The 121,896-nt window shown below is 47.6% G+C and overlaps 3 protein-coding genes and 1 non-coding gene across 4 annotated transcripts; 1 reads left to right on the plus strand and 3 right to left on the minus strand.

Moving 5' to 3' along the window:
* Window positions 1–16,266: 16,266 nt before the first annotated feature.
* On the minus strand, window positions 16,267–20,831 carry LOC133044324 (thyrotropin-releasing hormone receptor-like). The gene is given in 4 exon segments (XM_061125717.1): window positions 16,267–16,665; window positions 18,711–18,715; window positions 19,317–19,358; window positions 20,195–20,831. Coding segments are annotated over 4 exon segments (1,083 nt in total).
* A 9,787-nt stretch (window positions 20,832–30,618) lies between these two features.
* On the minus strand, window positions 30,619–38,651 carry OCSTAMP (osteoclast stimulatory transmembrane protein). Its single transcript, XM_061127407.1, is given in 6 exon segments — window positions 30,619–32,127; window positions 32,129–32,197; window positions 32,200–32,258; window positions 32,261–32,621; window positions 34,570–35,575; window positions 38,502–38,651. Coding segments are annotated over 6 exon segments (1,665 nt in total). The 5' UTR covers window positions 38,546–38,651; the 3' UTR covers window positions 30,619–32,001.
* Window positions 38,652–45,428: 6,777 nt separating this feature from the next.
* On the minus strand, window positions 45,429–119,315 carry SLC13A3 (solute carrier family 13 member 3). Its single transcript, XM_061127408.1, has 13 exons — window positions 119,205–119,315; window positions 89,859–90,124; window positions 86,712–86,875; window positions 75,110–75,176; window positions 70,132–70,317; window positions 67,745–67,870; window positions 64,107–64,202; window positions 63,099–63,203; window positions 61,330–61,427; window positions 57,079–57,191; window positions 49,561–49,722; window positions 48,328–48,465; window positions 45,429–47,103 (listed from the first exon to the last, which is right to left on the minus strand). Exons 1-13 carry the CDS (start codon window positions 119,313–119,315, stop codon window positions 46,927–46,929), a joined length of 1,809 nt encoding a protein of 602 aa, XP_060983391.1. The 3' UTR covers window positions 45,429–46,926.
* TRNAR-CCU (transfer RNA arginine (anticodon CCU)) lies at window positions 52,162–52,234 on the plus strand. Its single transcript has one exon. It is a non-coding gene; the product is annotated as a tRNA-Arg (tRNA).
* Window positions 119,316–121,896: the final 2,581 nt, after the last annotated feature.

A 121,896-nucleotide genomic window follows, 5' to 3' on the forward strand; every position in this document is an offset into this window, starting at 1 on the left:
CTGCCTGCCAAGCCCAGTTGTGTTGAAAGCCCCAACTCTGGTATCCAATCCCTCCATCCAGCAAGGTCACTGCTCTCTACTTGGGCTCTGTGTCCCTGCCCTGTGGCTCTAGAAATGCCATCAAAGAGAATGTCAGGGTGACACGTGCTTTTCCTCTGTGAAGGACCACAGCCCTTGAATACATTGCTTTCTAGTATAAAAGTCAGGGTATGTTTATTTATCTAGCTTCTCCTGCTCTTTCACAGTGAGAGGGTAACTCAGAGCAACCACACTATCATTGTTGTTGTTCAGTCACTACAGTCTTGTCTGACTCTGCATCTCCATGGACTACAGCACACCAGGCTTCCCTGTCCTTCACCATCTCCTGGAGTTTGCTCAAACTCATGTCCATTGAATCGGTGATGCCATCCAACCATCTCATCCTCTGTCATTCCCTTCTCCTCCTGCCTTCAATCTTTCTCAGCATTGGGGTCTTTTCTAATGAGTCGGTTCTCCGCATCAGGTGACCAAAGTATTGGAGCTTCTGTATCAGTCCTTCCAATGAATATTCAGGATTGATTTCCTTTAGGTTTGACTGGTTTGATCTCCTTGCTGTCCAAGGGACTCTCAGGAGTCTTCTAGTCTTCTCCAACACCACAGTTTGAAAGCATCAGTTCTTTGGTGCTCAGTCTTCTTTATGGTCCAACTCTCACATCCATACTCTCACATCCAATTCTCACATCACTCCACCATGGATAGAACCAAAGGCGTCTGTTCTTTCATTTAAAGTACAGGTCAAACTGATTTCATTTTTGAAGGTCTACCTTGATGCTTCGGCCCATATAATCTCAATCCTTATCAATCCACACTGTCTGACACTGAGTAAGTGATTGTATTAATCAGGGTCCTCTGGAGACACAGAACCATCAGGATCTCTATATCTATCTAAATAGACATAATGACTTATGATAAGGCTGAGAATAATGTGATTATGAAGGCTGAGAAGTCCCAAGATATGCAGTCAACTGGAGATCGGGAAAGCTGATGGTGTAAGTTCCAGATCTGAAGTCTGGCAGGCTTGAGACTCAAGTAGAGTGGTGTTTCAGGAACAGACTGATGTCCTAGTTGAACGGTCAGGACATTGTCCTTATCATTCCACCTGCCTGGGACTCTGACTTGGAGGCTTGTAGTCATAATCCCACAGGTGGTAGCTTCACCCCACTGACTCCTCAGGCAAACACATACACCAAAGGCATGTTTCTTTAGCTATTACTTTTCCATGAGGATAGGTAATTTTGCCTTCCAAACTCTATAAGGACAAAGTTTATTTCTTACAGTTTCTGTTCTGTGTGGTGTGTGTTTGTGTATTCATCCCTTGTTCTGCCTACCTCCCTATTATGGACAACCTGAAAGTTGTCTACCAAGGGCCACATGGAAGCATGTATACTTATATAGTATCAATTGTGATTTCAGGAGTCAGTGAAGTTTAGAGACGTGGCTGTGGTCTTTTCTCCGGACCAGTGGGCTCATCTGAGCCCTGAAAAGAGAGAACTGTATCGGGATGTGATGTTGGATACCTGTGATCACCTTGTGTCGTTGGGTAAGGAGATCTTTCCTTGCTGGTTTAAGATTGCCCAAGGTGGAATTTTTCCTTCCATGGGAATATCTGCAAAGCCCCTAGAAACACTTGGCTGAATTCAACTCAATGTCCCTAGGTAAAGTACTGGTGCTGCGTGATGATAGAAGAGGGCATTATCATTTGGTGATGATGGAGGCTTCATATTCTCCATTGTCTTCCAAACCATCACACTTAAAAAACAAACAAACAAACAAAAAACAGCTCCTGAAAGATTTTTGAGGTGATAATGAATCTCATTAGAAGTCTGGGTCGGATATCTGTAATTCCTACAGCATGGTGAAGATCATTTATTTTTCTCAGGACGCTGGGCTTACAAAGCAGAAGTGATGTCCTCCTTGAGGCAAGGGAAGGAGCCCTGGATGCTGGAGAGAGAGGTGACGAGTGCTCCATGCCCAGGTAACTGACAAGGAACAAACATGTGGAGGCTGTCCCCACTCATACCCCAACTGGTCAGAGTGACCTGGACCCCCGAGGTGACGAGAAGGGAGTTCCCCAAAGAATCCTATTTTTACTCCACATTCATTCCCCTCCCTGCACTCCCCTTGTTGTATCTCTAGTCTTAGGACACTAAATGGTGTGCTGGCAAAATTTTGAAACCTAAATGACCACACAGAAGGACAGAAGTATGAATAGCTGAACTGGTCAAATAATTTATCAATGATTAGAATGGTTGGGCTCAGAAGAGTGTCCTGAAAAGCTCCCCCGCTTTTTTTTTTCCCCAAGAAAGAGTTAGGGAGATTGTCTTCTCTCTAGATTCAGAGAACAGGTTAATTAGACACTGAATAACAAATGAAAAAAGTAATCAAGTTTACCATCTAATTGGAGAGAGATGACAAGCCCATCACTAATAGAAAGTAGAAATTGCCAGAATGCAAGATGATCCAGAAATTTCAGAGAAACTCTAAATTTCAGTGTATAATAGAGAGCATAGCTCACTAACCCACCTCTGAAAGTCAAGGGACAAAAAGTGGTTTGCCCAGATGGTGATCTGGACTTGGGACATCCTGAGAGCTGAATAATTTACTAAATGCTTAAAAAAATACTAAATGCTTAAAGCTGTAGGCATTTTGGAAAGTGAAACTGTAACCCAGGAAGAAATTAAAAGGTTTTTATAAGAACTGTTCACTAGAATTCCAAGTAATCCTGGGCTTTCTTTGTCTTTAAAAACTTAATAACCTGACCTCCAACTTCTCTCCTACCCCCAAATTATCTATACAGATGAGTCATCTTTTGAACGCTTACTTTTATTCCATTAACATGTTTGTCTTTCTTTATCCTTTGTCTGGCAAAGTGGCAGGAGGGCTAGAAGTTTTAGGTAAAGAGAATGGAGCCAATCATATTGTTCAGTTTATAGTCAATAATCACTGTTGTTCTATATGAGAATCCATCCTTTTGTATTCCCTTCATCTGTAGCCTGTGATTTCACCAATCTTCCTGTCCCATGACAACCAGTTTAATATCTTTTCTATGTTGTTAAATATGCACACCTTTGTTATAAAATACACATCACTGTTGTATACATGGCATTTTAATTTAAATGGCATGCTGTAAAACTTACCATTCCAGTTATCTCTGAGATCTTTACATGTTCAATATACACATTTTCTTTTTAGTTCAATATAGTATTCTATGGTATGGGTCCACCACATTTAACTTAGGAATATTTTTTTGCTTAACAGTGGCTAAATCTCTCCAACTCATTCTGATCAAAATCTCACATGTTCTTTTAAGAACCTGTGTAATAATTTCTCTGGGCCACAGGGCATCTCTAAACAATTTCATAAATATTCCCAGATTGTTTTCTGGACATCTGTTAGTTGTACAACCATTACTCGGTCCTCTTCCTGTGTCTTACCAATGCTTGGTAATAGTCTGCATTTTACTTGTTCTTTTTTGATAGTAAGCTGTTACCTCCTTGCTTTAATTCTACTTTCTCTAATAGTAAGATGAAGCTCCCATGATATTCTTGCTATCCACTCAGTATTCAGCTTTTCTGAATTGCTTCTTTGTATTCTTTGCCCATTTCTAATGGTTTTCTCTTTTCTTCGTGGAAATTGAATTTTCTTTTATGTTCTAGATAATTTTTGCTTGGTTTAAGACATATGAAAACTTCTGCCAATCTGTCATTTGCCTCTTGATTCTGAAGCTTTTCTTGACCAGAAATCCTTCATTTGGATGTAGTCGCATCCTTCACATTTTTGAGGTAGCTTTACCCATTGCACCCTAGGTCACACACACAGTCTCCTGTTAGCTGTGTTTGTATGCTCAGTTGCTTCAGTAGTGTCTGAATCTTTGTGACCTCATGGACTGTAGCCCTCCAGTCTCCTCTGTCCACAGGATTCTCCAGGCAAGAGCACTGGAGTGGGTTGCCATGCCCTCCTCCAGGGGATCTTCCCAAGCCAAGGATCAAACCTGCAACTCCTACATTGCAGGCAGATTCTTTTACCGATGAGCCACTGGGGAAGCCCCAAAATTCATATTTACATCTTTAATCTGTTTGGTTTTGAGAGAGAGATTTTTGTACACAGTGTAAGAAATCAATCCGCCCCATTTTTTCCTGGATAGTGAGCCAGTTTTTATGACACTGTCTACCAAGTCATCTCTCCTGTCCTCACTGACTTGTGATGCCATCCTCACCACATATAAGGCTGCTGCTTGCTCGCTCAGTCGTGTCCAACTCTTTGTGACCCCATGGATTGTTGTTCACCAGGCTCCTCTGTCCATGGGGTTTTTCAGACAGGATTACTGGAGTGGGCTGCCTTTTCTTCCTCAGGGGACATATAAGGTATCTACACAGATAAGTCATCTTCTGAACTTGTTCTTTTATTCCATTAATGTATTTGTCTGTTCTGTGTTAGTACCATATTCTTCCTATTAGTTTCCTAGGGAGTATTTATACTTGGGAGGTATTTCCATTGGTTCTTTTGTCTAAAATCAGTTACCTATCCATGGAATGGATTCTTCCACTGATGTTTGTACTGTGTTTTAATACTTCTACTTTATACTTTAAAACTGAGCTTCCTCCTGCTTTGGTTCTTTTATTAAAACTATTCAACATAACACAGTTAAGACCAATATTCAAAGTCTCATAAGTAACGATTATGACCATAACAAATATACATGACCTAATAGATGTGTGCAAAAGTGAATTGTTTTATGAACTAAATTAAGTGGCTATGATTAAATTGTGTGTGCTGTTTTATAATGATTACTCATTTATGAATGATATGGGGAAAGACCATGTTTTTAAAAGAACTGCTTAAAACACAACAAAGTTAATACAAGTGTTATTAATTCAGTCAAATAAACTTTCTCTATAAGGAAAAAAACTCAATAGAATACAAATACGAAGTCTGTAAGTGCATAAACTTTTAAGATTGCCATGCTTCAGATTAACTGACCTCTTTATCATTATTAAACAAACTTACATATTTAGCATATAGGTATGGTCTCTGATTTTTTTCATTCCTTTGGTTAAATCCAAATTTTGTATGAGAGAAAATGTCTTTTTTTTTTTTTGCTTTCATTTTTGAAAGGGTTTTGCTGGGCATGAACTCTCTGGTTGACAGGTTTTTGTTTTCTTTTAATACATTAAAGATTTTCCTTTTGTTTGCTTGCAGTGTTCCAGTGAAGAATCTGATGTTACATGTACAGCATCTTTTTTCCCCTCTGGCTGATTCTACAGTTTTCCCTGTATCACTGACTTTGAGCAGTTTGACAATGATGTCTTGGTGTGATTCTCTTCATGTTTCCTATGCTTGACTTCATTGGACTTCTTGGATCTGTGGTTCATAAGTATTCATTGGGCTTGGACATTTTTTGGCTATTATTTCTTTAAGTATTTTCCTCTCTGGTCCTTCTTTCTCCATTTCTCATCTCTTTTCAGAGATTCTAGTCGCCCATATATTAAGCCATTTGAAGTTGGAAAATCTTCTAACATTTTTATCCCTCTTATGGAACCTAAATTAATGGATGGTAATACTTCTCTTTGAATCCTGACTGTTCTAACTTTTGCGTTACATACTCTATTTTTCCCTCCGGTTCTCCAGCCAGCTTTCCCATGTTACTGTGTTGTCCTTGACCATATAATTTTGTCTTTGGCATACAATGTTTCTATACATGTGAACTATTACGTTGAAACATTGTATTTCCAAACCAATTTTCACCACTAGATTCCATCTTTCAGGGCAATGTTTTATTTATTGTTTAGACAGTATCACTCTGTGTGTCTTTAAAGTGTTCCTCTGTATTCATACATTTTCTAATAACTTCAGTAGCGTTTTAAGATCTAGAATGATAAAGGTAACAGAAACCCATGCTAGTTCTCCCTCGCCAATTAACCTTTTTAATAAAAAAAATTCCTAGCAGTTAATCCATTTTTATTTAGATTTCTTTATTACCAAAAAAGCTAGAAAATTATCTTTTGTCAAACTGGGGGGTCATAAGTTTGATAAAGTCTATAGTGATTAAGATACTGGAAAGTAATGATGTGCTCATGCAATGTAAGAACTTGAGTGTGGTGTGGGTATACATGAAAAATAGGACTCCTTTTCATTTCTAAGAATCCATGCCTGGAATACATTTCAAGAAATTAACAAAGATATGTATATATGACTGTTCTTAAGTGTTCTCAGAAATAACAAAATAAAGAGAACTCAAATATCCTAGTAGAGCACTGGCCCAATCAATAATAATCCTGTCCTGCAGTAAAAAATATTAATACAATGGATAGACCAGGTTCATATTTACTCACAGAGAGACCCTCCCCCAGTTTTGCTGCTCAAAGGAAAAGTATTTAAAGTCTAATTACTTTCAGAGATAGCTGTATCTCTAGAGAGAAATTTTAAAGGACCTTTATAAAAGTAAAACTTTAATCCTTGCTTAGAATCTCACATGGCTGCTTTTAGAGTCTTTAAACGTTTCTGTTTTGGTGATTACAGGGGCAAAAAGAAGTATTTTTTCAGTTACAAAAAGAAGTATTTCAAGTTTAAAGAAAATTTTCATTGGATATATGTTGATCACTTAAATCATTCTTGTCCTTGGAGAACACTTCTCTCTCGTTCCTCTCCTGGCAAACGCCAGCTTCTCATCCCACCTGTCCAAAGTCCCCAGTCGCTGAGCCCTTCTCTCCCTGCCACCCCACTAGCAATCTTATGTGTTGTGATGTCTGGCTTTAATTTTATTTTTCTCCCACTGTCTTCCCATTAGCATGCCAACCAGCATTGGTGGATTATCATGCCCTTTATGAATCTATGAGTACCTTCAGGCAGAACCCTCACCAAGCAAAATATCGAGGACTTCCTGCTTTTGCTCAGCGATATGAATGTGAGGACTGCAGCATGGCATTTGGCTGCAGCTCACAACTTGGTGAACACCAGCGAATTCACCAGGTAGAGAAGGACCGCAGATACGATGAAGAGACAAAGGCCTTTAGGCATCGCGCATCATTTACAAGGCTCCAGCGAATCGATACTCTGGATAAACACCTTGAATGTGACCAATGTGGTAAAACCTTTAACAGAGCTTCAAAGTTCATTCAACATCAGAGCACACACAGCGGGCTGAAACCACACAAGTGTGATGTGTGTCAGAGGGCCTTCCAGTTTCTTTCATCCCTGATTACGCATCAGAGATTTCACGCTGGCAAGAGACCACAACTGACTCAGCGTCAAAGAACTCCTACACAGAAGAAACTCTTTGTCTGTACATTTTGTGGAAGGATCTTTCACAGCTTCTCAGAAAAAATCCGACACCAAAAAACTCATATGAGAAAGAAATATTACACATGTAATCACTGCAAAAAGGACTTCAACCCATATTCACAGTTTCTCTTACATCAGAGAGTTCACTCTGGAGAGAGACCCTACGAATGTAATGATTGTGAAAAATCATTTAAAAGCCAATCGAACCTTAACAAACATCAGAAAATTCATACTGGAGAGAAGCCCTTTTCATGTAGTGAATGTGAGAAGGCCTTTACCCAGCTCGTAGATCTTAAGCGTCATAAACAAATCCACTCTGGGGAGAAACTGTACGTCTGTGATAACTGTAAAAAGACCTTTGTCCGTTTCTCGGATCTAACGCGACATCGAAGAACCCATACTGGAGAGAGACCCTACAAGTGTAATGTTTGTGAAAAAACCTTTAAACATCAGCCAAATGTTATTAGACACCAGAAAAGTCATTCTGAAGACAGGCCAGAGACACTAGAGAGGCCCTTTCCATGTGATGGATGTGAGAAGACCTTTCACTATTACTCTGACCTTAACCGACATAAAAAAATTCATACTGAAGAGAAACCTTATAAATGTAGTGAATGTCAAAAGGCTTTTAACCATAGTTCAAATCTTAGTAAGCACATGAAGATCCATACTGGAGAGAAGCCCTTTGTATGTGATCAATGTGGAAAAGCGTTCAGTCTAAATTCGAAACTGTCTCGACATCTGCAAACTCATGATAAAAAGAAACCCTGACTGTAGAAGAGGCAGGGAGGCATTTAGAAATCACTTACCTTTTACTAGAAATCAAAAATCTAAACCAAAGAGATCAATGTGGAAAGGGTGTTAGCCAAAGTCCAATTCTTCTGCATGAATTCATCCTGTGTGGAATATTTTAGAAATTTAAATGTTGAAGAAACAGGGAGATGTGATCAGAGACGTATTTTCTGTATTTCATTGACTCAGTTCTTTGAGCAAAAGCAGCTAAACGTGCCCAAGCAAAACTTGAACCTGGAAACGGCAGTTCCTATGATGGGAAATAGACTCATAGGCAGCTTGAGGGTGGAGTAAAAAGAACAGACTCATTTTGCCAATTGTTCATTATCTACTTTCAATGGACGACTAAAATCCTAGTTTTAACAGAGGTGGACCTCTATTTTGCATGGAGGGGATACAACTCTGATCTAGGCATAAGTAAGGACCACAAAAGCCATTTCTTTGGAATTAAAACTTCAGAGAAGAAGAAACTTTGCCAGTGGACAATGAAAAACAAAAAGTGGGTCACAATTTGAAAACCTAAAAGAGAAAGAGTTAAGAGGGAAAACATGAGAAATTTAAAGGTGCTGGGTCAATGGGCTACAAGACAAGGTTTCTGCTCCTTGTCTAAATGGATAGAATTCATAGACATCTGCTTCCTGGAGTAGTTGGCACCTTTATTGGATGTATCTAGAGAACCAAGACGAAATGGAGAGATGGCAACAATTCTATGACTTAGATTCAGGACTTGGAGAATCCATAGTAGTGTTACTCAAAATAAGTTGATTTCCTGTATTCTCTGATAAATAAGTCACAAGCTTTCTAGGGCCTGCTAACACTGGTGGGAAATGTTGAATACATTCAAGTCTTATGTCAGAAATCTACACTTTTCTGAATCAGTTCCCATAATCATTGGTGGCAGCTTAGCCCTGTTCAGTCAAGTGGGGTTGGGCATAGTCTAACAAGTCTCTTTAGGACTGGTCTCAATCCACAGAAATTGATGGAAAGACATTCAGTTTCTTCTTTGAGGGTCATTCTCTCATCTTTCTGACCTCTGCTTTCCCAGATATTAGAGTATTATAGTGGCTGCCACAGAGCTAAACTGTTGTGTAATCATTGGAGGCAGCTCCTCATTCCATGTTCATTCCTTATGTGCTTTTTTTTAAATCTCTAAGAAAGCATATGGACATAAGCCCACTTTTTGCAAATAACCTATAAAATTACGTGTCTGTTAAGTTATATACTGAAAATGCAAAAGATGAGTATAAAATAAATGTGATCAATGCAATTATGAAAATGTAAAATGGTTATTGGGATGGGGAGGGGGAAATTGGGCAATTACTCCTAATTTTGGTTTCTAAAATTCTGGTTTAGAGTCAAATTAAACGGAAACTATTCTATATGTTTAAAATATATTAAGAATTTCCAACAATGCTCTTAACTCTGGAGTCTATATTAAAAGGAGAAAGTAAGAAGCTTAACAGAAAAGAACAGCTTGTTCTAAAATGTCTAGTATTCCAAATTTTGCTAACAGATTCAACAGAAACCTAGATTCCAATAAATGTCTTTTTTTTTGAGGGGGGAGGGCTTCCCTAGTGGCTAAGAGGGTAAAGCGTCTGCCTACAGTGTGGGAGACCCAGGTTCAATCCCTGGGTAGGAAAGACCCCCTGGAGAAGGAAATGGCAACTTTTTAAAAATATCCGTTGCCATGATTCCTGGGGATAACCACTAATTATAAACCCTAAGTCTCTAATTACATGAAAAAGGAAAAAGGAGAAAAAAGAAAAAAAAGGAAATAGCCATTATGCAAAAGTTAGGCCATTCAAGACATTCTCATTGGAAAGTTTCAGCTGAAAAAATTTCCTATTGGATTTCAACATTAAAACCACTTAAGATATTTCTACTGTTTAAGAAAATAATAGCTGTTGGTACGATAAATGGAGAGAGAGCTAGAAACGCTTATATATAGACTTAAAATGTCATCTAAACACTAACACAGTGTGTACAACTTTTTGCTTTTAATAATTAATTCCTTATTTAATTTGAGTTTTCACTGTCACACATTTGAGGATAGAATCCAACAGGGTGTTGAGGTGAGCCACCCCCTGGCCCCCAACGAAAGATACACTGAAGTCTTAACCCCCGCGTGCAGGAAAAACTCAGTTCTCCTGTGTTCTCCTTTACTCACACACTACCACCACGCTGACACTCCTTGCACCGGATATGTGGGGGGTTCCCCACACCAAGCCATTCTGTGATATTGCTTGGGGGTCATAATTCAACTCAATTCTGACTCTCTACCTGGGGATCTGTCAGATACCACAGGTGAAGGGCCCAAGTCCCAAAAGACTGCCCCTCATCCCTAACTTCAAATCCCAAGTCCAGGTGGTTACCTGTGCTTTGGTAGGTTGGCTCTATATCAGAAGTTCCTCTGACCCCACCCCACCCCCGCCAGAGTTTGCTTGAGCAACTTGCTAGAGCAACTCACAGAACTCAGGTGAACAGTTTATTGTAAAAGGAAATTAGGGATACTGACAAACATTCAGATGGAAGAGATGTGTAGGGCAAGGTATGTGGGAAGGGGCCTGGGGTTTCTGGGCCTGTCATTCACCCAGCAACTCCACTTGGAAGCTCTCCAAACCCCATATTGCTGGGACTTTTACGGAGGCAGCATCATCAAGCAGGCATGATCTATCCATGACCAACTCCATTCCTCAAACCTCTTGAGATCCACTCCAAAACATGGGAAGTAAATCCCTAAACAACTTACCTGGGATTTGTTCATCTTCGAAGAAGAGGGCCAAGAGTGATGACATCAGAGCTGGATAAGAAAGAATGAAGAATGGAATCATGAGACATCTAACATAGCAGCTCTTACTATTATCTACCAAGAAAATGGCCCTTTGACCCATCTGGTCTAGGAAATACAGGAAACAACACAGTGAGGGAATATCCACTTGTCAGAATTCTGAAATGATCACGTAGAACTTTTTATACTGAGAAAATGTAAGCAGTGGGCTTGCTTCCCTGGTAGCTTGGCGGTAAAGAATCTGCCTGCCAATGCAGGAGACTCAGGTTTGATCCCTGGGTCGGTAAGATCCCCTGGAGAAGGAAATGGCAACCCACTCCAATATTCTTGCCTGGGAAATCCCATGGATAGAGAAGTCTGGCGGGCTACACTCCATGGGTAGAAAAAGAGTCAGAGGTGATTTAGCAACCAAAGAACAAATGTAAGCAATGGTTTTCTATGGAATGAGTCTTCATGAAGTATCTTTTTCTCTTTAACACATCTGCACCCTCCCTTTGCCCTCTCATTGCAATGCACATTTTTCTTCTGAAAGTTGAACTGAGGCTTTCATGAATCACAATGATCAATCAATGGTCTTTGAATACGGTGTGATCACCCAGGTTTCCCTCACCCTGGAGAGGAAAATTCTGGCCCCCAAACTCTTCTTTTTTTTTTTTTAATTTTTTAATTTTTTTTCCCCCAAACTCTTCTTTCAGGGATTCTTCTGTCTCTGCCTTAAAATCCTAGGGAGAGGTTTTGGTTTAGAAATATGTTCTCCCAGGTGTGATTTCTGTCCTTGGGGCCTCCTGCTTTTTCCTTCACTGGGATGGTTTTGTTTCTCCCTGGGCATAGCAGCCACATTTCCATCAGTTGGAATCTGCATTTGGACTCCCAGCGTTCAAGTGCCTGGTGAGCTGGACCTTTTCTAAAGGCCAATTAAGGCTGCAGAGTGAGACAAAGCTGCAGGAGGCAGAACGAGCCTAGAAGCCTCGATTATGCCTTGTGACCTAAGGAAAATAGCGCCAATGGTTTGATTATCAAAATACATAGTATAATTGCTTCCTAGGGCACAGGGAAGGCAAGTCATCATGCTAGAAAACAAACAATGAGGGCAGGCGGGGGGAATGTACATTACAGAGATCGTGTGTGTGTGCTAGTCTGCTTCAGTTGTGTCCGACTCTTTACGACCCCAAGGACTCCTGCCAGGCTCCTCTGTCCATGGGATTCTCTAGGCAAGAACACTGGAGTGGGTTGCCATGCCCTCCTGCAGGGGGTCTTCCTGACCCAGGGACTGAACCTGCATCTCCTGCATTGGCAGATGGATTCTTTACCACCAGTGCCACCTGGGAAGCCCCACAAAGAAAGCCCCACAATGAGACTGGGAGTAAAACAGACCTCACTAAAACAGATTTTTAAACAGTTTTAAAATCTACTCATTTACCAGGGAGTAAATCACTTTAGCTCTCTGTAAACGAAGTTATAAAATGTGCTCCTAAAGGTGCGGTAATGCTGACTTCACAGCCTGGTTGGGTGGACTGAGTGAGATATCTAAAAATCTTTGTAACATTGATCGCAAGGGACACAAGTCCAGAGTGTATTGTATTCTGGCTTGCTCCCTGCAACATACGTGTTGTTGTTGTTGTTGTTGTTGTTTTTTTTTACTGCACCAGGGGGCATGTGGGCTCTTAACTTCCCTGACCAGAGATCCAACCCAAGCATCCTGTGGTGGAAGTTCAGAGTCTTAACTCCTGGACTGCCAGGGAAGTCCCACGGGCTTGCTTTTTACAAGTGCTATCTTGTTTTACCTCAGAACACCCCAATGAGGCAAATATTATTCCTAGGCTCACTTTTCAGATGAGAAAACATGATGAGTGTAAATAAGATGCCCTGGGAGGCAGTGCTCTTCTGTGACAGGACCTGGTCTAAACACAAACATCGTGCTCTTAAAACCTCACGCGCACAGCAGACATCACCCCCACCCCCCAGCCCCCTGAAATCTCTTCCGGTCAAATCTGCTCCCTGGCCATTCTCGCCAACTGAAGCTCACATTTTTTCTTCCAATATATGCATAGTATAAAATAACGAATACAATGATTATAACATTTGTTTCTATAATAAATATTCCTTCCCTCCCCTGCTGTTCTCCACTATTCTTCAACCCAGCCTAACAGGCTGCAGATCCAAGTTGCATCAGTGGAACTTTGGGGACAAGATTGTAGCTATTTGTTGTTCAGTTGCTCAGTTCTGTCAGACTCTCTGCCATCCGGTGGACTGCAGCACACGGGGCCTCCCTGCCCATCACCAGCTCCTGGAGTTTGCTCAAACTCATGTCCATTGAGTCAGTCATGCCATCCAACCATGTCATCCTCTGTCACTGCCCTCTTCTCCTCTTGCCCTCTTTAACCATGTACAAACCTTGCACCTTCACAAAGCACCTTCTTTTTAAAAACGGGGGGGGGGGGGGGCTGCGGGGAGAGCCCGTCACGAGGTCTGCAAGTGAGGAACTCTGCCCTCTGTCGCCTTTCTCCCGACCGACCATCGACCATCGGGGAACCCACCTCGGGGCGTCCCTGGAAAGGGATGCGGGCAGAGAGCGCGTCCACTCTCCGCGGACCGAGGCCAGCTCCGCCCAGCCCTTCGCCCCCCGCCCGGAGGGCTCGGAGCTCCCTGCCAACCCTTTATCTTGCGGGTGCACTTGCTTCGCCCAGGTGGCCACGGAAGGGCGGGGTCCGGACCCTGCAGGACTCTTTCCCCGGAACAGCCTAGAGAACTGGAACACGGACTCGGCCGAAAACTGGAAAGTACGGTAGGTAGAGCGCTGGCAATGGCTCATGCGCAGAAGAGGCCGCCGGGCCGTCCTCCCCAGGCTCCCACTGGGCGGTCCACGCTTTTCCGGGCTACATCCTCCATAAGGCGCCGCGGCCGCCGCCCACAGCGGGGGGCTCCTTAGAGGAGCTTCTGCCGTCATTACCCGGCTTGGGTGATTGCCAGGAACCATTAAAGCGAAAAGGTGCATATGAACTTCATCGAAGACTACACCTGAGAAGTGAAGATGACAGGCTATGAAATGTCCCCCCAAATGCAAATGATTCCCCAGGCCTTCTCTTTCTCTTAAACTTCTCCTAGGAACACCAGAAGGGCTTCCCAGGTGGCGCCACTGGTAAAGAATCCACAGGAGACGTAAGAGATGCGGGTTCAATCCCTGTGTCCGGAAGATCCCCTGGAGGAGGGCATGGCAACCCACTCCTATGTATATTCTTTTCTGGAGAATCCAATGGACAGAGGAGCCTGGTGGGCTAGCTCAATAGGGTCGCACAGAGTCAGACACGGCTGAAACGACTTAGCAGCAGCAGAAACACTAAAGGCTGATAGTCCCTTATTTTTCCTGCTGTTGTTCCCACTCAACATCAGAAAATGCACTGGGGAGTATGCCCAGTGAGCATTTCACATTGAGAAAGCCTTCTACCATAGCCTGGATCTCACAGGGGAGAAATCAGAAAAATGTGTGTTGCATGGTTGCCTGGCTTAGTGGCTTGGAAAGAGTAGGATTGAAGGATTGAGTGCAGACAAGAATATTAGAGGAAAAAGAAGGAATTTGTGGCACTGGCCAAAAACTGTGAAGATCTTTGTGTTTGTATTAGTTTTCTATGACTGTGTAACAAAGTGTTAAAACGACCAGGGTTCTTGGTCTCCTTAATCAATAGGAATCGATAAGAAGCCAGACAGTAAATTCAGGCAAGGCTTTATTGGGGCTCCTGCTGCAAGGCAGAGGGTACAGGGTTCAATTCATAGTTGGGGAGCTAGCCCATATTCCTCTCAGCCAAAAAGCCAGGATATAACAACAAGAGAAATATTGTAACAAATTCAATAAAGACTTTAAAAATGGTCCACAAATAAAAATTTTTAAAGAAATAAAACATCAGACAAATCTATTAAGCTTAATTCTATTTTTTTACATATACATGTTTAGATAAAGTTATGTACATTAAATACATATGATTGCGTAAATTTAGATAAAATTTAGAAAGATATTGCAAGAACGAGGGGGAAACGGAAAGGGGCTGGGATCCTGAGTTCTATAGCTTCCTAGGTCTCCAGCTCCACTCCTCAGCCCTGTCATCACGGAGCTCAGGAACTGGTCCTCCGAAGTGATGATCCGTCAGGGAGTCTGGGGGAGGGGAAGGGAGAAGTCGGGAAGAGGTGGGAGAGGAGGGTAGACGGCTGGAGGGAAGATAGGGAAGAGAAAGAAAACAAAAAGGCAGAGGCGCAAGCAGATATTGGATAATGCAGTTTCCACTATGGCCACTAGGTGGAGGTATTATCGCAGATCAGCGGCCATTGATGGCAGGTGAACTTTGTTGCCCGGGCAGAAGGCTCCCGCTGCTGTTAACCTGGGTGGACTCATCTGTGATGGATATCTACTATTGTTAGTTGCTTCGCTTTTGTTTGGTCCTCCTGACATATATACCACTTTTTCCTGATGACAAGAACTTCCATTTTTCTTTGGGGAACAACCCTATTGCCATTAAGGTCTACCATATACACTCACATGGGCTGTGCACTGCACAGCTTCATGGGATCCCTCCATTTAAACTGCAGGGTGGTGTCCGCTGGAACTGAGCGTACTCAGCCTAGACATCTTTCAGTGTCCGCCACTGAACGATGGTGCAGTAAGTTGTCCATCTTAACTCCTGGTCTAGGTGGAGTTGATTCATTCTGATATGGATGCCATGAAGCCATTGCCCATTAATACCTGCCATGTAGATCCCTGGAGTTATCCTGGTTACGATTCTTTCTGGCTCCAACCAATTCCTTTCTGATTTCATTAGCCAGAGATACTTTCTGTTGCTGACAAAGAACTGACAACAAGTCACAGTCTACACCTCAAATCTTCCTCAAACGGGAAGCCAGATCTCAGCAAAGGGTCTTGAGTATTAAGATTAAAATTCTTTTTTATTCATTATCAATTCATTTGTGGCTCAGCTGGTAAAGAATCCACCTGCAATGCGGGAGACCTAGGTTCAATCCCTGGGTTGGGAAGATCCCCTGGAGAAGGGAAAGGCTACCCCCTCCAGTATTCTGGCCTGGAGAATTCCATGGACTGTACAGTCCTTGGGGTCACAAAGAGTCCAACACGATTGAGCAACTTTCATTTTCATTCATTCATTTATTCATATAATAAATATTTGGGAGCACCTCTTAGATTTGTATATTTATTGAACCGGGAAACTGTTTTAGTAAATACACAAATCTAGGCTGTCTGTGATGTAAATAGTGACCCCTAGGGTTGTGCAGTGCACAACTTGGGCACCTCTGCTGAACAGCCCTGGACACCACTCTCTCCTCCAATACCCATGTCTCCTCAAATGCATGGAGACCCCTCCACCTCAATAGGGGTCAGTGGGGGGTCTCGCCATGAAGTGGCAGGATCCCCTTCCTGTCTGGACATCACGCCCCCTGGTTTCTTCCAAGAGCCCAGTCTGTGCTGGGAACAGTCTCTGATGACCCTGTAGTAAACAGGGCTGGCCTCCCAGGGCGGGGGCCTTGGGCCGGGCCAGATGGCACTGAAACAGCCCATGGAAGGCCTCCCGGAAACGCTGGGACATGAGGGCGTAGACCATGGGGTTGACGGCGCTGTTCATGTCGATGCAAAGGCGGCAGAAGAGAAGCAAGCCAAGGTTGAGGTAGGGCGGGCTTAGAAAGGAATTCACCACCACCAGGGCATGGTAGGGCAGCCACAGCAGAGCGAAAAGAACCACCACCACAGCCAGCATCTTGGTGACCTGCTGGGTGAGACAGGAAAATAAGAACCGCATGGGTGCCAAGGGAGAATCCTGGCTTCCAGGTCTCTCTGTGAGCTTGCAGGACAAGTAACACAAGAGTGTCCGGGCCTGGCCAACCTGTGATTGCACGCATGTCCTCAGTTCAACTCCATCCTCACCCAGAAAACCACTCTGCATCCTTCTCTGCTCTGCTCCAGTCTTCAGAAACCTCCCAGCTCCGATCCACCCCCAAAGCCTTTGAATGGGCGGCTCACACATATTGGAAGCAATATTCACTCATCCACTGAGCTTCAGTCCCTTTCTCTATAAGACGGAGACACGGTACTACTGTCATCATAAGTGGACAAGAGAATTGAAGGAGTTCATGCCAGTAAAGAATGTAGAATAGTGCCAAGCATATGAGAGATGCTTTTGTGGGTTTATTGCGGGTTTACTACTGCAGCTGCTGCTACTAACATAACCACTATTGCAACTGCCTGGGGTTCAGAACGGGCACAGCTGGGTTAGAATTCTGGCTCCGCCACAAACCAGCTGTTTGGCCTCGGACTGTCCCTCTCTCCAGCTAGATCGCTTCTCCCCAACAGATGCAGCCACAGGCCTCCTTCCGGCTCTTTCACTCGCCCTGCTCCCTCCCTCTGACCCTCCTTCCTGCCTTTGCTCTTAGCCACCTGTTTGCCTCTCCCTGCGCCCTCCTCCTCACTTCCTAATTCTTCAGATCTCCGCAGCACTTCCCTCACAGCACAGACTGAATAAAGCCTCCAAGAGGAGTGCCCACTGGAAGGTGTTTCACAAGATGCCTCGTTTCTAAATCCTGGAATGAAATCACCACAAGGGGGCGTCTGTCAAGGGAGCCGGGACATCACTAACACAGCGAAGGACAGCAGCACCCGCGTGTCCCGGACCTTGGAATCCTCAGTGACCCCTCCAGAGAACAAAACGTCCACTTAATGAGCTTAAACTGCTCAAATAGTCCTGTCACTGGTTCTGTGACCGGAAAACCCTGGATACATTCAATCAGCTCTGGGGAATACGGGAGAGACAACTTTCTCATCAAGGCAGAAGCTAGCCTGGTGTTCCAGCATGCCATTACTTCTTAGAGTCTGTGAGTTTAGTTCCTCTCCTAAGAGGCTTGGCTCTGGCTGAGTCAATAAATTCATGTTATATAATATTCTTCAGGAGCCACGAAAATATCACAGGAATTCCCTAGAAGGTCTTGACTTCTGATTGTACCAAATTCAGATCCTGTTCCATTCTATTTTACATTCACTTGGGTGAGAAATACCAGCAGGGTGGTGGGCTCTGGAGCCAGGTTTCCTGAGTTCAAATCTTGGTTCTGTCACTGACCAACTCTGTGACCTTGGGCAGCCTCTGTGACCCAGTTTCCTCTGAGATGATGACATATGATACATCACGGAGTTGGTGTAAAAATTCAACATGTAAACTTGTGTAAAGCACTAAGACCAGTGCCTGGCACAAGCAGATACCTAATAAATGTTCACTGTGGTTGTTATTATCCTCCACCTTGCACTGGGCTTTCTGATTTCCTTAATTTAATGCCTTTTCCCTGTTGGAACGGTACATTGCGTTCTTCAAGGACTCTCTTAGGCATGAAAGGAATGCTCAGTCCATAGACCCCTTTGTTATAAAAATAAAACATTAATGCCCCAACAAAACAATAGCAACAGGTACCATAATTGAACACTTACTATATGTCAGATTCATATTTACTATCATCCATTGAGGTAGATATACACTATAATTATTTTTATTTTCCAGTGGAGGAAATCAAGTCTCAGCAAGGTGAAGTGACTTACCCAAAGCCACATAGCAAGACATTAGCAAAGCTAGGGACCAGAACCTAGGTCTAGAACACTCTTTTCACTACCAGAAGTTTCACCTACAGCATAGATCAGGCAGGATTTTGATACCAGTCCTTCCAGGATGAGCCTGAGAGCAGTAACAGTGGTAAATAAGTGGAAGGGCAGGAGTCGCATTTGTCCGGAACCTAAACTTTCTATTTCAGACCTGCTCAGCCTGTGTCCTGCCACCTTCCCTCTAAAAACTACTTTGATCTAAGTTGTCTACAAGCAGGATGGGCCAAAGGGGCTTTTGGAGGCAGCTGGAAAAGCCCCCCCCAACAGCATGCCCATCCCACGAGGCAGGGAGACAGCACAGATGGTTCTTGCCTGGCTCAGGAGTGATTCAGCCAGGACAAGGTGCCTCCGCCTCCCACATGAGCTGTGGGTCGGGGTGGAAGGCTGACGATAAAGACCAGTGGACCCAGACAGCGGTCCTCCCACCCGCATTCCTGGAAGCCCCGTGGTATGGTGAAACTGCTGGGACAGGGCTGAAGATACAGGGGGTCTGGGCAGTTGGGGTCCTGCTCCCAGGTCCGCTGCTGTGTCACCTCAGTTACTCCCATGTCCCCTCTGCCTGTTGCCTTGTCTGTAAATTCAGGTAGTAAACCTCCCAGACAGGAGTGATTTCAGGAACCACCAGATAGTAAACCTCCCCTCTGCCTGTTGCCTTGTCTGTAAATTCAGGTAGTAAACCTCCCAGACAGGAGTGATTTCAGGAACCATCAGGCACACAGCAAGTGCTCAGTAAATGCTGGATTCCTCCCCGGGACCCAGTCTCCTCTTGTGCTTTCAGACTGTCCATTGAAGCAGCTTTAGCACCAGAGGATGTGGAATTGTCTTGGAAAGTCACTTCACATCTCTGAGCCTCACTTTCCTCATCAGTAGAAGATGGGGAATAACAGCTATGGTGGAGGGACTCACTGAGTAAGTTTAATAATAAACCAACGTGAATTTAGCCTTTAAGGTCCAACTCTTTGCGACCCCATGGACTGTAGCCTGCCAGGCTCCCCTGTCCATGGGATTTTCCGGGCAAGAATACTGGAGTGGGTTGCCATTTCTTTCTCCAGCGGATCTTCCCAACCCGGGGATCGAACTTGGGTCTCCTGCACTGCAGGCAGACTCTACCATCTGAGCCACGAGGAAAGCCCAAGTTTGTGACATCGACTCTAAGGGAATTATTCCAGTTCTGTGGGCACTCCAAAGTGGTCCACATTGCCATGACCTCACACAACAGGAGAGGAAACAGGCTCAGAAAGGCAGAAGTGATGTCTCCCAAAACCAGCCCAATAACTAGCACGACCTGGATTTGAGTTTGACTCCAGAGGGCTTCCCTGGTGGCTCAGACGGTAAAGAATCTGCCTGCAATGCAGGAGACTTGGATTCCACCAAGGGTCGGGAAGACCATCCCTTGGAGAAGAGAATGGCTACCCACTCCAGTATTTTTGCCTACAGAATTTGGACAGAGGCGCCTGGCGGGTTACAGTCCACGGGGTCGCAAAGTCGGACACGACTGAGCCACTAATCCGTTCACTACATTTTTGACTCCAGAAGGGCCCAAGGTGCCATCCACCAATCTGCTGCAGGCTCAGTACAGGGGTCCAAAAGAGGGGGGGTGGGGAGGAGGCCCTACCTGCTTCCGGGAGTTGAGGGCTCCCCTCCTGCCTCGGAAAGACAAGCGCCCCAGGAGGCAGCGGCCCCGCGAAGAGCACGCGCTATGAGCGCGTAGCACACGGTGGCCAAGCCCGGGGGCAGCGCGTGGAAGAGCGCGAAGTCCAGGAAGTAGACAGGCAGGTAGAGCGAGCGCGCCACGCGGTGGCCGCACTGCGCCTGCACGCCGTCGGCGTACGCGGCCTCGCGGGTGTCCACCAAGAAGAGCCAGAGCACGCAGCAGGCGCCGGTGCCCAGCCACACTAGCGCCGCGATGCGCTTGGCCCGCGCCGCGGGGCACAGAGCCTGGGCGCTCAGAGGGCGGCAGATGGCGAGGTAGCGCTCCACCGTGAACGCAGTGATGGAGCCCGTGGACGCGTTGATGCCCACGTACGGCAGGTAGGTGATGCCCAGGCAGCCGGGGTGGCCGAAGATCCAAACCCGGGCGGAGGCCGCCTCGGTCACGGTGGGCACTGCGGCCGCCAGGAGCACCAGCAGGTCCGCGGTGGCCAGGCTCACCAGGTAACAGTTGGTGGACGTGACCATGTTGCGGCTCCGGACCACCACCAGGACCACCATGGCGTTGCCCGCCACCCCCACGGCTCACACGAGGGGCACCAGGGTCAAGGTCACTGCCTGGACAGTCAGTGGAGGGCGGGGCATGAAGCCGGGGCCGGACAAGTTTGCGCGCTCAGAGTGCTCGGTAGGTTTCTCCATGCGCCCTGGTCCGCGCTGCCCCCTGAAGGCAGCAGCGAATTGGGGAATAACTCCCGGGTGCAAAGGTGTCCTCGGAGAATCTCCCTGCAGGAAGCTGCGCGTCTTGGGGTGGGAGAGGGGGGTGGGGTCTCGCAGCCGCCTCCAGCTTAACTGGTTCCTTCAACTCCAGGCAGGGTCTCACTGCCACTAGCCGGGACGCGGGGAACTCGGAGGCTTCAGGAGTTAGGCTCGTGCTGCTCAGTTGGTGCGATCGCTCCCGGGGTGGGGTTCACTGCAGAGAGCGTTCTGGATTGTAGGGTCGCGCTCCAGCAGGGGACCGGGCACCCCGAACGCCGCCTCCTTCAGGACCGACTGCAGGAGCGCTCTCAGCTCTTACGCTTCCTCTCCAGGTTCTGGGGGCTCAGGACTCCAGGCTCAGGGATCCATTCGATGAAGCTCGGTGCGCGGACTGACCGACCTTCGCCTCTCCAACCTCTTTCTTCCCTGGCTCTGCACGACCCCCCGAGGCAGGCTCCTCTATGTTCTCTTGTCCTCTCCACTGATGCCACGTGGCTCATTCTTGTTGCCCCAGCCCGGCATCAGTTCCTTCCACCAGCTCCTGGCACCGCACGAGGTCAGATGGGGGACGCAGGGTGCGGTGGGGAACGGAAGTTGAAAAAGGAGCGGCGCACTCTGCTCGTGCGCCCCTACCCTGGGCTTTGCTTCCTCCCTCCTTTCCCTACTGGAGCATCTCCTCTGGACCCAGAGGTGGGGGGCGGGTAGGGGAGGAGTCGGAGACCCGCTGGCTTCCCAGCACAGTTCCGGGATCCTATCTTGTTCTCCCGGGCAGAAACCTAAGCCCTGCTCCTGACAAATGGGGAGCAGAGACCCAGAGCTGCGTGCGGGAAGAGAAAGCTACTTTCTCCTCTGGACTTGGGTTGCTCCTGTCTCCTCCTAAACGTCTCATCTTGTCACCTTTTCACTTTCTTTTGCTTACTCTCTCCAATTTTCTTTCCTTCCTCCTGAAGAAGACCTGTAAATTCTTCGAGGGTGACCCCCGCCCCCCCGACCTTCCCACAGGAATCTCTCCCGTCTCTAAGACGGTGCCATTCACAGGCTTAAGGGTAGTTGAATGAATGAAAGGGCTGTCTCTTCACTAGAGGAAGCTTCTTGAAGGTGGGACCACATAAGCTTCATAAGAGGCATAGAGACTGCCTCCCGGGAGTCTAGCTTCCTGCCTGCACCTAACTGATGCTGACAGTTGTTTGCTGCTGGCGATCCATCGGTTATGCTCTCTAAAAAATATTTCTTCATCTGTGAAATGGAATAATAATGATAGAACCCACCTCGGAGTGTCCTTGGGAGGCTCACATGATTGATGTGGGGGAAAATCCATGTGAAACACTTAGCTGTGCTTGACTGTGGCAAGGGGCGAATATATGGGTAGTTACAGTTCTCTGTCTATCCATCTATCTATCCATCCATCTATTTATCTATCGATCTATCCCACTCTTCCCCCTTCTTCTTCCCCTTCTTCTCTGAAGAGCTTGCTCTGTCTACAAATCTGATAAATGGACAAAGAAAGAATGAGAGGGAACTTGCCAGGGGAGTATTCTGGGGGCACCAGCCAAGATCCCATTGTCCCCATTGTCAGTCTTTATAACGAATGATGGCTGATGTGTGTGAAACACCGGGTATTGCCTGGTGATGCTCTGCGTGATTTACAAATATGTAATTCTGTACTCTCATGTCCTGTGGGGAAAGTAGTATTAGATCCCCACTCTGCCCTGTTCAAATTTCTGACACACAATCCATGAGCTTTATAACATGAGTGGTTGTTAATTATAACAGAACACACATGAATCAAACTGTCCTCAATTATCAGAAAGCAAAGACTATCAAAGTGGGAAGGGAAACCCATTCAATAATTTAGCACATGTGCATGGATGGTCTTCTCCTGTGTTAGAGACTGAGCTGGGTTGTTGTTATGAATAGTCAATTTAGAATTAGGCAAAGTGGGCATGATTGCTCCCATTTTACAGATGTGGAAACTGAGTCTTAGAGAGATGAAGTGATCTACTTGGTGTTAATTGACAGTAGAGATAAAGTAGGTGTTGGAGCCAGATCTATCTGGTTCTAAACCTTCCACCAGATTCTGCCCTTTTGAAGGCATTTCAGTTAGGGGGCCACTGTGAACACAAAAGATTGGTCCCTGGCTTCCTAGCACTTATAGTGTAGTAAGGGAGGAAGGCAGGAAACAGATAATTACACTTGTTGTAAGAGGTTTGAAGGTATTACAGCAGTGTGAGTTGGAGAGCCATAGTTTTTTTCTTTTTATTTTAGGTTTTGACCACACTGTGTAGCAAGTGGGATCTCAGTTCCTCAATCAGTGATTGAACCCACACCCCCTGCATTGGAAGCACAGAGTCCTAGTCACTAGACCACCAGGGAAGTCACGGTAATGCATCCCCAAGAAAGTGACATTTAAGCAGAGTTCCTGGTCGTTCTATTTGTCCGTCATCAATTCCATCCCGAACAATTCTAAGTTACTAGTTTTCTTTTCACCCAGTATCCACAGAAAATAAATTTTATATAGTATCTCAGTATACCTCACACACTCACACACACACAACGAGCTGAAACGATTTTTACAAAATTACGCTTAGGCTTACTATGAGCAACGTGTGCTGGTATTTTCTATTCTATTTTATTTTTTAGAAAGACTGGTTGCCATCTGTTAATTTGGTTCCTGATCCACGTTTTGTGACCCATCCTTTGAAAAACACTTCAGCCAGCCTTGCTAGTCCCATCTCCCCTCCCAGTGATCGGGCTGGAGAGAAGCAAGAGACCAATTCTAGTTAATGAATCATGAAGGATTATTGCTGGGGAGGGGGGGGCTCTGGGGAGGTTATATTCTTATATAATCAGCTCTAGGGGAAGGGAGGGGTGGGGCAGAGAAGGAGAGAGAGAGGGAGAGAGGGGAGGGGAGAGAGAGAAGGAAAGGGGGAGGGAAGGCTCCAAGGAGCGTCACTGGAGGGACACTCCGGGCCGTCTGCGGTCCGATGGTGGTGATGGTGTTACAAGAGGGAGCCTTCTTCCTCTCGGTCCTGTATATTGCCGCATGAAGAACCTCTGGTCTGAGACCTGAGCACAGGTGGGTGGTCTCGCTGATTCACAGGCTGCTCCCACCCCCCTTGGCTTCCTTCAGATCAACAGGGAAGAGACAAGAGCCCCTGCAGCTGATGCTGCAGAGTCGCCCAGTCCTTGACCCGATCGGAACCCAGCACTTGAACTCATGTCTAGGATCCCCGTGGCATTTCCAGGTGGGCAGTGAGGCAGGGCATCAGAGACGTTGGCCTTCTTACCTGGTACCTTTTCCTCCCGGCGCTCATCCCTAGGATGGTCCTGTGGCCGCCAGCAGAGGGCGTCCGCTACTGCCAGCTTTCCAGTCCCTGGACCATTCACCGTCTCGGCTGGAGACCCCAGGGCTCTCTCCACCACCTCAGTCAAGGGAAGTTAGCACCGCCTCGCCCATCTGACTTGCTTTGAAGTCAGGGTAGGAGAAAGGTCAACATTCACATTTGTGACTCTGGGAAAAATCACATAATTCTCTCTGAACCTCAGGCTTCTCATCTGTAGAATGGGGATGACGATGGTCCCTTTGCTCATGTCAGAGGGCTCTTGGGATAGAAGACAGAAGGAGGTTCCAGCCCCGTGTTTTCCAGTCTCTAGGTCAAAGAGGAAGAGGCTCCCGAGGTGAAGTGTGGGATTGTCAGGAGGGCTGGAATTAGCCTTCACTTTGTTCTGTCCTTTTGGGCCGGGCACCCAGCAGGGAGCCCGGTGGGTGTCCTGAAAGGAGCTGAGCCTCAGACAAGCAATCTGACAACCTCCTCATTCTCATTTCTGTCCTTCAGAAACATCAAACTTGTCCCCACTTCAGGGCCTTTGCACTTGCGGCTTTTCCTGTCCGGAACGTTCTTTCCCTTTCTCTTTGCAGGTCTGGCTCCTGCTTATCCTTCAGGTCTCAAATCAGAAGCTATCTCCTCAGAGAGGCTCTCCCTGGCCACTCCATCTAAGATTGCTCACCGCCCTCTTTGTGACACGAGTCTCCAGGTAAAATTATCTTGCTAATTTATTTCCTTGTTTGCTGCCAGTCTCTCACCTAGGATGTAAGTTCCATAAGGAGCTTCTTGTGTCCCTTTTACTGCTGGACCACCAGACCTCAGCACAGGGCTTAATGTACAGAGTTGTCCAATAAATATTTGTTGAGTAAATGTATGAAATGTTGGACTTCTCAGGTGGTGCTAGTGGTAAAGAACTTGCCTGCCAATGCAGGAGATGCAAGTGATGAGATTTGATCCCTGGGTTGGGCAGATCCCCTGGAGGAGGGCAGGGCAACCCTCTTCAGTATTCTTACCTGGAGAATCCCATGGACAGAGGGGCCTGGTGGGCCACAGTCCATAGGGTCACAAAGAATCAGACACAGCAGAAGCAATTTAGAACAGTACAGCGCACAGCACATGAAATGTTGGTGAATTCCATGTGTTTGTAAAGACTGGGCCAGACGCTTCTTTCCATGCGTATCTCACATGGATAGGAGGAAAGTCCTGTTAGCCCCCACTGAAAGGAAGGGAAAACGACGTACAGAGAGACCTAATGATTTGTTCAATGTCACACAGCTACTAACTAAGTGGTGGATCCTGAACTCTGCTGTTTGTTAGCTGTGTGACTTTGGGGAAAATAGTTAACCTCTCTGAATCTCAATTTCTTTGCCTCTAAAAAAAGATGACAACAATACCATCGAGCTCTTACACTTGTGTGAGGTTTAAAGCAGATGATGTACATGGGGGTTTTTACAGAGTTTGGGGCACATCTGATGGCGTGCTGGAGCCAGCTCATGAGAGCCAGTTGCAGGCATCTCTTCCTCAGTCCTCTTCCAGTGACAACATGTGGGTTGCTCAAAATCACATGGTGGGAATATTTACACCATGGAAATCAGCAAACACTATATATGAGGGCTTTTTTTTTTTTCTTAAAGAACCAGTTGTTAAGCATTTACTAGCAAACTCCCCACACATTGCAAGCATCCAGCAAATGCTAGCTGTTATTATCTGTAATGCTCTCATTTTTATAGGGGCAAAAGTTCATGTAACACTTGGGAAATTTTTAAGAAAACATGTGGGTGAGTCACTGCCTAAGCAAATGACAAGGCAGCTTTTGTGGGAACGGGAGGTGGGATGGCGGCTGGGCGTCGTGGGAGACCAGCGTGCTCCTCAGGGGTGAGGACAGACACCTTTGCGGAGTGGGTGGAAGAGTGGATGGAGTGCAGCCAGCTCAGTGCAATTGCTGACTCACAGCCTAGAAACGTCCCAGAGCTGAGGGCGTAGGGGTGGAAGGGGCAGACGGTAGGATTTCTGTTCTCCATCCTTGTGAAAATCCAGCCACCGAGATGTGCCTTTGGATGTCAGTTCCATTAAAGGACGGATCAGATGCGCGGGCTTGAAGCTCCACCCGTGTGTCCTCCCCCCGTAATGACATGTGACTGCAGGGACCCCGAGTCGCTGGGCTCGCCTTGGGTCCTGGCATTCAAATAAACATTGTGGTAACAACATAGAGTGAAAGGGAAAGTAATTTTATTTTTAGTGGAGTTTCTGGAGAAAACCCACAAAACTGTTTTAGAAAATCCCCTTTTCTCATCTCAGTGTCTCAGTATTTCATCCTCCAGGCAGCAACGTTATGAATATTTTCTCTTTCCCTCTTGTTTCTAACCTGCCTGCCTCCCTCCCATCTCAAAAGTATCCATCTCTAGGGCAAATATGATACCCAATCCATTCTTCTTCCAATCAACCCTCATTTTCAACAGGGTTTTCAATTGGATAAAACCTTAACCCATAACCCATATTTCAGTGGAGTGGAGTAGATCAGAAGGGAATAGATAGACTGCGCTAGAATAGAACAGAATCAGTTATGATTACATGGACTGGGACGGAATAGGACAGGGTAGAAAACATCAAAGTGCCTTGCACAAATTAAGACTAAATGCGGGGTCTTCCCTGGGGGTCCAGTGGCTAAGAATCCGCCTTCCAATGCAGGGGGTACAGGTTTGATCCCTGGTCAGGGAACTAAGATCCCATGCGCTATGGAGCAACCACGTGGGGCAAATACTGAAGCTAAGATCTCTGGAGCCTGCGTGAGATGAATGAGTCTGTGCGCCACAGCCAAAGAGCCCGTATGACACGAGGACGATCCCATATACCGCAACTAAGACCCGACACAGACAAACAAATGAATAAATATTTTTAAAAAACTGTTTTTCATTAAACTTTTATTTCAGTGTGTGTGTGTGCACACGCGTGCATGCTCAGTTGCTTCGGTCATGTTCAACTCTGCGACCCCAGGGACTGTAGCCCGCCAGGCTCCTCTGCCCATGGGATTCTCCAGGCAGGAATACTGGAGTGGGTAGCCATTCCCTTCTCCAGGGGATCTTCCCGACCCAGGGATCGAACCTGGGTCTCCTGCATTGCAGGTGATTTCTTTACCATTGAGCCACTGGGGAAGCCCGTGTGTGTGTGTGTGTGTGTGTGTGTGTAGTTGCAAAGAAACAGGTATTTCCTGTGTGGATTGAGGTCAAGAAAGTTTCAAAGTCATTATTTTGGCATGTCTTCTCGAACTATAGCTTTTCAGTCTTTGCAAAACTGAAATCTGTTTTCCACCCTCCTTTACAGATGGGATTCCAGTGTGATTGGGGTTCTCTCGCTAGTGGGAAAGAACCCGCCTGCCAATGCAGGAGATGTAAGACACAGGGGTTTGATCCCTGGGTCAGGAAGATCCTCTGGAGGAGGGCATGGCAACCCACTCCAGTATTCTTGCCTGGAGAATCCCATGGACAGAGGAGCCTGGTGGGTCAGAGTCCATGGGGTCACACAGAATCAGACACCCCTGAGGCAATACACGTAGCACGGACATGTGCAATTTGGAAAGTGGAAGTAGAGTTGCAGTTTCGTTGCTTCTATTTCTGTTGGTAAGCAGTGTCCTGAAAGCCCAATCACCATCTACAGCCGTGCAAGGTAGGGATGCTCTGCCCTTCACCTGGGGATGCATTATTCACGCCGTACTATGGACCAATTCCCCTAGAGGTGTGCCCTGCGGTAGCCCTGCTGGAGGTGCAGGGATCTCAGTATTAGGGGACTAATTTTTGGGGAATTGAAAGGCCAAGCCTGGGCATCCATGTTTTTGGGGGGCAAGTCTCCCACATGCAGCCTGGCTCTGGTTGCAGAGGCATCTTTCTCATCCGTGGACACAGCTAAGAGAGTGCATCCTGAGAGCCAGCAGTTTGAATGGTGCTTCCCATTACTTACCTTCCTGATTATCCCAGAGCCGAGCTCCCTGGTTAAGGCATTTCTGGACCCTCATTCCTGGAGGTCCTCTCCTCTAGTACTTTGGACTCATTCCCTGTATTAAATATCTCCTGGCTTAAGATATCTAAGGAATTTTCTTTTATCTGTAATCAAACCCTAACTGAGAGGGCACCCAGTTCAGGTCACATTAGTTCTTTTTAAGTTAGATCAACTTAGAGTTTCATATTTTTTTTTTCTTTCAAACTTTAAACTTTTTATTTTGTATTGGGGTATCAGTTCAGGTCAGTTGCTCAGTCATGTCCGACTCTTTTCGACCCCTTGGACTGCAGCACGCCAGGCTGCCCTGTCCATCACCAACTCCCAGAGCTTGCTCAAACTCATGTCCATCAGGTCGGTGATGCCATCCAACCATCTCATCCTCTGTTGTCCCCTTCTCCTCCTGCCTTCAATCTTTCCCAGCATCAGGATCTTTTCCAATGGGTCAGTTCTTCGAATCAGGTGGCCAAACTATTAGAGATTCAGCTTCAGCATCAGTCCTTCCAACGAATATTCAGGACTGATCTCCTTTAGGATGGACTGGTTGGATCTCCTTGCAGTCCAAGGGACTCTCAAGAGTCTTCTCCGGCACCGCAGTTCAAAAGCATCAATTCTTTGGTGCTCAGCTTTCTTTATAGTCCAAATCTCACATCCATACATGACTACTGGAAAAACCATAGCTTTGACTAGATGGACATTTGTTTGCAAAGTAATGTCTGTGCTTTTTAATATGCTGTCTAGATTGGTCATAGTTTTCCTTACAAGGAGCAAGCATCTTTTAATTTCATGGCTGCAGTCACCATTTGCAGTGATTTTGGAGCCCAAGAAAATAAAGCCTCTCAGTGTTGCCATTGTTTTCCCATCTATTTGCCATGAGGGGATGCCATGATCTTAGTTTTCTGAATGTTGAGTTTTAAGCCAGCTTTGAAGTCATGCATATAAATATAACCAACCCTCACTCCCATCCAGGTTGGCACATAACATTGAGTACAGTTCCACGTGCTAAACAACAGGTCCTTGTTTGTTATCCATTTTGAATATCGCAGTGTGTATGTGACCTTATCTACCCATTACCCAGATTGCACACAAAGGAAGACCTAGAAACTGACTCAGAAGCAAGAAAACTTTTTTTAGATGTGTAGGAGTGATGATGAAAAGATTGCAAACTCCTATTTTGTTTTTTTAATCCTTATTGTTATAAACAACAACAAAAGACAACTCATAGTTTTATAGTACTTAATCAGGATTTATGTGCCCCCTCCAGATCCACTCTAGCCAGAATTTGGAGGGGAGCAGAGGGCATCAGGGGAGAGAGGAGTGCTTGGCCCTGGGGACCCCACAGTCCCGCTTTCTCCTACTCTGCCAGCTTGGGACGACAGGCTGTCCACACTCCTAGGTTCATGGCTCCTTCCTCACAACAAAATCACCCAGACCACTGCTCTGGTCATCATGTCCCCTCTTTCTGACTCTGTCCTTCCTTCCTCCCTCTTTTTTTTTTTTTTCCTTCCTCCCTCTTATAAGGACATTGTGACAACATTGCCCTCCTCTGCACACAATATTCCAGGATAATCTCCCCATTTCAAGACCCTTGACAATCACATCTGCAAAACCCCTTTGGCCATGTCAGGTGACATACTCACAGGTTTTGAGGATTAGGTCATGGACCGCTTTGGGGTTATTCTGTCTACCACATGCTTGGTCCCGAGGGAGCTGGCCTTGGCACGCAAAGCTGATGGCTGGAGTCTGATGCGATTCTCCCAAACATACTGGCTGTTCAAGCAGAAATACTTGGCTGGGAAATCTTCTTACTGCTTAGCATCTTCCCCTTTGGTCACAAACTCAGCCTGCTTCCAGTGCCTGATCATTCCCTCCTGCAAGCCCCAAATCTTCAGGAAGGAGCTGAGACCAGAGAGAATGCAATTCCACCTCCTGGGATTTCCCTGGTGGTCCAGTGGCTAAGACTACGAGCTCCCAAGGCAGGTGGCCTGGCTTCAATCCCTACGGGGAACTAGCTCCCATATACCTCAACTAAAGATCCCGCGTGCAAGTAAGACCCAGTGCAGCCAAATAAATGAATAAGCAAGTATTTTAAAACATTCTACCACCAGGTATCTGGCTGTTTAGGTAATTGTTACTGAACCCTTTCTCAGCTTCTGCTCGAGATGCTAGGAAAACTGTGGAAGACCAGACAGATAGCATGGAGTTTGCATGCTTGTGGGCACGTCATGAAACACACCATCAAGTAAACAAACAAAAGGAGAGAGCTAAATATACAAATGCATATGTAAGACAAGAAAAGATATTGATAGAGTTATGTATAAAGATGATAAAACAATTTGATATGAGAGGTTAGGGTTTAGCAACCATTTTATTTAAAGAGCCAGATGATAAACATTTCTGATTTCCCTACACCATGTCTGAACTACTCACATTTACCATCATAGCAAAGGAAGTCTGAGACTACTTAAATAGGTGTATCAAAGGTCCAGTAAAACCTATTCATGGAAACAAGGCTGATCTGGCCCACAGATTGGAGCTTGCTGACTCCTGTGATAGAGGAGAAGTAGGTGGGAATGGGAATTTTAGGTACAGTAGTCAGGGAAGTCTTCTCTGAGAAGGTGATGTTTGAGCTAACGTCCCAATGATGCGAAGAAGCCCGCCGTGCTTGAAGGAAGAGTGTTCCAGGATGTTGGAATAGCAAGAGCATCACCTTGAGCATCGCCAGCCTCTGGGGAGCTTAAGCCCATGCAAGTGAGGGAGAGGCTGACTCCGTCAAGAATTTGTAACCCAGGCAGGAAAGAGATCTCAAAGGGATAACTTAGGAGAGTTTAATGAAGGCACGGGGAGCGGGGGGACTTGGTGAAGAGAAGGATGGGGACATCCCCAAAGACCTGTTTCTGGTAGATTGGTATCTCTGGGAACGAAGCAGGAACTGCAGCCACAGGACAGGGGTCACCCAGAGCAAGGAACGCGGGCCTCTGCAAGGAGGTCTCCTGGACCAACATCCTGACCCCTCTCCCCACTCCCACGTTAGACCTCCTGCCAGAGCATGCTGTTGGCTGAGTCCAACCGGAGGTCAGAGGTCAAGGGAGCCAGAGTGACAGAATCACTAAAGGTCAGATGCCTGGGAAAGAGAGCAGGTGAGAGAAAGGCAGAAAATGACCTGGAGGGAAAGACGGGATGCCAAGCCCACAGGGTAAGGAGTTACGACGGTATTATGCTTTTGATAGTGATGGAGTGGCCATAAACTACGATTACCCATCAATTTGAATTTCAGATAAACAACAAATATGGGTCTTGTGTAAGTATCTTCAGGATACTTATAAGTAAGTATCTTCAGGATGTACTTATACAAAACCTGTATTGGTGTTTATCCGAAATTCAAATTGAACCAGGTATCCTGTACATTTATTTGCAAAACTTGGCAACCCTAGGTTGGAAACCCCTGAAGGAACCGGAAGGAAAGGAATAACAATCTAATTTAGAATTTAATAAATACAATAATTTATAAAATCGAGAAAATTTTAATGACTATAAATAAATCCAGAGGATTCAGGAACATATAGATAAGTTCCACGGGCATTTCAGACACAATCAGGATGCAAAGTCTCCAACTACGGGGGATAGCAGCCAATGCAGCCTGGACAGATGCCCCCCAACTTGCCCAGAGGAAGCTTGTCTGCACTGTGCATCATCCTTTTCTGTTTATCCAGGCCTTTGCTGCCCAACGTCTCATTCCATTCTTACTGCATTTCCATGTGCAAGCAGGTCACATTAATTATTGCTATGCAGTCCTTGTTCAGATATAGAAACCAAGGCTCAGAGAGGGGAAGCAATCTACCCAAGGTCACACAGGGAGGCAGCAGAGGGGCCAAGGTTACAACTCAGGTCTGGGCTACGCCAGAGCTCTTTCCCCTCGGTCTCACTGCACAGTGACCTTCCAGGCGTCCAGCAGGCCTGTCTACCTGTGCGGGGCGCTTGCTGCCCGGCCTGGGGGTCAGGAGCAGGAGGAAGCGTCTTGCGGCTGCTCTGGCTGGCCTCGGTGCCTGTCATATCTTCGCTGGAGGCGGGCATGAAGGTGGCGGACCCTCCTGGCCTCCTGGGTCCTGAAGAAGGAGGCAGCGATGCTGTGCCGCAAGCGGCGGGCATAGGTCTCCAGGAGGACTGTGGAGCAAGCCGCGAGCTGCAGGGCTCCCGCAGCTAGGGGCGCGGCCGTGTGCGGGCGCTGGGCGGGCAGCAACGGGCAGCCGGGGGCAGTGAAGCGCAACTCCCACTGGAAGGAGTTGTGGGCAGAGAGGTAGGGGTTCTCCGGAGGCGGCTGGTTGAAGAGGAAGGGGATGTAGCCCAGGACGGTGTAGTTAGCCTTCAGAAAGGAGGGAAAGGTCAAGTCAGCAGACACCCCGGCCGTTCCCTCCCCACAAACAGATGCTTGTGGGGCTGGATGGGTCCAACTTTCCCTGCCCGCGTGTCTGCAAACTGGGCACAGAAGTAACCCCTACCTCCTGGGCTTGAGGAGGGCTGAATGAGATCAGGAATCAGAAACAGGCTTTTTGCCGAATGAAAAGCACTAGACAAATGCTACTTTTTATTATTATTACTCTCTTTGTAGAGAATGCTTTAGAGAAAGCCAATTCATGCCTACAGGCATTTTTCTCCCCTCTGAGCCCTTCGTGAATATTTCAGACGTTCTAATCCATCAAATAAGCACAGTTGTATGAGGCTGATTCTATCAGGAGCCTCATTTAAAAGATGGGAACCGAAGGTCACACTGAGGGTGACACGCAGCCCCCCGAGGGGTCGGCCCCAGCGAGGGTGGGTCCCAATGTCCTGCTTCTATTAATATGTATGTGCATGCTCAGTCATGTCTGATTCTTTTGCGACCCCATGGACTGTAGACCACCAGGGTCCTCTGTCCATGGAATTTTCCAAGCAAGAATACTGGAATGGGTTGCCATGCCCTCCTCTAGGGGATCTTTCTGACCCAGGGATCAAACTCACGTCTCTTATGTTTCCTGCATTGGCAGGTGGGTTCTTTACCACTAGTGCCACCTGGGAAGCCCATATAGAATAAGCACTCAATAAATATTAAGTACTAATATTATTAGCTCAGAGTCTGATACTTTGGTATGTTTTACACAATGGACTTCTGGGTGAGATCTCACCATTAAAGAGAAAAAGATTTGTGGCCAAAGAGATTAAAAATCACAAAACTAGATGAGATAGTAAATTTTTCTGATAGTAAATAGATGGTATTTTATATATCACTATTAAAATAGTAAATATTTTAGGCTTTGCAGGTCATACCATTCCTCTTGCAAATATTCAACTTCATAGAGCAGGCATAGATAATACACAGACATGGCTAATTTGAGTCCAATAAAACTCAATTTACAAACACAGCAAGCTGGCAGAATTGGCCTGTGGCTATTGTTGGTGGACTCCTGATCTTGACCACTGGTAAGGTCACCTCTAGTCTATTATCTATAGATGTGAGCTATTAACAATAGCCACTCTTTATTAAACATCTCCTATGTGGCATGGAGCCTACTAGATACTTCTAGAGACAACCACTTGTTAAGGCTCTTGGTACTTTTGTAGGGTAAGGTGGATTGATCCAGCTTGTACACATGAGAAAAATGAGGCTGGGACGTGATGTCACATGTGTAGAGTGACTTTGGGGGGCAAGTTATTGTGAATGTCTCTGGGTGATAAGGAGTGAAAACAGAACCCACTGCCTTAGTCTGTCCTGAGAATTAAATGCATTCATCTGCCAAAGCCTCTGGATCCCATGCTTATCCAAGGACAAAGACTTGCAGGCAAGTAAAATTCATTCTGAGTCAAGGATTTAACAAACCCTATCCTTTCCCTTGGGCTTCCTGATGGCTCAGACGGTAAAGCGTCTGCCCGCATTGTGGGAGACCTGGGTTCATTCCCCGGGTTGGGAAGATTCCCTGGAGAAGGACATGGCAACCCACTCCAGTACTCTTGCCTAGAAAACTCCATGGATGGAGGAGCCTGGTGGGCTACAGTCCACAGGGTCGCAAGGGGGCTTCCCTGATGGCTCAGACGGTAAAGAATCTGCCTGCAATGCAGGAGACGCAGGTTCGATCCCTGGGTCAGGAAGATCCCCTGGAGAAGGAAATGGCAACCCACTCCAATATTCTTGCGTGGAGAATCCCATGGACAGAGGAGCCTGGGAGGCTATAGTCCATGGGGTGGAAAAGAGTCAGACGTGACTGAGCAACTAAACAACAGCAATCCTGTCCATCAAGGAGATGACTCCGTTCACACCTTCCGGTCATAGCACTTACACTGTACTTGACGGTGAGCGTGACAGGCACAGCAGGCAGCTCCCGAGCCCAGTCCACGGCTGCCTGCGCCAGGAGGAAGGCCACGTAGTCTGTGGCCACCGTCACCGCCGTGGCCATCAGGAGCAGGGTGAACAGCCCCACCCTCACCAGACAACTCAGCAATTCCGCCTGGGACAGCCTCGGTCGGGCTGCCCAGAGCAGCCAGGCTGGAGGGGAGGCCGTCAGGTGGGTGGCCCTGACCTCTGCCAGCCGCTGAGTCAGCTGCCGGGTGGCATAGATGTTGTCAAACCGCAGGTCGGTCAGGTAGCGGTGGAGGTACCAGGCCGAGTCCAGCAGGAGGCCCAACATAAAGAGCCCGGTGACCACCCTCTGGGTCCCCAGTGCTACCCCCCGGGCCGAGGACTCCAGGCCGGAGAAGTCCTCCAGGACCTGCTGGGTGACCCTGAGCACGTGGAGCCGGAAGGCGGCGGCGCTGTCGCCCTGGGCCTGGAGCGTCAGGCCTTGGCTGCCCGCCGGGCCGTTCGGGCCCAGGGCCTGGGATGCTGTCTGCAGCCGGTGAGTGGTGTTGAGCAGACTCTCCAAGGAGCCCTCCGTGACGCACCTCAGCACCTGCCCGGCGGCACGCAGGTTGGCCAGGACGTTGGGCACCACGGCGACGGTCAGGGTGGCGGTGCTCCAGGACAGGAGAAGCCGGCGGCCCTGCTCCGTGCCCAGCGTGGGCACACTGAGGGCAAACAGGCAGCGGGCGGGGGGCACCAGGCCCAGCCCCAGGAAGGCCAGGAGGCCGCAGGCAGTGGCCACCGCAGCCGAGGGCCCGAGAGGATAAAGCAGCGAGGATGCTAGCCAGCAGTAGGTCAGACTCGCGGCAGCAAGGGCCAGAGAACCACACAGGAGGACCTGGGTCAGCAGCTGGCCACGGCCGGCTGGGACGGGCTGGGAGTAGGCAGTCCAGGTGGCCTGCAGCAGGGCAACGGCCTTGCGGAGCCCCGAGGACCAGAATCTCCACCTGTACACAGGTAAATGGGGGAACCTCTATCAGGAGGGGAGGAGGGTTGCCTGTTTCCCCTGTGCTCCTGTCCTTAAACACGCTTCAGCTGTTAACAGGCTCCACCCCCTTAGCTACAGAGGTGGCCACACCTCCCAATTGGTGGGCCAATCAGAGTAACCCCCCCCAAACCCACATGACCCAAGCTGAGCCAATCAGAGCCTTCCCCAGGACTATTCTCACTGAGTTGTCAGGAGAAGAACCTAGTTTACTGAGGATGTATATCTGGGCTGTTTATGTCTGGTGAGGGCAACTGGTGCAGGGGAATGAAAGAGTCATGGAGAGAAGCACAGATGAAAGAAAAAATGCACGGGAAAGAAATAGGGAGAGGTGCTGCGTGTGTTAGTTACTCAGCTGTGTCCAGCTCTTTGTAACCCCATGGACTATACACCCCCACCCCCACCCCCAGTCTCCTCTGTCTATGGAATTCTCCAGGCAAGAATACTGGAGTGGGTAGCCATTCCCTTCTCCAGGGGATCGTCTCAATCCAGGGATGGAACCCAGGTCTCCCACATTGCAGGCAGATTCTTTACCATCTGAGCCATCAAGGAAGTCCCAGCGAGAGGTGCTATTTCACTTGACTTCTTAGTTTTGGTCAGCTCACTGTGTGACCCTTGACATTCCTTCTTTATAGACCTCAGTGTCTCCTCTATAATTTAGAGGATGGGGAGAGTGGACCAGCTGATCTGAGGAAAATTTCTCCTCTATTATACTCTTATTTATTCAGTTGACAAACATTTGTTAAGCAGTTACTATGCGCTAGTCATTGGAGAAACAGGAGTGAATAAAACAGAGAACGTCTGACCTCATAGAGCTTGAAGCATGATATCACTGAAGCATGATAGCAGAGGACTAGTAAGAAGAGCCGGGTTCTGGATATGTTTTGTTGGAAGAACCAACACGACTGGCAGACTGGCTGTGGGTGGGAGAGAAAGAACGGGGGAGTCAGCATGACAGGAAGGTTTTGTGCCTGATGAGCTGAAAGCCCCGAGGTGGTGTTTCCTGAGATGGGAAACCTGTGGTTGAAACAGCCTTGAGTGGAGGGGGCAGAGGGGAAACTGAGACGCCAATTCAGCCATTTGGCGGAACTGCGGTGTGTGATTGAAAACACAGTCTGGAATTCAGAGGAGAGACCAGGCGGGAGATAGAAAGCTGGGAGTCATGGATTGATAGATGGTCTTTAAAGATGGGGAAGATGAGACTCTTTAAGACTGTGTGTAGCCAGGAAGGAGAGAGCTCCGAGGACAGACCCTCGTGGCACTCCAGAGGTCCTGGGCTGGGAGGTGAAGAGGAGAATGAGAGCAAAGGAGACTGAGAACCAGGCCAAGTGGGGCTTGGGAAGCCAAGCCACTGAAGTGTTTCAAGAAGAAGGGAGTGATCCAGTGTGCCAAGTGCTGCGGGTGGGTCAAGAAAGATGAGGGCTGAGCAAAGACCATGGGATTTAGCCACCTGGAGGTCACTGGTGATGTGGACAAGGGCAGCTTGGAGGCATGTTGGGCCAAAACCTAGCTAGAGTGGACCCATGGGAGACTGGACAGAGAAGAACATGAGATATAAGTGCAGACAGCAGTTTCAGGTCATTTGTGCAGTAACGGGGCTGAGAAATGGTATAGTAGCTGATGTGGGAAATGGGACCAAGTTTGTTTAAGCTGGAGAAACTCTAGCGTGTTGGCAGATGGAGGATCCAATCAACAGTGGAGGCAGTAATGAAGGGGAGGGTCCCTGGGGTAATATCCTTCAGTGGGTGGCAGAGCATGGAAGCTAGGGCTGGTCTTAGAAAGGAGCAGGGGCCGTTCATCCTCAGTAGTAGGTAGGATGGCAGAGAAAATGGGCACAGGTGATGATGAATGGACAGACAAGGTGTGGGCACATATGTATCAGCATCATCCGATCCACACAGAACAGAGCAATAGTTAAGTGTGTGACCTCCAGACTGCTTGGGTTAAAATCCCCACTTCACCACTCACCATTTGTGTGACCTTGGGTAAATTTCTTAACTTCTACATGCCTCAATTTTCTCATCTGTAAAATGGTCCAACAGAAGTGTACCTCACAGGGTCATTTTGTGTCTGGTACATAGCAAGTACTATGTCAGCCATGATCTATCATAAGAGCATCAATTTCACCAGTGTAGGGACTTGGTCTCTTTTGATCACTGATATACGCCAAGTACCTAGAATAGTGTTTGATGTATAGTGGGTGCTCCGTAAATACTTGTAGACTGTTACATGTTTGTTTCTGTTTGTTCAGGGTAGCAGGAAGCCAGATCAGCATTGATGGTGAGAATGCTGGAAGAGATGATGGAAATTTGAAGATGGAGAAGAAGGTGTAAAATGTTTGTCCAGGAGAGTCAGCGAGTAAATGAACTAGGGAAGTTATATACATGCTGGGCAGTATTGAGGACCCACTTGAGGATAGAGATGATGAATTACGGTCTTCCCAGCCCCTGATGGCATTTTAATTTGGGACTAAGCTTTCTATTGTATAATTTATATTCAGAACATGATAGCTGTTAAAATGATAGCTAATAATTTAAATGATATTGGAATGGAAAACCGGTTCTAAGTCATATTGTGTACCATGGTGTGCATTGAATGTTGTAAATGATAAGGAATCAGCTGCCATTCACTGGGTGTTTACTCTGAGCCAAGCACAATGGCAAGCAGTAAGCATGCATTTTCTCATTCAGTTCTCACAACAACAGTCTCACAGACATTATTATTACTCCCATTTCACAGCTTAGGAAAGTGAAGCTTACAGAGGTGAAGATTTCCCCGAGGTCACAGAGCCAGACAATGGCAGAGCTTGAGACCTAGGCTCATACCCATCAGGCTCGTTGACTGTTTTCTTGCCTGTGGCCCCCAGTGTCCAAAGTCCCCAGACCTACCCGGTCCTGATGAGGTGTTCAAGTGTCCCCCCGGGGGGCCTCATGCTTCCTGAACAGCAGCAGATCTGGGCAGGCGGGCTCAGGCAGCGATGGCAGGTGGAGGGGAAGTGGGGGGAATTGCGTCCTCCAGGACTTGGGAAACCCTGTCACTTCTGCTTTTCTGCCCTTAATTAAGTGCTCCTGATGGCCTTGTCCCGCCCTGCCTGGGTCCACCTCCCAGGGGGTTGGGCAAGCTGCCTCATCCTCTTCTGGCCGGCAGGAGTTGGTGGAAGGTGTGGGAGGAGAGAAATGGTCTTTTACAAGCAACACTACTAAACCTGATAGCAGGAAGGTAGAATTAGTCCCATTTCACAGAAGAGGAAACTGAGGCTCAGAGAGGCCATGCAGCTCATTGGTGGTGGTGTTGGGGACAGACCTCAGCTCAGCTTCTCCTTTCCCTCTTGCTGCAGAGTTATGTGCCCCCAGAGGAGCCTGGTCCCTCACTCTTTCGGGGTGGAAACCCACAGGAGACCACTGGACCTCTGCTATGACTCTTTCTGACCATCAGTGGCTCTGGACCCTCTCTCAGCTCCCTTCCTGTCTTTATTCCAACGTGGACCTGGCTTTGAATCACAGCTCTGTCCCACCGCCACCACCCGCCCCCCACAACCAGCTGTGTGAACTTGGGCAAGTGACCTCGGGCAAGTGACCTCACCTCTCTGTCTCAGTTTCCTCCTCTTGAACGAGAGTGCTTATAAGAACAGTTAGCATTTATTGAGCACTTGCTAAGGATGAGGCATACTTCTATTCGTGTCTACAGACTCGCTTCTCCCAACAATGCTGACTGTTATTTCCATTCTTCAGTTCAGAAAACTGATCCAGAGACTTAAATCCCTCAACCCAGCCGCTCAGCTAGTGATAGGTAGAGCCACAATTTATAGTCAGCAGTCTTGTTCCAGAATTTCCCGGTCAGCTCCTGGGCCCTACTGGTGGGGAGGGAAGAATTCACAAGATTCACATTGACCTTGGGATGCATCCGGCCCTGGCAAGAGCAGGCATTCAGTATGAAATCCCTGTGTCCACCATGGGCCCTACTGCAGTCAATGCCCTGCAGGTACACTTCTAGGCTTTTCTGAAAGCCAATCTCTCCCTGGAAAGCAGACACCCCTCCCCTGCCCCTCATCCGACCCAGAATCTCTGTGCCCATCACTGCCAGCAGGACCATCTGCCCCAGGAGGCCTCTCCTGAGCCCTCAGCCCCCTGCCCTGCAAGACAGCCTGGTGCAGGGGGCACACCTAGGCGACATTCCAGACGCCCTATCATTTCTAAGGACATTGGCCGGGTCACTTGCTCAGGCCTGAGGGAGGGTGTCTCACGACCCAGATAAGGGAAGTGACATTCTCATAGTCATGTAGTTGCGATGAGACACCTGCAGCCCTCAGAGGGCCTAACACCTTTCCTGGATCACAACCTAGAAAGCTGGGCCACTGTCAAGTCTGCCGAGAACTGGGCACCCACAGTAGGTCAGGAGCAGGAAATGCAGGCCCCTGCAAGATAAGGAGCAGGGTGAGCCAGATGGAAAGAGCAGTGAGCTGTCACGTGGAGACCCTTTGAAAAGCGTAGCTTCTACTCTGCTCCCTGAACAGAGGGTTGAAGCCCCTTGAAAATGAGGTCCAACGTTACCAGAGTGGCTGGTTTTTCCAAAGATGCCACTCATTCCCATTTTTGTGTGAAAGTCCCCCAATTTAAAAGCTAGCATTTAAAATAAAATAAAATAAAATAAAATAAAATAAATAAATAAAAGCTAACATTTTTTTAAAAACGAAAAACCATGGTGCAGGCCAATCTTGGTAGGTCTGTGGGCCTGCACGAGGGCTGCTGGATGACAGGCTCTGCAGGGGTAGACCCCTGGGGACTGGTGCAGGGAGCTGTCTAGCTGTTTCTCTGCTGCAGGGACCCTGGATTGGAGGCCACAGACCTGCACTGAAATGCCAGTTGTGCTGCTTAGCGTGCTGTGTGACCCTGGGAAAGACACTGTCCCTCTTTGAACTTTAACAGATTCTGCTACGAAGAGAATACTAGTACCTACTTCTTAGGGTTGAGAATTCAATGTGATGATGTATGCACAGGGTCCAGTAAACAACGTATAAACTTTCCAGGCCTGTTCCTTTCAACCTGGGCTAACAGCTTGGCCTGAGTTAGCCCCAGGCTTCTCAGATCAGACTGTACAGGCCTCTGCGATGCCCACTGGACCAGAGCCCTGGCCTGGGCCTCATCACAAAGGAGACTTCAGATCCATGTGGTGGTTGGAAAGGAGAGTCTTGGGGAGACACTGTCATTTGCTTAGTTCTCAGACTGGCATCAGGGAGCTGATTGGTTAAGAACCATGTGGGTCATCTCTCCAGGGCCTCTGGTGGATGCATAAAATCTGGGAGGATGGGAGCAAAGGGAGGGACGGGGCAGAAAATATTTTTGGCTTTTTTCAGCAAATGTAGGCAGTCATTTCTGCCTATGTAAGTGCTGGTCTGAGTTCAGGCCCACAACATCCGGACGGAGTGTCTGAATCATCAAAAATTGAATGAACTTTGTTGAGGGGAATTTCTGGGAAGAGGATTCAGAACCATAAGACAGAACAGAAAGAGGAAGTGGTAAGCCTTCAGATCTAGAATCATAACCAGAAGTCCATAGAATATCAGAATCATTGAGTTTTATTTTATTTTTTTATTTATTTTTATTATTATTATTATTTTTTTTTTCCAGTGGGTTTTGTCATACATTGATATGAATCAGCCATGGATTTACATGTATTCCCAATCCCGATCCCCCCTCCCACCTCCCTCTCCACCCGATTCCTCTGGGTCTTCCCAGTGCACCAGGCCGGAGCACTTGTCTCATGCATCCCACCTGGGCTGGTGATCTGTTTCACCATAGATAGTATACATGCTGTTCTTTTGAAATATCCCACCCTCACATTCTCCCACAAAGTTCAAAAGTCTGTTCTGTATTTCTGTGTCTCTTTTTCTGTTTTGCATATAGGGTTATCGTTACCATCTTTCTAAATTCCATATATATGTGTTAGTATGCTGTAATGTTCTTTATCTTTCTGGCTTACTTCACTCTGTATAATGGGCTCCAGCTTCATCCATCTCATTAGGACTGGTTCAAATGAATTCTTTTTAATGGCTGAGTAATATTCCATGGTGTATATGTACCACAGCTTCCTTATCCATTCATCTGCTGATGGGCATCTAGGTTGCTTCCATGTCCTGGCTATTATAAACAGTGCTGCGATGAACATTGGGGTGCACGTGTCTCTTTCAGATCTGGTTTCCTCAGTGTGTATGCCCAGAAGTGGGATTGCTGGGTCATATGGCAGTTCTATTTCCAGTTTTTTAAGAAATCTCCACACTGTTTTCCATAGCGGCTGTACTAGTTTGCATTCCCACCAACAGTGTAAGAGGGTTCCCTTTTCTCCACACCCTCTCCAGCATTTATTGCTTGTAGACTTTTGGATAGCAGCCATCCTGACTGGCGTGTAATGGTACCTCATTGTGGTTTTGATTTGCATTTCTCTAATAATGAGTGATGTTGAGCATCTTTTCATGTGTTTGTTAGCCATCTGTATGTCTTCTTTGGAGAAATGTCTGTTTAGTTCTTTGGCCCATTTTTTGATTGGGTCATTTATTTTTCTGGAATTGAGCTTCAGGAGTTGCTTGTATATTTTTGAGATTAATCCTTTGTCTGTTTCTTCATTTGCTATTATTTTCTCCCAATCTGAGGGCTGTCTTTTCACCTTACTTATAGTTTCCTTTGTAGTGCAAAAGCTTTTAAGTTTCATTAGGTCCCATTTGTTTAGTTTTGCTTTTTCATTGAGTTTTATAGCTTGTGGGTATCGTATGTTGCCACCATCCATCCCATTGGCTTGAGAAGGTGGAGAGGTGGCTAGACTCTTATCAAGTCGGCAGTGCTCGCCAAGAAAAATGATGTGAGTCACATACATCATTTAAAAATTTCTAAGAGTCACACAAAACTGAAATTAATAAAATATTTTATCCAACCTACCACATCCAAAGTATTATCCTTTCAACATGTAATCAATATAAAAAATTGTTGAGGACCTGGATGAGGTGCACCCAAGGATCCCCTTGTATTCTGGCTTCTGTTGGTGTGATGGTAAATTTTATGTGTCAGCTTGGTTGGGCCACAGTATCCAGATATTTGGTCAAATGTTATTCCAGGTCTATCTGTGAAAGTGTTTCCAGATGAGATTTTACATTTAAATCAATGGAGTTTGAATACAGCAGATTGCTCCACCCTGTGTGGTGGGCCTCATCTAATCAGTCAAAGGCCCGGATAGAACAGAAGACTGACATCTCCTGAGCAGGAGGGGAGTCTGCCATCAGACTCCCTTTAGACTTGAACTGCAACTCTTTCCATATATGTGCATCTTGTTGGTTCTGGAGTACCCTGACCAATACATCTGGGTTGGGGAGCCCCAGGAGAGCTGAGAGAGAAAGGGGAGGAAGATCCAGGGTGGCTACCTCCCTATGGGGTCACAAAGGACTGGATATCTCCCTGGACTAAAGTTGCCAGCTTCAGGTCAGCATCTGTCCTTGAGTCCCCAGGCTGGAAAGTGTTTCTCCGTGGCTGGTCCTACCTCCCATCACCACCAGGGTCCATGCTTTCTCTTGTGGTTCCCATAAGTGACCATCTGCTCACACCTTGCAACTAGACCTTCTACTAAAATCTCCTCACATGAGCTAGTTTATGTGTTTACCATCTCTTTTTGAGACCCTGACTATGATGCCCATCTCTCAGATGGGGAAACAAAAGTCCAAACAGACAAGGATCTGCTTAAGGTCATAGAGAGGATATGGGTGGAGCCAGCTGTCCAATGTGGTTCATTGAACTCCTCCTCAATGACTTTTATTCCCCTCACCCCCATTTCCCATCAGGGTTTCCACTCCTCTGCCCACACGACTCTACTCTTCCATTTGATGTACATGCTGAAATCTGTTCATGTCCTATCACTCCACATTTCATCACTTCTACCTGTGGCCATGTTTCCACAGTGTGAAATAACCCCCCATTCTCCAGTGATGGCCTCCAGCTCCTTGGCACCTGAAACAACACTGGCATGAATATCCTCCTATATTGTCTCTTCAGGGATGCAGGGGGTAATTTTGCTGGGTGGGATATAAGCCCAAGAATAGGATGGGCCACAGGGAATGCGTGGATCTTCCTGATTACTGCCAAGGTGCTTGCCAGGACAACAATGACCGTTCACTGTCTTGCCAACAGAACACGAGGGTTTCTGCATCTTCCCATTTCACCATCACTCACTGTCTACTCTAGTTTTTGCTAGTCTGATGGGTGCATTGTGGTTTAACTTGCACATATCTGATTACAAGCGACTTGAGCATCTCTTTAGACACCTGCTGGCCACTTTCACATCCCTTTTCAGAATGGCATATTTCTATCTTTCACTCCGTTTTCTCTCGAGTGCCAGGATGGAAGGCTTCCAAAACTGGTGGTCAGTCACCTTCTCCCCTGTTTGTGGGTGACACGCCTCCCATCAAGGAGCAAAGTTATTTCCCTCCCGTTGAACCAGGCTAACCTTGTGACCTGCCTTGATCTAACGATGTTTTGGACTCCCAAGCCCAGGCCTTAAGGGGCCTTGTGGCTTCTGCTTTTGCCTTCTGAGAAGTCCACTGTCATGTACAACAGCCCAGGCTGAACTCCTGAGAAGCCACATGACCCTTGGGGTGTCCAAAGCCACCGTGGACATTCCAGCTCCAGCAAAACCCCCAGATGAGTGGCCCCACCCACACCATGTACAGCAGAGATAAAACCATACCTGCTGAACTCTGACTAAATGCAGAAATATGTTGCATTTTTAGGCCCTGAACTTTGGGCTGATTTGTTATGTAACCACAGGTAATTAAGTGCTTTGTTTTTGTCTCTTTTGACTTCTGGGTATTTCTTGTGTGTTACAGACGAGCTACTGGTATATTTCTAATGACTCTGTACCACCCCTGCCATCCCCCTTCCTCCCACAGTACGTGAGCACATGGCTGACTCCTACTGGCCTTGGTCCAGTGCCGCCTCCTCAGAGAAGTCCTCCCTGACCACCCACCCCAGCTAACATAGCCTCAGAGTAGGTTTATCACACTGGCCAGTTCATTTTCTTCTTAGCCCATATTATGACCCAGAGTCACATTATTTGTTTACCTGTCTACTCTCTGTCTCCTGGGCTAAGAGCTATGTGGCTGAGGACAGTGAACTAACATGAAATAGTTTCTAAATTAATACTGTTGGATGAATAAATGGAAGAATAAATGAATATAAAAATAAGCCAAATAACCCTGGATTAAAGACTGAGATTGTTTTGTCATAATTTCTAGCATAGATTTATTTATCAAATATTTACTGAGCACCTACTATGTGCCAGAAACTGTTCTAAGTACTGGACTTACAGCACTGAACAAAAGAAAGTTTCCATTCTCATAGGTTTATATTCTAGAGGGTGAGAAAATTAATAAACAAGAAAATAAATAATACACCATCCTGACTAAATACTAAGAAAACTATAGCAGCATAAGGGGATAAAAAGTAATGAGGTGATATTTAGACCCGATGGTCAAGAAAGCTTCTCTGGGGAGGTGACATTTGAGCAGAGACCTGAATAAAGTGAGGAAACAGGCATATATTTGGGAGCAAAGTGTTCTAGGCAATGGAAACAGCACGTGCAAAGGCCCTGAGGCAGGAGCGCTGGAGTGTGTGGTTGGAGTGGAGTGGAGAAAGGAGAGCAGTAAGGACATGAGATCAGTTCTGCTGTGAAACCCCAAGTTCCAGAATGTGGGGCTTTGCAGCTCTTTTATGGCCACCAAGGCAAATGATTTCCAGGCCCAGGGTTGATTAACATTCTTTATTTTACAGCATTTTTGATCAGAAGTATTTGAAATCATGATTCATCTGGTGATAAGCCCCTTGGGTTTCTCTGTGAATGAACTTCTCCCCTACCCCTTCCTATGGGAGGGCAACCCCCACCCCATCCTATGGGAGGGCACCCTCCAATCCCGGTGGTCTGTAACTGTGACTAAATCCTGAAGAACCCCCCAACAGGAAGAACGGGAGCCTCTTCTCCCTGCCGCTCCCAGGGAAACATCCATGACTCACACATACTGTTCCAAGAACAAGTGTAGTCCCTGGGGTGCGGCTCCCCAGCTGAGTTGCTTGGGGAACCACATCCCCCGGAGGAGTAGGAAGCGGGGGCCGTGAGCTTTCTGGGCTCATGCCTGGCCGCTGATTGCACAGACACTTCCTGAGCGCCTGTCGGGTGTCCAAACTGCACTGTTCCCAGGGGGGGGGGAAAGCTGAGATGCTCCCTCTTGAAACATGGAAGGAGCACATCACAGCACATTCAGCACAGGCCCCACCAGCCCCCAGCTCAGGGGATGCTATCCTTGTCTGTAGAAGAGGATTATGGGGTTTCCCTGCCTAAGACACTGGACATTTTACAAGGCCTTGATTTCTCTTTTGACTTTTCTCTCTCCCCTGGAAAATGTGGCCCTTGCTAATCACACAGGCTTACCACCTGGGATGGGGGCGGGGAGGCAAAGAGCGGCTCCCGGAACAAGAAGAAGCCGGCAGCCATGAAGGCCCATGTGGGAGGCGCCTGGCTGGAGGAGCCATGGGCCACACTTGGCCTGACCCTGGAACTGTGGCCACACTGATTCAGACTAATCAGGAAAATCCGAAAAAGCTTGGGTAGAAAGGTCTAGAACTCCCCTTGTGTGCGCGGGAGCCCAGAGAAACAGCAGAGAGGCTCTGTGCAGTCCCCATGTCCTCAGGGGTCATCTGTCCCTCCCCCTGTCTCCAGGGACTGAAAATAACCCTGGCTTCTGGGTATAAGCAGAGGCGATATTCCAGCAACTGGTACAGAAAGCACCCCCACCAAGCAGAGCACACACCAGCTGGGGAACAGCTGGAACAGCTGGACTGGGACACGGCATCCCCGGCCTCTTGAAGGAAGGTGACCCCTAAAGGCAGGATGCTCTCTCCAGATGGTAACCTTGCGTCATCAGTGAGGGATGCTAGTGGTGCCTCCTGCCCCAGCTGTTCAAGACAAACGCCACTCCGGATTGGCTTACTGTTGCTGAAACTGGGCTTTCTTGCATCCTAACCACAGGTCAACTCAGAGATAAAGGAGCTTGTTTCTCAGGCAGCAGAACTGGGAGGAAGCAGCTCCCTGAACTGTGTGGGAGACAAGAAGGTATCCTAGATAACGAGACTGTGGACCCAAGTGGACCACTGGAAGTCACCCTTGCTTGCTGTGTACTGGATCACAGAGAAGAATTGCTTGATCAGCCTGTGGGGTCCCAGCAGCAGAGGATGGCAAAATGCTCTGGGAGGGCCCAGCCCGAAGAGAGTTCCTGAGGGGGGCTCAGAGGGTCCGATATGTGCCGTTAACCAAGCTGGATGGCAGTGCTGTGACGTTGCTTAAGTGGATGTCGGCCCAGTCTGGGAAGGTGCCCAGCTGGAAGATGGTCTGTGCCCAAGTATTCATGGCCAAGCTGAGCAGCAGGACGCCCATCAGGTTCATCAGGAGTCCCGTCCGCACCTGCAAGGGAGCCCAGGGTGAGGGAGGGTTCTACTCGAGGCCCATTATACAGATGGGGAACCTGAGAGTCAGGAAGTCTTTCACCCAAGATGGCACAGCTGGGGAGAGATGGAGGGGGAACACAAACCCAGGACGGTTGATACCCAATAGGCTTCCATCTTTACACACCCTAGGCTGACCCTCAAGGAGCTGAAAATGTCCCCTTTTGTTGAGTGGTTTCTAGCTGCCAGACGCTGTGCCATGCGGTTGTCATAGAGCTATGTCATTTACCCTGAAAGCAACCCTTCCAGGGTTGTTCTTATTATCATTCCCATTTTATAGAAGAGGAAAACGAGGCTCAGAGCAGTTGGCTCACCCAGCATCACGTAACTTGAAAACAACCTGCTTTGATCATTAAACATCCCCCTGCTTTGCATTTCCTGTCTCCTTGGAGGCAGGCCTGTGTCTCCCCTACCCTGCACCACCCTGGCCCCTGGAACAAAGAGTGTGCTCAGCAAACACTTGTGCAGTGAATGAGCCAACGAATGAATGAATGTCTGTCCTCCCGGGTCCCTGCTGCCTCTCTGCTGTCAACTCTTCCTGCCTCTCACTCTCATTTTCTCTCCCTTTGTCCTGCTGGGGTCTCTGTGCCTGGAGACCCTGCATCAGCTGGGAACCAACTGAGCAGATCCCTCTTGTCTGCCGCACCAGTCTAGGGCCTGCAGTCCCTGAACTCCATGGTGCAATCATCCCAGGCAGCCAGTGGAGGCGGAAGGGCGGTAGGAAGCAGGCCGAGGAAGAGGCTCAGGTTGGAGGAGAGCCTTGCTAAAAGCTGGGATTCTGCGCCCCCCGCAACTGTCCTCGGCTTCTATCTCCTGTCCAGGTGACCCGGCACCGAGGTGCACCCCCACATCCCTGGTGTGGTTGCTGCTCCATCTCCCCTAGGGATGCTGCTGGGCCCAGAGCGCTTGGCCAAACAAGTCAGAAAACAGGCGGTGCCCAGAGAAAGGGGAAGGTCCTTGTCTCTGAGGCAAGCTTTGGAAAGCAGTGACTGAGTCAGCGCTTCCTGAAATCGCCTAAGCAATCATCCCAGAGTGCTTGCTAGAAGTATCAATTCTGGTCCCACTCAGAATGACCTATTCAGGAATTGGGGGGCAGGGGAGAGCGGGAGTCCTGCCTTGATACCTTGCGCACCCCTGGTCCACCCACCTCTCAGGGCCTCTGCTAGAATACGCCTGGACTCACCATGTCTTTGACCAGCAAGTGTCCGGAGGCGAAGGCGATTGAGTTGGGGGGCGTCGAGACTGGGAGCATGAAGGCGTAGGAGCAGCCGACGGTGCCAGGGATCATCAAATACAGGGGGTGCACCCGCAGACGGATGGCCTGGGCCCAGCAGTCAGGGGCAAGACCCAAACAGAGAAAGACAGAGAAACCACATAGGAGGTTGAGACAGGAGGAAAGCGAGGAATACGGCGACAGATGGAGAGACAGGAAAAGAGTCAGAGATGTACGGACAGAGATGCGCGGAGTGACAGAGAACAAGAGAAACAAACGAGAAGATGAAAAGACACACGGAGCGAAATGCAGCCAGAAATACAGACACACAGGCCGAAGGAGAGACACAGACAAGAAGAGAACCATACAGAGGGAGACAAAAGAGAATGTTTCTGGGTTAGCAATGTTCCAAGGCCACGTGCAGGTTTATCAGGGAGGACGGGCAGGGGAAATTATTCTAGAACACTCCCTCTCGAACAGAGTCACCAGGAGGGCTGGTGGCCCCACCTCTTGCAGAGCTGCTGGGTCAGTATGTGTGGGGTTTGTTGGGGGGGGGGGCAGCGGTGGCAGCAAGAATTTGCATTTCTGACAAGATCCCAGGTGATGCTGACGTGCTGGTCGACATTTTGAGAATTTTGAAAATGTGCTGGGACCACACATTGAGAATCACAATTCTAAAATCTCATGCCCTCTGCCTGGTCCTTCTCAAATGGTCCAAACAAGTAGGTAGAGAGCAGGGATGCTGCTAAACATCCTACAATGCAGAGAGCTTCACATAACAGAATTCTCTAGCCCCAAATGTCCATAGTGCTGAGAAACCCGGCTGTAAAGGGAAGCTAGAACTTTGCCTCCCGTTAGAATTTCTGCTATGGTTATCTGTCTACTCAGATTTTCCACTTCTTTTTAGTCCATATTTGGTCATTTCTATTTTCCTAGAAAACTGTTTATGTCACCACGGGTTGCTTTTCCCAAAGGAGGCCCTCTGGTGTGCTTTGAAAATATTTACTGTTTATGCATTTCTTAGAGAAAAAAAAAAGACAGTATTTTTAAAAAATCATGGTTCTGACACTTTTATGCATTTTGGATGAGAATGATGACAATTGTGGCCCCCCGTGGAGCTCCCAGGATCAAGGACGAGACTGGTGAGCCTGTGTTGGGGAGGGATGTTGCCCTCCCATCCCAGGACCCTGTCAGGACCCTCACCAGCTCTGCCAGGACAGGCAGAAAGATGATGATCGTGGCCGTGTTGCTGGCGAACTCAGTGAAGAAGGCGACCACCACAGTGATGAGCAGCACGGCCAGCACCGGGGGCACGTTCTCCAGGGGGTGCAGCTGCCCGCCGATCCACGCCGACAGCCCCGACTCCTGTGGAGGGAGGAAGCAGGAGCACCTCCTCACACCCAGCCCACTGCCGGCTGCCACCCCCGAGCCTGGGCCAGGTGGAAGCGGTTAGGATTGGCTACAGCGATGACAACTACACTCTTTCACAGACAGGTTGACTGAGGTTCAGAGAGGGTAGGTCACCTGCCCAAGGTCACATATTCAATCAGCCTCTCTGCTTCCTGAGCTGCTCTCTACTCCATACTCCACAGGCCCAGGGCCCACACCCCTGGGTCCTTCAAATAATCCATGCGGTTCTCCCGATAGTTCGGGTGGTTCGGGTAGCCCTAACTTGAGTGGGAGAGGGGCACTGGATCTTCCATGTTAAATCTTCTCATCCCTCCAATGATAGCTATCACTTCCAAAAATATTAACATATTTATACAAAATATTCATTATTAAAATTTATATTATGTATCAGTATATATTAAATATATAATATATATGATATATATATCATATATAATAGAAAACATGCATCAGCTAGAGGTCAAATACAACACAATGAATGTGTGAGTGCTCAGCTGCTAAGTCATGTCTGACTCTTTGCAACCCCAGACTGTAGCCCACCAGGCTCCTCCGTCCATGGGATTCTCCAGGCAAGAAAACTGGAGCGGATTGCCATTTCCTTCTCCAGGGGATCTCCCCAACTCAGGGACTGAACCCATGTCTCCTGCATCGCAGGCACATTCTTTACCACCGAGCCACCAGTGAAGGCCAGCACAATGAATAGGATTACCAACAATAAAGACATTTATGATGATTATTACAATGATGGTACACAAACACTGCATTATTATTTGTATTATTATTCATTAGCATAAGAATCACTAACCATTCAGCAAAGTAAACACTCCTTCCCGTGTTACAGAGAAGGAATCCTAACTTGGTGAAGTTTTTGTGACTTGCTCAGTGTCCCCAAAATACTGACTTAAGATGTATTTTGCACTCAGGGCCGTGGAGTCAGTATACTAACTGCAAAGCGCCCTGTCACCACGTACTCTCCAGTGGACACACCAGACTGTCCCTGCGCCTCTTAATGAAGGGCAGTGCCCAGAGCTGACCACAGCTCTCCAGGGCAGTCAAGACAAGGTTGATTGTCCCCTTTCTGACTCCAGACTCCACCTGCCATCAATGCTGCAGAATTCTCTCCAAGCTCTCTCTCTGCTGACTTCTTCAGGAATTACTCTACTTGCGGGTATTTAATAATGATACTCTCCCGCTTCTGCCCTCCAGGCTTCAAATGTATCCTATCCTTAATAACCCAGAATCCAATGCACCTTCGTTAAGTCCCCAAAGCGGAAAACGGGTGTAAACTTGTGCTCGATGCTGCCCCCTGGTGGTGCTGCGCGGCAATATACCAATAAGGCTACAGGGGCGACACCTGTAGGTCGTTTTCTTGACAAAGATAAAGCAGTTGTAGGCTTAGGAGCGGATCAAGGCCAGGGTTGGGTTAGACCCCTAACATTTGGCCAAGTGTATGTCTACCACAGCCCTTTTATCAGTGCAATATCTTTTGGTACTAACACACTTCGGCTTATCAGAGAACATGTATGCATTTCTTTTGTGTTGAATAGAAAATTTGCTGACAAATTTAGACAGCTTTGCTGACAAAGCTTAGAAACTAAGCTTTCATAGTGGATTCTAGAACAGTATACTGTTTTGACACAAATATATTATTTTATTTGACGCCATGACTTAAAAGTTACCTTCAAGGAATGAATAATAAATGCTTAAAGATAGTTTTCCCTAGAAGAGACCTTATAAAAAGTAAGGTTCTTCTTCCACATCCGCACTGTTTGATAACCTGGAAATTATAGTGCATGGCAGGGTCCAGACCCCGGCCCCTCCTACGGCGCAAGGAACTCTGCGGGGGGAAAATGGGGCCACTAGTTTTTCTCAGAGGCCACGGCTCTGGCAAAGAGACTGATGGCAGTGTATGTAATTAAATGGAGAAGGGCTGGAGAGAGGGAATATTAATGACTTAGATGAATGAGGAGCCAAGAGCTTCCCTGTAGCCGGGCCTCTGGGTGCCAGGCTCCCAGCCAACCTCCCCCCGGCCACTCGGGGCCTTGGCTCCATTCCGTAGCCGGAGGGAGGTCTGGCAGCTTCGCGAGAGAGAAGACCCCCCAGCTGCTCTCGGGGGGACTCAGGGGGTTTCACCTGCCCTTTCCTGTTCCCTTAGGAATCAGAAGCTCTGTTTCCATGGAAACACAGCCACAGGTTTTCCCAGGGACTCGCGAGGGCAGAGGGGCATGCCCAGGGGGTGAGGACAAAGGGCTTTGGAAGCAGATTAGGCTTGTCCCCCCACCTTCATCCATTCCGGCTGCGTCTTCCTCCGCAAGTAACTTAACCTTTCTGTGCCTCGGTTCCTTATCTGTAAACTGAGATGCAATAGTGCTTGTCCTCGGGGGTTACAGAACTGCCCGGCTAGTTCAGCTGGTAGAGCGTGGGACTCCTAATCCCAGTGTTGTGGGTTCGAGACCCACGTTGGGCAGCTGCTCTCCAACGTTTGGGCTTCCCTTGTGGCTCAGTTGGTAAAGAATCCGCCTGCAATGCGGGAGACCTGGGTTTGATTCCTGGGTTGGGAAGATCCCCTGGAGAAGGGACAGGCTACCCACTCCAGTATTCTGGCCTGGAGAAGTCCATGGGGTCGCAAAGAGTCGGACACGACAGAGCGACTTTCACTTTCACTTTAGGGGGTTATGGTTGGGAGAAAAGGAACTAATCTCTAAAGCACTTAGAAAAGTGCTTGGGGTGCCAGGTGAGTGCCCACAACATGTCATTGGCCATTAGTGGCATCAAGTCACGAGATGCCAGCGGTGGTGGGACACTCAAGAAACTGCCTTGAGTAGCGGTTGTCAAACCGTTCCTTACAGCCCCCAGGGATGCCAAGAGGTGCCTGAGGCCACTGATGCAGGATGAGAGGGGAAGGCGGCGCTGGCAGGACGGTGACCCCTCTTTCTCCTCCTTTCTCACTTCCATGAGGTCCTTTCTTCCTGATCTCACTGATATATAGAAGGATCAGATCTTAAAGGAGGGTGTTATGGTAGAAGTGAAATGGTCCAGGTTGAAATCTCCATAGAAAACCCTTGAAAAATCTCTTTAAAGGCCTCATAAAAGACAGTAGGCTCAGCTGTGTGTGCACAACTCGACATAAGAATTCTCAGGTAGGGACTTCCCTGCTGGTCCTGCAGTTAAGATGCAACTAAAGGTCCTGCATGCCACAACTAAAACCCAGTGCAGCCAAATTAGATAAATAAATATTTTACAAAAGACTGATAGTAAAAAAATAGAATTCTTAAGTGGAGAGAGCCAGTGAACTTGATTAAAGGAAAAGAAGAAAAGACTTCATGTGCATACATGAGCATCCATACCACTGTACTGTTACAAGCTGTGTGGCATCAGGCAAATTAATGAACGTCTCTGTTCCTTGCTGTCTTCAAAGTACAGGTAAAAACAATTCCTATATATAATAAGTACCAAACAGGGCTTACTATTACTTATTTAACAAACACTTAATACAGTGTTTATTCTATGCTGAGAGCTCTCCTCAGTTCTTTGCTAACATTAACTTATTAATCTTCAGAACAAGTCCATGAAGGAGTGGCGATGTGGGTGAGTGTGTGCCCAGTCATTCCAATTCTTTGTGACCCCATGGACTGTAGCCCTCCAGCCTCTTCTGTCCATGGGATTCTCCAGGCAAGAATACTGGAGTGGGTTGCCATGCCCTCCTCCAGGGAACAAACCTGTATCTTCTGCATCTCCTACATTGGCAGGCAGATTCTTTACCACTGTGCCATCTGGCAGGGATGAAGCAGTACAGTTTTCTATTTTTTATGGTTGAAGAAACAGAGGCACAAAGGTTGTGATATGCTCAAATAAGTGAAATGGGTTTGGAATTTTGTGCTCTGAATCTGGCTCTTACTTCATAATGCTGCCTCTTCAATAAAATGATAAGAACAGCAGTAATAATAACTCTCCAGCAGAAAATGAGGGATTCAGGAGGATACACGTGTTTCTACTTGCCTACAGGGTCTGTTCCACCCTGATTTAATACCGACTTGTATCACCTGAATATATTTGTAGATAAGTTTGTTGTGGATAGAGATTAAACGAGATGTACATAAAGGTGCCAGAATTAGACCAATGTTTAATTCATGAGACAGTAAAACTATAATAACAATAAAAGTGGTGAGCCCTCTGCCTCAGCCCCCTTCCAGGTACTTGCCATCCTTCATGTCATCAGTCCTCAGAACGTCCCATTTTACAGGTCATGTCCAACAAATACTTACTGAGAGAGCATGTTAGGTACCAGGACTTTTCTAGATGCCTAGAAGAGCGATGGAGAAGACAGATATGGTCCTTGCCCTCATGGACACCAATAAACAAATGAACAGAATTTCCTGGGGGGCGGGGTAGCTGTTTGCTGTTTAGTTGCTAAGTCGTGTCTGACTCTTCTGTGACCCCCATGAGCTGTAGTTTGCCAGGCCCCACTGTCAGTGGGATTTCCCAGCCAAGAATACTGGCGGGGGTTGCCATTTCCTTCTCTGGGGCCAGGATTCGGGAGGGGTGGTGTCTTCCCAACCCAGGGTTGAACCTGCGCCTCCCGCACTGGCAGCCAGATCCTTTACCACCGAGCCACCGGGGACGCCCATGACCCGAGGGGTACATGCAGCTACAGGAAGTAATCAGGGTGATAAGAGAGAGAGGCGGGCTGTGTTGGGGCAGGCTACCTTAGACATGGTGCCAGAGAGGGCTTCTCTGAGGATGTGATCTTGAAGCCGAGATCTGAGGGTAAGGATTCAGAGATCTCAGGGAAGAGCATTCGGCAGAGAGAGGAAGCAGATGCAAAGGTCCTGGGGGTGCAAATGAGTTTAGTGTAGCTGAGGAGCAGGCCAGTGGGACTGGAGAGGAGCCCCAAGGGCACAGAGATAAGGGCTGATGTTGGGGTGATGGGTGGGGGCCGTTCTCTGGAGGTCCAGGCAAGGCTTCAGACTAGAGTCTAACTACACGCGGGAGTCACGGACAGTTCTGCAGCAGGAGGAAACTGGTGTGAACATCAAGCAGATTTAAGCAAGTTACTCAAGCTCAGCGCAAGCACTGGGGTCTGCTTCCAGCCCCTCAGAACCAGCAGGTGGGCGTCTACACATCCAGGCTCACTGTGGGCCTGGTCCGAGGGCCTCCAAGCCCCGGGAGGCCCGGCACTGACCCGGCAAGGGCACTGGTCAGGGGCTGGGAAATAGGACATGCCACGAGCACTCTGGCCCCTCCTGGGACAGGCCGCCTGGGGCGGGGATGGAACGAGCAGGGGCTGGGGCGGGGGCCGCTGTCACACACAGTCTTTGTTGCACAGAAACCCCGGCCGGCTGCCCAAGGCTGGGCCGGGAGCCAGACTGGCCTCTCCAGCATGCTCAGCGGTCCTGCAGCCCAGCCCCCACTGTGAGCTGGGCTTTGTCCTCCACTCTGAGCTCAGAGAAACCTCTGGGGTGCGGGTCAGACTCAGGGTGAGGTGAGGACCATGCCATCTTGTTAAATGGCACCGTTTCCACTGAGTTGCTCAGGGCAAGAACCTCTACTTTTCCAACCCACTTAGTAATTGTAACAGCTCTATGTGATGGGCACCATTACTGTGCCCATTTTACAGATTAGGAAATGGAGGCACACAGCTCAGAGGTGGAGGACCAACTCCAACCCAGAAGGCCTGGGTCCACCGCCCACGCTTTCCACCTTTGCCCTGCACGGCCTCCTAAGACCTGGCCAACATGCCACTTCTTCCTGGAAGCCTTCCCTGATATGTCCCAAGCAAGAGGCAATAGTGAGAGGAATCCGACAAGTTCAAACCCCAGCTCTGCCCACTGTGAGCTCTGGAGGCCTTGTGCCACAATTAGAGAGTTGGTGTGCTGCCACGGAAGATCCTTCGTGACACAGCTAAGACTGGTGGCTCAGATGGTAGAGCGTCTGCCTGCAATTCGGGAGACCTAAGTTCGATGCCTGGGTCAGGAATATCCCCTGGAGAAGGAAACAGCAACCCACTCCAGTACCTTTGCCTGGAAAATCCAATGGACAGAGGAGCCTGGTAGGCTACAGTCCATGGGGTCGCAAAGAGTCAGACATGACTGAATGACTTAAAAAAGACCCAGCACAGCCAAATAAAAATAAATAAATGATATTTTGAAAATCCTGAATTTTAAAAAGTAAACAAGCTGAGAAGTAATTTCAGCTTTCTTTTACCTTAATTTCCTATAGACCCTTAACTGGCTGTGTTTTGAAATCTGGGGGTAGGGTAGGGCCCAGCTTCATGAGTTGTGGGTTCAAATACCACTCTGCTGGCTTCTGGCTGCACAAACGTCGGCAACTTACTCAAGCCTTGAGTTGCCTCTGTTTCATCTTTGAAAGGAGGACGACCACAACATCTGCTTCAGCGCTGCCTTTGAAGATTAGCGGAGTCAATATTTGCGTAGTGCTTCCCGAGGTGCCTGGCACTTGGGAAGTTCTCAAGAGTGAGCGTTAAGAGGCTGGACTCTGAAATCAGATGGACTGAAGTTCAAACCTCAGCGCCTAAGCAGAGGGCAACTGCATGACATTAAGAGAGCTGCTTAATTTCTCCAGGCCTCAGTTTTCCTACCTGTAAAATGGGGATAAAAATATTCCCTAGCCCTGAGGGTCAGTGTGGAGATTTCATGAGCTACTAGTTACCACCTGTTGGACACTGAGGCTGCACCTCCACTGAGCAGGTCTGGCTGTGCCGAGAACGTGTTTCTCCCAAGATTCTTCTCTGTCACTGCCTCGCTCACCTCAGTCTAGTCCTGGCTCTGCCTCTGCGCTCACAGAGCCCTTTAGAACCGCATTAATAGTAACACCAAGTAGTTAATATTCATAATACCTGGGCTTTAGAGCCAAACTACCTGGCCTGTAATCCTGAGGACACAGCTGTGTGGCCTTAGGCAAGTTACTTTACCTCTCTGTGCCTCAGTTTCCTGATCTACAGAATGGGGATAATGGTGGCATCTACCTCATAGGCTTGCTGGCAGGTTTAAATACACTAATATGTGTAGAGCGCGTTGAACAGTGCCTTTTGCAGGGTCAGCCTGCTAGGGCGAGCGCTAACCCTAACCCTCGGGTCATGATATCAGTACCAGCAGTACTAGATAATGCCCACTGCCAGCTCCTCGGGGTTCCACACCGCACCATTTTCCTCTCCAGGCAGGGCACGGAGCTGTGATCACCCCCACGTGGGAGGTGGGGCGTCTGCGCGGCCGGTCGGGCTCAGCCCCGCGCTTGCAGCTGCCCCAGGGCGGGCGTTCACCGCCCCGAGCTGCCTGCCGCCTTCCCTCTTACCTCGCAGCCTTTGGCCATGGCGAAGCCCCCTCCCAGGAGAAGGATGATGTTCCAGGGCACTGTGTCCTGAGCCCGCTTCCACGTCAGCAGGGGCACTGTCTCTGTGTTGGGAGCTGGGCAGAGAGAAGACACTCAGCCTGGGAGGGGATACCCAGTTCCACCCACCCCCCTACCCCGGGCAGGGAAGGGACCCAGCACACTCTCAGGACCCTCAGCCGGAGGAGGGGACACGTGGGGGTCTCCAGGAAGCCACAATCTGGCTTCAGCATCCGATTTGGGAGTTTCCGGGAGAAAAGCCACAAGCATCATGACAGGGCATTTGCTGTACTCAGAATCTTCTGGGATTGTGCAGTTCACATGCAGAACATCCTTTCAGTTCCTATTTTCACCCTCATTTACGGAAGAGAAGGTCCCCTTTGTAACTGAACGTGTACAGAGAGGAGGAAAAAAGAGGGAGGAAATTCAGGAGAGGAGACACCGAGGGAATGTCTGGTCCATGGAGTAATGAGATGACTGTATTTCTTCAAAAGCAGGGATGTCTGCAGTGGATAGAACAAGGGGCTGGCAAACGTCTGCTGAAAAGGGCTGGAGAGGCCACTAATCCAGGCTCTGCAGGTCTCTGTTGTGGTCAGGCTACCGCGGAAGCATGGAAGCAGCCACAGAGAGAGCAGACTCACGTGGACGGGGCGGCGTTTCCCCGAAATTCTATTTACAAAGCGGATGGCAGCCGGATTGGCTCACGGGTGGTAGTTTGTCATCCCTGCACTGAGAGCGTCCTCCTGGACCCTGGTTCACTGCAGGTCCCTGGAACATGACCTTGCCTCTCAGAGCCCCCATCTCCTCAGCTGACCCCTGACCCAGTAATGGAAGCTGGTAGGTCCTTGTGGGCACTGATGAGGCAGTGATGGAGCCGTGGGCGGAGGGACACTTCGGTTCAGTTCACAGCTGCCTGGCACCTGGAAGTCACTCCGTAAACACGTGTCAGATGATATATACAACACACGGAGCTCCGTGTCTGGCACCGAGCAAGCTCCCTGGAACCAGGCCTTCTCACTGCGGGGCTGCCAGCAGTCTCCCTGGAGGAGGATGGGTCTGGCCCATTCAAGGTTCCCCTGCTGCCAGGACAGTCCCTGGTTAAACATTCTTTGATATTTTTGTTTCCCCTTTTTGGTGTTTTTCAAAATTTTATAGCTTAGTTCTCTAAAACAAAAGTTTCTAACTGGATAACAAAGACAATCCAAAGCTACTTAATAAAGCCCCTCTGCTAAACAGTCCATGGGGTCGCAAAGAGTTGGACATGACTGAAGTGACTTAGCACGTAGGAGATGCACGCAGCCCACGGGTGTATACACGTGGTTCTGATGTCACACACTGCCAGCGGATTCGTGGGCCAAACCCAAGTATGAGTAAGCTCAGAGCTGGAAGAGGCAGGTGGCCCAGCCCTTGGCCTTTAGGTGATAAAATAGTAGTTCACTAAAGAGGCAGCCAAGGGCTGAAAAAGTGACCCACCTAGAAGGTAAGGGTTGTACAAGCAGAGGGAGGAGGCCCTGAGGATGAGTTTAAGTGAGTTAAGATAATGAGGTTAAGTGAGTTAAGTGGTGAGAGTTTATAAAACTGCTCACCATATGGTGAAGTCAGCTGTTACTGCCTTTATTATCTTCCCACCCAACCATGCCCTTGGCACTGTTCCTTATAAACGCAGCCTCTGACTGAATTTCTCACTTCTGGCTCTACCTTATACTCTCTGCTATCTAGAGCAGGAGCTGAAGGAACAGACTTTGAGGTTAAACTAGAATTCAGTCCTGGCTCTGCCATTTAGCTGTGTGACTTGAGCCAAGTGCCTCTACCTCTCTGAGCTTCAAAGGTCTGCAAAAGGGAGCAACAAGTTCGGACAGTGACACGGGCCGTGTGTGCAACGGACTCAGACGGGGTGTGGCCGGAGCGAGTCCGTGGTCATTTAATTAGCAAGAGTATATTGCGGACCAGAGTATATTGCGGACCTACCCTAGCCCCTGAGGATATGGAAGTGGCCAAAACAGGGAAAAACCCTTCCTGTTGGAAAACTTGCATCCCAATAAGTGAGGCAGGTGATAAATCAATACATGTATCATGTTGGGAAATTTTATGCGCTATGAAAAAATTAAAAAGAAAATATAGGAAAGAGACTGAGAGTGCAAAGGAGGAGTGCTTTTCTAGATGGTGTAGTCAGGGAAGGCTTCTTTGGGGAGGTGACCTTAGGACAGAGTCTGAAGAGAGTGACGGAGTGAGCCACTCAGATATCTGGAGGAAGAGCCTGCTGGGCAGAGAGGAAGTGGAAGCGATCATCATCACCCACATCTCCGTCACATCCCCTCTTTCTCCACCTCAACAACGTCATCCACAGCAGCCTCCTCCTCGCCTTCCTCCCCCTCTTCATCATCACCCACACAGAGCACCCAGGAGACAGAGCCTCAGTACTTGAGGAGTGATCATAAAGGGGGCTGCAAGCACCACTCAGACCCGCAGAGGAATGGGAGACAGTGCGTAAGATGAAGAAAATCAAGTTTGACTTGGATGTCTGAGGTTCATCTCTTTTTAACTGGCGGTGTGACCTTGATCAAGTCACTTTCTCTCCATGAGAACTGACGGACCACTCTCTAAGGCTGCATGGAAGACATGGGTGCTGAGTACTAGAGTCAGCGCTTTAGGAGAGTAGCAGAAAGTGTGTGGGACTTGATGCTTCGAGGGACAGAAACCGGAGGCAGGAAGTAGGAGGAGCAGTGGGAGTAGGTACCGTGATGGGGTGGGTGTTCTGAGGGGGACCACTCTGCCAGGGAACAGAAGCTAGCATTAGGCAGGAACACTAATGAAGTAGAAGTTACACAGATGCCGAAGCTCAGAAACAGGAAAAACTCTGGAAAAAAAAAAAGTTTAAAAAAGTGAAAGTGTTAGACAATCAGCCGTGACCAACTCTTTGGGACCCCATGGACTGTAGCCCGCCAGGTTCCTCTGTCCATGGGATTCTCCAGGCAAGAATACTGGAGTGGGTTGCCATGCCCTCCTCCAGGGGATCTTCCTGATCCAGGGATCAAACCCGGGTCTCCTGAACTGCAGGCAGATTCTTTACTGTGTGAGCTACCAAGAAACTCTGAACAGACCAAGAAATGATACAGGGAGTGGATGGTGAGGAAAGCCAGCTGGAAGCAAGACAGAGAAGCGGGGAGGAAGAGAACATCTGAATCCCGTTCAGTGGCACAGCCTCAGAGCCCACGGTCTAAGCCACCTGCCCCCAAGGCTTGAGGCCCACCTCTGACAGTAGTGCCTGTGGGTCTCTGGGAGACGAGCTCCTGGTTCATCCTTACACTCTACTCCACACATACAAACCTCTCCTCCTGGAAACTGGAGCTGCTGTTGGAATACACTTTTCTTCCCCCAGCAATAGAAGATGGTTAGATCACAACCCCTATTTCCTGACCTCTGGCCCAGGGCTCATCCCACAGGCTCGGAGGGTGATGGGCCAGCCACGGCCTCTGTCACCAGGAGCAGATGTTGGCACTTTCTTCTGCAGACACCAGCTAAAATCCCAGTGGGGTCATAATCTGGCGATCTGAAGGCCAGCCTACAGACGTTTTGGTTTGGGTGCTCAGTGATTTCCTAAGGCTGAAGTTGAACACCTGGGTCTAGGTTTGCCGCAGTCCCCCTGCTTCCTATCCGTTTAAAACCCAGCAGGAGATTCCCATCTCTGGCTCCTGAGGCTCTTGCTTTGGGCCCAGAGTTTTTCTGGGTAGAGCCGAGGCTATTGTAGAGGCACTTACACGACTAAAGAAAATAAATGTCCATGAATTTCTTCTTCAAGAAATTAAAAATTTTATTTGTGGACACTGAAATTTGAATTTCGTGTTATGTTCACAAGTCAGAAATATATATATATATATATATATATATATACACACACACACACATATATATATATATATATTTTATCTTTTCAACCATTTAAAAAATGTGAAAGCCATTATTCTGAGTTCAGGGACTGTACAGAAACAGCCAGCCAGCTGGGTTTGACCCAGAGACTCTAATTGCTAACCCTTGCCCTGGACTGTGCCCTCTGGCACCTCTGTACCCAGACGTGGTCGAAGCTCAGACAGGGAGAGCCAAGAGGCAGGATCATGCGGTTTGTACAATGGGGCTGTCAGTTTCAGGAGGGCCCCGCCTTCAGGCCACTGATCACCACCCTCCAGACCACCGGCGCCCCGGCCTTGCCCACCTTACCTTTAAAGTCAAACCACCACTTGAGGGACGGCTTTTGTGATGGGAAGAAGAACAAGATGGTGACAACGGACACACCGGTGACAGCATCAGAAATAAACCTACAAGGACAAGGCCCCAAAGCATGTGACCCTGGGCATCTCAGCAGGCCAAGGTTTGGCAGCTTTGCAAATGAGGATTTGTGGAAGGGAATTAGGCCCACTGGGAAGGGGACGCTGTTGGAGGCCACCGATTGTGTTCTGCACTGCGCTCGGCAGGGATGCGAACCACCCGTGGATGCGAAAGCTCTTTATCCACAGCTCCCTGGGGTGTTTAGACTCTGCTGGAGTCAAACCAATGTTTATCCTCCCACTTCAAGGACCCTAGGAAGAGGGATTTGATCAAGGAGGGGAGAATTTGAGAGACGCAGAAGGCTGGAGTCTATGGAACCCCTATGCATCACTGTAACCAGGGCCCCTGTGAAGCCCTGAGTGTATTTGTTCAGCTCCTGTTTGCACTCCTCCTGGGGTGGGCAGCTTAGCACGCAAAGATGCAACCCAGAGATGCAGCTCACACCGGCAGAGCACAGATGGAGCCACCGCAGAGCCCCTCAAAACCTCACCGCCACCTTCCAAGAATCCACAGCGTGTCCTGTGGGGATATCAAGCCCACCGAAGTCCCAGAGACAGTCCTCAGGGGCAGGTATCTTCCCTTTCAAATAAGGAATCTGAGGCTCAGAGAACAGCAGCAGCTTGCTCAGGGCCAGACCATGGTCCATAGAAGAGATGACCTTGAACTCAGCTATTTCTGGCTCTGAGTTCAGTGAAGCACAGAGCCAAGTGCCAACAAAAGCGCTTTCAGCCCACACATTTGGGGAGAAGGGTATTCAAATGGCCAAGAAACTGGGAAAGATGGTCAGTATCAATGTAATAGAGAAACACAGATGAAAACACGTGCTAACAGACAAGTAAAACATGAAAAAGGTGACCGTATTTAATGGGGATGTTGAGAAACACAGGCTATTGGTGGGAAAATAAACTTTCTGAAGGGGGAGCTGGCAGTACCTTTCAAAACTTTACGTGTGAATACCCCTTGATCTAGGAATTTATCTTCAGGGAATAATTGGGCTCTTGTACACAGATTATGTACCAGGATGTTCATTACTGATAAGAGCAAAAAAAAAGGGGGGGTATTTTTAGTAGCGACATGGTTAAATAAATTGTGTATTATCATATATGTATAATGAAGTATCCCTTGCTTGTTAAAAAAAGATAAAAAATAATATCAACTGTTATGTTTGACATGGAAATACAACTGAGATATCTTGTAAACTAAAAAAAAAAGCAAGTTTTCTGGGACTTCCCTGGTGGTCCAGTGGTTAAGAATCCACCTGCAGGGGACACGTGTTCCATCCCAGTCCAGGAAGATCCCACATGCCACGGGGCAACTGAGCGCCCAGTAGGTGCTCAGTAAAAGTTGATTGACTGAGTGAATAATCGAATGAATGAACGAACCACGTGCTCAGGGCTACACAGACTGTAGTGGCGGAGCTGGCATTCGAACCAGTTCTGTCTGATTCCAAATGCAGAGCTCTTATCACGCGAGAACCCAGATGTCTTATCACCCAGACCTAAGCTCTCTTGAGAGCAAAAGAAGGAACTGGTAATAACCACCGGGATGAGAGGCAGAAACCTAGCCCAGCTCTCCCCAGCGGCACTGCCTCCTCAGCTCCGGGCGGCCCAGCCCCGAGGCTCCCCCGTTGGACTCCATCCCACGGGTCCCCAGAGTCTCACCCAGGGGTGAAGAGGCTGGCCCAGCCAGGGATGAACTTCGGGTCCCGGGAGAAGAGGAGGATGGCGAACACGCAGAACAGGATGAACACGGCCTGTTCGGCAAACCTGCAACAGAGATGTGAACACCACGGGGACCTTGGCCTTTGGCCTGAGAGCTGCAAGGGAAGGCCTGGGGCGGCGGCCCGCCGGGCATGACTGGGCCCAGGCCCTGCCTCTGAGAGCCGGAAGCAGCAGTTCACCGCCTCGTGGTCCCGAGAGCGAGGGGCGGGGAGTGCGGGTGTAAGGGGTTCCTTTCCTGGGGCTTCCACGATCCCCCAGCATCCTTCCTGAGCATCAAGCCCGCCTCCCTGCAAACTCTTCATATCATTCCCAGAGTCCTAGGGACACTCCAGAGAGAGAAAGAAAGCGAGACAGAGTCGGAAAAACAGAGAGGCAGGCAAGAGAGGAACAGTCACATATCTAGAATGGGGCAGACACGAGAGGGACGCATGTGGACAGAGGGGCAGACAGACGCACAAGAGAGGCTCCCCAGATGCTGGAGTAAATATCTACCCAGGGAGCCCCTTTCACAGACCAGGAAGCAGGGCCCAGACAGGGTTAGTGCTCTGCCCAAGGCCACCCAGGAAGTTAGTAGTAGAGTCAGACCGTGTGTGTGGGCCTGCCGACTCTTGGTTATTTTCACTTTCACATGCACTAAACGAGGTCCTGGGAGCCCCCTGAGGCAGGGCCAGGTATCCCATGAACCAGGAGGAAAAGCGGGCATTAGGCAGGAAGGCGACACGTCCCCACTCCAAGTCCAGCCTGAGAGGTTTGCTGGCCCTCGGGCTATCGGCCCCGGTGCCAGGGCAAGAGGCTGTGTTAGTCATCTCACTACCCTCTGTCTCCAGGCTCCCAGGCTACTGGTCCTGAAATTCCCTCTGGACTCAGTCCCCAAGAGGTAGCTCTCCTGAAAGTCTAGTGCCCGGTTCTCTTCCCAGCCCAAGCAAGGATCCCTGTGCCACCACGTACTTGGTGGGCCCCAGACTCTGGAATTCCTCCCGAATCGTGTCTCGAGCCCTATTTTCTGCATCAGTTCTGAGCTCAGATTTCTTCTTCCTCCAGCCCCTGAAACAGAAAGCAGGAAAGTTAGGAGTGGCCATTGCAGCCTAAAACACTTCCGCTGCCCACCTCCATCTGGCCGGGCCTCTCTGCCTCTGTTTTGGAGACTCCGTGACAGCCTGCTGGGTGGTCACCCTGCCTCTTTCTTCCCTTTCTAAAATCTGTTCTGCCCACCTATAACCTGGATGGTCTTTTAAAAATGGAGATCTGATCATTTGGCGTCCAGGCTTAAAATCTTTTTTGGGGTCAAACAGACTCAGGAATAAACCATACACACCAAGGAAATAAAATACAAAGTCCAGAAATAGACCCCACCATAAATGGGGATTGAGTCTATGATAAGGTTGGTGCCCCAGCTTGTTGTAGGAAAGATGACCTATTCAGTCAATGATGTGAGACATACAGATCAATGGACTCTAACAGAGCATCCAGAAATAAACCCACACTTCTCTGGTCAATTGATTTCTGATAAAAGTACCAACACCATTCAATGGGGAAAGAATAGTCTCTCATCAAACGGTGTTAAGACGACTGGATGCATGTGTGCATGCTCAGTTGCTCCGTCATGTCTGACTCTTTTGAGGCCCCATGGACTACAGCTCACCAGGCTCCTCTGTCCAAGGGATTCTCCAGGCAAGAATACTTTACCACTGTGCCACCTGGGAAGCCCCAAGACAACTGGACAGCCAGATGCAAAAGGATGAACGTGGAACCTCCAACCTCTTGGTACATACAAAATTTAACTCAAAATGGTTCAAAGACCTAAATATAAGAAGAGCTAGACATATAAAATTTTTAGAAGAAAACATAGAGAAAAATTCTCATGGCCTCAGATTAGGCACATATTTCTTAGATATGACACAAAAATCACAAGCAAACAAAAATAAATTGACTTCATTAAAATTAAAAACATTTGTGTGTCAGGAAAAGGCATTGAGACAACTCGATAGTTATCTGGAACAAAAAAGATACTGACTCCAAACCTGTACCCCAAAGTTGCATCCTTACACTGTACCCTAAAGGACAAGCTCCAAATAGACGAAAAGATTTAAATGGAAAAAATACAAAAATACTAGAAGAAAACATGGGACTGTTCTTTCATATCTCTTATAATGGGAAGGAAGACCTTTCTAACTGCAATTGAAAATTCAGAAGCCACATGAGAAAAAATTGATAATTTCACCTCATAAAATGTTTCTAAAAGTTTCTGCACAGAATAAAGCATGATAAGCAAGGTGAAAAATCAGGGGGAAAAGTTGCAACTCATACTCAAAATTAGCACTAATCTTTCAATATGGAGAGAATACTAGAAATCAATACAACCAGGACCAGCAATCAAGTTTTTAAATGCACAAAGGATATAAACACACAGTTTAACAATTCATAGGACAGGAAATACCAGGGTCTCCCATGAATATGTGAAAAGTTTTCATCTTATCCCTGAGTATGAAAGGTTCTTCAAAATTACTCCTAAAGTAAATGCAAATTATTTTTCTCTTATCCGATTGGCAAAAATCTACCTTGCTGCACAGAAACAGATGCTCTCATATATTGTATTTATATTTTATTTTTTTGGCCACACCATAGAGCATGCAGGATCATAGTTCCCTGATCTGGTATTGAACCCAGGCCCTGCATATTGGGAGCACAGAGTCTTAACCACTGAACCACCAGAGAAGTCCCTTATATACTGTAAGTGGGGGAACGTGTGTGCTTAGTTGCTCAATCGTGTCTGACTCTTTGTGACCCCGTGGACTGCAGCCCACCAGGCTCCTCTGTCCATGAGGATTTTCCAGACAAGAACACTGGAGTGGGTTGCCTCCAGATAGTTGGTTCCATCTCCAGGGATCTTCCCAACTCAGGGATCAAACCCATGTCTCCTACTTGGCAGGTGGATTCTTTTCCGCTGAAAGTGAAAGCTGCTCAGTCATGTCCAACTCTGCAACCCCAGGGACTATACAGTCCATGGAATTCTCCAGGCCAGAATACTGGAGTGGGCAGCCTTTCCCTTCTCCATGGGATCTTCCCAATCCAGGGATCGAACCCAGGTCTCCCACATTGCAGGCGGATTCTTTACTAACTGAGCGATCAGGGAAGTTGTATTCCACTGAGCCAGCCAGCGAACCCAGGCTTCATTTTTATCCCCTATCTACTAGTGAAAAAATTAAAGAGGTAAAGCCTCAGGGAGGGGACAGAGTTGCTCGAGGTCATGCAGAACCATGATGTGAACTCTGGTTTATCTGAGTCCAGTGTCTGGGCTTGCTTCTCTGGGCTAAGCTGGGCTTTGAACCCCAAATTTCTGCTCTGATGGGTCAAGAAATACCACAGTCAGAGCTTTTCTATTCTCAAGGGGTTTTCATATCTCTTTGATCTAGAATAGCTCTTACTGGTCCCATTTTACAGATGAGAAAAATTAAGACCCACAGAGGTGAGGGGGCTGAGTCAGAGAATGACTTTATGACATGCCTGCTACTCCAGCCCTGAGCTGTAGCTCCTATGTTAGTATTTCCCAAAACCCACACTTTCATAAAGGAAATCAGTCCTGAATATTCATTGGAAGGACTGATGTTGAAGCTGAAACTCCAATACTTTGGCCACCTGATGTGAAGAACTGACTCATTTGAAAAAACCCTGATGCTGGGAAAGATTGAAGGCAGGAGGAGAAGGGGACGACAGAGGATGAGATGGTTGGATGGCATCACCGACTCAGTGGACATGAGTTTGAGTAAACTCTAGGAATTAGTGATGGACAGGGAGGCCTGGTGTGCTGCAGTCCATGGGGTCACAAAGAGTCGGGACACGACTGAGCGACTGAACTGAACTGAACTGACACATTCACGACTCCCTTCACAAAAGTTCGTATGTCCATGTACCATGGGCTCCAACTAGATTTAGCATTTTAACTAAAGGCAGATATTTAAACAGAAAGCTTTCTATCACTCCCATAAATAGCAAACAAGAATCACTTGTCATACATAGAAAGTACCCACAAAAATAAAGACATGAAAGCAAAGCAACATCATCACATCTAGCTGGATACCACTGCTGGCTTAAGTCTCTGGACCTGAGGCTTGCTCTTCCTTTTTTAAAAGGATGATTTGGAAATGCTAGAGAGGTGTTAAAGTTTTTCCCCACCTTACTGAGACTTTCTTCCCAACATAAGCAGCGTTGATAAAGGAATATTTTTCTCACTATCGGAGTCAGTGTTATCTGATACCTTGTCCTCAGGCTGCCCCAAATTACCTCCTGTACTGAGGCCCCGTGAAATGAGATACACTGCACATCTGCGGTGTGAGTGTGGACCCGACTTAAGGAACAGCACGATTAGTGATTGTTGATGGCGGGTGACATTCACCCAGGGCCTGGGCTCAGCAGGCAAGATCCCACCCCACCTGTAATCCCCACTGCCTGGGAGGCCAGGACGACTACGGGCACCACATCCGACTGGAAACTGGAAGGACTTAGGAAGGTCACTCGCTAGGGAGCGGGAAGCTGGGACTCCAGCCCGGCTCCGTCTGCCGCAAAGCTCAGGTTAAACGCCCGGGTACCTCAGGGTTATCCCTCCATAGAGGAAGGAGATCCAGAGCCAGCCCAGCAACAGGAACAGGAGCATGAGAGGAAAGGCGAAGATGAACCAGGAGCCGAAGTTCACCACGTCACACTGTGGGAAGAAACTGGAGAAAAGAGGAGGTGAGAACCGGCCACCATCAGGCAGACGGGTGGACGCACACACACCTACAGAGGAAAACTAAAGGGAGTGTGCTCGGGACTCACAGTGGGACTGAGGGGCTTCCGAGTCCACCCCCTGTATGTTCGGAGTAATATATTGGGTTGGCCAAAAAGTTCATTCCATTTTTTTATGGTCTGGAAAAAAAAAAAAACCCCAAACGAACTTTTTGGCCAACCCAATATAAAGTTCCTATATCAGGTGTGATCAGAATAAATCAATACAATGTATTTGGGAAGCAAACACCAAGGTGAACACTCAGGGCAGCCATTTCCCTGTCACCCCAGGTGCCCTGCTGGAAAATCAGAACCTCATACAAACCTTATATTCCTTTCAAATACCTTCCTTCCCAACAAGAAGGTCCAGGCTTAAGCAATTAAACATTGTATACACTTTGCATGTAATTTGTATGCCCTTTACTCAAAATCCTTCATGTTGGATACTTCTACTTAAAGTTCCAGCATTTTCCCCCTAATCTCTTTTCAAGGCTTGCTCACATCAGAGCGAATAGGCAGCCTGAAAACCCTCTGACAGCAAATGCCTTCCCATGTCCCCATCCCCCAACTCAGGACTAGCCCCTGAGGGCCCCAGAGCCCTCATCTTCCCTGTCCATCCCTGTGGACAGCCTCCAGCAAGAACTAACACCGAACACCCCGCTTTGTCCGCCCAGCCGACTGCCCCTTTGCTGGCACTTCCTGCTAACCGAGGAGACAAACAGGTCACCCCAGATGGTCCCCACATCTGAAGCAGAACCATCTTGGCTTCTGGTTTTCAGTCTCACAGCCAGGCCTTGCTCAAAGAATGGAGACGAAAAGACACCAAAGGTTTGCAGTGGGGGCTGAAATCAACAAGGAAAAGACCAGTGCCTGGCCCCCATGCCCAGCCTCCGAAATCAGAATCTCTGCAGCTGAGACCCAAGCATGTTTTTTTCCACCTTCCCTGGAGACTATAAAACATACCCATGGCTGAGAATCACTGTTCTTTATGTAATCTTAAAATCAAAGGATTTGAGAATCTGAGAACAGGGTGGAGAGTTAAGGTTTTAAAATCAGCTTATGAGGTAAGACATGGATGTACTTAAGTTTTCTCATGAAAATAACTTTGATTATCCACAAGTATAGAACTGACTTACGTACACCAAACCCACTCTCAGGAAGACCAATGCAGTTAGCTATTCCTCCATCATCCCTGTAAATCCTTCATTCTTTGGTTCAATACCAGATAAAGACATTGGCCAGCACATGGAGCCATGTTGAATATCAGAAAATTTTGTTGCTGTTTGTTTGTCAAATGCTTACATTCAGATTCATGTGGATTAATTTAATATATGGCACATCTCCACGGTAACAAAATCTTAGAAACCCCACCTCTCAGAATCCTGGAATCTGAAAATACTTAGAATCTTGAAATACAAAGATTTTTAACATCTTCAGACTAAGGGGTTTGGAAAAATGGAATTGATGTCAAACCATCGGAGAATCCATCTCTTTGATTCTCATGCCCTGACAAATGGCCACACAACCTCTGTTTGAACAGTTTCAGTGATGGGGAGATTTTACCTGGCAGCGTCCATTACACTGCTGGTCCACGTGCCTGGCTGTAAGGCTTCTCACGGGACATCACAGCCACACACCGGTGCCTCCCGCTGGGGCTGGTTTCAGGAGATGTCACGTCATGTCACCCCCCTGCTCTCAGCTCTCCTCTGACTCTCCTGACAATGACTGCCCTGGTCTTCTTACCTAATTCCCTTCTGCACCCCAGCCTGGCCAGTCTTTATGTTGCTTCCCACCTTTGTACAGGCTGTTCCTTCTTTCTGGGATGCTCTTCCCTCCTGCGTCCACAAAGTTCACCCCCTCACTTCTAGGTCTCTGCTCAAATGCCACCATATTAGAGGGATGCACAATACCGACCAACCTCGATAAAACAGCACCCACTCCTGTTACCTCTGCCCCCTTCTTCTGCCCAATTTTATTTCATAACGTATCACACCAACATATTATATATTCTCTTGCATTTTCCCTTTATTGTCTCTCCCACCAGAATGGAAGTTCCCCAGAGCAGGGATTTTGCTGGGTTTGGTGCATCACTGGGTCCCCAGAGCCTGGACAATAGTAGACACCCAAGACACATCCCTGGATGTTGGGTGAAGGAAGAGGAGAAGAGGAGGCAGAAACCCCAGCACTGGGAATGGGGAGCACGCGCTCTTACCTCTTGAGCTGGCCGAGCAGAATGAGGTTGGGAGCTGTGCCCGTGAGGGTGGCGGTGCCCCCAATGCTGGCCGAGTAGGGGATGGAGATGAGGAAGCCCTTCCAGATGTTCCTGCGATATTCCTCCTCCTTCTTGGAGGTAGGCTGGAGATCCACTGGAGCCTCTGCCTCCTCAGGGCAGTCTTTGCTTTAAACAAACCCAAAGAGAAGCCATTCAGAATTCCTGGCCTTGTGGAGAAACACACTGCCCGGGATGGGAGAGCTAAGTGAACTTTCTAGAAGGCAATTGGCATAGGAACCAAACACTTCTAAAAATGTGCAACCCTTCAGCTTAAGCGTTCTACTCTAAGAAGTTGTCCTAAACTAATACTTGGTATTAAATATAACTTAAATGGAAAATTTAACTTAAATATCCATCAAAAAACAATTGGCTAGATTAAGACGATCGTGTTTCTGGATGGAATACCAAAGCAGTTATTAAAAATGGTGATTTAGATGGGTATTTATTCAGATGAAAGATGCCCATTATATAAAGTGAAAAGGTAGGTAACAGCACTACTTACTTCTTTTATTTTAAAAATATACACGTAATTCATGAATATATGAGTATTAAGAAAAGTCTAGAATGGTATACACAAAGCTGCTTTGGGGACTTTCGCAGGGATGGAATTGTGGATTTTTTCCCCCTCTTTTACTTTTTATTTGTATTTTCTGGGTTATTTTCCTGGTACCTTTGGGTAGTTTGGGAAATAATAAAGTTAAAAATTGTTAATTATATAATTAAAAGATAATGATGCTGACACAAACTTATTGAGCTGAAAAGACATCCACTACTTCCACTTAGCTGAGATGATGGGTTATAAAATGGCATATGTAGCATGGTCAGCTATTTTGTTAAAAATACACACACACACACACACACACAAACACACACACACACATATAGATAAATGGTCTAGAATGGTATTCACTTAACTCTTCTATCTTTGGGACTGAGGTGCTGGGTACATTTTTCTTTTTGCTTAAGAGTTCTTTTTCTTTTTACTTGTGCAATTATAAAATGTTTATTAGTGGATGAAATTAAGAATTGTCTTTGTGTAACAAATCAATTTTTTTAAAAAGAATGTAAGACACTTCAAATATCTTGGGGCCTTAATTACTAACATGAAGGGCCCCTTTTCCAGTGGGTAGTGGGGATGTGACCTGGGGTCTAAAAGGAAGAGAAGGGCTGGAAGCAGCTGGAGACAGAGGCCATGGCCTGATGATCCAGAGTGAGAGGCCCGGTCAGACGCCTGTGGGCTCCCTCGGACCTGGGGCTCCAACCAGACCGAGCCTCACAGGAGAATAAGAGCAGAAAGGGCTCTTGTGCACCCCCTTCCTTGTTTGGATGGAAAACTGAGGCCCAGAGTGGGGCTTGAAGAAAGTAGGGAAAACCACTAGACCACTCAGGTATGACCTAAGTCAAATCCCTTCCGACTATACAGTGGAAGTGGCAAATAGATTCAAGGGATTAGATCTGATAGACAGAGTGCCTGAAGAACTATGGATGGAGATTCATGACATTGTACAGGAGGCAGTGATCAAGACCATCCCCAAGAAAAAGAAATGCAAAAGGCAAAATCATTGTCTGAGGAGGCCTTACAAATAGCTGTGAAAAGAAGAGAAGCTAAAGGCAAAGGAGAAAAGGAAAGATAAATACAGGGTTCTTCTGAATACAGGGTTCCAAAGAACAGCAAGGAGGGATAAGAAAGCCTTCCTCAGTGATCAATGCAAAGAAATAGAGGAAAACAATAGAATAGGAAAGACTAGAGATCTCTTCAAGAAAATTAGAGCTATCAAGGGAACATTTCATGCAAAGATGGGCACAATAAAGGACAGTAACATTATGAACCTAACAGAAGCAGAAGATATTAAGAAGAGGTGGCAAGAATACACATAAGAACTATACAGAAAAGATCTTCATGACCCAGATAATCATGACGGTATGATCACTCACCTAGAGTCAGACATCCTAGAATCCGAAGTCAAGTGGGCCTTAGGAAGCATCACTACGAACAAAGCTAGTGGAGGTGATGAAACTCCAGCTGAGCTATTTCAAATTCTAAAAGATGATGCTGTGAAAGTGCTGCACTCAATATGCCAGCAAGTTTGGAAAACTCAGCAGTGGCCACAGGACTGGAAAGGTCAGTTTTCATTCCAATCCCTAAGAAAGGTAATCACAAAGAATGCTCAAACTACCGCACAATTGCACTCATCTCACACACTAGTAAAGTAATGCTCAAAATTCTCTAAGACAGGCTTCAACAATACATGAACCAACAACTTCCAGATGTTCAAGCTGGGTTTAGAAAAGGCAGGGGCACCAGAGATAAAATTGCCAATATCCATTGGATCATAGAAAAAGCAAGAGAGTTCCAGAAAAATATCTACTTCTGCTTTATTGACTATGCCAAAGCCTTTGACTGTGTGGATCACAACAAACTGTGGAAAATTCTTCAACAGAATTTGAACAGATGGGAATACCAGACCACATTACCTGCCTCCTGAGAAATCTGTGTGCGAGTCAAGAAGCAAAAGTTAAAACTGGACATGCAACAACGGACTGGTTCCAAATTGGGAAAGGAGTACATCAAGGCTGTATATTGTCACCCTGTTTATTTAACATCTATGCAGAGTACATCATGCAAAATGCCGGGCTGGGTGAAGCACGAGCTGGAATCAAGATTGCTGGGAGAAATATCAATAACCTCAGATATGCAGATGACACCACGCTTATGGCAGAAAGTGAAGAAGAACTAAAGAGCCTCTTGATGAAAGTGAAAGAGGGAGTGATTAAGTTGGCTTAAAACTCAACATTCAGAAAACTAAGATCATGGCATCCGGTCCCATCACTTCATGGCAAATAGATGGGGAAACAGTGGAAACAGTGGCTGACTTTGTTTTTGTGGGCTCCAAAATCACTGCAGATGGTGATTGCAGCCATGAAATTAAAAGATGCTTACTCCTTGGAAGGAAAGTTATGACCAACCTAGACAGCATATTAAAAAGCAGAGATGTTACTTTGCCAACAAAGGTCCGTCTGGTCAAGGCTATGGTTTTTCCAGTAGTCATGTATGGATGTGAGAGTTGAACTATAAAGAAAGCTGAGCACTGAAGGGTTGATGCTTTTGAACTGTGGTGTTGGAGAAGACTCTTAAGAGTCCCTTGGACTGCAGGGAGATCCAACCAGTCCATCTTAAAGGAGATCAGTCCTGGGTGTTCCATTGGAAGGACTGCTGTTGAAGCTGAAACTCCAATACTTTGGCCACCTGATGCAAAGAACTGACTCATTGAAAAAGACCCTGCTGCTGGGAAAGATTGAAGGCAAGATGAGAAGAGGACGACAGAGGATGAGATGGTTGGATGGCATCACTGACTCGATGAACATGAGTTTGAGCAAGCTCTGAGAGTTGGTGATGGACAGGGAGGCCTGGTGTGCTGCAGTCCACGGGGTCGCAAGCAGTCAGACACGACTGAGCAACTGAACTGAAATGAACTGAGAGTGGGGCTGGGGTCTGCAACCAATGGACATGGAGCTCCAGAGGGTAGGGATTGGTTATTTTCCAATGGACTCAGCAGAAGCTCTGCCTGGGTAGATGGTTAAAACAGATTCCCAGGTTGCAAGGTGGTGAGTGGCGGGGCCAACTACAGAACCTGTATCTCAAAGGTGGACTCAAAGCCCCCAAACATGGTGCCAGGAAGGAGCACAGGCCTCAGGATAAGACAAACTGATGTAAAACCATGTCCCTATCTGCGAGACACTCCATCAGTTCCCATCTCATTCAAAGTCAAAACAACATCAATGGCCTGTGGGGTCCCACATGCTCTGTCCTCCACCAGTGCCCTCCTGCCACACAAGCAATCTCCGTGACCCCACCTCCAGCCACACTAGCTTCCCGGCTGCCTTGAACTCTCAGGACTTTGTACCTGCTGGTCCCTCTGCTAAGAATACTCTTCCCACAGATTCCCCAGGACCCTTTACCTCTCCCAGGTGTTTGCCCGAGAATGATCTTCTTAGTGAGGTCTTCCCTGACACACATTTAAATACTGCCTTTCCCTCCCCCAGCCCCCTCCCTAGCCTGCTTTCCTGCTTTGTTCTCCTGTTCGTTGCCATGTGCCTGACAGTACCTGGCTCATGGTAAGTTCTCCATAAATTTGCTGAATGAAGGAAGCAGACCTGACTGATGCCCAGCAATGATGCCTTGAGCAAGTCACTTTACTCCCTGCTGTTTGCCTCATCATCATGAAATTGAGATAACGATACCATTAATAACAAGCATTACCATCTGTGCATGGAAGGCCTAACAACTGGCTTTATCTACATGATCTCATTTAATCTCAAAAACAACCCTCAAAAAGAACCCAGGTGTGTTTCTGACATCGTGTCCAGTTGGTAGGTGAAACTGAGTTTCAGAGAGGGGGAGTGACGTGTGCAAATCAACAGAGCCGGTAAGTGGCAAAGCCAGGGTTCAAAGTCAAGTCTGCTTGACCCCAAGCACCCAGGTCTTATATCCTCACTGCTGTGTACAAAAGACGCCAAAGACTAACTGTGCTGTCAGTGTCCAGAGGCTTCCTGGGTCACACAGGTGTGAAGGGCTGCTACTGTCTCGGGATCTTTTGTCTGCAGACAGAGCTTTAGCTTGGCCCGGTACACCCTCTCCTCCTTGACAGTCATGTGGATTGCGCCTCCTGCTCTTCTGGTCCCTCCTTCCAGACCCTTCACCTCAGCAGACCTTTAGGGGTTTACTGTACTCCCCTGCTCGTCCCACATTTTCTTTTTTCAAGGAGGCAGGAGCTCAGGGAGAAGAGGTGGAAACTTGGGCATCGGGTCATTGGGAGAAGAATTGGGGGGTGGGGATTGCCTGCAGCATGGAATTCTTGTTCATCCTCTCCTTGGATCAAGCATGGGCTCCTCTTTGAATTTCACCAGGAGAACTCACTCTTCTGCGCCGGCAATGAATTGCATCTCCGTGGGCACAGTGTGCAGGCCGTTTTTCCGCACAGCAGCTAGGAGGAAAGAGCACGAGGTCTTTAGTGGAATGTAGCAGGTGGGACAGAAGCGTCCCCTTCTTGTGCAGTCAATCAAGAGTACTTCCTCAGGTCCCGGCCTACACTAGTCATTGGGTTTCAAAAAAAAAAGACACTCAAAATTCCATCCTTCTACCCCACCTTTTCCTATTAGGAGAGGGCTTCTGGCCTGTGGGCAGGAAGTGAGCCGCAAGGCAGCTGGACAAGCCATAACTCAAGCCTAGGCTAACCTCAACTGTCACTGTCAAGGGGATGTTTGGGAAAGACCAGCTATGAGTGGTAATGGATCAGCAACAGGATGGGTGACCCCAATCTGCCACTCATTCAAAATGCATTTATTGAGCACCTACTATGTACTATTGACCATCAGCTTGGGGTACACAGTGAATAATATAGGACAATGTCCTTGCTACCATGAAAGCTCTATTCTAGAGAGGATGACTGACAATAATCAAAGAAAGAAAACTTCAGGTTGTGATGAAAGTGGTGGAGGAAGCAAATGTGGGCAAAGCGATGGAAAGTGACTGCAGAGTAGGGAGGAGGAGCAGGTAGACTCGTGATCAGGTCAACAGAGGAGACATATGAACTGATGGCATTTGAGCTGAGACCTCAAGGATTAAAAGGAGTCAATCATATGAAGAGTGGTGGGAAGAGGGGTTGGGATAACAGGAACAGCAAGTACAAAGGCCCTGAGGAGAGAGTGTGTCTGGTGTGTTGGGAAGCAGAAGGAAGACCCATGGAGATGGAGGGGCCTGATGGAGAGGGAGACTAGGAGGAGGTGAGGTGGGAGATGGGGCAGGGGCTGGGGTGGCAGGAAGTAGTCTGGATCACACACAGGTCTTGGGGCTCACAGTAAGGATTTTAGCTTCTCCTCTGAGCCAGGGGAGAGTTTGAGCAGAGGAGAGTCAGATAAGGATATGACTTCATTTCTAAAGAATACCTTGCTTGACAGGTCAGTCTCCCCACAGGAGAAAACTGAAGAGATTAAAATTTCCTGCAGCTGAAACCATCACCAAGAGCAAAAGAATCCATCCCTGGGCATTGGAAGTGTGAGTAATAACTGAACACATGGGTTCAGGGGTCAAGTCTCCATCAGTTGCTTTGTGACCTTAGATCAATGTGGTTCTCAGCTGGGGTCGATTCTGCCTCCAAGGGACACTGGACAATGTCTGGAGACATTTTTGGAGGCCAGAACTGAGATGAAGGTTGGGGGGGCTGCTACTGGTACCTAGTGGTCAGAGGTCAGGGATGCTGCTAGACATCTTGTAGTACATGAGTCAGCCCCCACAAGCAAGAATTTTCCCACCTAAGATGTCAAATAGTGCCAAAGTTAAGAAACTGGCTTAGATAAATCCCTTAATTGCCTTGAACTTCTTTAATCCATAAAATGGAAGTAATAATTCCCCTGGGGTCATCAAGAGGATTAAAGAGTTGATTTATTTGCTATAGACAGAATATTTTCATTCCCTGCCCACCCCCCCAAATTCAAATGTTGAAACTTAACCCCCAGTGTGATGGTGTTAAGAGGTACTGCTTTGGGAGGTGACTAGGTCATGAGGGTGGAGCCCTCATGAATGGGATTAGTGCCCTTATAAAAGACCTCACAGAACTCCCTTGCCACTTCTACCATGTGAGGACACAGCCAGATGACAGCCAGGCTGTCTGTGAATCAGGAAACAGGCCCCCAACAGATGCCAGATCTGCTGGTGCCTTGATCTTGGACTTTGCAGCCTCCAGAATGGGGAGAAATAAATACTCAGCCTGTGGTGTTTTTGTTGTAGCAGCCCGAACAACTGAAACACCATTTAAAGCAAGGACCGGCAAACTTCTTCTGCAGAAGGCCAGACAGTAAATATTTTCGGCTTTGGAGGCCATATGATGTCTGTTGTCACTACTCAAATCTGTCATGGTATCATGAAAGCAGCCCTAGATACTACAGAAATGAATAAGTGTGACTAAACCTTTATTTTTGGAAAATTTCATATAATCTTCACATGGCATACAATCTTCTGCTTGATTTATACAACTATTTAAAAACATAAGAGCTATGCTTAGCTCACAGGCTAGATGAAAAACAGGTGGCAGGCTAGATTTGGTGCACCCAAGTTTGCCAGCCCCTGAATTTAAAAATTCAGGAATCAGAGCACTAGTGAGGATTCAGGAAATTTGGGTTACTATTAAGAAAGTACAGGAAAGTGGCCCCTGGAGTCTGGAACTGGTCTGACCCAGATACGACACATCATTCTCTTGGACCTAAATAATCTTATACATCACTGACTCCAGACAGTCACACTGATAAAAACAGCCGGAGCAAGGACACTGTAACCTCGTTTAAGCGCAAAGCTACTTGGCACCCACAAAATACCAAGCATCCCCTTCTCTTGCTAAAGAAATGGCTACTTCTTACCTAATCACAGAATTGTCCCCAGGTTTCTTTTTTTTTCTGTTCGCTTTGTTTTTGGCTGAGCTGGATCATCCTTGCAGCGCATGGGCTAAGTTGCCCTGCGGCATGGAAGATCTTAGTTCCCGACCAAGGATCGAACCCATATGTCCAGTATTGCAGGGTGGATTCTTAGCCACGGGACCCCCAGTTTCTGACAGCACCCAACCTAAAGCAAACCCTGCTTCCTTAGGTCCCCACCCCCACCCCAAATGCCCCAACCCAAGTCCGAACAGTGAGGGGTGCTTTCTAACATCTCTGAGTTCTTTGTCATTGCCCGTGGTGTGTGTTTTTCCTCACTGCAGCAACGATAACAAACTCAGCCTGTTTAACTGCAAACGCACTTTGCCCACTTTGAACACATGGAGGAAGGGTCTAGACTCCAGCTCTGGCCCTTTCCCTGTCTCACCCCAGGGGCCTGGGGAAATCTCTTCCCTTCTCCACTCTGGGCTGTTCTTTTCCTGCTGGTACCACGAGGTAGCAGGGTTCCACAGTGGCTGACTGTGTCGTTTTTACTGCACCTGAAGCTGGGGTCTGAAGGCTAAATTCAGATCGTCTCACCCTGGGCCATGGGGACAAGGGCCTCAGGGCTCCCGTGGTGGGAGCTCACGTTCAAACGCAACGCCCAAGGCTGGAGACCAGGGCACTAAAGCAGGAAGTGAAGGGTTGCTCACAGGACACTGATGCTGTTGGGGGGGGTGAGGAGGGATGCAGAGTCACTCCCCAGGGGCTGGCCAGACAGGGAGAACTCTGACCCAGTGACTCCTCCCACTCACCCTGTACTCTTCTTGCTCGTTCAGGAACGGCTGTCCCGCAGCATCAGATACTTGCAAAGCTCACTAGCATCTCAGGTATACCCACAGCCCACCCTCCTCATCCCTGGATGAACATTAGAATGTCCTGAGAAAGCCCAGGCCCCACTCCGGAGGTTCTGGTTTAGAGGCTCTGGGGCCTCAGTATTTTTCGAAAGCTCTACAGGTGGTCCTATTGTGCAGCCAGGATTGAGAAAGCATCCCTGAAGTTAGACATGCGGAACTGATGTCTCCAGGGGCTGCCCATGACCCTACGGGTTGGGGGGGGGGCGGGCGTTGTGCTCACCAGTTTGCCCCAGTCCCCACCTTGCCCCTTTTCTCATCCCTGGAACCTGGTCGCTGCCAGCATCATATCTGGAGAGCCCGATATAAAACCCGAGGGCTGCAGACAAGCCATGCGTGCATGCTAAGTCGCTCAGTCGTGTCCAACTCTCTGAGACCCCACGGACTGTGGCCAGCCAGGCTCCTCTGTCCATGGGGTTCTCCAAGCAAGAACACTGGAGCAGGTTGCCATTCTCTCCTTCAGGGGATCTTCCTGACCCAGGGATCGAAACTGGGTCTCCTGCATTGCGGGCAGATTCTTTACCGTCTGTGCCACCAGGGAAGCCCATAGACAAAGCAGAGGAGGCTATTCACACACACACACACACACACACACACAACTGTAAACAGTAGTTATTGGTGGCAATTAAGATTAGGAAGGAGGGAGTTTACTTTTTCTTTATGCAAATTAGTTCCATTTAAGTAGTAATGTGAAACAATTTGATACTGAGTATTATTCCTCTCTTAACACAGCCTTTGACTGTGTGGATCACAATAAACTGTGGAAAATTCTGAACAAGATGGGAACACCAGACCACCTGACCTGCCTCTTGAGAAACCTGTATGCAGGTCAGGAAGCAACAGTTAGAACTGGACATGGAACAACAGACTGGTTCCAAATAGGAAAAGGAGTATGTCAAGGTTGTATGTTGTCACCCTGCTTATTTAACTTATATGCAGAGTACATCATGAGAAACGCTGGGCTGGAGGAAGCCCAAGCTGGAATCAAGATTGCTGGGAGAAATATCAATAACCTCAGATATGCAGATGACACCACCCTTATGGCAAAAAGTGAAGAAGAACTAAAGAGCTTCTTGATGAAAATGAAAGAGGAGAGTGAAAAAGTTGGCTTAAAGCTCAAAAGATCATGGCATCCGGTCCCATCACTTCATGGCAAATAGATGGGGAAACAGTGGAAACAGTGGCTGACTTTATTTTTCTGGGCTCCAAAATCACTGCAGATTGTGATTGCAGCCATGAAATTAAAAGACACTTACTCCTTGGAAGGAAAGTTATGACCAACCTAGAAAGCATGTTAATAAAACAAAGACATTACTTTGCCAACAAAGGTCTGTCTAGTCAAGGCTATGGTTTTTCCAGTGGTCATGTATGGATGTGAGAGTTGGACTATAAAGAAAGCTGAGTGAAGAAGAATTGATGCTTTTGAACTGTGGTGTTGGAGAAGACTCTTGAGAGTCCCTTGGACTGCAAGGAGATCCAACCAGTCCATCCTGAAGGAGATCAGTCCTGGGTGTTCATTGGAAGGACTGATGTTGAAGCTGAAGCTCCAATACTTTGGCCACCTGATGCGAAGAGCTGACTCATTTGAAAAGACCCCGATGCTGGGAAAGATTGAGGGCAGGAGGAGAAGGGGACAACAGACAATAAGATGGTTGGATGGCATCACCGTCTCAATGGACGTGGGTTTGGGTAGACTCCGGGAGTTGGTGGTGGACAGGGAGGCCTGGCGTGCTGCGACTCATGGTGTTGCAAAGAGTTGCACACGACTCAACAACTGAACTGAACTGAATAATGATGATGATAAAATCAATGAGGATGAAGTAGGAAAAAAATTGGAAAGCCAAGGTGCTACTCAGCCCCTCATCCCTTTGCTTCCTGTGACCACGGTGACCCACGTGACCACATGAAAACAGGCCAAAGTCTCCAAAGATTGTAACTTCCCTGGGTCCAGAAATCACTGGCTGGTTAGGAGCTTGGTGTTTATGTAAGGTCTTATTCAAATAATAACAATCCCGGAGCTGGTATCAGGCAGGGGGAACTGAATGTTCACATCTGTAATCTTACAGCAGTCTAGGAACAACCTGGGAGAGCTGGGCAGGGTTGTTACCTTCCTCTTTACACCTGGGGAAACTGAGCCCCAGACAGGTAGGGTAAGGTTGGGATTGAGATGACCCATTGGGTCATCATAATGACCCAATTGAATTTTTTTGGCAGAGTTTTTAATGGCAGAGTCAGGCTTGTTCCCAGGACTGCTGATTTGCCACCCCTGAGTCTTGCCCCATCTCCAAAGGCACCTACCTGGCTCAAACCTAGAACAGCTAACTATAATGTAACCTCCCCAGCATGACTGAAATATTCTTGAAGTTTGGCACATGGAAGGCTCTCAGGAGAGTTCTTGTGTCAAATTTGGAAAAGAGCACCCCAGGGAGAACAAAAACCCCCAGGTTAGGTAGGTTTACACCTGTTCATTTATTTAACACAACCACTTGGGCAGTAAGGGTTTATATCTCCATTAGAAAGGGTTTATATCTCCATTAGAAAACTGAGGCTTAGAGCAATTCAGTAACTGGTTTGTTTATTAACTGATTGATTCCACACATTTATTGATCACCTACTACATGCCAAACAGTGTTCTAGGTGAACAATACTATAGTTCACAGCAAGGAAAAAGATGGACATGAGCTCCCTTGGAACTTAGAGTCCATGGAGATGGGTAATCAACAAATAAATCCTTTTCAATTAGGAGTCATGGGAAACTTCAATCTGAATCAAGGTGTAGGGTCTTATTACCCACTCTTTCTGATTCTTGGAAACCTTATACTGGTTTTTATATAATGGCAACTGTATAACCGCCATGTATTACCCACATCTGTGTGCCAGGACCTCATTTCTCATGTACGCTTCACAATGACATACAGAAAATGGGAGGTTTTATCCTCATTTTATAGATGAGAAAAGAGCCTCAGGAAGAGGCCCCTCTCCCAGCCTCATGAATGAAGAGGGAAGGAGAGGGCAGTGCTTAGCTCAGCCGACAAGACTGCTTTTGGAGTGATGGCATCTTTGGCATTCCTAAAGGAAAGACATGGGTGGCAAGCCAACCTTTTTTTCTTTCTTTTTAGTTAATTTGTTTGGCTGTGCTGGGTCTTAGTTGCGGCTCAAGGGATCTTTAATTGCAGCATGTGGGATCTAGTTCCCTGACCAAGGACCGAACCCAGGATTGAACTGCATTGGGAGCATGGTCTTAGCTACTGAACTACCAGGGAGGTCCCAAGCCAGCCTTCTTTGGGCAGAAAAAAGGAGGGGAAAGTATTGTAGAGTTTAGGTTCAAAAACCTGGTGGTCCCCTTACTGGCTGAGGGGCTTTGGGCAAATACTTCACCATCCTGTGCATCAGTTTCACCCTCTGTGAAATGGGCCACCCCTTCAGGGATGAAGTGCAGGATCTAACAAGAGCGTGCGTGTAGAAGGATGCTGGAGAAGCCACCACCCATGCGGCCCTGGTCCCCTAGGCAGTGCAAGGAGCCAAGTGTGTAACAGAACTTCAGAGAAGCAGCGGGGCTGCCCTCCAAGACTGAGGACCCCCCAGGGTCTTATCCAACGAGCCCTGCCCTGCCCAAGGCTCTATCTCATCCTGGCACATGCCTGTAAGCACAGATTCCAGATTCAGACAAAACTCGGCAACTAATACACCATGTTGCTTTGGGTAAATCATTTTGCCTCTCTGACCCTCAGTCTCTCCATCTGTAAAATGGGGATGATCTTCTTCATAGTACAGTTATGAAGATTAAATGAGCGAATGGGTCTGAAAAATTTAGCACAGGCATAGGGCGTCTTTAGAAAATGGCAGCTCACATCACCCTCACTGTTGTTGCTCTGGGTTCCCCTCAGGGACCTGGAGCCTCCAGGAGCCTCCCCGCCCCTGTCCTGGCCCCTGACCAGAGTCTCCACTCCGTCCACCCCTGCCCTCACCTCCTGCCACCAGGAAAGAACACAGAAACTGGACGAAAGGGAACGCCTCTTTGCCCTGGAATCACCTGGTTGAGGTCTGAGGGCTGATCATTAACCAATCCCTGCTCTCTGATCCCACCGCCTATGAAAGCAGGTGTCTGCCCCTGCCCTTCCCAGGGTCTCCTGCCTCCTGATATCCTGCAGAGTAAGGAGAAAGACTCTGGATCTCACTTATGTACCCGACGCTGTGTGTGACCTTGGGCAAGTCCCTTCTCCTTCCTGAGTCTCAGGTTTTACTTCTTTCACATAATCGGCTTTCACACGTTTTTTTTTCCCCCTTTGCCACTAAACACTTGGGGAAAACAAAAACAAAAACAAAAACTTCTGTGGAAGGTAGATCAACAGAAGAGCACAGGCTATAAAGTCAACCAGACTGGATTCAAAATACCAGAGCTGCTGTTTTGAAACTACGTGGCCTTGGGGACTACAATCAACTGCTTTTTCAGTTTCTCCCTCCTTTTCCATTCCTCTAAATGAGGTCAGTGCTAGTTCCATGTCATTCACAGGTAATGCCCTAAGATGAGACCTACTTAGCATGAAGTAAGTGCTCAACAAACATCAGAGACAGTTGCTCAGAAGCTCAGGGTATACAGTATATAAAGAGGGAGCATCTGGGTTGAAATGAGAGAAGGAGCAGAGTTAACCACTTGCTGCCACCCCACAGTGACTATGAGGCAGTCCTTGGAGCCCCAAGACTCAGGGGAAACAGTCAGAAAACTGACAAAGCCAATCCTGAAAAGTGAAAGTGTTAGTTGCTCATTTGTGTCCGACTCTTTGTGACCCCACGGACTGTAACCTGTCAAGCTCCTCTGTTCATGGGATTCTCCAGGCAATAATACTGGAGAGGGTAGCCATGCCCTTCTCCAGGGGATCTTCCCAACTCAGGAATCGAACCTGGTCTCCTGCATTGCGGGCAGATTCTTTACTGTCTGAGCCAATACTAGGCATCTGCTAGGGAATACTCGAGATCTGCACACTATGGTCCACAGGCTGAATCCTGCCTGCTGCCTGCCGGCTATGGTTTTAATATTTTTAAGTGGATGGAAAAAAATTGGTAGAAGAATAATATTTTGTGATGTAAAAATTACACAAGGTTTTAATTTCAGCACCTACAAGCAAAATTTAATTGGCTCACAGCCACACCCAGTCATTTACGTATCATCTATGGATGGTTTCTCCCTGCAAGGGCAGAGTTTGAGTGGTTGTGACAGAGTGGCCAGCAAAGGGTTAAATATGTTACTGTCTTGTCATTTACAGGAAGAGTTTGCTGATGCCTGGTATAGAACATCTCTTCCTGCCCACATGGAAGACTTTGGCCTTGTATAGATCACGGCTTTGCTACTTTATCAACAATGTGATTGATTCTGGACATACCATGTCACCTCTCTGAACCTCACCTGTAAAGGATTTATAACTATTTCTAGCTTTCAGGGCTGTCGTGAAAATAAAATAAGCAAGACCCTTTACTGCATGATGGAGAAATACCCATATCACAGTGAGATTAACTTAGATGGTGTGTGCGTGTGTGCTCAGTCACGCAGTTGTGTCCAACTCTGCGACCACATGGACTGTAGCCCCCAGTCTCCTGGAATTTTCCAGGCAAGAATATTGGTGTGGGTTGCCATGCCCTCCAGGGATCGAATCTATGTCTTCTGTGGCTTCTGCACTGGCAGGCAGATTCTTTACCACTGAGCCTCCTGAGAAGCCAACTTAGATGGTACATGAATCAGTGTTTAGATTTTTAACAGGTAATTATTTTCAGGTATATTCAAAAAAATAGCACCCATAAGGCTCATGGTTTCATAGATAAGGTTTCTTGTGTTTGTTGGGGTAAATGATCAAAAGCTACTGGGGCAGACCTACCATCTCAGCTTTCAACACACACCTTCCATCTTTGGGTCCCAGGTAGCATCTCTCACCTGCAGCATCCTATTCACATCTCAGCCAGACGGAGCAGGAAGCAGGCAGGGGAGGACCAGAAGCCGCACACGCCATTCCCACTCATACCGCATTGGCTAATCGTGATCACATGACCATATCTAATTGCGAGGGAAGCTGAGACATTCAGCCTTTTCTCTGCACAGTCATGTGCCAAGGTGGGGGTTCTATTATTAAAACTGCAAAGGAAGAATTAAGATTGCAATCTCTGCCCTCTTATCTGCCAATTTAAAAACCTCCGTGTAAACAAAAAGACAGGATATGGCAGCCATTTTGAAATTAGGGAGGGAAGACCGAGGGAGTCACAGCCACGCCAGTGAAGAGTCCTGACATCCCTGTGCCTGGGAAGTGGCCTGGCACTGCCCTGCTCTGACAAGGAAGATAACCCTCTGTTCTCTAAGTCACTTGCAGTCGGGCCTCCTCTTATCTTCAGCCAGAAGGATTCTCACGGATGCTGCTGATTTGACAGGGAAGGGAGTAGGCTCTGTGGCCAGGCTGTCTGGGTGCGAAGCTGGGCTCTGGGTTTGCATGCCTTGCACGCTGTGTGACTGGGGAAGTCAGTTCTCCTCTCTGAGCCCTCATTTAGCCATTTAAAGGCACGGCAGCCACTTGTGTTTTGTCGCCTTTAGAACACAATTTCTGAGATTTAACTGAATCTAATTCCTCAGCTCACAGTAGGTTCTCATTCTCTGTTGCATGAGGCCACTCTTACTGATTTATTAGTTTGGTCCCTTTTATCCCCATTTCCCAATTCCATCCTTTTCAGAGCAACCCCTCTGATGCATTGAATGTGTAGCTTTTTCTTTGTTTATGTTCTTGCAAAATGTTCCGTCTTTTGTAAGTATTTTTAATTTACATAATAGTATTGTGTTCTCTTGGGTTGGCCCAGACATTCTTTTGGGTTTTTCCATAAAGTGTATGGGCTTCCCTCATAGCTCAGTTGGTAAAGAATCCTTTTGCAATGCAGGAGACCCCGTTCGATTCCTGTGTCGGGAAGATATGCTGGAGAAGGGATAGGCTACCCACTCCAGTATCCTTGGGCTTCGCTGTGGCTCAGCTCATAAAGAATCCGCCTGCAATGCAGAAGACATGGGTTCGATCCCTGAGTTGGGAAGATCCCCTGGAGAAGAGAAAGGCTACCCACTCCAGTATGCTGGCCTGGAGAATTCCACGGACTGTATAGTCCATGGGGTCGCAAAGAGTCTGACATGACTGAACAAATTTCACTTTCACTTTCATAAGATGTTACAGAAAACCCAATGAACTTTTGGGCCACACCAATATACCTCATTCTGGCTTTCCCTATTACAACTAGGTTTTATGAGATTTATATAATTATGCGTGCATGCTAAGTTGCTTCAGTTGTGTCTGACTCTTTGTGACCCTATGAACTGTAGCCCACCAGGCTCCTCTGTCCATGGGATACTCTAGGCAAGAGTACTGGAGTGGGTTGCCATGACCTCCTCCAGGGGATCTTCTCGACCCAGGGATCAAACCCACATTCCCTGTGGCTTCTGCATTGCAAGTGTATTCTTGACCGTTGAGCCAACAGGGACGCCTTATATAACTTTATGTCCCTCTGAATCTTTGCTCTAGAAAGCAGTACGGTGCTCAGTCAGGGTGCCCTCCACAATCTACCTCCTCTATCACTAGCAGTGGCGGCCATATCTGAACCCTGGCCCTGACCCAGCATACCACAGGGACTGCTGTGCTAAAGATGGTCACATGACATGTGTCTCCTTCTGGACTTTTGGTACTTGCATTCAGAGCCAAATTTCTGCATTCCAGGGTATATGCATGCTTAATTTGATTAAATATTTGCAGAACGCCCTTAGGAAAGGCTGAACGTTCACACTCTCTAGCAGCAAAGAGAGTTCCAGCGGCCCCCATTCCTGCCAACACTGGGCACTCTCCAGCCTTCTTATTTTTGCCAATCTCACTGAAGTACATTTCATTGTTGTTTCAATTTACACAGTACCGACTTCATAAGGCTGTTTTGAGAGGCCAAGGAGGTAATGTACGTTAAGTGTTTAACTCATTACTTAGTACATAGTAAATGCTCAATAAATGCACTTAAAAAAAAGGTACTGTGGTTTGATTTATCTAATCCTCAGTTACTCTCAATATTAAACTTGGCACACAGTAGGTGCTCAATAAGTGCATCCCCCCTGCCTTCCCCAACACTGTTTGATCATCCCCACTCCTACTCCCCCACCCTGGTGGAGTTGCTCCCAGTCCCTTCCCACAGACTCACCCGCAGTCTCTTCACTCTCCCAGCTGAGGTCCTTACGAGACTCCCTGTGACCAAAGAGACTCTTCAAGATGGCATTGGCGATCGGCAGCATCATGGCAGTAGAGGCGGTGTTGCTCAGCCACATGGACAGAAACGAGGTGGTTGCCATCATCCCCAGGATGAGCCTGGGGACAGAGGGAGTTAGGGGCAGATCCAGAACCAGGGCCCCTGGTCCCAGTTTGCATCCTACTTGTCTACAGATGGAAAGTCAAGGCCCAGCGAGGATGAGCCAGTGACCAATGGAAACCAAATCCACTCACCGTGCTTATTCTAGCTCCTAAGGAAATTGACTAGGTGTATGTAAGTGACCTGACCTCAAGTACCCAAGGGAAAATAGTTCCGGACAGGCACCAACCCTAAATTTTCTCTCCTTTGCCCCCAAATTCTTGATGGCTCCCATTGCAGACAAAAAGATGCCTGCACACCAAGATTTTTCACTATTTTACCCTAAACAATCTTTCCAGCCTCCTCTCCCTCGTCCCTTCTTCCCAGGCTCCCCTCTCAGGCTCTGCTGAATTTCCCATCAGCCCCCAAACACGCCTTGATGCCCTGACTGCCTGCCATCACTTGGTCCTTCCCACCAACAGGAATCTAAATTTAGTGCTTTTTCCCTTTACATTGAACTCTTAATCCACCTGGAATTTATTTAGATGTATAGACAGCATATTAAAAAGCAGAGACATTACTTTGCCAACAAAGGTCCGTCTAGTCAAGGCTATGGTTTTTCCAGTAGTCATGTATGGATGTGAGAGTTGGACTATAAAGAAAGCTGAGCGCTGAAGAATTGATGCTTTTGAACTGTGGTGTTGGAGAAGACTCTTGAGAGTCCCTTGGACTGCAAGGAGATCAGTCCTGGGTGTTCATTGGAAGGACTGATGTTGAAGCTGAAACTCCATACTTTGGCTACCTGATGCGAAGAGCTGACTCATTTGAAAAGACCCCGATGCTGGGAAAGATTGAGGGCAGGAAGAGGAGGGGATGACAGAGGATGAGATGGTTGGATGGCATCACCGACTAAATGGACATGAGTTTGGGTAAACTCCAGGAGTTGGGGATGGACAGGGAGGCCTGGCATGCTGCGATTCATGGGGTCGCAAAGAGTCGGACACGACTGAGCAACTAAACTGAACTGATAGAGCAAAGTCAGATCTAAGAAGAATTTTTTTTTTAAATGAATCAATTATACCAACATTTACCATTTACTGAATCCTTCCCTTCCCCACAGATCTAGATTTCTTCCATATTTTTAAATGGAAATCTATTTTAAAAAAATCTATTTCTGAACTAGTGTCATACTGTTTTCATTGTTATAACTTTAAAACCCTGAATATTCACTAGAAGGACTGTTACCGAAGCTCCAATACTTTGGTCACCTGATACGGGGAGTCGACTCATTGGAAAAGACCCTGATGCTGGGAAAGATTGAGGGCAGGAGGAGGAGACGACAGATCCTGAGATGGTTGGATGGCATCATCTATTCAATGAACATGAGTTTGAGCAAACTGTAGGGGATAGTAAAGGACAGGAGAGCCTGGCATGCAGCAGTCCATGGGGTCTCAAAGAGTTGGGAAAAACTTAGTGACTGAACAACAACAAACTTTAAAACATGTTTGATAGTAGCCTTATCCTTTCTTCAGTGTCAAATACAACCTCCTCCAGGAGGAAGTCACCTGGGCTGCATCCAGCTTCTCATCCTCATTTGCTCCCCACGTGGCAGCCAAGAGGAGTTTTTTTAAAAATGCCATTCTGGTTATGTCGCTCCCCAGCTTAGAATTCTTTAAAGCAGAGATTCATAGACAGAGGGGCCATGAATATAATTCAGGACGGAAATGATGGGAGTAAATGAAGCCCTACTTTACTAACATCTAATATTCCCTCATAGGTCAGTTGGTAAAGAGTCCGCCTGCAATGCAGGAGACCCCGTTTTGATTCCTGGGTCAGGAAGATCTGCTGGAGAAGGGATAGGCTACCTACTCCAGTATTCTTGGGGCTTCCCTTGTGGCTCAGTTGGTAAAGAATCTGCCTGTAACGCAGGAGACATAGGTTCGATCCCTGGGTTGGGAAGATCCCCTGGAGAAGGGAAAGGCTACCCACTCCAGTATTCTGGCCTGGAGAATTCCATGGGCTTGTATAGTCCAAGGGGTCGCAAAGAGTTGGACATGACTGAACGACTTTCACTTTCACTTCAATAGAAATTGAATACTTCTTTCAGTGATTAATGAAGACAATAAAGTTCAGTATTATTAGAAGGGACTTGGTTACAGCTTCAAAACTACAGTTACTAGGCTGTTGCTAGATCTCATCATTTATTGTGTTAATAAAGAAGTTCATAAGGTATTCTATCAGAAATTTTTTTCTATCACAAATTTGTGTGGTTTTAAAACATTATTTGGATAAGTGCATTTTGCTGTGATTGTTGTTGTTTTAAATCCTCATGTGCTTTATGCACTTAAATAACATTACTGGGAAGGACGCCTTAAGATGCAGCAAACTGCCAAAAAAAAAAAAGAACAACAATAACCTTATTTTAAAGGCCATTCAATTCTCTTTAAATGAAAGCCTGTATCCTATCCAGGAGGCTCAAGGCCCCGTAGGAATGGACCCTATCTCCTCGTCTCTCTAAGGCCATCTTTCCAACCACTCCCCACCCACTGGATCACCTTGGCTGGTAAACAGAAAACCAGGATGACAGAGCCAGCACTTACTGTTGAGACCATCATATCATCATTTTTATAGGCAGAGAGAGGGTAGGTCACGCCCAGAGCAGGAAAGGTAGGATTCAGCCCCAAGTCTCCTGAGTCAAACTGCTAATGGCCCTCTCTAAAACTACTGGACACGAATCCCTGGGGGGAAGTCTGGGAACCAGCATTTCAGCGGACTCCCAAGTGATCCTTACGTAATTTTAAGAACTACCCAGGAGCCTAGCACTGCGCCTGGTGCACAGAGTGGGGCTCACTACGTATTTGGGAAATGAATGAACAGGTGGATGGTGGGACATGATGCGTTTGTCACTCCAGATGACCGGAGCAGGAAGGGTGGGCTTGGGCTCCGAGAGACGGGGTCCCTCTGCCTCCCACCTCTGGGCTGGACGCCGTTCCGGGGCCTCACCTGGCCGGCTGGACCCCGGTTAGCATCAGGACCTTGAGGGCAATTCTCCGGTGCAGGTTCCACTCCTCGATGGCGCTGGCCATGATCAGACCGCTGAGGAAGAGGAAGTTGGTGTCCAGGAAGTACTGGGCACAGACCTTGTTGGAGGGCAGGATGCCCAAGAAGGGGAAGAGGACGATGGGCAGCAGGGCCGTCACGGAGAGGGGCAGGGCCTCGGTGCACCAGTACACCGCCATGAGCAGGATGACGAACAGGCAGCGACCTTCCTGCAGGGGGAGATGAAGGCTTAGGAGGGTCAGCAGAGCTTGGGGTGGCAGGGACAGAAGAGGTCCTGGTGCAGGGCCCATCCCCGAGGCACGTTCCCTGGGGAGGCAGTGGAGAGGGTACATGCCCAAGGCTCAGACCTTGAGCAGGTGGTGTCACCGATCTGAGCCTCATTTTACTCAACCATAAAGTGGGGGAGCCATATCTGCCACTTTATAGGACTGTTTGAAGGTCACGTGAAATACCCCCATTGTCTTTGAAGTGGTCCCTGAGATGAGCAAGAGAGTGAAAGTGGTTTGAGGGACTTCCCTGGCGGTCCAGTGGTTACGACTCAGTGCTTCCACTGCAGGGGGCATGGGTTCGATCCCTGGTGGGGGAACGAAGGTCTTTCGTGCCACACGGCACAAAGAGAGAGAGTGTGTGTGAAAGTTAAAGGAGTCTGCTTGACGGGCAATCCTAGAGAGCTCTGGACGGGCACTGAGGAAGTGAAATAGAAAAGGAAGCCAAGATGATGTATTAACGAGATGGTTACCACTGTGGGAGGCTGGGATGCAATCTTGATCGGGACCCCAGAAGAGAGTGTAGATCAGACCTCTCCCCCCAGGAGGCAAGAAAGCTGCAACTCTTGGTCATCATCGGCTGAGTGTTGCTCGTGGGAGCGTTAACTCCCCAGCACTTGGGCCTGCCCTGTGCAACAGCCAGAGGACACGCTCCTGCCAAGCATCCTGGGTTCAGTAAGAAGCTACTGGCCTGTGCAGAATGGTGAGTGCCAAAGGAGATGCGGACAGAGCCCCAGTAGCTACTGCCGCACCCATACACGGCATTTAGCACAACATCCAATACCTGGTACACACTCTATAAAGAGTGATAATAGTTACTGATATTTATTGGGTTATTGGTCTTCCCAGGTGGCTCAGTAGTAAAGAATTCTCCTGCCAATGTAGGAGATGCAGATTCGGTTCCTGGGTGGGGAAGATCCCCTGGAGGAGGAAATGGCAACCCACTCCCATATTCTTGCCTGGAGAATCCCATGGATAGAGGAGTCTGGGGGACTACAGTCCATGGTACTGCAAAGCAGTCAGACATGATTTAGTGACTAAACAATAGCAACAACCTTGGGTTATTAAGTACCAGGTGTTGTTTATTCCTCACAAAATCCCAGTAAAGTAGGTGCAATTAATATGACCATTTGATGGATTGGTCATTTAAGATGCAAGGAGGTCACTAGCGAGGCAATGACTGTGAACCAAGGCAGTCTGCCTCCAGAGCCAACTCGCTTAACCAAGTTGTCAGCTGATTACTAGAATCTAGGACAGCCTGATAATGCAGTTTCAAAGATTCAAAACAAAACAGATTGAGGCTAATTCAAGTGCAATCTATTCCAGAGAGATCCTCACAGACACTAGGAAATAATGTTTCACCAACGAGTTAGGCGTCTGTTAGCATGGTCAAGTTGACAGATGAAATTAACCTGAAAGCAGATTATTATACCTTACTGGTTTTCTCCTCTACTAGAATGTAAACTCTAGGAGGGCTGGGATTGTGTCCCTGAAGCCAAGAGCAGTGCCTGGAACTTTTAGTAGGAACCCAAAGTATTTGTTGACGTGACTAATACTTATAACTCAGAGACAGGGCTCATAACACACTCACTGTCTTCCATTCCGCAAACATTACTCCTGGCCAGACTGGGAGTTGAGATGAGGAAAATGACTGAGACATTGTCATGCACTTTTACCAGCAAATCTGTGCCAATCATAGGACCATTTTCAATAGTTAGTTCTTCTCACACTCAAGTGACCTTATCAGACTCTACCCACTTAGTATTCCTCAAGTGGTGTGCCGGGAAATGTTTAACAAATGGCTCTCTGAAAAACTGCAGGTATGTGTGTGTAAAAGTTCTTAATTACTATTCAGTTCAGCTAAGAAGTCACTCCAGTCATTGATCAATGAGTTTAGTTCCACTATGAATGTTTGTGTGTGGTAAGTTGTGTCTGACTCTTTGCGACCCCATGGATTGTAGCCTGCCAGACTCCTCTGTCCAGGAATTCTCCAGGCAAGAACACTGGAGTGGATTGCCATTCTCTTCTCCAGGGGATCTTCCAGACCCAGGGATTGAACCCACACCTCCTGCCTTGGCAGGCGAATTCTTTACCACTAGTGCCACCTGGAATGTTAGTTATATTTTCCTTTATATTAATAATTAAGACAAAATGGACTCAATGAATAGTCCATTTATCAATGGTGTGTCTTCTTTATTGAATCAAATGACGGTTTTCAAATACTGGAGGAGGGGACTTCCCCGGCGGCTCAGTGGTTACGACTTCGCCTTCCAATGCAAGGGTGTGGGGGTTTGTTCCTTGGTTGGGGAGCCAAGATCCCACATGCTTCCTGGTCAAAAAACCAAAACATAAGGCAGAAGCAGTATTGCAATAAACTCAATAAAGACTTTTAAAAAATGGTCCACATGAAAAAATATTGGATGAAGAGTTCCTCATTTTTTGTACAATTCACAATGTCACAGCTATAGACAACACATTTTGAGTGTGATCTGCATTACTAACTTTTCCCATCACCTTAAGACTAGACACGCACCCAAACAATAAGCCAAGCCCTGATTTGTAGCGTTTACTGATTTCTATGCTGTGAATACCTCTACATGGCTGATTTCAAGCCACCAAGTTACATCACTGGGCACAGAACGCTTAGAGAAAGACAGCGTCACAACACTACAGTATTCCCAATGCACATATAGAGGTAAATAACAGTAGAGGTAAATAACCATAGATGTAGATAACATCAAGACCTTACAAAATAGTAACACAATTAGGAAGTGATGAGCTTTGACTACTATCTTTGTTTTGATTATTTAACACCAATTCATAAAATTTCACCTTAGTGTCTATGTTCAACAACTAGCTAGCAAAATTCATGAAAATTTAACCATCGGGTCTCGTGAGCCAGGAACACGCAGGCTCCAGTCACTGTTGTGGGCCTCCAGGCAGAAGAATGCACATGGAAAGCCCCCAAAGAGTCAAGGTCATTCTGAGGCAAACTTGACATTCTCCGACCCATGTGTGGTATCATGCATCCATCGTTTAAAAATATACAATTATTTGCTGTCAAAGCTTGCTGCTGGCTTTGGAAGACATGCCGCATCTATCCTGTTTTATACACCACCTGACAGGCCAATAGGCATTTCAGTTTGAAAAAGATATGTGTGGCTAATCAAGCAAATACCATAGGCTGGGTGGCTTAAACGACAGACAATTATTTCTCACAGTTCTGGAGACCGGAAGCTCTGAGGTCCAGGTGTCAGCAGATTTGGGTCGTGGGGAGAACTCCGTTTGTGACTTATAGATGGCTATCTTCTCCTTATGTCCTTACTTGATCCTTCTCTGGTGCCAGGCATAGAGAAACATGCTTTCTTCTAATAAGAGCTATAATTTCATTCCCAGGCTTCCCAGGTGGCGCTAGTGGATAGAGAACCCACTTGCCAAGGCAGGAGATGTAAGAGTTTCGGGTTTGACCCCTGGGTCAGGAAGATCCCCTGGAGAAGGAAATGGCAACCCACTCCAGTATTCTTGCCTGGGAAATCCCATGGACAGAGGAGCCTGGCAGGCTATGGTCCACAGGGTCGCAAAGAGTTGGACACAACTGGAGTGACTTAGCACATAGCACAATTCCATCCCCACCCTCATGAACTGATCTTACAGCTTCAAAAGGATACTAAATAGATAGTATGAGCCACTTGATATCAATAAATTTGATTGGAGGAAATATAAAAACTTCTTGAAAAACATAACTTATTCAATTCAATATTAGAGAAAGAAATAGAAAAACTATGTCAATGGCTTTGAAAGAAATGGAATCAGTTAAAAACCCTCCTGCAAAAAAACAAAAACAAAAAATACTTCTAAGCCCTGCTGGCTTTGATGGTAATTCTACAAATGTTTAAGGACTAAATATCTATCTTACACAAATCCTTCCAGAGAATAGAGGGGAAAAAGGAGCACTTCTCAATCCATTTTGTGAGGCCAGAGTAACCCTGTTACCTGGGTTATCCTGACAAGGGTATGAAGCAAAAAGAAAAGAAAAGAATATTATAATAGTTGAGGTCACCTGGAAAATTTGAGCTCTGAGAAGCTCTATTTAGAACTGCCTTCCCAATCCTGCCTCACATCACTATGCAGCAGAATAATTATGGTAATAATGACAACCACCAACATGTTTTGAGCATTTATTAAATTCCAGGCATTTGACATGTATTAATTCATTTAACGAGAGGCCCTATTATTTTTCAGAGGGGATTATAGAAGACATTGGTTTAGTCATGCATGTGAAGCTGTGACCCAGATAATTCGGTCCCATGGTGGTGTTGCAACTCATGAACTGCATATCTAAACAGAAATTCTAATTTTTAAACTCTTTTCCTTTAAACATTTAAAGGACTCCAAGTATAGAGAGCTAACAAGTGCTTACAACTGGCCAGGTACTTTTCCTAGTAATTTACATGCAATAACTCATTCCGTTCCATAGCTCCTCTTGGAGGCAGGTATTATCATCTCCATTTTACTGATGGGACAACTGAGGCAAAGAGGTAAGTTGGCAAAGCCAGGTAACTTGACCAAGGTTGCTGAGGCAGAGCCAGAATTTGAACTCAAGGTGGCCTGACTCCAGAGTTCGCGCTCTGTACCACTCCGTATCTCTGCATGACCCACGGCTGCCCTTGCCAAATTCCTGGATCCTCTAGTATCCCTGGATACTAGATCTCAAACTCCTAGATCAAAAGAACCCCTCTGAAGCTCACTGGCTTGGTCTTGCCATCTATGTCCCTCCATCACTTCTCCCATCCAAGTACTAACCAGGCCCGACCCTGCTTAGCTTCCGAGATCAGATGAGATCGGGCGCGTTCAGGGTGGTATGGCCATAGACTCCTCCATCACTTCTCATCTGTGCCCCCACTGTCCCCAAAGAACACGATCTTAAAGACCATCATGTCCCCTCCCAATTTCCCCATTCCAGAAGCCTCACCCTTCCATTTTGTCTTCTGTTTTCCAGAGAATAATCTAACTGGAAGCTATCATCTTTCCTTTCATTCATATGAGAGCAACCACCAGCAGCACCATAGTAAGACTACTAAGAACCAACATTTACTGAGAACGTACTGTGGGCCAGACAACATTCCAACTACTGTCCCTGCATGGTCTCAGTTTAGCTGTGATTGTCACAACAGCCTTAGGAAGTAGGTCCCACACTTACCTCCATTTCACAGATAAGGAAACTGAAGCACAGAGTGGTTAAGTAACCTGACGAACATTACCAAGGCTCTGAGGTGGCACTAGTGCTAAAGAACCTGCCTGCCAGTGCGGGAGACATAAGAGACGCAGGTTCGATCCCTGGGTTCGGAAGATCCCCTGGAGGAGGGCATGGTCAAAACTGACCGTTCTACTTTCTATGCAGAGATCATGCATGTGCATTCAAGTAACTGGAGGATGTTAATTATTAATACTTTTCAAGAGTGGTGGGGAAGTCATGGTCTTCAGGACCGCGCGGTTTATAGAGGAAGAACGACCCCTATGGAATATATTTTTAGAGCAACAGCTGGAGAGAGAAACAAACATGATTTTTTTTAAATTAGCTTTATGAACTATAGTTTACACCCAATAAAATGCATCTATTGTAAGTGTACAGTCTGTGTTTCAACAAATGTATGAACCCACACAACCACCATCCCAATCAAGATACAGAACACTTCCAGTAAAGAAACGTGATAAATATGTACAATGGAATACTACTTGGCAGCGATATGTATGGACCTAGAAATTACCACACTAAGTGAAATAAGTCAGAAAGGCAAATATCATATGATATAGCTTATATGTGGAATCTAAAAATATGATACAAGTGAACTTACGAAACAGAAATAGACTCACAGACATGGAAAACACGGTTACCAAAGGTTGGGAGGATAAATTAGGAGTTTGGGATTAGCAGATACAAACTACTATATATGAAAATAGAGGACCTACTATATAGCACAGGGAACTATATTCAGTATTTTATAATAAACTATAATGGAAAAGAACCTGAAAAAATATATATATATAATTGAATCACTTTGCTGTACACCAGAAACTTACAAAACATTGTAAACCAACTATAGCTCAAAAAAAAAGAGATACAGAACATTTCCATCCCCCCGCCCCAGATACCTCAGGGGTACCTGAGGTACCCCTCAGCCCCTTTCAGGTCAGTTCTCAGGACCCCTCCAAAACACGGCTATGATTTCCATCACTATAGCATGTTTTCTCCTCCTCTAGGACTTGACTTAAATGGAATGATACAGAATGTACTTCCACATTTTCTGCTCAGTATCGTGTTTGTGGATTCATCCTCAAGGTTGTGTGTGTTTGCAGTTTGCTCTTTTTCATAGCTGCATAGTATTCAATCCTGTAAATATACCACTCTTTCTCTGCACATCTTCTTGCTTGTGGGGACCGGAGTGTTTCCAGTTCGGCATTATTGTAAATGAACCTGCTGCAAATACTAGAGCACTTCTGCTTCAGGGGTGACTCCTGCCAGTCCTTTAGCGCAGCGCTACTAACTCTGCACCTTAGATAGTGGGAGGGGTGTTGGTAAATTCTGGGCTGCGTGGGGGGCCTTTCAAAGGCCTTTGAGTCCCAGGCCTGGATTCTCCCTCTCCCTCTTTCCCCTCTTTTTTCCCTCCCTCTGTTTCTCTCACTCTGTCCCACTTTCTCTTCCCTCTCTGGGTTCTCTTGCCAGGAGGTCAACATCCATCTTTTGTGGAGAAATGACTCCAGATCCAGCACATGTCAGCCAGAGGGGGTGACCCAGGGGAAATGGTAGGAATCGGGAAGTCGATCGTTGGCCCTCACGGGGTTTGGGCAGTGAGTGGGTCAACAGTGTTTCATTGCCCTCCTGGTTAGGAATTGAAGCAGGGCCGAGGTGACCCCACGTAGCTCCCCTGCCCAGGCTGAGCTTCCTGTGGGCAAAGTGAATTCAGAATTGCCAGCTGGGTGCCAGGCATCTGGTGAGGAATTAATAAATACTGCTGCCCCTCACCCCCTGCAGGACTCTAGGCCAGAGCTGAGTTCCAGAGAGCAAGTCTCCCAGGAGGCCTGGAGGCAGGACCAGAGAGCTGGCCTGCAGACGCTAAGTGGTGGGCTCTCAGCGATTCAGCCGGCCAAGCCGGCTCGCACCTCCAGGGCTTTTCACCTGCTGCCTCCTCTGCCCAGCCTTCAGCCTTGATCTCTGCCTACCTCACTCCTCCTTGTTCAGCCTCATCTCAAAGGTCGCCTCTTCATGGACCACGCTACTGTCCGTGATCTGATCCCCACGACCCAGCCTCATTCTTGTCAAGCACTTTCCAGTGACTGAAGAATTTATTCGTTCACTTATCACTAGCTCTTTTCCCACCAGACCTCAAGCTCCGTGCAAACAGCGTTCTTCTCTGTGTTTGCTCACCTCTCTCCTCAGGGCCTCAGTGGACATTTGTTAAATGAATGATTGTGTGTGTGTGTGTGTGTGTGTGTGTGTGTGTGTGTGTTTAATCAATCAGTTGTGTCCGACTCTTTGCGACTCTTTAGACTGTAGCCCGCCAGGCTCCTCTGTCCATGGGATTTCCCAGGCAAGGATACTGGAGTGCATTGCCAGTTCCTCCTCCAGGGAATCTTCCCGACCCAGGGATCGAACCCATGTCTCCTGGTCTCCTGCATTGCAGGCAGATTTTTTACCCACTGAGCCATCAGGGAAGCCCAAATGAATGACTAAATGCTCTAAATCAGGCATCACAAACTCAAGTGCAAGGGACAATTTAATGAGTGAGGTGGACCAGCCTAAGAAAAATCACTTCATTTTCTGGAGTCTGATTTGCACTTCTGACAGTGCTGTGGGTATAGGGAACCGATCTTTCAACACAGGAACAAAATGACCAAGTTTGATGATAAATCACAGCTGGCACTGGCTTTCGTGTCATGGGCACAACAGGGAGAAGTGGGGACTCTGGTGAAGTGGGGAATATAGGCCCCTTGAAAACAGCAACTGCCGCTCAGCTCCTGACTGTTGCCATGGGGCCCAGGATGACAGCTCTGATTTTTCAAGAGAGGCTTGAAATTGTGCTTTCATGTGACATTTCACAGTTTTAAATTATTTGCTCATTAAAATGAAAGTATGGGCTGGAGGAAAAAAAAACCTTACATCTGCAAAATGCATCAGACCCACGGTCACCAATGTATGACCTCTCGTCTAAATGGTCTTAATGGGTGGAAAGTCCCAGGAAAGAGCTCACACATACACAATTCGGCTCTAATGTCAAGTTGTTCATGGATTACTAGGAATCACAAGATGCTCTGTGAAAAGTCCCTGTTCTGTTTAAAACCCCTCATTTTACAAGGACAGAAACTGAGGTCACAGCAGAAGCCACACGGAGCACAAGAGCAGATCTCGGGGTTCCTGGTCCAAATAGTGTATCAGGGAGCGGGGTCCAGTGGGGTCGGTTTTACTCCGGCGCACAGCACATCCGAGCCACCTCTACCTCTGAGCCCCCTGTTCTTTGAATTCAGACCAGCCACCTGGCCACAGGGAGAGTCAGTCTGCGTGTCTGCCGAATGGAATCTTCTTTCGAGTCCCTCAAGGGCAGGTTTGGGTAAAGGCTAGTGTCACATGAGCCCAAGTCCCTGTTCCTTTGAATTTTAACCTCTGGAGTCCAGAGGTAGAGGGAGGTGTCTGCTCTTGCAGGCTTACTTTCTGGCTCATCTCAAGAGTCATCAGTCTGCCCCTTGGCCACTCTGTCCGGTCTAGACGTTCCGCTTCAGGAAGGGGAATTTGCTGAGATGGCACAGGGTAGACGGAGTTGTGGCTCAAGGTGAAACATCGCTCACAGCCCCAGCCTGTGCCCTCCGCCAGCAGAAGCTGCCGTGACTCAGCTAAAACCCTCAGGGGGGGCAACCTGAAGGAGACTGCAGTCCGAGAAGACTGGGGTGAGAAGCCAGAAGGCTGCTCCTAACTATGAAGGCTGATTGAGCCCAGAGGCCAGAATCTGGAAGGACCTGATGTGGATGTGGTTGGGGGAAGGATGAAATGGAAAGTGGTCATTTCTTTTTCAGAAGGGAAAAGAATGCCAAGGAAATCTCTAGAACTAGGCTGTCCAAATATACCAGCTCTGGGCCACTGGTGGCTGTGTAAGTTTGAATTCATTAAATTTAAATGAAATTTAGAATTCCAGGTTCTCGGTCACACAAGCCACATGTCAAGTGTTCCACAGTTACATGAGACTAGTGTCTACCATTCTGGACAGAGACGATCTAGAACATCCCCATCACTGCAGGAAGTTCTTTTGGATGAGTCATTCTAGAGGATTCAGATCCGAGGGCCAGGAAACCTGGGTGTGGTGGTTTTGCCACTGGATTCTTGTGTCAAGTCACTGAGTTCATCCATCTGCAAATTGGGAATAATAAAGGTGCAATACCTAAATCCTAGAGGATCCCATGAGAAAGAATACACGTAAATGCATTCTGAAATACGTACTTAACAGGTAGACTAGGAGTGAGATTATGAATGAATTTCTTCATTTTCCCAAATTTCAACTATATATGTACATGTTTTTTTTAAAATAGACATTCCCTGAATACATATGTAATGTATCTATAAAATTCTGAGGTTGCACTCTCTTTTCTGAGAATTAGGAAATACTTCATTGTGCAGAAATTTGAGGCCAGCCTGATTTCTTCCCCCTTACAGCTCATCAATTTTTTTGCCTGGGTATCCATAAGATTATTTGGTTTAATCCTCAATTCATTCACGTTGCCATGATATAGCTCAGAGTTGATGAGTCTCTATACATTTTTTTTTCTTGGAGACAGAAAATTTGCAGATGTTTTAAATTAATTTGACTTCAGAGTCATTTATTTAATTAATCCTCTAGAATTAGAGGTAAATTAATTTTCTACCATTAAAGATTCCAACATTGTTTTCTGTTTTATTTGATTTCTCTTTCTTTCTTCTTCAGCAACACCAATTATGCAGAAGTTGGATTTCCTTTGTCTTCCATATTGATCACTTTTCTTTCATCCTTTCTCATTCCTTCTTAATTTTGTTCCATCTTCTTTAGTCTGTGTAACAAGTTCTTGATTATGTTTTTAATATTTTCCATCTTGCTATTTCCAGTAGAGCTTTTATAATAGTGTGGCTTCACTTTTCTCTGTCACCCACTTTCATTTCTCTTCTGACACTGCTTTTCTCAACTCCATCTACTTTTTATTCTCTTCTTTGAACCTTTTATTTCTTATCTTGAGATTTATTTTAGGAAGGTCATCATTTCTTTATTTTTTTGTGTAAAATACAGAGAAATGTCAGTTCAGTAGTTTCTCCTACTTCATAACACAACTCTTCCAGTGTTTTTCTTTGTTTATTTTTCATTTGATGTTCTCTTTCCTCTTATTTCTCACGCAACTTTTTGTAGGTCCCATGCTGGCTACTTATCACAGATCTTTGTTAAAGGAAAGTGTGTGGACAGGAGCTGGAAGGAAGCTGGGGCGGGCAGGTAACCCCGTGGATTATCTTAGATTCTTTGTCACCAGCGCTGTCCTGAAATATATTAATATCTCTACTCTAAGCAATAGACCTAGAGTGGAGATTAAATATAAAGACCTAAGAATATCACAGTTCTTCAGGGTCTCCTCGAGTAAGTCTCTGACCCACTGAGAGAGAAAATTAGAACCCTTGGAACCAAACGGCTGATTGTTATCTATCCTTTCTCTCACCTGCCACATTAACATCCTACTTCCTGCCAAGGGTCTTCAAGTCTCTTCATCCAGTTCATCTGAGCTCTGAACTGTCACATACATCTCACTGACTCTCCCTTCCCCTGTGCATGCTTCAGGCTTTGCCAGGATTAGGAAGGGCTCATAGAGTTGAAAAATCCTTCTGGAGACTTCTGCCTCCTGCTCAGGTGCTGTAGCAGCACATGCCACCCTTGGCTCCCTTCTGCACTTCGGTCCAAATCCCCTATCACTGTCAGCTCGTCTTCACAAACAGGGTGGGATTGTGGTCTGCCCTTCTTTTATCACATATGGCATTTCCTCCTCCCTTTGTTATTTTTCGTTTCTTTTTTCAGACTGCTTCAGAAAGGTGAATGGAATAGAAAAGTCTGGACTCCACCAATGTAGTAATTTTGTCATCAGAAAGTACTATATCTCCTTTTGCTTGTCTGTCTTTTCTAATCTTCCTACAATAAACACACACAGTAGAAATAGTATTGGGCTCCCCAGGTGGTGCTAGTGGTAAAGAACCCGCCTGCCAATGCAGGAGACGTAGGAGACACGGGTTCAATCCCTGGGTGGGGAAGATCCCCTGGAGGAGGGCATGGCAACCCACTCCAGTATTCTTGCCTGGAGAATCCCACGGACAGAGGAGCCTGGGGTCACAAAGAGTCAGACATGACTGAAGTGACTTAGCATGCATGCACAGAAATAGTATTGGCTTTGGAATTAGACAAGCTTGAACACTAAATGCAATCCTTCCACACTCTAGCTATGTGATCTAGTTATTTAACTGCCCTCATCATCAGTTTCCTTGTGTGTTACAGGTACGTAATAATAGTCTCTATCTTGGAGAGTGATTTATTTCATATGGAATGACCACTGACATGGGAATGCTCAATAAATGTGAGCTATTGTTACATCGCAATAATAATACAAGTGTAGGGGTTTCCCTGATGGCTCAGTGGTAAAGAATCCACCTGCCAATCCACAGGAGACACAGCTTCAATCCCTGATCTGGAAGATCCCACATGCCGTGGAGCAAGTAAGCCTGGGCACCACGACTATTGAGCCAATGCTCTAGAGCCTGGGAGCTGCAGCTATGGAGCCCACATGCCGCAACTACTTAAGCCTGGGTGTCCCAGAGCCCCCGTTCCATAACAACAGAGGCCACTGCAATGAGAAGCCCATGCACTGCAGCTAGAGAGTAGCCCCCACTTGCCACAACTAAAGAAAAGCCCACGCAGCAACGAAGACCCAGAAGAGCCAAAAATAAATAAAATTATTAAAAAATAATACAAGTTTAATTTCTTAAAGTGAAAGTGAAAATCATTCAGTTGTGTCTGACTCTTTGCGACCCCAAAGGAATTCTCTCGGCCAGAATACTGGAGTGGTTAGCTGTCCCCTTCTCCAGGGGATCTTCCCGATGCAGGGATTGAACCCAGGTCTCCCGCATTGCAGGCAGATTCTTTATCAGCTGAGCCACAAGGGAAGCCCTAACTTCTTAAACCTGAGCTTCAAATAAACTATTCTTAAATCTTTAAATAAATCCTAAAATACCCGCGCTAGAATGAACTTGAGATTCCTTAATCCAGTGGTTCTCAATAGGGGATGACTCTGACCTCCAGGGGACAAAGGGAACATTTTTGGGTGATTGGAGGGGAGGACGCCAGTGGCATCTAGTGGGCAGAGGCAGAGGACACTGTTAAATATCCTACAGTGCCCCCACAACAGAAAATGACTTGTTTCCAATAGGAGCAAAGTCACTATTGCTGAGGCTGAGAAACCCTGGTCTAGTTTAACCCTCAGTACAGTGACTGCTCAGAGAAGGACAGTGTCTTGCCTGAGGTCACACAGCAAGGCAGATATAAGGACTTGTTTTACCCCATTTCGTGGAAAGATCATTGCACCCTGAGGTCTATCAGGCAGCAGAAGTTGGGAGCTGGGCTGGGATGAGGGTGAGGCGGGTATATGACCCTGACAGTGAGTCCCTCCTTAAACTTTGTTCCCTGGTGCTTCACCTGGCTATCCCTAGTCCTGGCCCTGGCTGGGAGCAACAGTTGGGCTGGGGAGGTGGGGGTGGTCCTCATAGTCACTCACCAGCCCGATCCATGCCAGCCTGACCCAGACATTTCTGACAGAAAGCCTTATAATCCGCCCACTGAAGAAATCCCAGCTTCTCCGGCTCAGCCGGCCCATAAACACGGGGATTAAAGTCTGCAGGCGAAACACGCAGAGGTGACAGCGGACAAAGAAGAAACTGCCATGTCAGGCAGTTAATTTTTGAGCTGGGGGAATGATTTCCAGGCAGACACAAGGCAACTTGTCCCCCACTGCCCCCAAGCCTGCCCACTTCGCTCAGGAAAAGAAAGAGCGAGTACTGGGCTGTTCTCTTGAGTCCGGGGCGGGAGCTGTTCGGAAACCGTGTCCACCCCCCCGCCCCGCCCCTGCCTCCTTCCCTCCCTCCGCATCCATCTTCCTGCTGGGCTGTGACTGGCGCCATGCCAGGCCCTTCGGGGAGCAGGATCAGGGCCAGGTGCTCACAGTGGTGCCCTCCTGCTGCCTACTAGAGGCCCATTCCCCGGGAACATCCAGGGCCAGGGCTGTGGGAAGCCTGTAAAGGCCAGACCCATGCCTTCAATCTCTCAGTATCCCCTCCAGCCCAAGGCTGGGCCACCGCAGCGGTCAAAACCCCTGAGGCCACTCGGGGCTTGAAATATCGGCTCAGGCACCCACGGCTGGTGTGAGGGACCTTGGGCAGGTTCGGACCTCAGTTTGCTCATAGATAACACAGGAGCTACAGCAGCACACTGCGCCTAGAGGATGACCAGCCCCTGAGGAGCAGCAGCCGTTGGGATCAACAAAAAGGACAGTGGACAGGGAATTAGGAGATGGGGGTCTGAAATCAGAGCCCGACATCAAGAAGCAGAGGCGCTTGAGTCGCAAGCTTGGCATCCAGCCGTAGAGGGCCTGGGTTCGAATCCTGCCTCTACTGCTTCCTAGAACAAGTGACTTGTTGTGCCTTGGTTTCCTTATCTGTAAAATGGGGATGATGATAATGATGATAAGAATTTCAACCTCACAGAGTTATTGTTACGAGGATTAAATGCAGGGAATGTAGGTTGAGTGCTGGGCAGTGCGTGGCAGATTAAGTTATAAAACGTTACCTCCTACTGACAGAATCCGTTGCTTCTGCCCATTTCTTGCTCTCCTTATATCAGAGGTTTCATCTCAATGATCCCTAAGGCACTTCCAGTCTGCACTTCATGTGGGGATGAAGGCAATGGATGCTGGGTAGATATTGACCCCAAAAGGAAGGGAGTTTGGGGCACACACAGCAGACCTAGGCAAAGGACCCAGCAAGGTGAGAGATAATCCAAGAGAAACTCTCTCTGCTAAGAGGCATGAGCCTCCACTTAAAAAGGGGGAATTAGGCAGCTGGAGCTCAGGGTGACAAGCCCCAAAGGGATCCCAGACTCCCAGGTGCAAATCCTGGTTCGCCACCTACAAGCTTTGACCTTTGGGCTGATTGGTGGCCTTTCTGAGCCTCCACATCCCCATCCATAAATCAGGGTGCTTGTTCGCCATCCTGACAGAGCTGGGCAGGAAGTCAAAGGGAACACGGGTGGACGTGGCATCTTTGGAAGCCCTGCCACGCTGGCAGCATCTCTGCCTGCGGTCTCCTGAGCAGCTGTCTTTGTGACCTCAGAGCACTCTTATTTGAGACTTGAGACATGCCAGGCATGGTGCCCATGGATTCCTTCATTCAACCTACCCACAGCCCCACGAGGCAGTTATGACTGCTGTCCCCGGGTTACGTGTGGCTCAGAGAGCTTGAGCAACTGGCCCAAGCTCACACTGCCTCACTTGTGAGTGGCAGGTGACCATAATAAAGCTATCGGTCATTGAGGGCTCCCTGTGACCTGGCACCGAGCCTTGCCCTTGGCACGCATGAGCTCACCTGCTCATCTCACGGCCCTGTTTAGGAAGGAGAAATTGGAGGCCCAGAGTTCAGCCACCTCTTTGCCCACGTGTACATCTCTAGCAGGGGGTGGAGCGTGATTTCAGCGTGGTGGTCTGAGCCCAGGGCCCTGGTTCTGGGCTCAGTGAAGAGAATTACTGTAGTGATGGTAAGAGTCAGCGTTTACTGACTCACTGTGTGCAGGTGCTGGGTTAAGCCCTTGAAACTTAACGTGAATGTTGCTCCTCCCACATTCTGGTAGCTTCTATGAAGGAAAACGGAAGGAGAAATATTCAACAGAAAAGCACTTCAAAGGTCCTTTCACATCCTTTCTGGGTTTGTTCAGTCCTGAGGATAAGCCCGGCTGATCTTAGAGTATTTACCTTCTGGAGGAGGAGACAGAGGTCTGGAGGGTGAAGACTGAAACTGGCTCAGGGTGACTCAGCGGGAAACACGTAAGACAGCCCAGAAGTCTTGGTCTCTGATTTCCAGCCAGGGCTCCCTTCTAACCTCTCCTCAGCCCCAAAACAATCTGAGACAGCAGTTAGAAGCCCCCTCTGTCCATATGGGCCTACGACTCAACAAGGGAAAGAGGAGAAATGGGAGGGAGAGACTTGCCCCAGAAGACTTCCAGGGCTAGCCACCCCATCCTTCCACTCCTTCCACTTGAACGGACTCTGTTAGACCCCTGGACTTATTAGCAGATGTCACAAGTTCAAGTTCTTTGAACCATTCATTAAAAGTGTTCAAGGGGCAGCTCACACCCCACTGCCCCCCAAGCCTCACTAATCATTCATGAGCCAGGCAGGCGGGTGGGGGCGGGGTGGCAGCTGCCCAGTGACCCTCTGCTGCCCACGGTCCCTCACTTCCTAGGGCTCAGGGGTATGGGCTTCGGGGTTAGAAGAAGAATGGCAAGGGAACTTTCACCAGGATTTTTCTTTGCATAAACACTATCTCATTTAAAATCCCAGGAACTCCTAGATCAGTTTCTCCCCATTTTATAGGGAGGAGCCCCCCCAAAAAACTCCCCCAGCGGCCTGACTCAGCCAGAGGACTGAGAACTTTTGGAACAAGTTCTTCCCAAAAAGAGGCCAAGTGACCGTGTGACCTCGGACAGTGCCTTCCTCTCTGGGGGCCTCAGTCTCCCCACGTGTCCCAAGGACCCTTCAGTCCCTATCACAGGTGGTGGGTGTGTCAAAGGCCCCCTCAGGGCTTCTCCACCTCCCCCTGCTCCTGGCAGCTGTCCCACACCTCCGGAGGCCTGTACTAACAGGAGGCTTCTCTTGGGCTGAAATGAAACCCAGCCTGAAGGCATTATGGTGGGATCTGCCTTCAAACGCCACCTATGCTCTTCACCTGAGTTTCTCTATGATCAAGGGGTCAGTGGTCAGGCTCCTGGAAGGGCTGTCATGAGGACCCAGGAAGACCATTTGCTATTTCTTTCTTTCTTTTTTTTTTTTGCTTCAGATTCCATTTCAATTTTTTTTTTCCATTTATTTTTATTAGTTGGAGGCTAATTACTTTACAATATTGTAGTGGTTTTTGCCATACATTGACATGAATCCGCCATGGATTTACATGCATTTGCTATTTCTTGATCATCCCCCATGCCCCCACCTCAGGATCTTTGCGCTTAACTGTCTCCTTACCTGGAATGCTCTTCCTTTATACGCACTCAGGGTTTGTTCCTTCACCTCCTTCAACTCTTTGCTCCAATGTCTTCTCCTTCAGGAATTTGTTCAAATGTTCCCTTTTCAGAATCTTTCTGACTCTAAAATTGCACTTACCCCCATTCCTGGCTCCCTGCCATCTGTGATTTTATGCTCCATAGTACTGTTCATCATTTGACATACTATAGATCTTACCTTGGAGAAGGGCATGGCAACCCACTCCAGTATTCTCGCCTGGAGAATCCCGTGGACAGAGGAGCCTGGCGGGCTACAGTGCATGGGGTTGCAAAGAGTCAGGTAAGACTGAGCGACTAACACACACACACAAACACACATAGATCTTACCTATTTATGTGTTTGCTTTCTTTAAAAAAATGTCTACCCCTCTAGCATGTCAGCTCCATAAGTAAAAGGATTTGTGACTATTTGGTTCATTGCCATGTTCTCCCAGACTAGTAGCTGGTATATATAGTAGGTGCTCAATTAATACTTTTAAATGTAAGGATCACTCGTGGACAGTGCCTGGCACACAGAAAACACTAAGGAAATACTTGCATTGATTCCATATTCATTCTACACATATTTATTAAGCACCTTGTTTGCCAAGCGCTGGGGATATACTGGTTAACCAGACAGGAAGGACCCTTATTTGTACCTTACTATTTGCAGGTACTTATTTCACTCTTTACAAAGTGCTTAGTTTCCCTGGCTCCTCAACATGGCCCCATGAGGCTAGTGAATGTACAGACAGATGGTGAGACCAAGGATGGCAGGGGGAGTGCCTTGTTCTGCCCACCCCCACCCCCACCCCCAGAGCACGTTCTTGGCAGGGATCCATCCTGGATCAGCTAAGGGCCCACCACTTAGCCTAACTTCTCTTGGGCACTGAGGTCTTCCCTACCCCTGAGGTTTTAAGTCTCTACCATTTACCATCGTCCCACCTCCACTCTGGTCCAGCGCGCTCTGCCCCAGGCATCCTGGGAGTCAGTGCAGGGGATGAGGGGAAAGCTGACCCCTGCTGCTGAGGTCTGAGCTATGACGTTCACAAGCCCCTCTTGACAATGGCCCTCCACTGCCCACATTCCTTCACTTCTTAGGCCTCTGGGGCCCTGGGCTTCAGAGTTAGAGTAAGAACGGCAAGGGAACTTTCACTGGGGTTGTTTTTCTTCTGAATAAGCACTATCTCATTTAAAATTCCAGAAGCTCCTAGGAGATCAGCTTTCCCCCGTTTTATAGTGGAGGAATTGGAGGCTCAGAGAACCCAAGAACCTACACAGAGATTAAAGGGAAGAAGCCAAGAGGATGCAGAAGCAAGTCTCATCCTCTATAAAGCACTTCCAGACCCTTAGATCCACAGGCTCATTTGTAAGGCAAATAAGAATACTATTACTGTTATACCTGAAGCGAATAGCCAGCTCACTGGAAAAGACCCTGATGCTGGGAGAGACTGAGGGCGGGAGGAGAGGGGGCGACAGAGGGCGGGATGGCTGGATGGCGTCACCCACGCGATGGACATGAGCTTGGGCAAACTCCGGGAGATGGTGAGGGGCGGGGAAACCTGGCGTGCTGCAGTCCACGGGGTCACAAAAGAAATGGACACGACTTGGCGACTGAACAACAACAGTAGATCTTTATCTAGTACCGCTTATGATCAGGAGCAGCCCAGAGTATTTTAGGTATCAAAACCAATCTTCACCATCCCGCTCTGAGGTAGATCCTATTAGTGTCCTCACACAGAGGAGGAAACTGAGGCACAGAGAAGCTAAGTAACTTACCCAAGGTCACACAGCCAGGAGGTGGGGGAGCCAGCGTGGAGTCCCGGAGATCTGGTGCTAGAGTTCATACTCTCATGACGTGGCCCCCTCCCCTTCAGAGAGTGATTCTGGAGGACAAATCAGCCCAGTGACTCTGGGCAGACCCTTTGTCCAGGGGAGGAAAGTCAAGGTCTGGAGGAGGTCCAGACCCCATAGAGGGAACAGATCAGAAGCAGGAAAGAAAGCCAGGTATCCTGGATTGATGGGTAGTTTAGTAGGGGTAGGAAGGGCCTCTCAGGACCACCTCAGTTTCCCCAAGAAGAAGTGAGAGCTGGACTGCAGGCAGGGCCGTGCATTAGGCCTCTGCTGGCTCCCCCAGGCCTGGACACCCCGCATTCTGGTCCCAGATGTCAGCACAGCAGAGCCCGTTTGCAAGACTCGTGTCTCAGGAAACTGCTCACACTTCTGTTTCTCGGACTCCATGCTGTCAAATGCCTGGCTCAGGCACCAGGACGAGTTTTGCCGAGTCCCAGCCCTTTTCAGAGGAATCCAGGGGGGCTCCAGGCAGGGCAAATGGCTTAAAGGGGCAGGGAGCGTTTCCTCCCTTCTCCCGCACTCCTCCAGGCTGCTGGGGGCCAGCCAGCAAAGTGGCTTGTCATGTGAGAAAGGTGGACCGTCATGTGGAATTGAGGGGACAATCGGGGCTGTGGGTGGCAGCGAACAAGGGCCGCTCTTGTTATTTCTCCCGATCACGGGAAAGGAGGCTGGTCCCGCCTGCTGGGAGCCAGGAGGGCAGAGGGGACGGTCAGCTCCACGCAGCAGAGCCTGGAGCAGGGCTCACGGGCCCTGGAAGGGCCTTCTTGCCTGGAAGGCACTCCATTTCCAAATCCCCTCCACCCTGGGAGGCCTTCTGCAGTCAGGCTGTGAGTCCAAAGGCAAGCCCTTCCCCTCTCTGGGCCTCAGTATTCCTGACAGAAAATGGGACCTGATCACACCTGCCTCACGGGCCTGCTGGGAGAGGACCCCAAGTAAATGCACTGCGCAGGGGCTCCCCGCCTTGGCACCACTGACATTCAGGGCCTGAGAGCTCTCCGTTGTGGGGGCGATCCTGTGCACTGTAGGGTGTTCAGCAGCATCCCTAGACGCCGGTAGCATCTCCATCGAGCCGTGACAATCAAAAATGTTTTCAGGCCTTGCCGAATGTCTCCTGGAGAGCAAAACGCTTCAGAACTCTGCTTTAAAGGACTCCCCAGGGCTCAGGACACAGGAGGTGGTTGAGCCATGAGGCCAGCCAGCATTTGTTGAGCCCTTTACAAGTACCATCACCTATTATAGTACCCATTCACAGATGAGGAACTTGAGCACAGAGAAGTTATGCAACTGGCCCGAGGTCACACAGCATATTAAAAAACCAGAATTTGCACCGAAGCACCCAAACCCAAGCCTCTACATATCATATTTGACAATTCATGTTAATTCCTATCTTCAGAGCCCCCAAGACCCCAAAACCTCCAAACTCCCACTCCAGTGTCAGAATGACAGGTCTCTCCACTGGGAAGCCTTTCTTAATGTATTCCCTGCCCCTTTCCCCTTGCCTCCACTGAACCATGAAGGAATGTGGGCTTTCGATAAGGCAGACGTGCTCGAATGGCAGCCTGACTACTCATTCAGTGACTGTGAGGCCCTAGGCAAGTGTCTTCCTCTCTGGGCCTCAGGCTTCTCGTCTGTAAAATGGGTCCATCTCCCTTGTGTCACACAGAGACTAAAAGCACAGACTCTGGAGCTACAATGCCAGGGCAGAATCCCAGCTGTGCCACTTCCAAACCATGGGAGCTGGGGCAAGTGACTGAACAATTCTGTGACTCAGTTTCCCCACCTGTGAATGCGGACAATAATAGCACCTGTGCCACAGAGCCGGGGCGAGCATACACGAGCTAGCCTGTCTCAAGTGCATTGAACCACGCCTGACACGTCATAAATGCTAGAGAGGTGTTGGCTACGGCTCTCAGGGGGCCTCCTGGGGGACAGAGGAGAGGGCATGAGTAAGGCATGCGGCCTGGGACGTCAGCAACCTTGAACTCACATCCTGAGCCTCCCAGGGACCGGCGCATTCCTGCTGGAGAGCTTAACACGGCTGAAATCAAACCCCTCTCTCCAGTCCAGACCAAGAGAGGGCTTCGCAGGAGAGGAAAGTTAAAGGAACTGGGTAGGGCAGCCACTGGGCTGCCAGAAGGGGCACCCTGGCCTCACCAGCCTTTTTCCAACGTCTTTATTGAGCAGGGCATCACTGTTCTGTCCTATCTATCAGTCCTCCTGACTCTGCTCACCCCCAGCACAGGCTCCTTCCCGTTGGCTGCCCCTCCCCTTGTGAATTTCATGAACAAGCAGATAAGAGTCAAGCGCCTAGTACCCCTATTTTGCAGATAATAGCAATAGCCACAATTCTTTACCAAGTACCTATGTGGCATCAGGCACTGTCAAGTCTTCTGAGCAGGTGGGTGTCGTTATGCCCACTTATCAGATGAGGAAATTGAGGCTTGCCATAGACGGCATGGCCTTGTGCATCTCTCCCATCCGTGGTGCATCTCAGCTGGAGAGAGCCGTTGGGGCACACCTGTGTCATTTGTTTCAGGTCCGGTCTAGCTCGGGTGCCCACTGTGTCCTCACCGTCTGGGGGGGTGGTGTCTCACAATCCTGCTCATCAGTCCAGAGGGCACTTCCCAGCTGAGTCAGGTCAGGAAATACGATCTTGCTCCCCACTGCCTCATCAGGAATTGTGTCGGTCTGTTTACACACCTGGCAGGATCTCCAGGAAAGTGGAAAGTTGGCTAGGCCTCAGAGGAGCGGTTCCAAGGCCAAGGGGTCTGTGTGGGCAACAGGTCAAACCTGGCAGGAGAGCACGAAGGGGGCACAGATGAGGGTTCTGGGACCACCTGGCTGGAAGGGGTGGGAAGGTCCTTCCATGTGCCCTCTGGGCCCCAGTTTTCCCCGCTGAAAAAGTAAAGGGCTGGAAACACTGATTTCAGCTCAGATCTTCTACAAATTAGTAGCAGTCAAGGGGTTTAGCAAGTGCACGTGTTCAGAAATCAGCTACCTGGCTCAAATGCAAATTCATTCATTGGCTAGTTTACAGTGTCAGACTCTGTCCTAGGTGCTCGGGATGCTGAGGGAACAAGACAGACACAGGCCTTGCCCTTATATCACTCACAGTCTCATGGAGGAGGCAGGCAGTGAACAAATAATGAACATTTCAGGTTGGAATGAATGCCATGAAGGAGATAAAACAGGATGCTGTTTTAGAGAGTGTTTTGTACAGTGAGGAGGGCAAGTATTATTGAGAAGAGGTAATCAAGGAGGTCTTCTCAGAGGAGGTGCCTTTGGAGCTAAGACCTGAATGACCAGACAGATCCACCTGTGAAAGATCAGGGGCAAGAGCGTCCAAGGCAGCAAGAACAACAAGTGCAAAGGTCCTGAGGCAGCAACAAGTTTGGCAGGTTTAAAGAACCAAAGGAAGGCCTATAAGGCTGGACCACAAGTGAGAGAAGAGAAGAGTATGGGAGATTGTAACAAACATGTTTTCCAGTTTCTGAATGTGATGCTCTGGCATCTTGGGACCTTGCTAAGACTGAAGGGTCTGCCCCTCCCAGGGCTAGCCCATTCCTAGAGATAGTAAATAACTCACCTGTGCGTCTGCTTTTCAAATGTAAACCAGACAATCCCAAGCCCACACCCCCAACCATCTCCTTTCTTGGACTCTCTCACTCCAGGCCACTATCTGCCTGCCCTAATCACCCAGGGCCAGGGACCAGACAACTAGGGACAACCTCTCTGTCCCAGAGCCTACTGAAATTATTTGAGCTAGCCAACTCTAAGCCTGCTTACTCTGACTTGCCCATTCTTTAAATATATATCACATTGCCAGATAGTGATGAAGACCATGAAGCAAAATAAGGCAGGGAAGAGAGCATAAAGGAATTTTTATTTTCTATGTTAGATAGGGTGGCCATGGAAGGCCTTTGAGGAGGTTCATCTTTGAACTAAGATGAATGAAGTGTGGGAGCAAGGCTTGCAGGCATCTGGGGGAAGAGCAGTTCATAACGGAAGGAACAGTAGGTGTGCATGTCTTTAGTTGCTCAGTTGTGTCTGGCTCTTAGTGACCCCATGGACTGTAGCCTGCCAGGCGCCTCTGTCTATGGGATTTTCCAAGCAAGAATACTGAAGTGGGTTGCCATGACCTCCTCCAGGGGATCTTCCTGACCCAGGGATCGAACCTGAGTCTCTTGGGTCTCCTGCATTGGCAGGTGGATTCTTTACCACTGTGCCACCTGGGAAGCTGTTAAAGGCCCTGGGGTGAGAGCAATCTTGGGATATTTAAGGAACACCAAGAATGCCAGGTGGCTGGCACAGAGGGAAAAAGGGGGCAGCCTCTAGTAAGTAATCAGTAAGTATGAGGTGTTCTTATCCTTTCTTGAGGTCTTACTATAATCTGAACAGAAATATGGGAGCTTGACATCTACTTCCCTTCACCCCTTATCTAGAAGGTAGGCTTCAGAGATTAAATGAAATGTAATGAACTAAAATGTGAGAGGCATGTAAAACAGTGTGGGGCAGATGAGGAAAACACTTAGCAATTATTACTGTTATCAACTCCCACCCTGTTTGACAAGCATGGGACGATTTCTGTATCCTAACTGAATTAAAGCTCATAGGAGCCCTTTGAGGACCCATGAGTCTTCCCCACTTTACAAGTGAGGAAAACGAGGCTCAGAAATGGGACGTCTCCCGCCCAAGGCCCTCATCTTACAGTTTGAGAGCCAAGACCCAAACCCAAGTCTTCCCAATTCCAAGGCTCATGCTCTTTCCATCCTCTTACTTCTGAGTCTCAGCTTCCTCATCTGCAAAACGGGAGAGTTAAAACATACCTTGAGGGCTGAATGAAAAAGTAAGAAGTTATGATGCCAGTACAACGTATGATTTCACTAGGCCCAAAGAATAACTATGACCCAAACAATAATAAATGACTATGCCAAAGCCGTTGACTGTGTGGATCACAATAAACTGTGGAAAATCCTTCAAGAGATGGGAATACCAGACCACCTGACCTGCCTCTTGAGAAACCTGTATGCAGGTCAGGAAGCAACAGTTAGAACTGGACATGGAACAACAGACTGGTTCCAAATAGGAAAAGGAGTACATAAAGGCTATATATTGTCACCCTGCTTATTTAACTTATATGCAGAGTACATCATGAGAAATGCTGGGCTGGTGGAAGCATAAGCCGGAATCAAGATTGCTGGGAGAAATATCAATAACCTCAGATATGCAGATGACACTACCTTTATGGCAGAAAGTGAAGAAGAACTAAAGAGCCTCTTGATGAAAGTGAAAGAGGAGAGTGAAAAAGTTGGCTTAAAGATCAACATTCAGAAAACTAAGATCATGGCATCCGGTCCCATCACTTCATGGGAAATAGATGGGGAAACAGTGGAAACAGTGGCTGACTTTATTTTTCTGGGCTCCAAAATCACTGCAAATGGTAATTGCAGCCATGAAATTAAAAGATGCTTACTCCTTGGAAGGAAAGTTATGACCAACCTAGACAGCATGTTAAAAAGCAGAGACATTACTTTGTCAACAAAGGTCCATCTATCAAGGCTATGGTTTTTCCAGTGGCCATGTATGGATGTGAGAGTTGGACTATAAAGAAAGCTGAGCACAGAAGAATTGATGCTTTTGAACTGTGGTGTTGGAGAAGACTCTTGAGAGTCCCTTGGACTGCAAGGAGATCTAATGAGTCCATCCTAAAGGAGATTAGTCCTGGATGTTCATTGGAAGGACCGATGTTGAAGCTGAAACTCCAATACTTTGGCCACCTGATGCGAAGAGCTGACTCATTGGAAAAGACCCTGATGCTGGGAAAGATTGAGGGCAGGAGGAGAAGGGGATGACAGACGATGAGATGGTTGGATGGCATCACCGACTCAATGGACATGGGTTTGGGTGGACTCCGGGAGTTGGTAGTGGACAGGGAGGCCTGGAGTGCTGCAGTTCATGGGATCACAGAGTCAGAAACGACTGAGCGACTGAACTGAACTGAAAGAATAACCAGGGGGGAAGGTGATATTATAGGGGTGTTATCACTGAAGAGACTGAGGCCCAGAGAAGTCAAACGACTTGCCTAAGATCACAGAGCCGGGATGTGGAATGAGAATCCAGTTCTGATTCCGAAGCCTCAAAACTGGGAAGGAAAGGCCCATTTTCTCAGTCATCCACCTGAACATCCCCCACTCATGGATTAGGTGAATGCAAAACAGTGGGCCTCTGACTTCACAGGTGTAACTGTCACCCCAGAACAAGGCTGCTGCAAGCCAGACAACGCCTTTGTGCCAACTGGGGAAAGGGGCTCTTCCTCAGGTGGGTCCGGCACTGCACCAGGATGCCAGCTTCTGCAGGTGGATTCCGTCTCACTTTGCCTCCTCACTTCTCTCTGTGCACTGCACAACCTGTACAACACTCTGGAGCAGTCCTGCCCAGAAGCTTTTATTCCCATCATATGTTACATTGAGAAACATGTTAGTCACCAACATCCAAGAATATGGCAATAATATAACATGATAAATGTAAGCATATAACAGGAGGGGGCTTTGAGTGTGCTGATATAGAGACTTGAGGGTGGCTAAAATCAGTGAAGTCAGATTATTTTGCTGACAAAGGTCTGTCTAGTCAATGCTATGTTCTTCCCAGTAGTCACGTATGGATGTGGACCGGAAAGAAGGTTGAGCGCTGAAAAATTGATGCTTTTGAACTGTGGTGTCGGAGAAGACTCTTGAGAGTCCCTTGGATTGCAAGGAGATCCAACCGGTCCATCCTAAAGGAGATCAGTCCTGGGTGTTCATTGGAAGGACTGCTGTTGAAGCTGAAACTCCAGTACTTTGGCCACCTGATGCAAAGAACTGACTCATTGGAAAAGACCCTGATGCTGGGAAAGATTGAAGGCAGGAGAAGGGGACGACAGAGGATGAGATGGTTGGATGGCATCAGCGACTCAATGGAAATGAGTTTGAGCAAGCTCCAGGAGTTGGTGATGGACAGGGAAGCCTGGCGTGCTGCTATTCATGGGGTTGCAAAGAGTCAGACACGACTGAGTGACTGAACAACAACGAAAGATCTCCCAAGAAGCCAGACCTGTCGCCTGGGAGGAGGCCCTGCCCAGAGTCCCCCACCCCTACATGCCTCCTCCTCAAAGCATCCTTAGAAAGAGCCACCTGTGAGTACCCACTGGAAGCACTCTTGATGGCCAGACGGTCAGTCCAGCAAGATTTGCTTTTAGTAAGTTGGGAAAGGAGGTGAGATTCTCTGCAAATACATGGCCTGGTGCTTACTTGCAAGCTTGATTTAATACTCTCCTCTGTCTTCCCGAGCCGCCCAAGGCCAGTCCTCTAACACCCAGCTCCCAGGATGGCCATTCTTAGAAAACTGTGAGGCAGTCCCTCTGGCAGCATCCTGAGTTCCTCAGCCTCTCGCTCTCTTTGGGGTAAGAGCCATGATCCCCGTGGCCCTGGAAATTGCAGCCACTGCATTCCAGAAGGGCATCCCACTCCTTTTCACCCCTGCTGACAGTGTTCCAAGCCAGGAGGACATAATGTAAGAATTGTTCCCATCCCCTGCCCCCAGCCCCTGGCTCTACCCTTCAGATTAACCCAAGCCTCCCTGCAGCCTCCCTCGCCAGTCACCAGGGGACAGGTGCATGATAACCAACCCTTACGATCATACAGACTTTTGGAACATCAGAGCAATGATGCTGGAGACCTCATCAAGCTGGAAAAGAAGGACCCAGTGAGGGGCAAATGGCCAACACCGAGGATCTCAAACTTCTTCCCTGATATCAACAATTTTGCAAAGGTTTTTGGGATATGAACCCTATAACTGGCCTTGGTGGTTCCAGAATTTCTAGTGAGAGAGGCTTAGAAGCAGCAGCCTGATGTTAGGGGTGAGGGTGGACATTGAGCACACTTGCCTTGAAGCTTCATTTGCACAGAAAGCATACTTTTTTATACTGCCAGCCTTTGTCTGGAGAGGTTATCACAGGATTGAACTGGTTAAGATTACAGGAACTGCCTTGAAACTATGTGTGCATAGCACACCCACTCTTTGCTTTACGTGTGTGTCATAGACCAACAAAAACCATAAATTTCTCTGCTCACTATTCTCTAAGGATGCTTTTATTCACCTTCTACATTAGATTAAGAAACATGTCAGTTATTAACATCCAAGAATATGATAATAATACAATGTGATAAACATATATACATACAACATGCAGGAAGAGGGGGCTTTGAGTGTGCTGATAGAGACTTGAGGGAGGTTAAGATCTCCCAAGAAGCCAGAGCTGCCTCCTGGGAGGAGGCCCTGCTTTACTAGCCAGTTTAAAAGGCGGTGAGATCAGAGCCACACAAAGAGTCTCCACTGGGGATCTGGAGGGAACCAGGAGAGGTTCTCACTCAATTAGAACTAAAGAAAGAGTATAAAGTGAAGTGGTCAGACACAGACAATGCATTCTGGCTTTGTACAGGTTGTGTGACCTTGGACAAGTCACCTAACCTTGCTGAGCTTCCACTTCTTCACCTGTTCCATGCTAATAGCAGTGGACTCCCTGGTGATGTGGATGTCACGGAGGGCAACACCTGAGAAACTCAGCGCGGCGCCTGGCACGTAAGAGTCGTGAAGCACTCAGCGGAACACCTTATTGACCAGACATGCGCTGTTACCTATCCACACTGGGGACCATACGGAAGTGGGTTCACTGTGAAGCTAATGAAGTCTTTACAGGTTCAGAGCCACTCCCAAGCCATGTACTGAATTCTGTACTTGTAAATCTGTATGCTTTTTCTTAAAGAAAGCCTCTCAATTAGTACAAGTTTCTGGCCCCATAACACTTGGACCTGCCCCTGGGTTCACAAATCTTGCTAGAGAGCAGAGCAGAGCGGAGCTTTCAGAACCCTCTGCAGAGGAGAGAGACCCTGTGTGTTTCATCACTTCTTCCCCAGAGCTCCGCCTGGGAACCCCCAGACCCACCCTGCCTTCTACCAGTGATGCTTCATAAAGTGAGGCAACGTCTCCGCTCAGACCCTCACATCAAGTGTCAGAAGCTAGCATGGCAAAATCCTCCACCTTACAGACAAGGAAAAGGAGACCCAAAGAGGAAAGGAGACGGGTCCAAGGTCCTGAAGTCAGCAAGTGGCCAGGGATGGGACGGCTTTTAAATAAGCAGCCTAATCCTTACACCAGCATTTACTGTTTTTCTCTCACATGTCAAGAAAGTCTAATTGCTAGGATATTTCCACACTGAAGAATTTGTCCTGAATCTTTCAACACCATCTTCTTAGTATCACTTCCTCACCCCTTCCTCCAGGCAGCCCTCTCTGAACACTTCTCCCCACTCCCCTGGTACTCTGCTGGAAGAGCTGGGGAATCTGCCACTAAATTATACCCTCTCTTTAACTTTTATGAACATGTAATGTTTCATTGATGGCAATTAATGAATAATTAAAATCTTATTGTCGGATGGTATCACCAACTCAAAGGACATGAGTTTGAGCAAACTCAGGGAGAGAGTGAAGGACAAGGGGAGCCTGGTGTGCTGCAGTCCACGGGGTTGCAAAGTGTCGGACACGACTTAGCAACTGAACAATATCTCATCTAGGGACAGTGAAACAACTTCTTGGAGGTAGAAGCCTTGTCTAATGAGCCTCACACCTTCCCTTGATGCCCCAAATGTGCTGGGCACAGGTGAGGGACCCACCAGGGGACCTGCGATACCATCTCCTTCTCCCACTGGTGATGAATTTTGTCGTGACACTCCTCACCTCTATCTGCAGCCTTTGATCTTCTACGGATTACTTTCTTTGAGAGTCTAGAAACAACCTAGGTTCTGGATTCTGATAAGCGAGGGATTGATCCCACTCAGCTGCCTGTTGTGTGACTGTGAGCAAGACACTTCTCTCCCAGCCTCACTTTTCTCCTCTGGAAAATAAGGCAAATAATCCTCCCCACTCGGAGGGGCAGTTTCAGTCTGGATTAAGTCAGATGCTGCACATAGGCAAAGTTAAGCGCTGCACCTTGCCCCTGGTGGCTCAGAGGGTAAAGAATCTGCCTGCACTGCAGGAAACGTAGGTTCAATCCCTGGGTCGGGAAGATCCCCTGGAGGAGGGCAAGGCAACCCACTCCAGTGTTCTTGCCTGGAGAATTTCAGGGACAGAGGAGGCTGGTGGGCTACAGTCCACGGGGTCGCAGAGTCAGACACGACTGCGCGACTTTCACTTCACACTTGCTCCCAGTAAGCATTTATTAAATCTTGGCTGTTCTCCATTGTATAAGGCACATCGAATAAAGACCAGCCAGCGTAGTCTTCGGCACTTACTGGGTACCAGGCTCAGTTCAAAGAAATTAACATATATTGCCTCTTTTTAATATTCACCACCATCCAATGGATCCGTATGATCATTTCCCCCGTGTTTACAAATGAACAAAGTGAAGTTCAGAGAGGTTAAGCCCCAGATCACACAGCTTGCCATTCATCAAGTGTTTCTTGTGATTATCAAGTGAAATGTGCCACACATCACCAAGCACACAGTCAGAGCTCGATAGAGAGAAATCATTCCTGCAGAAATGACAAGATCCAGAAAGCTACTGGGACCCGGGCTCCCAGGAGCAGCAGCGGCTGGGAAAGGGGAATTGTGTTCACATCAGTGCAAGGCAGGGAAAGCGAGGGAAGGCGGAGGGGCGGGGGGTCTGGTGAGGTCTAGACTGGGACCTCTGCGGTGTTCCGCCTCCGAGGCTCGGGACGACAGGGTCCTGATTGTGGCGCGGCCGCCCGGGGCGGGCGGAACGGGGGGACCGCCCAGGAGAGGCGGCGTTACCTTGGGCGGGAGGGCGAAGACCACCGGCAGCAGCACGAGCGGTGTGAACAGCAGCACCAGCAACCGCCGCGCGCTCCACACCTTCTTGGCCACTGTCGCCAGCGCCGCCATCTGTGCGATCGCCCCGCGGAGCGGGCCAGCCCGGGACTGCCCGCGCCGGGCCCCCGGCTCCGGGGTTATAGCCTGGGGGCAGGGTCTGGGGAGGGGACTGCGCTCGGGGACCCGCCCCCCCCCTACGCGCGCCTCCCGGAAGAAAAGGGTGGGGCCTGCTCCCCTGGGACTGGGGGAAAGAGGCTCGGGAAAGTTAGGAAAAGTTGGACCCAAGAACCGGGGAAGCGCACTCTAGCCCAGAAGACTGAGTAGCCGCCTGACTTTCCAGCTGTGTGGCCCGAGGCTTCACTGTTCCCTACTTGCCTGTGAAAAGGGCCACACCAGGCAGTCTGAGGACTGAATCACGTACTAGCCTTAACAGGATTCTATACCGCCTCTGCCGCATACTAGTTGCGTGGCCTTGACATTGGCCTCTGACTCTCAGCTTACTCATCCATGAAGTGGGGGTGATGATAATATTAGTCGGAACTACACAAGAGGTCTGTTGGGAGTTCTTGCTGTTGATAACTGTTTTATGTATTTTTCTTCCTGTGTGGGTCAGTCATCTGTAGGTCGGAGCCTGTGTGTGTCTGTATTAGTCACTCCATCGGGTCTGACTCTTTGGGATCCCACAGACTATAGTCCCGTCAGGCTCCTCTGTCCATAGAATTCTCCAGGCAAGAGTATTGGAGTGGGTAGCCATTCCCTCCTCCAGGGGATCTTCCCGCCCCAGGGACTGAACCAGTGTCTCCTGCTTTACAGGTTGCCTGGAGGAGTCTTTTTGTTTCTTCTGGATAAGTGCATGGGAATACAGTCCTGGGTTATATGGCAGTTGCATCCTTGGTGTTTTTTTGTTTTTGTTTTTTTTAATTAAGAAACCACCAAACAGTTTTCCAAAGTGTTAGCACTCTATTACATTTCTGTTAGCAATGGATGAGTGATCCAGTTTCTTCACGTCCTTGCCAACACTGGACTTGTAAGTTGCTTTTTTTTTTTTTTTAATTTTAGCCACACTGATGGGGGTGTAGAGAAATCTTGTGGTTTTAATTTACATTTTCTTAATGGCTAATGATGTTTAACATCTTTTCGTGTGCTTATTTGTCATCTGTATATCTTCTTTGGGGAAAACGATCTCTTCCTGTTGTTTGCCATTTTCTCATTGGACTGTTTTTTCTGCTGTTGAGTTTTGAGAGTGCTTTATATAGCCTAAATACTGGTCTTATGATAGATATGTTGTTTGCAAAAATTTTCTCCCAGTCTATAGCCTGGCTTTTCATCTTGCTAACAGACCTTTCACAGAGCAAACACTTATAGTTTTGGTGGCATCAAAATGATGAAATTTTCCTTTTGTATCATGCTTTCAGTGTCAAACTCTGCACAGCCATAGATCCTAAAGATTTGCTCAGATTTTTTTCTAGATGTTTGATAAGTTATAGTTTTATGTTTTATATTTAAGACCATGAGTTAATTTTTACATCAGGTACAAGGCTTAGGTTGAGGTTTTTATTTTATTTATTTTTGCCTATCATTGACCAATTGCTGCAGCATCATTTGTTTAAAAAGTTATCTTTATTCCATTGAATTCCTTTTATACTTTTGTCAAAAATCAATTGGCATATTTGGTTGATCTGTCTCTGGGTTCCCTATTCTGTTCCACTGATCTAATTGTCTATCCCTCTACCAATACCGGGTTTCCCCAGTGGCTCAAGGAGAAAAGAACACACATGCAATGCAAGAGACACAGGAGACTCAGGTTTGATCCCTGGGTTGGGAAGATCCCTGGAGGCGGAAATGGCAACCCACTCCAGTATTCTTGCCTGGGAAATTCCTTGGACAGAGGAGCCTGGACATGACTTAGTGACTAAACAACAATAAAACTGCAATTTTGAGCAAAGTAGATGGTATTCTATTTTTTTCAGGATCCATATGCTCACTGATAGTACACTGAAATAAAGTTGAATTTTGAATGTTTACCTTATACCCTAAATCTTGTTCAATTCATTTATTAGTTTTAGGAGGTTTTTTTTGGTCACATCTTTGAGACTTTCTATATAGACAATCATGTCATCTACAAATAAAAACTGATTTATCTTTTCCTTTCAAATCTGTATGAAATAGGGCTATTTGAATTATCTACTTTATACTGAGTGCATTGCGGTAGTTTATATTGAGTTGGCCAGAAAGTTCTTTAGGGTTTTTCTGTAAGATGTCATGGAATTTTCTGAGGAGGTGTTCTATTTCTTGTAAATTGTTAAACGTTTGCATGTGGAGTTTTGAGTACTCCCCTTTGATGTCTGCAGGTTCTATAGTGATATCCTTGATTCCTTTATCCATTCCTGATTCATTCATTTGGTAACTTGCATCTTTTCTCTCTCTTTTTATCAGCCTTACTTGAGATTTTTAAATTTAATCCTCTTTTTAAAGAACTAATTCTGTGAGGTTGTTTTTTCTGTTTTCAGTTTCATTGATTTCAGGTCTCATATTTCTTTTTTCCGTCCTTCTGCTCATTCTTCTTTTTCTAGGCCATTGAAGTGGGAGCTTAGATTATCGAGTTGAGATTTTTTTCCTCTTTTCAAAAGTATACATTAATGATAAACATTCC

The sequence above is a fragment of the Dama dama genome, chromosome 23 (genome assembly GCF_033118175.1).
Source record: "Dama dama isolate Ldn47 chromosome 23, ASM3311817v1, whole genome shotgun sequence".
In the NCBI taxonomy this organism is placed as follows: Eukaryota; Metazoa; Chordata; class Mammalia; order Artiodactyla; family Cervidae; genus Dama; species Dama dama.

Excerpts from the sequence above, each read along its gene's own strand:
- SLC13A3 (XM_061127408.1), bottom strand. The coding sequence starts at position 119,315 with ATGGCGGCGCTGGCGACAGTGGCCAAGAAGGTGTGGAGCGCGCGGCGG. Across the intron at positions 67,871-70,131 it reads CTGCTCGGCCAGCTCAAGAG|TTTCTTCCCACAGTGTGACG; the intron begins GTAAGAGCGCGT and ends TCTTTTCTCCAG. Across the intron at positions 61,428-63,098 it reads GCCAGCCTCTTCACCCCTGG|GTTTATTTCTGATGCTGTCA; the intron begins GTGAGACTCTGG and ends TTGTCCTTGTAG.